Source organism: Schistocerca nitens, chromosome 7, assembly GCF_023898315.1.
Source record: "Schistocerca nitens isolate TAMUIC-IGC-003100 chromosome 7, iqSchNite1.1, whole genome shotgun sequence".
Taxonomy (NCBI): domain Eukaryota; kingdom Metazoa; phylum Arthropoda; class Insecta; order Orthoptera; family Acrididae; genus Schistocerca; species Schistocerca nitens.
Window position 1 is genome coordinate 176,326,908 of NC_064620.1, and position 144,179 is coordinate 176,471,086.

Below are 144,179 nucleotides of genomic sequence, written 5' to 3' on the forward strand. Positions count from 1 at the left end.
TATGCGACTTAACTTCTGAGGTCATCAGTCTACTAGAACTTAGAACTAATTAAACCTAACTAACCTAAGGACATCACACACATCCATGCCCGAGGCAGGATTCGAACCTGAGACCGTAGCGGTCGCTCGGTTCCAGACGGTAGCGCCCAGAACCGCACAACCACTCTGGCCAGCCTACAAATATGCATCTATCCTTGAGAACAATATCCATCCTTACATGCAGTTTGTTTTTTCTCAGTAAAAGTGAATGTGTGTGGTTAGAACAGAACCACGCAGAGTTTATCTTATTCCTCTGGCAACCAAACTCCTCGGATTTAAACCCAATTGAGAATCTGTGCAACCATCTCATTCAGGCTGTTCGCACCATGGATCCTCAACTGAGAAACCTAGCACAGCTGGCCATGAATTGGCTCCACATCCCTGTCAGTATCTTCCGGAACCTCACTGACTCTCTACCTACACATCTCACAGTGGTCTGGCTATTGGCAGTTGGTCACATTAAAGTGACTCCTCAGTGTAATTTGTCTCTTGTGGCGGAAGAGTGGTAAACTTTAGTGTGATATGATACTGTGGTGGAGGGGCTGGGGATCTGCCTGTGTCGTGACTGGTAGTCATCAGTGAAGAGGGAGTGGATTCTCGTTTTCCTCATGCGGGACGTAGGCCGCACGGCGCCAGTTACTCATTGGTAAAGCTCACGTATCGCGTCGTTATGTGCAGTCTGTTGGGCTCTGATGGTTGGTAGCTAGGATGGAGCAACCCAAGTCCATCCTCTGTACTTATGTTGTTGGGGTGTTTTAATATTTCGATGGCCTCTCCAATACTGCATTTCACCATCCCTAGCTGCGTGGCAAGTGCACAGGTCTGCTTAAAGTTTATTTCCTTGACGCACTCTTTCTGGTGTTCGACCACTGCAGAATTGTTGTGCTGCCCAAGTCGACTTTAGCACTCGTGCTCCCGTATGCGCGTTACTACAGGCCTGTTAGAGTCGCCAATTTAGACTTCTCCACACTCGCAAACTCCCTTGTACATGCCTACAGTGTGTAGAGCATCTGCCTTGTCTTTGGGGGGAGCCTGGTACATCGTGAATCAGTGGCTGCTGTAGAAGATGAGCTAGACACCATCCCAGCGAAGGTATTTACCAACCTGGTCAGTGACATTCTTCACATAACGTAAGTGCACTGCTGGCTGCAGCTGATTTCCTACCTATTTTGCTTTGTTTTATACGTTGCTATGGCTGTGGGGATCGATTTAGCGTTGTAACCATTGGCCAAGAACGTTGTTTGCAGACTTTTGAGCTCAGATATTTTTATGAACATTACTTAGGCACTGTGCACGAGCACTCAGAGAACGAATCACAGTTCTTCTGTACTGGGTAGTGGTTGCATTGGGTGTGTAAATACCTGTCCACATGTGAAGGCTTCCGATATAGTCTGCGCCCTAGTGTGCCACCCATTGTCCTACATTCATTGCTACTCTTCTCAATTTCGAGCATGAACTGGATCTTCTTGTGCATTCATGAATCCCGTGCTGCTGCATCTCACTGTGGAGTTATACAGTGTAAGTGTTGACCATGTTTCTGAACCACCAAAGTGGGCGTAAAGGAGCAGAATTACGCGGTCATTGCTTCTAAGACCTCCATGAATATTTCCGTTGCTGACAGGGAAAGGGGAGAACCCATTGCTATGCCGTCTGCCTCCTCGTGGTATTTTCCTTGCCATTTGAAGTATGTTTATGAAAAACATAAATCAAAAAGGTCGCGTATGTCTGGTGGGACATAGACTTGTAGGCAGGCGAACAGTTTCGTCTCCTGGCACAGTGACTTTATGTCGAAGCTGACCATGAAGTTCGTCGGTAAAATTGTTTCTCTGTTTATGTGTTCTATAAAGGGCATCGTGTTCTTGACATAAGTATTCGTTTTGCCAACTAGAGATCCTAATTTGCGGGCTAGATACTATGCCAAACTGTACATATATGCGTTATCCCATTTACAATCAGGCTTAAAGAATGACCTTCTTTGAGTACTTTTGGCACTCTATAAATTCTAGATGGAACTGGATTCTGGGAATGAGTCCCTCGAGTGTGTCAGTGTCAGTTATTGAACCCTTGATTAAGGTCTGCGTCTTTCGAACTATCTTGGCTGTAGGCTCCAACCTTAGTTCATTATAGATGGGGTCGTATAATAAATCTTTCCCTTTGTCTACATGCCACATGGTGTCAAGATGACAGTAGCGTTGCTTGTAATATCACAATTTCGTTGTTCTCATTCAGCGCTGTAATAGCTGTCCTTTTCTCATGGCAAAGGTTGTGTCTTGATGGTATGGCACTTACTAAAATTCGGATGGCTTCCTGCATAATTTCGTTGACTTCTATGTAGATTTGTAGCAGACATCTGTTTCCAAGGAATTGATGATTTCCTCTGTAGGGATCCGTTCATGTGTGACATCATAGTTTAGTCCCTTAGCCAGTGCTTCTGTGGCCACAGTGCTGATAGAATTGGAGGTAACTGTTTTGCTACCAGCTACGGCATCATTGATCGACCAGAATAAGCTGCTCAGAATTGCTCACCTGCAAGTGTGTACAACCACTAAAACAACAGCCAGTTGGCAGAGGAAGAAATTTCAACAGCTAGCATAGAAGACATGGAACACTAAGACTCGATTAGATGCAACTCACACAGTGATAAACCTCTTCTCATTTCATCAGCAACAGGGCCACAGAAGCTCTGGCTACGGGACTGAATGTTGCTGCCACACCTGAGCGGATTCCTACAGAAGAAATCATCGAGTCCGTGAAAGCAGCACTTTGGCACACTTCTGCGACAGAAGAGGAGAAAATTATGTAGGAAACCGTTCGAATTGCACTGCATGCTAAACCACCTAGGCACAATGTTAGCCTTGAGGAAATTGTAGCCACCAAAGAGCTGAAGAAGAACAATGAAGCTGTGATATTACAAGCAGATACAGATAATGCTAGTGTCATCTTGGATACCACGCACCGAGCGAGGTGGCGCAGTGGTTAGCACGCATTCGGGAGGACGACGGTTCAATCCTGTGTCCAGCCATCCTGATTTAGGTTTTCCGAGATTTTCCCTAAGTCGGTTCAGGCAGATGCCAGGATGGTTCCTTTGAAAGGGCACATCCAACTTCCTTCCCCATCCTACCCTAAGCCGATGAGACCGACGACCTCGCTGTTTGGTCTCCTCCACCCAATCAACACCCCCCCCCCCCCTTGTGTGAAAACAACTATCATAACCAGTATGAAGACAAGATAAAAAGTTATTACATGATACCATCTACAATGAACTAAGGGCAGAACCTACAGTCAGAATCGTTTGAAAGAACAGACCTTAATCATGAACTTAAGAATTGACATTGATATAGCCAAGGGACACATTCTCAAAATCCCACTTTCACTTAGAATTTATGGAGTACCAAAAGTACACAAGGAAGACCATCCTTTAATGCCCACTTATGGAAATAACTCAATACACTTTATATAATGCATAAATAGAGAAACAATTTACCCATGGACATTATCGTCAGCTTCGACATAAAGTCACTATTTGTAAATGTGCCAGTAGATGAAATTGTTTGCAGTCTATATGACCATGTCCTGCTAGACAAATGCAACATGATAGGTTTATGTTTGTCATCAACATACTTCCAATTACGAGCAGACAGACTACACAGCAACAGGTTCACCTCTATCCCCATTACAACCAACATGTTCATGGAGCTCTTTGAGGCAATGGCACTTTGTTCCACTTCTTTACACCTGCACTGCTAATTCAGATACGTGGACGACACATACACTATATGGCTCGTGCTGAGAAAGAGCAACACAAGGTTAACGAATCCTTCAACAAAATGCACGAGAAGTTCGAGTTCATGATCGAAGTTCAGAAGAACAGCGTATTTCCAATCCTAGACGTGGAAAAATTTAGGACAATGGACGCCACACCAAGCACACAGTGTATCACAAGCCTACACACACAGACGAGTATTTAGAAGCTCAATCCAACCACCAGCCAGCGCAGTAGAAATCAGCCAGTCAGTCTCCTGTTATTCGCGTGCAGCGCCTAAGTGGTGCTCACAGTATAACGCCTGATCTCAAAAAGTTGTGAACAACATTTTGGACAATGGCTGCAGGCCTACATCGATCTGCACATCCAAGGCAACGAATGAAAATAAGCTATGTGGGCAGGAAATCGATAAACTGCAGCAGCAGCAGGGCACGTATCTTTTGTCGAGAATGTCACTGAAATGGTTGGTAATTGCCTCTACAGGATTTGTGTGCAGCCCATTTTCTTCAGCAGTGCAGGGAGCAGGATGTGTTAGGCTCCATCATGGAAAAGGTAGATGCTCTGTGCTGAAGACTATCAATTATAGCACACGCTATAAGAAGCAATAGACAACAGCAGATCCCCACTCCCTCCACCACAGTAACCTACAACAACAAAATTCTCCACTCCTTCCGCCCTAAGGAACCAATTATATAAACGTCTTTTAAAATTATGACATAATATCATGTTCAGTAGAACAGTCATGACAAGATATGAGTGACTTCTGACAACAAATATACACCAGTGTATGTAAAGAAGAGCACTGTAACTGTGGTCGTAACGTTTATTCATAAGTAATAGTCTCTTATAAAATGACACGGTACTGTAGCTAGAAAACTTAACGCCATGGAAGCCTACACATTTATACTATATTTTTTTGGAAAATCGCAATGCAGCAGTCAAGGAAATCAATATAAAACACTACTGCAGCGAATTCCGGAGTATAGCTCCAGCGTTTGGAGTCTCGATCGTGCAGATGTGATGGGAGGCATGGAACGAATTCAGAGGCGTGCTGCTAGGTTCATAACAGTTAGATATATCCCACAACTAAAATTACAATTTATTCAAATCGAGCAGTTCACACATGGATTCGTAAGCAGCAACAAATATACATGAGTCCACAGAACACCACACAACGAAACCAGCTTCTGTTTCTTATGGAACATAAATATGGAATTATTTACCTCGCCCAGTATTACAGATGCGAGCAAGAATCAGGCAGAATACGAACAACTCATCCACAACGCAATTCTGAGAGTGCATTACTCACAAGAAGTCGTAATTAGGAGCACAATGTGATGAGACCAGCATCTGTTTATTTACTATCAAACGAAAACAAATATGGAAGACGTTAAATCACTCAGTAAAGAATAGTTAACACGACGACACTAGGTTGCAGGCAACTGCGCTACTGGCCACTGCGCATGTGTGCTACGCGTTTGCGCAACTCGTTGGTGAAACTAAACACTTTTGGCGTGTTCCAACTTTGGCGACACTAGTTGCATGAGTTTTGAGGTTATGTGTGTTTGTAGAGTGCAGGTAAACTGAAATATATAGTGGGGAACGAAGAATAACCCTCGCTTTTTGGTACCTATGCTTTGCATAGGTGTTTGTGGGATTTCAATGATGCTGATTACAAAAATAAGCTACTTATTGCTGCTGCTGAGACCGTCACGTGCGATCATAACATAGATGGTTTGACAGTATCTGAGCTGCAGGACAAAATTTATTGAGTTAGGAGCACAAATTACAACTGAATTAAGAAAAATACAAACAAGCGTATTTCTAGCTGTGGCAATGCTCTCGTCTACAAGACTAAAATCCCATCGTTCGAGTTGGACAACTCTTTGTTAAGGAATATTGTTGACAGGAGGGAAGGCTATACAAATTCAAGAAGCTGCAATCTTTATTCAATATCCATCCATTTAAAACGTCGCTGCAGTGCTCCCCATTCACATTTTAGAATTTTGAAGTATTGTCACTGTACAGATCTATCTTAAAGAGAGCAATTTGTAAACCATTCTCTTCTTAATGCAGCCTGTTTCTAATAATTATTGTTGCTAATGTTAATAGTTATTACTGTTAATGTTAATAATTATTGGCGTTAATGAAAAAGCGTCACCAACCAAAACCATATCTTATAGTATGCCGAGTGTTCTCGATTGTAATGCATGCAATATGATGTGTAATTTCAGTTCTGGCGGTAGTGCTTTATGCATTACAGTACCTCTATTCCTTATTGCATAACTAACTATTTAGAAGAACGTGAACAGTTCTGGTGACATTCTAAGGTAATTAAAAGAACTTCTTGGTTCTTCCTTTGTAAATTATGAAATAATTATTTCAGCAAGGATGTTGAGCAACCGAGTTGACGTCTTTTCTTCATCCAGTCACGAATCGAAACACGTTTTTTTTTTTTTTTTCTTATGCAGCGATTCCACACGACAAGCTTTAACTCCATCACAACTCGTGCGACGTGCAACTGCCAGAAGTTTCATTTCAGACACGACTCAGGAAACCAAAAAACGACGAAACTGAAGTGTATACTGGTGTCGCCGTGTCTAGTCATATATGAAACCACTTGTGCACAATTCATTCCACGCAACGAGTGGCGCAACCCAATGTCGTGTGTAAACTAGGCTTAAGAAAACGATAATAGAAAAGACTGAAACTTGCAGTGGCCTAGCAGCGAACCAAGGTCATGTTGTCGGAGTTTCACCCCCAAGGTGTAAATACGAGGGCTGCTCAGTAAAGAGTGATAATAATTTTTTTGACAACATACGTGTACTCATCGTAATTTTGATGGTCCTCAACATAGACTTCTCCGGATGTGAAACATATGTCCTATCATTTCTGCGTCTAAAAAGAAACATGCTGGAAACCATGTTTTTGAAAGCTCCTTCAGAATCGTCCCCAAAGCTTTCTCTAACGTTTCTGATGATGGAGAATACCTCCCACCAAGGAATTGCTTCAGGTTAGGGAATAACAAAAAGTCATACAGGACTAAATCCGGACTATAGGGAGGGTGAGGGATTCAGTGCACATCGACTTTTGCAAGATATTCAGTAATATTTGCAATATGTGACAGTGCATTTTTGTGGTGCAGCATCCAGTTGTTTTGCGGACCTGTGGTCTTTTGCGTCCGCCTGATACGAACTTAAAAAACTTCAAGTACATCCCTGTCGAATTGTCCAGTTATTGGGGTGGGTACAGGTAGAACTGATAAACCATTCCGTAAATACAAAAAAGAGACCATATCTTTCCCAGCGGAAGTAACTACCGTACTTTTGCTTTTCTGGAGTTGGCGATGAAGGACATTTACACAGAATTTTGCTTGCTGTTTGCTCTCAGGATCAGGATGATGTAGCCAAGCTTCGTCAGCAGTGATAACCTTTGAAAGAAACTCCGGATCTTGGTCTGACATCAACTTCGAGGTGACCTGGACGTGAAATGATTGAAATTTTCGAAAACATTTTTTGTCACCATCTGAAAGATAATTTTATCCCGTTTCAAAAAATGCACTTTTTATATACTTTTCAGTTGTTGATTTGGTCATAAACGCTCTTTGAGCAAATGTCTGCAAACCAGCCACGCTCATGGGGTCAACAGAAAGGTCCGATCTTACTCGTCGGCTTTGACCCGTGACGTAAGCGTGTTGTGGTGTGTGACGTCATTACGGCGCGGAGTTTTAGCAGGTACGGAAAAAATTTTTCATTTTTTTTTTTAAATTTGATCGATTACAGTCAAATTTGATACGCTGATTACGAATACGATATTTATTTTCGCCCCAGTCAATTATTTACAGCAAAAAATTGTTTTAAATTTGTTTTAAATTTACGGAAAAATTGTTTAACATTTGTGAAATATCGAAATTTCGAAAACCTAATACATGGTTTGATGTACTCTTGTTTAAAGAACATGTATACGTAATATGAAGCAATTTGATGAACATATTGATCTGTAGCGTAGCCCACTTGAGGTTAGGTTGGGAGTTTTTTTTTTGGAATGCGGCCGCGGCAGCGGCCGCCTATGATTCGAAAATATTGATTTGACACTAATGAAGGAAACTTGTGTATTTCAGTGTTTACAATACGTATTCGATGTTTTTATATCCGCCATATTGGAATTGTTGTTTATGGTCGTTTCCGCGGTATTTGTGACGTCATGGGTCAAAGCCGACGGGTAAGATCGGACGCTTCTGTATTTCCATCCAGGGACCTTGCAGATACAAAATTACTTTGCAAATGTCTACATGGCCGTACACAAAACCCTAATGAGAGTTTCAACAGCTGTGTGTGGCAACGGGTACCAAAAACAGTGTTTATTTTTGTTAGATGGGCAGTACTCAAAATAGGTGTGATGGATGCTGTCATCTGTTTCAGTGATGGTGTAATCAGCAGGACAAAAGTAATGGACAAATTAGGCATCCAGCCAGGAAATAATATGATAGCTGCTCTGACTACCATAGATCGTCAGCGAATAGTTGAAGCTGAAAGGGTTGTGAAAGCGACCGCTAAAGAGTCCAGAGTAAGGAAAAAGCTCTTGAAGAAGTCTACAGAGGATAAAGAAGCAGCTGGCCAGCAAGGTTATGCTGCTGGAATGTTCTGAAAGAGGCATACGGTGAGTCAAAAACACTGTGAACATTCTTTTCTCATTTTCTCGAAACTACATTTTCAGAACATTATGTACATATAACTTTACAACAGTTTTATCCATGTTCACCAAATTTCTCTCAAGTGAAGAATGGGATAGTATCTTTGTATTATGCCTAATACATCGCAGATAGAAGCCTCGGGGAAGATCAGTTTGGATTCCGTAGAAATGTTGGAACACGTGAGGCAGTACTGACCCTACGACTTATCTTAGAAGAAAGATTAAGGAAAGGCAAACCTACGTTTCTAGCATTTGTAGATTTAGAGAAAGCTTTTGACAATGTTGATTGGAATACTCTCTTTCAAATTCTGAAGGTGTCAGGGGTAAAATACAGGGAGCGAAAGGCTATTTACAATTTGTTCAGAAACCAGATGGAAGTTATAAGAGTCGAGGGGTATGAAAGGGAAGCTGTGGTTGGGAAGGGAGTGAGACAGGGTTGTAGCCTATCCCTGATGTTATTCAATCTGTATATTGAGCAAGCAATAAAGGAAACAAAAGAAAAGTTCGGAGTAGGTATTAAAATCCATGGAGAAGAAATAAAAACTTTGAGGTTCGCCGATGACATTGTAATGCTGAGGGAATTAGATTAGGAAATGAGACACTTAAAGTAGTGAAGGAGTTTTGCTATTTGCGGAGCAAAATAACTGATGATGGTCGAAGTAGAGAGGATACAAAATGTAGACTGGCAATGGCAAGGAAAGCGTTTCTGAAGAAGAAAAAGTTGTTAACATCGAGTATAGATTTAAATGTCAGAAAGTCGTTTCTGAAAGTATTTGTATGGAGTGTAGCCATGTATGGAAGTGAAACGTGGATGATAAACAGTTTAGAGAAGAAGAGTATAGAAGCTTTCGAAATGTGATGCTACAGAAGAATGCTGAAGATTAGATAGGTAGATCACATAACTAATGAGGAGGTATTGAATAGAATTGGGGAGAAGAGGAACTTGTGGCACAACTTGACTAAAAGAAGGGATCGGTTGGTAGGACATGTTCTGAGACATCGAGGGATCACCAATTTAGTATTGGAGGGCAGCGTGGAGGGTAAAAATCGTAGAGGGAGACCAAGAGATGAATACACTAAGCAGATTCAGAAGGATGTAGGCTGCAGTAGGCACTGGGAGATGAAAAAGCTTGCACAGGATAGAGTAGCATGGAGAGCTGCATCAAACCAGTCTCAGGACTGAAGACCACAACAACAACAACAACAACAACATCGCAGAAGTGATCTATGTTTGTCACTCTGCATATAATTTTAGTGGTATTTGTTAGACAAAATAGTAATGTGGTATAATAAGTGTTTTTCTGTTTCCTCAGATATACTCCGAACTACAAAATGAGAGGCATATGTGTTCCTATGAATGTTGATAGCAGCCTACCACAGTTCGAATACTATTAGACTGATGATGGACCAGAAAATGGTACCAGAATGGGAACGTTTATTTTAAAAATATCTATTAGGCAAAATATTGTAATTCTTAAACTATAACAGATATAAATTTTCTTTTGCAGCTTGAATTAATGTCATTCATTGTTGGTAAAAAACCACAACTTCCTCCGAATTGTAGATCAAGAGTAATGTGCACTGAGAGCGAGGTATGAAAATGCAGCCCGTTCACGTCCAGGTCCCCTTCAATGCATGTAGACCCCCATTATAATGTCTTTTTGTTTGGGGATTAGCAGTCTTGGAACCCACCGCACACAAACGTGTCTCATGTGTAAATTTTCTATCACTATCTTGTGGGTGGCACTCAGTGAAATTTTCATTACTTCAGAAAGTGTTCTTTAAGGTTATTCTTCGATCTTCCCTCACAATGACAGCATAACCGTTCTTTTCTTCCATAAGGACAGTAATTGGAGCGCCAGATCCACCTACCTTTGAAACTAACAGTCTCCCCTCTTTAAACAGTATAAATCGTCTTCAGGCCGTGCTGTATGAAGGAACAGACTCTCCGCAGGCATTCTTTAACATTGCACAGGCCTCAGCTGAAAATTTGTTGAAACCAAAGCATAGTTTCAAAGCGGCATATTGTTCATCACATGTCACCTCCACTGCTGTGGTAGGCGATACTGAGATGTCTCAGCTTGTCTGCATGTCACAGGCGGGAATCGGGAGTGCCAAGAACAAAAACTTGTACAGCGTGTTTGTTGCACAATAAGTTAACAGAACCACTACTATACACTTAAATTCTGTAAAAAAATTAGAGTCATTCTTTACTGAACAGCCCTCCTACTAGATATCTGCTCCAACGTGGTTATAGAAGTTACTTGAATGAAAGGCGCTGCACTAGAACAGAACTGAGTTTCTCCTAGAAAGTTTTACTAAAATAAGTTTTGTGAAATAAGTTTAAGATCGCATTATACACTCTACGAAAAAAATGATGCACCACAAAGGAATTATCCGAAAGGGACGGAAATCGGTAGATATGACGTACATTTACAGACAAACAGTTCCCAAACTGAGCAAGTCAATAACGTGCTGGTCCACCTGTGGTCCTTAAGCAAGCAGTTATTCCGCTTGTCATTGATTGGTAGAGTTGTTACATGTCCTGAGGGACAACGCGCCAAACTCTGTCCAATTGGTACATTAGATCCCCAAAATCCTGAGCTGGCAGGAAGGCCCTTCCCATAAAGCTCCAAACGTTCTCAGTTGGGGAGAGATCCGGCGACCCTGCCGGCTAAGGTAGGATTTGCAAGCATGAAAGGCAAGCGTGAAGCAACTCTGATGGCATGCAGATGGGCATTATCTTGCTGATTTGTAAGCCCAGGATGTCTTGCTATGAAGGGCATAGAATATTGTCTACATATACCTGTTCTGTAAGGATTCCACAGATGACAAACAAAGGGGTCCCTGTGAAAAGAAATGGTAACTCAGGCCATCATTCCTGGTTGTCGGACTGTATGGCAGGCGACTGTCACGATGGTATCCCCCGCTGCCCAGGGCATCTCCAGACACATTTTCGCTGATCAGTGGGGTCTGAAATCTCATTTAGTGGAGTAGACTCCCTGGACAGCGGTGGGATACCAACCTGTCACTGTATGGCATGACAACCAGGAATGGTGGTCTGGGGTTAATTTCATTTCATAGCAAGACCCCTTTGTTTATCATCTGCGACACCCTTATAGTACAGCAGTACATCAACGATATTCTATGTCTCGTTTTGTTGCTGTTCATGACAAGCCATCCTGGGCTTACATTTCAGCAGGATTAATGCCCTTCTGCACTCGATGAGAGCTTCTACTGCTTGCTTGTCTTTGTGCTTGCCAAAACCTACCTTAACCAGCAAATTCGTCTGAGCTCTTCACAGTTGAGACCGTTTGGAGCATTACGGGCAAGTGGCAAGTGGCAAATGGGCAAGTATATATAATAGGATCCTGGTGACGTTGGAAAATATAAATCAGATCAGGTCGAAAAAAAACCTACACAATGTAAAGAGACAATCGTAGGGTGCAATGCCAAGAGTAATGAAATCCAAGGCCACATATTTTGTCTTTTGCTAATATACTGAGAGCATGAATGAACTATTACTCTATCAAGTACAGTAGAGCAGTAAGTATGAACTAAGAAAATGATGAAAAACAAAACATAAATTACACTTAAACATACTTTTTTCAGAAATCACAACTTTCACAGCAATATCCCTACAAAGTTGATATCGTCAAGATATGATTATTGGACAGAACTGTTCTGCTGGACACATTCAAACACACCCTCTTGGCATACACATTTCCATTCACTTGTTCCTGTTTGGCTGTCTTTTTATGGCCATATCTCCATTGTGCTGCATTTTCAAGCTATAGTTAGCATATTTGGAAAATTTTGCTCGAATCAATATCTCATATCTTACTGCACCTTAATTATCGGATTGTTGTTCTACATTGCTGTTTTACTACACTGTGTTCTAAAGATGATTGCGTTGAGACTGTACTGTATACTGTAATCTAGTTCTTAAATTTATGTTTTACAGTACCCACTTTAGTGTCGTAGTTTAAATTGAAATATTTTTTAAAATTTTGTTATAGTAATAAACTTGGCGCAGTCCATCCATCCATGACTGATGGGTGACATCAAACTGGTAGTAAAGGTAATAAAGGTAACCCTGTATACACACATGATTTGAAAAAAGTGCCTGCTATTCCTCTTACAATATTCAGCTGCGATTTTTATCTATTACTTCAAGTCACGTATGCAAAAACTTTACACAAAATCATGGGCATAAGCAGAAATTTATTGACAGTGAGTAAGACTGTAAAAATTGCACCTTTTTAAATATAAGTGAGTCGCAGAGTTTAGATTTGTGTCTTGGCACACAAAGCTTATTATTACCCAGAGAATTCCCTGACACCCTACCTGCTCCAAGCTATCCAGACATTGTGTAACAGATTTTTTAAAAATGTGAATGTAAGAGAAACGATTTTACTTAATAGAAGTTTCAATTTATGACTTGAGGGATACCATTTCTCTGTTCAAGAGTGGCAAAGAGTAAAACAATGCACTCAATTTTGGAGTGTGGGGTTCAGTCCTTTGTGTTTGTGAGTAATTCTCCCTTTCATCTTTATACTAGCTGCCGTACTGCACAACAGAGGAAGCCTGGAATAAAGTCGCTGATTGTGAGTCATTCTCGTTTTCATACTTTTAAACTCACTGCGTGTTCCACACAACAAAGGAAGCTTGGAATAAATTCACTGATTGTGAGTCATTTTCCCTTGCCTATTTTTAAAGATACTGCTGTACCGCACAACAAAGGAAGCCTGGAATAAAGTCACTGATTGTGAGTCATTCTCCCATCCACATTTATAAACACACTGCTGTACTGCACAACAGACAAAGCTTGGAATAAAGTCACTGATTGTGAGTCATTCTCCCTTCCATATTTTGAAACTCACTGCTGTACCACACAACAAAGGAAGCCTCGAATAAAGTCAATGATTGTGAGTGACTCTCCCTTCCATATTTTTGAACTCACTGCTGTACTGTACAACAAAGGAAGCCTGAAATAGAGTTGTTCTTTCATGACAGCCAACTTTCATTACTGACTCCTCCAACATACTGTTGTGAGGTTCACTACAGCGTGTTGCACGACTTAAGGGGTAATCAAATGCCCTGTACTGTACATCGCGAAATTATGCACTGGTTTGCAGTACTTACGGATGAATGTAACTTCCGCATTGCATGTTACTACCAAGTAACGTCGCTCTATAAAACTGATATACATGTAAAGAACTGCTATAGCATAGCACATAACTGAAAGAAATACGCAATGAGACAAATAGAAATAACACTTTTATTCAAAGACAATAATTACACTCAAGTCACTACAATTTATGATGGTCTCCTGGACATTACAAAAGGAAGACCATGGCTCTCAATAGGGTGTGTTATCACCACAAAAGAAATGCACACTCTACAACGTGTTCCCATGCTGGCCACAAGGTCGGTAACAAGTGATTGTGGCAGGGCATTCTATTCCCCCACAAAAGCAGTTGACAATTGCTGGATGGTTGTTTGTGCATGTGGATGTGCCGCAGTATGTTTCCCCACCGCATCCCACATGTGCTCAATGTGATTTAAGTCGAGGGAATGGGTAGGCCAGTACATCCACCACATTTACTCTCGTTCCGAGAGCTTCTCCACCTGGACTATTCGATGTGGTCATTGTCTAAGGCTGTATGCACCCCTGAAATCAACGATTTGGAGGTCAGAACGCCCGTGCAACACCTAACTTGCTAAAACGATTATGTTCAACAATGTCTGTGTGAGCATTACGTACGGTCACCTCTCCGTGTGAGGGTATGCCCAGAATCACTACTCACAATCAGACAGGATCTGCTCTCACACGAAAAGAGCACGCAACACTAATCCTCGTCGATCCATTTCTGCGCTCTCGGCACCATTGCAAATGGTACCGCCAATGTGTGGGTGTCAGCAAAATACAACACACTGGTCGTTGGAGAAAGAGACCACCCCCTGTGCAGTAACTGTGCCACTATTGAGGGTGAGACTGCGTGCCTTGCAGTCCTCTTAAAGGCAGTTGCAACTACACCTAGTGTTGAAGATCACCACCGTGGTGCACCATAACTGCCGGCTGATTGACACATTGTCTTTTCCCCTTCCTTCATTCCCTTGTGTTGCACAGCCATCCCCATTTGACTCTATAGTCATGTTGATCTCACATCATGAGACATCCATCTTTTGTACACGATTAGGAGATCTCTGGCAACAAGCTCCCATCCTTTCATTAATTTCCACCATGTATTAATATGTTATGTTGCTTTATGCATCTCATCTTTAAGTTTTGTAAAGCAGTGTGCTATGGAATATAGTGCCTACATCCTACATGATTTTTGAAAGTGTGAGTGTCTGAGCACTTACTATATATGCACTACAAGAACACTCTCAGCGAGGTGGCTATCAGTAGAAACCAAATGACGTAGACCGATATTCATTGACCTCTGATCGCAACTAATATGGACTAGGAGGCAACACCACTGAGTCTGCCTACATTACGAGAGGAGAAGTGACACACTGAATTAATGATCACTGAAATGTTGTGAATTGGAAATAATCATATTTAATTAGACATACTGCTGTCTAAAATTGGTAGGTGGTTGTAAAGGAGTAAATACCTATTGCCAGCATTCCGTTTCAATTGAACCACCTATTCCCATCAGTCACCTCGCTGTTTGTCTTCTTAGAGAGTGCTCATTTACTACAGTTATATTAACTTGACATACTGTCTAATAAAACAGCTTCTTTCTTCGATTTTTATTATGTCAAGTCACTTACAGGCTTCAAAAAAGATTTAACAGGGATATCGAGTACCGGTACTTAATTTCAGCCAATTCTGACCTACCCTACAAGCTGACTCTGATTTGTCTGCCTAAATGGCTACATAATGCTTAAAAAGCAATTGAGTCTGTTCTTGGGAGAAAACAGTGAAAATCCTGATAATTTACAATGAGTTTGTGGGAAAACAGAAAAATATAGGCTTTCGTACGAAATCGACAATTTTGCGCTTACTATGGACTACAAGCAAGATAAAAATGTACATATTAATTTTACAGAAAACATGCCTTACCTTTTAGATGACTGACAATTTTCCAGAAAGGCCTCGCTGCGACAAACACGCACACACACTCCATAACACGACTGCGTTCCACAGGAGCCAGTCCAACAATCAGCTGTGAAAACTGAACACTGTCCACACCCAATATAAGTGAATGTGGGAAATAAAAAGAAAAATTAGGAACTAACTTTCATCATTGTTGTCCGAGGTTCGCAACTGCCTTGGATTAGTTTAGGTCAGAGCAGAAACGCAGCTCCTCCGAAGGAAACGGCGTAATTTCCCATTAGCAGAGTGACAATCAAACATACAGGAAGTGGTGTGAGTGTGGGTCTTTGTATTTCTCATTGTGGCCATTCTATTTACACTTAAATTGCCTAAATCAGCTGTTTAACGGAATCACAGATAATAATTTCTACAAGTTCATAAGAAGTCTGTGATGAGTAAAAAGTCTGTTCCTGAGTTCCCAGGGAGGAGGTGTAGGGCACAACTGGCAAGCGCTCCTTCTCCCCTCCCCACACACACACACCTGCCAAGTATTCTGATAAATTTTATAGCAGGAGAGGCCAACAAGTTGAAATACTTTAGTTTTAAATATTTGAATTTTCAACAATATCGCACTTGATGTGGGCAGATGTGGGCAGACTATAAAATTCCCTTATGAACCCAAGGAAAAGATACAATCTTACATAAATTATTTTTATCTCATTTTGTTGTTGCGAATTTCACAGCTCATCCTGAATTCACTCCTATTCTAGGCCCATTTGACAGTGATGTGTACTGGTCAATAGTAATAAAAACAAATTGCAGTGTGCACTGCTGTATGGAACTTGGCTCACCTCTTCTACAACAGACTTTCAAAAATTTGGAAAAAAAAAAAGAAAAGAAAAGAAAAAAGAAACCTGGCCTAAACGTGATGTGATGCATAACTCCGACACTTCCTCAGTCTTCTGGTGAGAAACTTGAGACGTACCGTACACAGTGGAGCAGAAATTTTTGAGCCATTTTGTATACGCACGACAAGATGCGAATGTATGGTTTACAATTTGGATTAATCTGGATGAATTTTCGTGATGGTTCAAATGGCTCTGAGCACTATGGGACTCAACTGCTGAGGTCATTAGTCTGAATTTTCGTGATGAATGGTATGTAATATGTTTGTGGACACCTTTGTTACTCTTTCATGAATAATTGTGGAGGTAATTGCCTGAAGTTCCCATTTACGTGCGTATTAGAAATGAAAACAAAATTATCATGAAAACCCTAAATCAGGCAATACCGTGTTGCGATTTTTGGTGACATGCATTAACACCAGTCATATTTGTATCAGTGGCTTTGCAAAGAAAATTGCTGTCTGTGAGAACCATGTAAACAAATTTTCACGTCAGAATTGCGCAAGAATATGTCGACGTTTAATAATTCTGACACTTTGTGGAGATAATTGTAAGTCTCTTCTCTGTTTTGTATAATTAAATCTCCTAAATTGTATTTTTCATCAACAAAGTAATATTAGAATTTGAACCTTTTTTTGAAGGGAGGCAGTAGTCTACTGACTGAATATAAGAGATTTTAGAAAGGGGGGAAGAGAGGCATGAGCAGTGTAATACAGCATGTGTCAGAATAATAAAGCTGCCCTCAACCCAAAGGTTGATTTGAGCACCACAGTGCTTTGGATGTGAAGTTAGAAATGCTATTAATAAATTAAAAAATAAAATGTCTTGTGGTATTGACGGAATTCCAGACAAGGTAATCAAACATAATTTTACCAGTACAGGAGGAGGAGGAGATTAGTGTCTAACGTCCCGTCGACAACGAGGTCATTAGAGACGGAGCGCAAGCTCGGGTGAGGGAAGGATGGGGAAGGAAATCGGCCGTGCCCTTTCAAAGGAACCATCCCGGCATTTGCCTGAAGCAATTTAGGGAAATCACGGAAAACCTAAATCAGGATGGCCGGAGACGGGATTGAACCGTCGTCCTCCCGAATGCGAGTCCAGTGTGCTAACCACTGCGCCACCTCTCTCGTTTACCAGTACAGATACCTACCTAACTGACTTTATTAATAATTCTTTCAAGACAGGTGTGTTCCCATCAAAATTAAAACTCTCCATAATAAAGTCACTTAACAAAATAATTATAGGGCAGTGTCATTATTGTCATGTTTTTCTAAGGTAATTGGAAGAGTATCGTATGAAAGGCTAGCTGATTTCCTGAGTAAAAGTAAAATACTCACTAATGCTCAAAATGGGTTTAGAAAGAACAGATCCACAGAAACAGCATGGTCCTAAATGTCTTGGACAAGAATGAATTAAGCTGGGGAATATTCTTAGATTTAAAGAATTTGATCTAATCAGCCATGACTTATTGCTTATGAAACTAGAATTTTATGGGGTCCAGGGACTTGCCTTCAAATGGTTCAAGTCTTATCTCTCTGATAGACAACAGAAAGTACAAATCTGTTATGAAGACAAAGAATATCTTTAAGAATTAAAAAAAAAAGAAAGAAAAAAAAAACCTAGCTATGGAGTGCCCAAGGTTCCGTGTTAGGCCCTCTGTTGTCCTTGGTGTATATACATGATTTGCCAAACCATCTGACAGTTGCAGAAACGGTGATGTTTGCTGATGACACTAGCATTTTCATAAAAGGATACACTGAGGATAATCTACAGCAGAGCATCTCTAGGACAATAAATGAGACAGGAAAATGGTTTACCAATAATGATTTGATCATAAATAAAGATAAAAAGGTATTGATGAATTTCAGTAATATTAAAAGTAAAGCTCGAAGAAGAGTAAAAGCTGAGTTAGGGAACTACATCATTGCACAAAATTCCTATGTAAATGGGTGGATGAGCATTTGAGATGGGAAACACATCTAGAAGTTTTCAGTAAAAAACTTATTAAATGCAGCTATGTGCCAAGAATTCTTTGGGACTGTTGCAACACTGAATCATTGCTGTGTGTCTATTATGCTTATATGAATAGCTGGTTTAGATGTGGTGTGATCTTCTGGGGAAATACAGGTATGGCAAAACAAGCTTTCAAACTTCAAAAAAGGGCTATTACAGTAATGAAAGGGGTTCCCTGTAGAGTGTCATGCAGGGAAATATTTAAAGAATTTAAAATAATGACTGTTCCTAGCTCATACATCTACGAATGTATCTGCTTCCTGGAAACTCACCAGGAATTTACTACATTAAATAATCAGGTTCATAACCATGAAACAATGAACAGAGATGATTTTCAGAGAGACACCCACAAAGGAGCACTCTACCAAAAAAGTGTAAACTACCAGCCCAAAATACTTTTTAGTGCATTGCCTGCTACAAGAAAGGAAATTAAATAATTTCATAAATTCAGGGTAGATCTTAAGAAAGGTTTTACTAACACATAATTTTCATAACATTGAAAAATATCTGAATATGGAAAAGTAATATTATTTATATATACTGATATTAAATATTTGTATTTATTATCCAAGTTTTTGAAACAAATTAAATATAAGAAATTATGTTATAATTGACTACATCTATACAATGTGTATTGTTAATGGATGAGTAAAGAGACTGATTGATTGATTGATGGATTGCCTTCTTCTAACTTTACAGTTGACTTAAACCCAGGCACCTATAGGGGAACTACAATTTACCACAGACTCCAAACCATTATGCAACTCTGCATTCTTGACAGAGAGAGAGATTTGCTTAAGACAGTTGTGTAAGTGTTTAGCACATTGCCTTTTACATGTGCCATATTTTCACCGAGAAAACGTACGTTAATTGTAAAACTAACTTATACCACATTATGCTGAGAGATCACAATTATAATCAATGGAATATGCTCTTAACTCTACTAAACTAAACTGTAAAGTCATCTGAATACGTGAGTGAAGTCATATGTGACAGAAAAAAAATCCTAGTACTGGCTGAGGAGGGAACCTTGTACTGTCACACTTGACACTTAGCTGCCCAGCCTCACAGGTATGAGACTATAACCAAAATATTTACCACAACTTGTGGTATGTTGATTGCTCGTGTACCCTATCATGTGTTATTGAATGCGTCTGAGAGCACCGATTGGAGGAGAAGTGGTAGTAAGTAGCCTAATGAAACTATAGACACGGGTAAGTGAAATTGTACATTGGTAAAAAAAAAAAAAAGAAGCTCTTTGTGACCACAAAACTGTTTCCCAGGCAAAAAAACTGTCAACTGTCCAGATAAAAATCCATTTGGGCTGAGCTGCAGCTGTATGGGGGCTGTGGCAAAATTGTCCATCCCAGTTAATATCCGATCTTCTGCCATGTTATGCCAGCAGCAAATGGCTTTTGTTTTTGTGATCATGGCTGCCCACAGAAATTTATCCAACAGGGGAGAAACTTGTACAATTACTATTTTTGATACAACTGTTTCAGTGAGCCTGAGAATCTTTCGTGCCCAAGAACTAAATTTGACAGGAATTGCACAAAACTTATGGTATTTCAGTTGTTTGATTAGCTATCCAGTTATTTTTTTGGAAGGTAAATTACTTTCATTCCTAAAGGTAAGAATGTTCCAGTAGTACATTTAAAGCATCACACATATTTATGTTATGTATATGAATATGGATGCCCAACATTAAGATTTAACAAATGTGAAATTACATCGTCTTAGTCAACCATATCTAATGAGTTATGAAAAAAGCCAGAAAATATTCACAAAAGATATTTTTGTTCATATACCAGTAATCTCAGGGTAACACTGGAGATTAAGAGACTGAAATAAAAAAAAGTCAGATTGTTGAGAAAATCCTGTTGGATATCAACAAAAAATAACCAGCAAAGAATGGTACTTACCTAATCATCTCAGAGTGGAGAAACAGGAAATATACCTTAAAAATGCTTATTTTACTTTTTGATTAAATATATTGTATTAACGGATTTTCATGACTTCTGGTTTTCAGTGTTGATTGATGCAATAAAAGCATGATGAAGCACACATTAAAAGTTGAGCAAAATTAATTCTGAAAGCCACATTTTGGGATGTTTGGGTAAAGTGTAACTCATGGGCACAAATGAAGAGGTACATAAGAAGTGAACCAAAGTGTCTGTAAGTCCATCTTTATACAAGATGGTTGCAGGATTTTGGCTGCTCAATATAAAATGTCATATCAAAACACCTTCAGCCACTTAATTTTCCAGTTTTATCTGTGTTATCAGATGTAGCATTACATTATGTCATCTTCAGGCCGCCTGACCAACATGTAGGAATAAATCACCCTCTTGTACAATCAAAATAGTGCCCAGCATACAGTCACTGGTATCCACAGACATATTCATAACACAGCGATCCCTTCAATCATCACTTTGTATTTTGAACCAAAGTAGTCCTAATCTCCCATCCATTTCACATGTTATTCTGCAACCATTGCAATATGTTACACCTCATAGTTTGATTGGCTACCAACTATTGGGGTGCGCATCTTCTTGATTATGGATTTTTACAATGTTTCTGTTATTTGCTAGTGCAGAAAATGATATATACTCTTTTTGACTGATGTTTCTCAGTGGATGATAAGTGATTTAGACAAGAAGAGAATAAAAGCTTTTAAAATGTGGTGTTATGGAATTCCGAAGATTAGATGGGTAAATCAAATAACAAATGAGGAGGTTCTAAGCTCAAATTCAGTAATCAGATTCAAATGTATGTAGCTCTGCAGAGATGAAGAGGCTTGCACAGAATAGGCTAGTGTGGAGAGCTGCATCAAACCACTCTCCAGATTGAAGTTCACAAAACAACAGTCACGTGCATAGATGTGGTATAGAGGAATATGCCTACAGTATAGAATGATCGTGCACTTCAGACTCTACAACAATTGTTCTGTCACATAAAAGTGATCATAGTGTCAGCAAGCTGTGACAGATCTTCTTTGGCCACAAGTAAGTGGTAACTTACAGTTGTGCAGAATGGAAAGAGGCTATCCTTGTGAGAATGGGAAACAGATAGTATCTGCAGCCATGTTTACATAGTGCTGGATGTTTACACTGTTCCTTTCTGAAGCTTGATAAAGGCTGCCTGAGGGAGCAATAGGTGAAAGATTGTAGACTCTATTTCAGCTAGATCGGTGACTTTCTCCAAGAGAAATGTTCTCAAAAATTACTTTCTATTTCAGCAGTGTTGTGTAAAGATTCACATTTGTCATTATTTCAAAACAACGTCAAGGTGGTTGCCGTGCCAAAGAAACTCTGTAATTTATTGTGAAAAACCTGACAAACAAAAACAAGTTATTTATTGCTTGCCAGAGCCACAGGGTTTCCCATTACACTCAGCAGTGTTGAGCCTGTAGTTTAGCAGAATCATAAACAGTGATTGCTAAAAATATGTGAGAATTCTGTAATGAAAAAGAAATCTATTTTTCAGTTCCAGGAAGGGGCAATGCCCACTCTTAACTCCCCCCCCCCCCCCCTGCCCCTCCATACCTCCCACTATTCACCATTTCATGTATTCCATTCCTTTCTTTATAAGCACTGCAATTCCTTGAGAACTTACTCTGTCCTTTGTTACTTGCTGTTCAGCAAGCAGATACCCCATGATGACCTTAAAAGAACATTGTCTCCTATTTTTTGTGTGATGTAGTAATTAGTGACACCATTCAACAAGGAGATCCTGCACATGTTTATGCTATCGACTGATTTGTTTTTAGGATTGAAATGGAGCAGCCATGTTATATCACACATAATGACTTCATAAATGCATTATAGACCATTTTCACACAGAAAAATCATACGTGATAATTACGTATGCTTTTTGATCTTCATCATTCCCATTGATGAGAGCTGTGAAATATAGCAAAGATAAATTTTTCTGTGTCCTGGCTGTATGGGTAGTGTTATAATGATTCAGTTTAGTTATTAGGTTCAGTGTGGGCACCAATTTTTAAAGTCCCGTATTGGAAGGTTAATTACTTTTGAGGTAATAGCATTTGAATGCAATGATTACAGTTTATAATAAGTAAAGGGATTAGGTATGCCACCTACAAGAATGTAAATAAAGTACGTTACAATTGTTTTATTTGCATAAAATGCTGTGCTTTGCACTACGGGTAGTGACGTTGAGTTACCCTTCATCTAAAACAATCACAATATGTTTCCATCACTGTGATTAAAATGAGAACACAATAATATGTTCATCATATTCTGAAAAATCTCAGACTTTTCGTTTTGGTCTGAGACAAATGGGACTCAGCCACGTGGACTATGATACTAGTAAGGGAGTTCTTATGTGCACACCGTTACCAAACAATGATTGATATGTTAATCTATTAGAGGGAGAATAGCAATGCAATGAGGTGTGATTTGGAATTTGTATCAGTGAAGGAGACATCCTAGGATAGGCCATGCAGTGGAGGTATCTGTAGTGCCAGTGTGGCGTAATGGATAGTGCATTTACCTAGTTAGCAGGAGACTGGGGATTAAATCCCGGTGCTGGTACAAATTTAAATTCATTGCTTTGGCATCCATTTTTATTATAGATGGTTGATATGTTGGCAGTGGGGAAATCATGAAAGCTCTGTGCTGTACTCTGAAGAAGAGCAACTTCTATAAGTGGTGTCAGCCAAGGCTTGCAGTGGTGTACGGGTTGGACAGGGACAGGTGGCTACCGACTAAAATTCTTACAGGTGGCTGTAGCTTCCACACATCAGCAAGGTCTTGCTTGACCTTCCAGCAACTGCTGAAGTGCCAATATTATGAAAAGGATAGATGCCTACTTACCATGTTGCAGAGAAGCTGAGTTGCAGTTAGGCACAACAAAAAGGCTGCCAAACAAATAAGCTTTCAGCCAAAAAGACCTTCATTGGATTTAGGCAACAAACACATACACTCATGTAAATGCATCTCACACCCACATAACCACAGCTCTGGCTACCAAGGCCAGACTCCAGGCCAAATTCCTGACGAGCTTGGCCTCAGCAGCCAGAGCTGTGGTCATGAGTGTGTGAGTTGTGTGTGAGTGTGAGAGTGAGTGTGTGTGTGTGTGTGTGTGTGTGTGTGTGTGTGTGTGTGTGTGTGTGTGTGTGTGTCTGTTGTCTAATTCCGCAGAAGGACTTTTTGGCTAAAAGTTTACTTATCTGACAGACTTTTTGATGTGCTTATCTGTGACTCAGCATTTCCTTTATATGGTGAGTAGCAATCTACCCTTTTCATAATACTGTCATCATCCCTTTCTGGATTTTCCAAATGCTAAAGTGTCTTACATCTGGTTTCACAGTGAAGAGTCTCCCATGAAGTTTTGTGTTGAAGTGACCCATACACTATGAGAATCTCTCCCCGAGTTTCCTGCAGTGTTTCCCATGGGCCTGTTCCTACATCTGATTGGCCAGCTCCAAGTTTTTCTTATTGCCAGTCAAACACCTGTGTTATTCCAAACACTCTCTCTTCCTTATCTTAAAAGTCATATGAACTTCTGAATAAAGTTCCTCCTTGAAAACATTCCTGCTTATTTTTAGTTATCTTTTAGCTTTTCTGATATCTGCAAGCCCTATATTCTGCTGTCATGTCCAATTTGTTAGCTCTGTTTGAGTGGTTTTTATTGTGCAAAGGTCTACATCCCTGTAGCTTTTGTCATGAACACCTGCATTTTGCACTAAGCAAAAATGCCCTTCGTTGGCACATTTCTTCATATTCTTCAGTTTATGGAATTCATTTATCTGTGACTTTCACACAGCAAAACATACAACATTCTTCCCATCATGTTACAAGTTACTATAAACTAGAATGCTGTTTCAATGTTACATTAGATTGATCTTCATTCGTAATGTGTGTCATTTTATTTCACTCACATTTGGTGTTGCCATTTCTCTCTTACTTTCTACTAAATTATAAAATTTTCCCACAATAAAATTTCTGCCAACACATGACCCAGTATGCAAAATTTGGAACTTTTTGATTCTTTCCTTACAGTGTTATTTTTGAGATTTATTTTTAAATGAACATTTCTCACTCTGAACACTCTGTGCTACTTATGTTTCAGTAATATGCTGTGTGGATTGTCACAAATTTCATAATAGTTGTCCATTGTTGGATTTCCCATTGTTTGATAAATCTATTAGTTTATGCTTCAGACATTCATGCTGCCATCTTCATATCAACCCTACTCCCTTCCTTGCCCCCCCCCCCCCTACTCCCAGCATTATTTCTTAGAAGCATTTATATTTTTAGATATATTAATTTTCGTAGTTTTGACATAACATTTGGAGGATGCAGTAACATGAAAACTTGGAGTCTTGAAAATGGCAAAAATTCTGTAAAATTAAGCGTTTTTTTTAAAGAAAAAAGGGCTACCCTACATAGACAGGCTGCAGAAAGCGTCCCAACCAGGGAAAGATACCCATTCACAATGTGATTATACCTTCTGCCAACATCAAGTCTGACTCAGTTCATGAGTCCACAAGAAGACAAGTAGTTTTGGCAAACCACAGGAAGCTGACTAAGGCTAGATAGAAAGAGAAAGATGCTCCACTAAGGGAGAGGGGAAAAAGCCCAGAAAGACTGGCTTTACCAAATGTATATAAAAATGATCTGCATTCACTATGTAGAATACTAGCACTATGGTGCTGTGTAGAATACTGTTAATAATGATTGTGAGCTTTGATTTTAATATTATAAATTGTGTGTGACACAAATATTTAGCATACCTCATCAAGTACTTGTCAATCCATGGAATGTATGCTATAGTGACATCACTGGTGTGAACAGATTATTATAATTATATTAAAACATTTTATCTGTTTTATTGTTGTTGAAATCTTTGACACCCATGACTTGTTGAAAGTGAAGGCGACAGCTTGCTAGATTAATGGGGAGAGAGGGATCAGGGGGACAGCAGTAAACTGTGACCCCCCCCCCCCCTCTCCAGAACTGAACCCCGGATCTTTGCCAGCTCCATATCTTTTATGAGAGTAAGAGGTTTCGTTACTGAGCAGACATCCTTTCTCTCCACAACTAGAACTCATTTCTGGGCATAACTTCCCAGGATAAAGATTTCATGAAATAAGTTTAGAGTGATTAATTGCCTTATGGATCCATATTAGGGGGCTCATGGTTGTGCAACATAAAAACGAAATTAGTACCTGTAATAAATGTAAGTGTGGTTTGTCTGTGTGTTCTGCCGTAACTCCACAGCCGACTCCCACAGCCACATAAGGGTTATATGGTATGGTAGCCCTCCATCCCTCAATCCAAGAAGAAGGTTTTGGTGTGGAACTGCAGAGGTTGGGTTCGAAGATGTCAAAAGAGAGAATCACACCAAGAATGTTCTAGAATGTTATAGAATCTTGCAGAAGGTTCGATAAGGTGAAGTTCTAGGACATTCAAGTATGTTCTCAACTATTCCATTAACCTGTTGTGATGGTGATACATTCCAGATCAGAAGGGTGATGGCAAGATGCTTGTGGCAGCAAACTTTTACAGATCAATTAGACTGAATCAAGGAACAGTGAAAGCGATAGAAACTGAAATAAAAGTAACTGAAAGTGAGTTACTTGTGGTCGTGAACAGTGCATTAAATGGAATTTTAGTGTCTTAAGTAATGTTACCATTTAATACCATGCCAAAATGCAAAAGAGGAAGAGCTATTGTCAGTTGTGAATACAGATTTAGAGAGAGAAGCATTTTTATCCTCATAATGGAAGAGAATAAATAGACTGATAGAAAACTCAACAGATGAACAATGAGATGAAATTAGAGAAGAGATATGAGTGAGATGCTCAGCAATCAGGCATTAGAGGAACAGCTGAAGAAACAAGAACATGAAACGAATTATTTGGAGTTACAATGAGTGAAGTTGGTGAAACACAACAACTACCGGTGCAAGAATAAAACATTGGTGTACAAGAAGTGCAGAGTGGAAGAAGCAGAGATTACAGTTTGTCAGGTGAAGCTCTCTGGTATGACACCAATAAAGATTATAACAAACGAAAACACATTGTCATTGGCTAAATAGATCAAATGAGTCACTTCTGTGGTGCTAAGAAATTCCTTAGAGAAACCTCAGGAAATGTTGTATGAGTGGAAAAAATTTGATTAGCACCATTGGAATTGCCTCCACCAGAATTATTTTGTTATGTGACTGGAGAAACTCTGGAATCAAACTATTGAATCAGCACTTGAATTGAATTGCACTTCTTGTACACCAGTGTTTTATTCTTGCACCTGTAGTTGTTGTCTTTCACCAACTTCACTCATTGTAACTCCAAATAATTCATTTCATATTCTTCTTTCTTCAGCTTTGAATCAGAATATATAAAAAAAGTTCAATGCTTGTTTTCGACTAACGTCATTTGATGCTACTTCCCTGAACAGTGACAAACATCGATTCAGTCCTGTGTTTTCTATTAAAGGATAAGTCTATCACAGAGTGGAATGATTGCTAACCATTGCCAAATTAATCTTATAATCTTTGCAAGTGTATTTTATTGGCAATGAAGAAATGGAAGTCAATCAGTTTTTTACAAATTTAAGTTGATTGAGATGGAAAACATAGAGGAACAGTAGAGGATTTTACATAAGTACAGTCAAGCAGTTCACATATTCAAGACAGCACTGGATCAAATGATATCCACATAAGAGCATAAAGTTATGATTTGAGCTGATGGAAGACCAGTTGGAGAATATTGGAATGAAGCTGATTCTGATGCCACTTATGAAGCTCGGATGAAACCATCCCAGTGTTTTCTTTTTTGTAGTCTTTTTGACAGCAAACCTCTACATTGTTTTATTGCTTTTCCTTTTTTATAACATATGTGGCCTATGGCTGTCTGAGTGTTTAGAAGGATATCACATAAAATGTGAAGTTAATCAATCAAGAACTTTTCAAGATTTTTTAAAATAACTTTTCCCCTTTATGTATTAGTATAGGTGTACAGGCATCCAAATATACTTATATAAAACCGAATTTCATTTCATTTTAGTATGACTAAGATAATGTACAAGCACTTTTTACATCTAGTATAGGCTCAGGAATGTGATTTCAAATGATATAAATTAATTTCATGTTACTACATGCTGATAAGACAGTTAATTATCCAAACGTGACTTATCAGTTGAACAAAGCACATTAAAACTCTCAAAGATAAGCAATATGTACTTAAGGCAGGAAGAGCAGATGAAATGCCAAGCAGTCATCATGTGTCACAAGCTGCTGTTGCTGTTTCTGTTAATAGGTCTTACCTGTGGTGAGTAAATTTAATGTCAAAATATCAGTTTCTGTGTGTCATCAACAACAGGCATATGACAGTGTGATCGTTTAAGGGTTCATTGTTATAAGAATGGACAATTAGAGTTTTGAAAGGAGTGTGTGTGTGTGTGTGTGTGTGTGTGTGTGTGTGTGTGTGTGTGTGTGTCAAAGAGAGAGAAGAGACATCAAAGCAAGAACGATTAGTACAGTGCAGGTTTAACTCTGGCAGAAGGTGGGAATGTGAGATTTTTACAACTACAAAAGATTTATATTGTAAGACTGAGTCATTGTTGACCTGATGATGAAAGCAACAGATGAAGTCCAAAGTACCACGACTCATATTCACTGATGAGGCTGTCCAGCAAGTAGTCTGTTGGTTATTTCCACAGCTTTGCATGTCTTCTGAGAAACTTGAAACCTTGCTGCAACACACTATTAAGACAAGATCGGTAAAGACAATACTCTATTATGTGTGGAACACTTCTCTGAGGTTGTTAGGCATTGATACATGGAATAAAGTGACATTGAAATTGAACGTAGACCAATGTCAAAATATTAAAGGGACCATCTTGAACTGATTGACCACAAGTGAAATGCTAACATTTTAGGTTTTGCTTTAAGGTATCAGATCTGTCATAATCACTAAATAAGAGATCGGGACTGTGAGGATGATGATCCAACATCTCCCATTGCAATGCATGCAGAATGTCTAGTGTTGCATTGGCACTGTGCGTTCTTGAAACAAACCGACACCTTGTGACAATTTGCCTGATCCCTACCTTTTATAATGCATTGAAGGCTCTGTAAAGTGTCACATTAGTGTATTATCTCTGATTATCAGTAACTCCAGGATACTGTAGGACAGGCTGAACATGACCTTCTAGCCCCAGCAGATGACAGGGCCGTTTTTGGTATGGGTGATATTGGATAGCTCCAATCCTGATCCATCCTTTTTGCTACTGGTTGGAAATGGGGGCACCCTGTTCCATCCATAGGTATTTTCCTGTGTGCAAATCTTTCTGCTCTTTGCCAGACTCAATGTACCTACAAAACACAAATTTCTAATACCCTAGTCCCTTATGCAACATCATGTGAATGAACCTCACACTAAATTTAAAAGAAAGAGGAGATCACCACATACAACTCAGTTGTACAGGGACCCAGCCTTACTGCCACATCCATGTACTATACTCAGAGGAAGGCTATGGTGATGGGATCTGAGAATGAGTATGGTTGTAAAATATACAATTATTTCTCACAAATTATTACACAGCCAACTGACAACTGATTTACATTTGTAAATGGCAATGCACTGGTGATTGCGTGGCCACAGTATATGCTGCTAGCACTAATATTTCACACTTGTCACACGTCACAGGGACCGAATACTGGTCCTAGAGGATGTACATTCCCCAGTGTTATGAGTGTACTGTCCTCATTGCAGGCCTGTAGGAAAACTGCTGACTTGTAAGAGAATGACTTTCTGCTTGACCCACAGGGTGCCATGTCTTTCATGAACACGAGAAAAGACACGAATGGCACCAAATTACCATCCTGTGCACCTTGGTGGGGAGCTCACACTAAGCTTGATTTACATGCTTTATGGCTTATGGAATCAAACTAAGGAATCCATTCCAATTGACCCACATGCTGCCACGTCTTTTGTAAACATGAGAAAACAACGCAAATGATGCTAAATTAATGTCCTGTGCACACTGGTGGGGAGCTCATGGTAAGGTGTGCAGTTATGCATAAGTTTAATGAACCCAACAGAGACCCACAATAGAAACTTTAGTCATCAATAGTATATCATCTGCAGCTTGCAGAATCAGACCAAGAAATTCACTGTCTTGATATGGTGGCTTAGTTCTCACTGTTTTATCTTTTCTGTGCCCATGTGCACTACACCACTGCCAAGATTTTGCATAACGATAAACGTGCACACTGCTGGATGCCGATCACGGCTTGCTTTAAGCTGGCTGTGAACTGCCATTCTGTCATTCGTATATTTTATTTATGCATAAGTTTAATGAACCCAACAGAGACGCACAATACAGGCTTTAGTTATCAATAATATATTCCCCTTCACTATTTAAAACAGTCTGCCAATGCTGGGGTAATTCTTTGATGCCACAACTGTAGAAATCACTCAGTTTTGCGATGAAGAACTTGTCGAGCCCTGTTGAGAGGGCATTTTCATCCAGAAAGGTAGTTCCTTGAACCTTGTTTGATAAAGACCCAAAAAGGTGAAAATCTGAGGGTGCGACTTAAGGTGAATGAGGTGGCTCTGGAATGACTTCCCAGTCCAATTCTTGTATATCATTTTTGTCAGTATATCAGAATGCAAGTGGGTGTTCTGTGGAGTAGCATCATTTCAGACAGTCTTCCTGCTCATTGTTCTAGGATTGCATCTGCAAGATTTCTCAGTTGTTGACAATTAATGTCAGCAGTTATGGTTACACCTCAGGGAAGCAATTCATAGTACACCACACAGTCACTGTTCCACCAGATGCACAACATTATCTTCCGTGGATGTGCACAGGTCTTTGTGCACAGAGCTGTTTCTTTGTTTGGGCTCAGCCAGTCCTTTCTTTTCCTTATATTAGCATAAATACATAATTTCTCATCACCAGTGAAGGTGGAGTTAGGAACTGTTAATGTTGTTCACAAGGCAATTAATGAGGAGCAAGCAGAGAAGCAAATGTGGCCATCCACTGATTCTTGTGATTTTGGCTTAGTGCACGCAGTACCTGTACACCTGAATTTAGAACCTTCTCCATTGCAAGCAGATGTTGAATGATGGTGGAATGATCACAATTCATCACATCTGCTAGTTTTTGAGTACATTGATGTGGATTGTTGTGGATTAATGCATTTAAAAGATCTTCATCAATCCATGAAGGGCTTCCTAAATGTGGAAAATCACTTGTCAAAACAATTTTCCTTAAAATCAGAAAATCATTTTCTTTCCATGCTCTGTCCAATGCCCATTATCCCCAGAGAAAATGCAAATGCTTCTAGCGTCCTCCCCTCTACTGAGCTCAAACAGAAGAATATTTCAGAAATGTTACGATTTCTCCACTTAACATACAATTTATAGCATCTACAGCTCCACTCACTGTCTCCAATGACAATACATAAACTCAAGTAGCATCAATGAACTACGAGTATGAAATGATAACCGATAAATAAACCCATAGCAAACAAAAACGCTACGAACTTATGCGTGAACTTAATATTTTTGCATTGCAGCTGCCATGAGTCACATCGATTGACAGTGCACATATAGTTCTTTTCTTTCATGTACTTGTCCACATCAGAATTTCTTGTCTCTTCATTCTGCCCTACTCTATTTGAGCTTTATGTGGAAACATTAAGGGCAGTCAGTGATGACTAATTGCAGTCACTAAAAGCTTCAGTAAGAACTTCTCTAAACTGACACAGAGGTAGGAAACACTGTATATGCAAGATAGCAACTCTATGGAGAACAACCCGAAAAAAGAAACCACAACCGAGGGACCAGGATTTTTGGTGGAATCAGCAGTGGTTTCACAGACGAAAGTAGTTACAAAGTGAGTCATCAAGTGGATGAACAGGTATGTGACTATCATAACACATATGATCACAGTGCATCAAGATTAAAGACATTAACGGAACCTACAACTTCAAATATAAAGGCAAATTGCTCTCAGAGGAATACAGACAGAGACAAACTACTTACTTTTCTACAAGTTAACATACTTTGTATTAGAAATAAAATTTTAGAATTAGAACATTTATGTAACACTGAGAATGTAGATGTTATATGTGTATCTGAGCACTGGTTAACTCAAGAACAAGTAAATATGTTCATTCCCCAATGGTATGTTGTGGGAGACATGATATGTAGAAAACAGAGAAAGAATGGTGGGGCGAGAATTTTTGTCGAAGAAGGAATAATGTTTTCCAGAATTGATGTATCTACATACTCCTCAGAGCTAGATGGGGAGTTTAGTTGTGTAAAACTAATGAATGAAAATATAGTGGTAATTAGTCTATATAGGTCGCCAGATGGTGATGTAAATTTGTTTATTGAAAAATGTGAATTAATAATTAAAAAAATATTGAAGAATAAAACGAGAATTGCTATATGTGGTGATTTCAACATAGAAATGGTAAACACACAGAGACCAGTTGCTAGGACATTTTTGAATATGCTAAGATCATTAGACCTCTATTGTACAAATAACTGTGCCACATGTAAGAATGCCTGTATAGACAATATTATTGTGAATTTCCATATGGAGGATTTTACAGTTAGACTTGCAGGAAGTGGACTTGCAGATCATGAGCCACTACTCCTTACACTCTGTAAGAGGCAGCCAGTTAAATCTGAAGAATCTAAAGTAGTAGTGGTACGAAGACAGAAGGAAGAGTACATAAATATGTTTGTTATATCTAAAAACAAAGATGATGTGACTTACCAAACGAAAGCGCTGGCAAGTCGATAGACACACAAACAAACACAAACATACACACAAAATTCAAGCTTTCACAACAAACTGTTGCCTCATCAGGAAAGAGGGAAGGAGAAGGAAGGACGAAAGGATGTGGGTTTTAAGGGAGAGGGTAAGGAGTCATTCCAATCCCGGGAGCGGAAAGACTTACCTTAGGGGGAAAAAAGGACGGGTATACACTCGCACACACACACACACATACACACACACACATATCCATCCAAATATGTCTGCTTGTGTCTGTATATGTGTGGATGGATATGTGTGTGTGTGTGCGAGTGTATACCCATCCTTTTTTCCCCCTAAGGTAAGTCTTTCCGCTCCCGGGATTGGAATGACTCCTTACCCTCTCCCTTAAAACCCACATCCTTTCGTCCTTCCTTCTCCTTCCCTCTTTCCTGATGAGGCAACAGTTTGTTGCGAAAGCTTGAATTTTGTGTGTATGTTTGTGTTTGTTTGTGTGTCTATCGACATGCCAGCGCTTTCGTTTGGTAAGTCACATCCTCTTTGTTTTTAGATATATTTTTCCCATGTGGAATGTTTCCCTCTATTAATAAATATGTTTGTTGATAGATTAGGAAGTGCAGATTGGGACTTTATATATAATTGTCAATCTGGAAAAAGGGAAGCTGAAATTAGCTTTGGTAACTTCTTTAAAAAGTACACAGATTTATGGTGTTCTTCCTCACCAGTAAAAAAAAATTAGATATCCAAATGAAATGAAAAAGAAAAGTCTGAACTGGTTCACACAAGAGCTAGTAGAGATTAGAGGAAACTTGCATATGCTGTACCAGATGCATAAACAAGCCTCTGACCAAGGGGCAGAACAGAGTGTGAACATTCATAGGTCATATATGAAATACAAAAAATACTATAAAAGCTAAACTTCTTCTGGCAAAAAAGCAAGCAGTGGAGAACTATATAGAAAGAGCTCCCAATAAATGCAAGGCAGCCTGGCAAATAATAAAACAAGAGAATACACCGAAACACACAGAAACAGCTCTGCTTGATCCTGAAGAATTAAATGAGTACTTTTTAAACTCAGTTAAAGAAATAAGTAACAGTATCAAAGCAACAAATTCATCTGCAATGAACCTTGTTGGAACACCACTGCCTGTTAACCTGGCATTTCAATGGTGGCCTGTCACACCTGCTGATGTTATAAAAGCTGTATCCAAATTTTCAGGTTCTAAAAGTATGGACTGTTATTGGTTATCAAATAACACAATTAAAAAGACAATACACTCAATCGCCAAACCATTAGCTCATATTTTTAATAAATGTGTAGAATTTGGAGTTTTTCCGGATGCACTCAAGGTATCAAAAGTTGTCCCAGTTTTTAAAAAAGGAGACAAACATCTCCCCCAAAGCTACAGACCAGTATCCATTGTTCCAATATTCTCAAAGGTATTTGGGGCACTGATACACACACAAATAAGCAACTTCTTTGAAAAACACAATATCCTATGTAACAATCAGTTTGGCTTTCGAAAGGGGAAGAACAAAACATGGGCCATCTTGGAAATCATTGACCAAACCTTAACAGCTTTTGAAAATAATAACATGGTATCACTTGTTGTATTATGAGACCTAAGCAAAGCTTTCGATTGCATTTCTGTTGACATACTACTGGGGAAACTAGAGTTTTATGGGGTGAGAGGGAGCACTTTATCTGTGATAAATTCTTATTTAAGTAACCGAAAACAATTCGTTTCAGTCAGAAATTTAAATTCTTCCATCATGGAAATCAGCACAGGTGTACACCAAGGGTCTGTCCTTGGACCCTTCTTCTTCATTGTCGCTATTAATGATTTACCTAAAAATATAGCTCCCCCTGTTGTGTGTTATGCTGACGATACAACACTACTTACCACACATCAGAACATTTCAGATCTGAATAACCTAACAAAAGAAACACTAGATAAGGCCCTGGACTGGTTTGCAGCCAATAAGCTCCTATGCAACCCTGACAAAACACAACAACTTTTAATGGGAACATCAAATGAAGTAGGCAATAAGTCGGTAAAACTCTTAGGTATTCACATTGACTCAAAACTATATTGGGAGGAACATGTCAATCATTTATGTGAAAAAATATCTCGGGTGGCATACCTTCTCTTGAAACTAAGGGAGGTAGTGAGCTTGGAGTACCTCAGAGTGACATACTTTGGGTTATTCCAGTCACATATTTCATATGGTCTGATTATATGGGGGCACTCCCCTCACATCAAAAACGTATTGAAATTACAAAAAAAAGTCATATGTATAATATGTAAAAGAGGTTATAGGGAGCACTGTCGTCCTCTTTTTTCCAGACTCAGAATACTTACAATTATAAATCTATACATCTATGTGTCTGTACTCTATATTAAAAATAATATTTCAGAATTTATTGCCAGAAGGGAAATACACGAACACAACACCAGGGCTAACGGTAATTTAGACATACCGCGCCACAGATTAGCGAGAACAGGAAATTCCCACAAAGTTAACCCACTCAAAATGTTCAATAAACTGCCAGTTCATGTTCAGTCTATGGATACAAATTCTTTTAAAATTAAGTGGTACAGCTGGCTGTCAGATCATCCATTCTATGACTTTAAAGAATTCTTTGAGATGCCTGAGGAGAATATAAGCATTTAAAAGTTGTCTGTAGTTAAACATATTATTTTTTACTGTGGTTAATCGTGTGTAATTGCAAAGTTTATACTATAAACAATAAAATACCAAATTATATTAGATTATAAGATAGCTTGTTGCGTTAACTTTTAAAAGCCATCCTTTGTAATTTGGTACACTGCCATGCTTCAAATGTATTCTATAATGTATTGACTGAAGTTTATTTTATTATTCTGTATGTACTAGTACATCTTGTATGACGAAGCCAATATCGTTGTAAAATGATCTACGGTGAATAAAATTCTTGATTCTTGAACAGACTGCCTCTGTATATATTTATTCCTTGTGGAGTTACTGTCAAGTGAAAATGCTAGTAATATAAGGCACCAGATTAGAAACAATGGCTCCAAAACCTCTCTTTAAGATTCTTTTTACTTGCATGCAGTGATGCTATAATTCATTAGTAGAAGCAAATTTCCCTTTCTGTTGTTTATGTAATAAAACTGAAACATCATGCTTGACTATAAACTTGCAACTTCCATAAGCAACAATTTTTACATGGATATCAAATGTGGCTAAGCTTAATAGAGTAGGTAGTGGGAGGCATGGCTTGCATTGTGACCATCATAAGTCTAACAAAACTTCAGATGTGGAGAACTATGGATCATAATTATCCATATGCTTAAAAAACAAGGAAGTAGTATAGTCTAAATAGTTTATATTTAGTGGCCGTGTTTCTTTATTATAGTGGTAGCAGACTCCAACTCATACTCAGAAATGGCAATTATTTGGTACTCATCCCTGGACTATAAAATTATTCTGTGCTTTATTTTTTGTTACCTGCACTGACTGCAAGTAAAATAAAATATTATCCTGAAACAAACAACATTGTGAAATCGATAGATTTTTACTCATCAAATAGAGGCAGCACTGAGCAGCAGATAGACACAATGAAAGTAGACTACTGATATAATTAAGCTATCAGTCAAAGTCCTTCAGATATAAATCCAATAACATGCAGGTATTCAGCTTGGTAAGAAGGTCAAGGGTCCATTCATTCTGGAAAGCTGACAAAGTTAGATAAGGGGGAATATTCTGAAAAAAAAAGAGCTGTAAATTCTTCCATCCCAGTGTGCTTCAGTTGCATGATCATCTAGATCCATACTCTGCAAACCACTGCGAAGCACATGCAGAGTGTACTTCCCACTTATTAGCTTTCCTTCCTGAGGTATTTGCATTCAGAGTGTAGGAAGAATGACTGTTTAAATGTGTCTGTGCCCACTGTCATTAGTCTAATCTTGTGTTCATGAGGCCTACAAGAGTGATCTGTGTGGGCTGCAGTATGTTCTTGAAACTTTGTAAGAAGTATTCATTAGATGGCTGATGTCTATCTCCAGTATCTGTAAATTCAGGTTTTCCTATATTTCTGTGACAATTTCTCATGAGTGAAACAAATGTGTGACCATTAGTGCTGCCATTCTGTGCATAAATTCAATTTTCCATGATAGTCCTATTTGGTATGGGTCCCACAAACTTGAGCAATATTCTGAGATGGAATGCATGAGTGCTTTGAAGTAATATTCTGTGTTGACTCACTGTATCATCACATTATTCCACCAATAAAAAAAGTCTGCCACTTGCTTTACTTTGGATTGAACCACTATGATAATTCCATTTCATGTCCCCACAAATTGATAATCCAGGTGTTTGTGTGAGTTATCTGATTAAAATTGTGATTAATTGATATTGTAGCCGAAAGATACAATGTGTTTGAATTTTGTGAAGTGCACATTTCACATTTCTGGGTATTTAAAGTAAATTTTTATACTACTTTGAAAACTTATCATGTTCTGACTTCATAAATTTTCAAATGTGATAAAGAATTAACATCCTTGCCAATTGATACCCAAAAACAGACAGGAAACAAATTTTTGACCACACTGCAGCAAGCTCAGTTTCTTTAAGAGTTTTACTTTAATGTATTAATTATGATTTATGATAGTGATTGAAGCAGAAGAAATTAATTTTAAAAAAAGTTAATTCATTTCTTCTGCTTCGATCATTATTGTAGATAAAGAAGAAAAATTTTAATTCATTTCTTCTGCTTTAAACATTATTGTAGATAAAGAAGAAACTTGAATGTCTCAGGGAAAAATGTAATTATAAGATCTATAATTATGATTTGTTTCAGCACGCGAAGAGAGATGGGAATTAATTCCTGGAGGTGATGGAAAATTGCATTTGGTTGACCTGAATCGTGACACTGAACTTCTTGCTGTAAGTGACAGTGATGTGTCTTTCCGCCTTTACACACAGTAAGTAGGCATACATCTACAAACAAATGACTGTAAATATTGCACTTGGTGCCATTACTTATAGGAATAGTTACATGTTTTTGTTTCATCACAGGAAATTGTAGAATGGTCATTTTGATATCCTGAAAAGCTATATTCATTATATAAATAAAAGTGAAGATAGATGACCATTCATCTGTTACTGGCTGTAGCATGAAAAAAACATAACTGGAGAATTTTATTAGATTTTAAGGTGCTACATTTTTTTCTGTTTTAAGTATTCACACTCAAACACATGTCCACATACATCCAAATACCATGGTCATAAGTGTGTGCTTGTCATCATTTTTATTTGTAGTTTTCATATAATAAAAATGAATTTACATTATCTTAATACATTTCCAGAAAAAAATTTAGTACACCCCGTTAGAGGTTTCCAATTCATTCAAGATTTATTGTTGCAACAGTGCATATGGAATATGTGAAATGATTACTTTTATAGATCAGTAGTACAAATGGTTCTGAGTGTGTGGTGTAGCCTCTACAGGCAGCAATGCAGGAACTGACACTGGCATCCAGTCTATCAGACAGATGATGAATACTGTCCTGGGACACATTATGCCATGCCTGCTCAACCTGTTCACATAGTTCTGTTAGAGTTGTTGGTTGACAAGTCACATGAGTCACTTCTCATCCCATCATATCCCACACATGCTCGACTGGAGAAGTTCAGAGATCGTGCTGGTCAGGGCAGTTGCTGCACATTTTGGAGAGCATGTGGAGTTTCCCCAGTGGTGTGTGGGTAAACATTATTCTATTGGAACAAGAACGGCAAAATAATGAGTTATAACAACATTCTGCATTTACGGGAGTACTGCTAGACACACCTTCAGAAACATCAAACGTGACCAAGAGTTATTGCTTATCTCACCTCAGACCATAAAGTCTGGGGTGGAGGCAGTGTGTTTTGGGTGAATGCACTCCATGACACATCCTTCACCAGATCTACATTGTACAAGGAAATGACCATAACTTGCATGCAGGCAGAATCTGTTTCCATCACTGAAGACCCTGGCATGCCATTCCATCTTCCAAGTGATCCTCTGATGGTATCGCCCAAGCCGTTCATTTTGATGCTGTGGCGAGAGTATAATACGGGCTAGAGGTGTGCATGTCCGTAATCCCACTGCTAATATCCAGTTTGTGACAATTGTGCTATGGTGTTACTATCTGCCAATGCTGCCCTTGCAATATGACAATCCTGGCAGGCATCTGTGCTGTGTGGATTTCCAAAACCTCACCTACGGTGTGTAAATGTTCACATAACCACTTATACCAGGATCGTTACACAACTGATGCAGTACATTTAAGTTGTGTGGCAATTCTCCAAAACAACCATCCTGTCACTTGCAAGGCCACAATTTGACTTCCTTCAAACTCTCTCAGTTGTCTGTAAGAAGCACGATTGCATCTCCTTGGTATGATTCATGCTTGCTTCACATGTTTGCCCCACACTGAGCCTTCTGCCTGTGAGCATTCCCTATTAAAGTGTAGACACAGATGGAGATCTGATAACTATGACACTGCATAGCAGCCTGGATAGGCTGCATCCACTTCACATGACCAAACCACTTTAATCTCAATGCAGTAAGCCTTTCCTCCATGTCATTTCAATGTGCAGGTCTTCTTATGTGGTCCCTTCTGGTATTATCTCTCCTTGTCTTTTGTCAAGCAGATCTAAGGAATAATGTTTCACAAGCTATCAGTTGATTTATGTGTCTTTTGGTTATGATAGAACTCTCCAAACTATAGGACTTGATGAGTGTTCTCCTTGTTGAAGTTGCATGTGATGTTGTTGTATTCTTCGGTCTGAAGAATGGTTTGACACAGTTCTTCACTGTAGTCTGTCTTTTGTAAACTTCTTCATCTCTGCATAAATACTGTAACTTATGGTCATTTGAATATGTTTACTACAACACCACATTCTAAGGCTTCTATTCTCTTCATGGTATTTCACAATATAATTTAGATCTGACACTACAAACCAGTGGTCACTGTCCAGACATTCATGTGGGGTGACTTTTGTGTCTCTTACTTCTTCTCCCAAAAGTTTATCCATTAATATATAGTCAATAGTTGTACTATTTGATACTAAATATATCTGTTGATCTCTGACCTGCTTTAAGAGTGCATATTTCTTACTGAAATGTTATTGTTCTTGCAAAAATGTAGGACATGTTCTCCATTTATATTCCTTGTTCCATAGCCAAGTCCATCACCTCCTCATAACCAGATCTGCTGTTCCAACTTACACATTCATATCTGTATTAACATAGTGTTTTCTTGTTGTACCTGCTGTTTTAGTTCTTTTTAAATAAAATTCTAGTTTCTGTTCGACTAACTGCACTTTCTTTGAGGAGGATACACTTGAAATATTGTGAAACTAGTGTTCACCATGCTTGTTCTCATTTTGATTATTCTACCAGTAATAAAAGTATCTTTAGAGACAAAAGACTTATTCCTGAGAAATACCAACCCACTCCATTTTGTGCCTCCTTTAGTGGGCCATACCAGTAAAGACTGTAATCACCTCTCAACGATTTTGAACTAGTGCCTTTTCATTTTGTTTCACTGAGCCCAAATATATTCTTCTTCCTTTTCTTCATTTTATTCAATATTTCCTCTGTCTTTCCTCTCATGCTTATCACATTAAGAGATTCCATTCTCCATTTGTAACTGTTTTTACATCCAGACTGAGTGTTGTGTCTTCTATTAATATTTCTTATTACACTCCTTGAATTTGCATTACCTTCCACACGGTGACAACTCATTCCCAGCCCACAAGAAGTTGAGTTCTTTTCTCATTTACATTTCCGTGGATGGTTAAAAGTGATAGAAATAGCCACTCCTCAGATGGTTTGCTAAGCCTAAGAAATCTGAGGATTTTCTGTTAGCATTAACTACTTTAGTATTTGAAGATCCCTCTTTGCCATGAAACTGTAGTTCCTTCCTGCATTAACTCCCAAAATCAACTCTAGCGAATTGTAGGGTACCACACCAACAGTTTTTTTGCAACTTGAGGTCATAAATTTGATCAACATTATTTTGTTTGTATGCTTGGCTCTGCTCTGTTATTTATTTCTACATAAAAAGTAGCTGGAATATCTTAACTGTTCAGATAAGTCTCTTGTTTTCTATCTGTGACAGTAAACTCAAATTTAACTGGTAGTATCATTCACTCAAAAATTTAAAACTTTATTATATAAATATGAGAAAATTAAGGATCACATAGTTTGTCCGAAGAGGTGCTATGTATGTCAGTAGACCAACATAATTTGGCACTCATAGATTTCCAAAAATGCTCATTGAGGGGTATAGGGTTAGTTCAGGCTCCTGTAAGAGTTCGAAAGAGAAAGAGGAAGGTACTGTTTACACAGAAGCGGATTCAAGTCTCTCTATGAATCTTGACATACCCTATATCTTGCAGTTTTATAAATTCAATTTTATCATCACAGTAAACATGCCAGTAAGAAGACATTGTTGTTGTTGTTGTTTTTGTTGTTGTTGTGGTCTTCAGACCTGAGACTGGTTTGATGCAGCTCTCCATGTTACTCTATCCTGTGCAAGCTTCTTCATCTCCCAGTACCTACTGCAACCTACATTCTTCTGAATCTGCTTAGTATATTCATCTCTTGGTCTCCCTCTGCGATTTTCACCCTCCACACTGCCCTCCAATACTAAATTGGTGATCCCATGATGCCTCAGACATGTCCTACCAACCAAACCCTTCTTCTACTCAAGTTGTGCCACAAACTCCTCTTCTCCCCAATTTTATTCAATAGCTCCTCATTAGTTATGTGATCTACCCATCTAATCTTCAGCATTCTTCTGCAGCACCACATTTTGAAAGGTTCTATTCTCTTCTTGTGCAAACTATTTATTGTCCATGTTTCACTTCTATACATGGATACTCTCCATACAAATACTTTCAGAAATGACTTCCTGACACTTAAATCTATACTCGATGTTAGCAAATGTCTCTTCTTCAGAAACGCATTCCTTGCCATTGCCAGTCTACATTTTATATCCTCTCTACTTTGACCACCATCAGTTATTTTACTCCCCAAATAGCAAAACTCCTTTACTACTTTAAGAGCCTCATTTCCTAATCTAATTCCCTCAGCATCACTTGATTTAATTTGGCTACATTCCATTATCCTCGTTTTGCTTTTGTTAATGTTCATCTTATATCCTCCTTTCAAGACACTGTCCATTACATTAACTGCTCTTTCAAGTCCTTTGCTGTCTCTGACAGAATTCCAATGTAATCGGCAAACCTCAAAGTTTTTATTTCTTCTCCATGGATTTTAATATCTACTCTGAATTTTTCTTTTGTTTCCTTTACTGTTTGCTCAATATGCAGATTGAATAACATCAGGGACCGGCTACAAACATATGTCACTCCCTTCCCAACCACCCCTTCCCTTTCATGCCCCTCGACTCTTATAACTGCCATCTGGTTTCTGTACAAATTGTAAATAGCCTTTCGCTCCATGTATTTTACCCCTGCCACCTTCAGAATTTGAAAAAGAGTATTCCAGTCAACATTGTCAAAAGCTTTCTCTAAGTCTACAAATGCTTGCCTTTCCTTAATCTATTTTCTAAGATAAGTCATAGGGTCAATATTGCCTCACGTGTTCCAATATTTCTACGGAATCCAAACTGATCTTCCCTGAGGTTGGCTTCTACCAGTTTTTCCATTCATCTGTAAAGAATTCCCATTGGTATTTTGCAGCTGTGACTTATTAAACCGATAGTTCTGTAATTTTCACATCTGTCAACACCTGCTTTCTTTGGGATTGGTATTATTATATTCTTCTTGAAGTCTTAGGGTATTTCGCCTGTCTCATACAACTTGCTCACCAGATGGTAGAGTTTTGTCAGGATTGGCTCTCCCAAGGCTGTCAGTAATTCAAATGGAATATTGTCTACTCCCTGGGCCTTCTTTCGACTTAGGTCTTTCAGTTCTCTGTCAAACTCTTCACGCAGTATCATATCTCCCATTTCATCTTCATCTACATCCTCTTCCATTTCCATAATATTGTCCTCAAGCACATCACGCTTGTATAGACCCTCTGTATACTCCTTCCACCTTTCTGCTTTTCCTTCTTTGTTTAGAACTGAGTTTCCATTTGAGCTCTTGATATTCATACAAGTGGTTCTCTTTTCTCCAATGGTCTCTTTAATTTTCCTGTAGACAGTATCAATCTTACCCCTAGCGAGATAAACCTCTACATCCTTACATTTGTCCTCTAGCCATCCCTGCTTAGCCATTTTGCACCTCCTGTTGGTATCATTTTTGAGACGTTTGTATTCCTTTTTGCCTGCTTCATTTACTGCATTTTTGTATTTTCTCCTTTCATCAATTAAATTCAGTATCTCTTCTGTTACCCATGGATTTCTACTAACCCTTGTCTTTTTACCTACTTAATCCTCTGCTGCCTTCGCTATTTCATCCATCAAAGCTACCCATTCTTCTTCTGCTGTATTTCTTTCCCCAATTCCTGTCAATTGTTCCCTCATACTCTTCCTGAAACTCTGTACAACCTCTTGTTTAGTCAGTTTATACAGGTCCCATCTCCTTAAATTCCCACCTTTTTGCAGCTTCTTCAGTTTTAATCTACAGTTCATAACCAATAGATTGTGGTCAGAGTCCACATCTGCCCCTGGAAATGTCTTACAATTTAAAACCTGGTTCCTAAATCTCTGTCTTACCATTATATAATCTATCTGATACCTTCTAGTATCTCCAGGCTTCTTCCATGAATACAACCTTCTTTCATGATTCTTGAACCAAGTGTTAGCTATGATTAAGTTATGCTCTGTGCAAAATTCTATCAGGCGACTTCCTCTTTCATTTCTTACTCCCAATCCATATTCACCTACTACGTTTCCTTCTCTCCCTTTCTTTACTATCGAATTCCAGTCACCCACGACTATTAAATTTTTATCTCCCTTCACTATCTGAATAATTTCTTTTATCTCATCATACATTCCATCAATTTCATTGTCATCTGCAGAACTTGTTGGCATATAAACTTGTACTATTGTAGTAGGCGTGGGCTTGGTGTCTATCTTGGCCACAATAATGCATTCACTTTACTGTTTGTAGTAGCTTACCTGTACTCCTATTTTTTTATTCATTATTAAACCCACTCCTGCATTACCCCTATTTGATTTTGTATTTATAACCCTGTATTCACCTGACCAAAAGTCTTGTTCCTCCTGCGACTAAATTTCACTAATTCTAACTACATCTAACTTTAACTTATCCATTTCCCTTTTTAAAATTTCTATCCTACCTGCCCGATTAAGAGCTCTGACATTCCATGCTCTGATCCGTAGAATGCCAGTTTTCTTTCTCCTGATAACGACATCCTCCTGAGTAGTCCCTGGCTGGAGATCCAAGTGGGGGACTATTTTACCTCTGGAATATTTTACCCAAGAAGACACCATCATCATTTAACCATACAGTAAAGCTGCGTGCCCTCAGGAAAAATTATGGCTGTAGCTTCCCCTTGCTTTCAGCCGTTCGCAGTACCAGCACAGCAAGGCTGTTTTGGTTAGTGTTACAAGTCCAGATCTGTCAATCATCCAGACTGTTGCTCCTGCAACTACTGAAAAGGCTGCTGCCCCTCTTCATGGACCACACGTTTGTCTGGCCTCCCAACAGATACCCCTCCGTTGTGGTTGCACCTATGGTACAGCTATCTGTATCGCTGAGGCAAGCAAGCCTCCCCACCAATGGCAAGGTCCATTGTTCATGGTGAGGAGGAAGACATAGCCCAAAAATTATAAAGTAATTAAAAGCTTGATTAATAAGAGATGCTGGAGACTCAGAGTATTAGGGAATTTTAGCACAATTTATTACAATATATTATTGATGAAGATAATATGGAATCATTTATTGCCCAAATTTGGACTGTTCAGATTTATCAACTTCTGATCAATGATGGAGGCTCTAGCCATACAACCATTAACAGTCTACTTAACAGCTTACAGAATGTTGTTAGTTCCTGGCCAGATAGGTAATGGTATAAAAATACATCCACATAAATTAGTTTCAAGTAATGGAATTAAACTGTTTATAAAATTCATGTAAATTATGAAATAGTCTGTCAGTAGAAACAAAAACAACTAATATCTATGGAAAAAGACAAATTATCTAGTCCGCCTTTGTCACCTAAAATACTGCATGCTGTTTCAAAAGGTAGCATTCATTTACATTGTCATTACCAGCTGTGCTGAGTTCTGCCTCCTGGGGGTGGGTACTGCCTAGCCATCTGCCTCTTTGTAAAATTTTCACAGAATACTCTTGCAAATTCTATGCTATTATAATGCAGGTAAAATACTTATGTGGTTGACAGTCAGAAGCAGAGTAAGTGACACTACTGTGAGCAACAGCACTCTGTTCTCAAGATTTCAGGCATTTGTACTGAATGGACAACACAATGAGCAGATGGAATTCAGTTATGATTGTATGAATATTTCTCATGATTGATCAGGGTGCTCAAGTGCCATTTATAAAGTTATTGTGCTATTGCCTGTCTTTTCTATAAGCAACAGAGGGTCCCTTTAAAAACCCTGGACACAGGAATAAACCTGTTCACCAAATGAGGAGATATTAAGTAATATATGCCTCATACTTGGTTCCATACTCTTTGTAGATTACTAGCTGAGAAAATCTATCTTGTCTGCGTATTTATTTATTCCAATCTTCTATTAGTATTTCCAACTCCATCCTCTCTCCTCCTTCCTCCTCTCTCTGTCATCTCCTCCTCCTTCCTCTCATCTGCAGCTCATGGTCTAGTGGCTAGCATTGCTGCCTCTGGATCATGGTGTCCCAGATTCAATTCCCAGCTGTGTTGGGGATTTTCTCTGCCCAGGGACTGGAGGTTTGTGTTGTCCTCATCATTTCATCATCATCATTATCATTTGTGCCATTGGCAAGATTGGACTGTGTAAAATCTGGACTGTGTAAAAACTGGGACTTTGTACGGGCACTGATGACCGCTCAGTTGAGTGCCCCACAAACCAAACGTCATCATCATCATCATCATCATCATCATCATCATCCTTCCTCTCTTTATCCACCTTCTCCCCCCTCTCTCACTCTCTCTCTCCATGTCCCCTGTCTCTGCCCATCTCTTCCTCCCACTCTCTCTGCCCTTAGCCTCCTCCCCTCTATCTGTACTCCTCCTCCTAACCTCATTCTGTCCATCTTCTGCCTCCCCTCTCAAGTAAGTAAAATGTGTACCAAGTTTTGCTGAAATTGACCCAGAAGATTGAGAGGAATTGTTGAACATATGTGTTCGTGACATTTGGGGGAAGTCAAATGAAAACTGAACACTGACCAAAACGGAACTATGGAACAATTCCATTCAAAAGTAATCACCACATGCTTTAAGTCATTTATCCCACTGGGAGATGAGATGATCAATCTGTTGATGGTGGATCCACAACTGCACCCTCTCTTGCACTTTCTCATCTGACTGAAACAAACGTCCATGCATGTCTTTCTTTCTTGAGCTCGCCACAGATGTGAAGATCCAGGGCATGTTGAGGTGTTTCCCAACCAAATTGCCTTGGTCTGATTTGCAGTGTGTAAGCAGGGGTTATCATGCTACAAGATGATTTCATCTGACAGCATTCGGACAGCCCAAGGGCAAATGACAAAGCTAACAGTGGAAACATCCCACATCTTCCACACAAAAGAAATCCAAAGCTATTCACAAAAGTTCCAGAATGATCATGATGACCTTCTTCAACTCCAACAGCCCTGTGCTCATCAAGTTCCTTGAATATGGACCACAATTAATGCGAAGCACTATGGGGACACTCTACAGAAACTGTGATGTGTCATAAAGTCGAAACGCCCAGGAATCTTGCCAGATGAAATCATCCTGTTGCGTGATAACACTTGCCCCCAGACCACTAATCAGACAAAGACTACGCTTCAGCAGTTTGGTTGGGAAACACTGCAACATTCTCTGTACAGCCCGAATCTTTCACCATGTGGTTTTCACATCTTTGGTGGATGTCAGTTTCAGTCAGATGAAGAAGTACAAGAATGGGTACTGCTGTGGATCCACCAGTGGCGGAATTGATCATCTCATCTCCCATTTGCATAATTTTTTTGATGCATGTGGTGATTACTTTTGAATAGAACTGTCCTATGTTTCTGTTGTGGCAGGTTTTCAATTTACATTTGACTACCCCTTATATATTACACACTGATATGTCTGATTCTCTGCAGAAGCACTCAAAGTCAACTGAATACAGGAAATAAACACCAGAAAGTCAGTTTCAAAAATTTTTTCTCTGCCACTCCCCATCGACAGTCCCGCTTCTTGTGGTAGAGGGGAATCTTACTCTCACAGTATTTTTATACAAGTAACAATTCATTTACCCAATGGCAGTATTTAGGGTGTGTGATACCCATGTGCAGTAATTTATTTTACAACCCCCTTCCTAAAGTTCAGCACTGCTATTCATTTACGAACTACCTTACAGTAACACTCTGCAATCATTAACATGAATTTTAAATTTAATAAAGTATTTAAATAACATATCATACAAAGCACATGTGCAAGTTCAGTACTCAAATACAATAAAATAAATACTGTAGTTCAATAGCCCCTTTTACTGAAAAATTGCCACAGAAACATAAAATTTGTACACAATATATGGTAAAAAACAAAGAAAATCACTACCTATTACGACAATTAGCTCACTTAAATGTGAAATTTAATCAGTCCAACATAATTGTTACAATCCTATTCAACTGACCTGTTCCAAAATACAGTGAACTTAAATAAATGAATTACATGCTTTAATTTTAAGCTGAGAACCATGTGGAATGATGTTGTGTTGTGCATGACACCATCATAACCACAAATGGATGAAGAATTCTTGAGGGTATTTTTGTTCTGTTGTTGAAACTACAAAAATGTGAAATTTTTTCACCAGGCACATTTTGCTTTATTGAGGTAAAGCATCATCAGTGGTCTGTAATTAAGTTAATTACATTTTGATTTGCTTTTAGATCAAATGAAGAATTGTACAGTGTGCTACATGCGAGATCTTGTAGGATACACAGGTATGTGGGGAGCTATGTCTTACTGTAGCCTACAAGATTAATGCGCTTGTACATGAAAGGTGTTATACAGGTGGACTCATAGTAAAACACGAGTTTAATGACAGGTAGAAATGTTTGTGAACATTTTGCCAGTAAATTACTGAATGCTAATGCAATGCACATTGAACCTACACTTAAAAAAAATAATTTTTTGATGACAACTTTCTGCCACCCTGTGTAGTTGCACATGTTTGCACATGCCTAAATATGGCCCTGAATGTACCTAACAGCTTTGGCTGAAATTGCTCCAGGTGTTCCTAAGCTATTCATGAATGTCACACCTTTCCATTTTTATCCCTGTGTTATGTAGGTAGGTCTTAACCCAACAGTGCTGCTTTCCAGATAGTAAGTACTGGTAAATGCTTGATTCTTTAAATAATCAAATCCCCTTGTATAAAACAGCCTCAGACTACTGATTACATTGAAAATGAGTTACCTTTTTAAATATATGATGTTAAGTGAGAAAAAGTTTAGGAAATGTTTGAAATTATGTTTAAAGTGTGTTGGGAGTCCCTAAGTGCTCTTTTATCAAGCATTGGATTTGCATTCTGTTTTAAGAAAACCTAGTTTTTCATGCATCTTACTGTTTATGATGTTATATCTCCTCAACTATGTGGTGTACAATGATTCAGTCATATATGTGGACATTGTCTGTAAAATGTGTATTGAATGGAATTATAAGTTAAGAAGTAATACTTTAATACATCAACCCTGATGTAGTATTTTCTTCTGAGATACTGGATGAATATGTGCTGGATATTTGCACACAGTGTGTTTTACTTATTTCCCAGCCCCATTCCCACCTATTTGAGAGGCAGGTCAATCTTACCCCCAGAGTGATGCTTTTTAGATGGCAAGTAATAAGTGTACCAAGTTTGGTTGAAATGAATCCAGTTGTTGAGAAGAAGATATGGAACACAGATTTTTATAATATATGAGACCTAAATATTAAGCTAGTATGTAAACAGCTTGTCAGAAGTCTAATTATTGGTGACAGATTATTATTATTAGTGGCTGGAACTAAAAAATTCCAGACACATCAACCCTGACGTAGTATTTTCTTTTTTACACATCTTAACGTTTATGACCTCAAATCTCCTGAACTATGTGTTGTACAATGACATAATTTTGCAGGTAAATTCAGTGGTACATCTGGATACTGCCTGCAAAATGTGCTGTGAATGGGGTTAGTAGTAAAGAAGTAATAAATTAAAACAATGTGCCTGATGCTGCAATATTACTGCAAGAAGTAAAGAAGTAATAAATTGAAACATTGTGCATGATGCAGCAGTATTACTGCAAGAACAGCAAAAATATATTAAGTGATTAACTTTCTTCTTTCACTCATTTTGTGGGGGTGTCAGCGAGAAACAGTTTTGTGAAAGGTTGAAATTATGTGTGAAGTTGCTAAGTGCTCTCATTCTCAGATACTGGATGAATATGTGCTGGATATTTGCACACAGTGTGTTTTACTTATTTCCCAGCCCTATTCCCACCTATTTGAGAGGCAGGTCAATCTTACCCCCAGAGTGCTGCTTTTTAGATGGCAAGTAATAGGTGTACCAAGTTTGGTTGAAATGAACCCAGTTGTTGAGAGGGAGATATGGAACATATTTTTTTTATAATATATGAGACCTAAATATTTAGCTAGTATGTAAACAGCTTGTCAGAAGTCTAATTATTGGTGACAATTAGGGTATTATTATTAGTGGCTAGAACTAAAAAATTCTAGACACTACTGTATTTGTAGCTAAACAGGAATACTATGGACAGCTTAACCAGTTAACATTAGAAGAGCAGTATTTTATTTGAAGTTGGTAACTCTTCCATCTCTAGAATAAGTAACTCATGTAATGCCATTTTTGATAAGTGATAGCAAATCCAGGAACATATGATTTTAGTGGCGTAAACAATACTAATGTTGAAACTTCTTGGCAGATTAAAACTGGGTGCTGGACTGAGACTCCATCTCAGGACCTTTGCCATATGCGGGCAAGTGCTCTACCGTATGAGCTACCCAAGCACGACTCACGCCCTGTTGTCACAGCTTTACTTCCACCAGTACCTCGTCTCCTACCTTCCAAACTTCACAGAAGCTCTCCTCCGAAACTTTCACAACTAGCACTCCTGGAAGAAAGGATATTGCAAAGACATGGCTTTGACATAGCCTAGGAGATGTTTCCAGAATGAGCACTTGCCTGCAAAAGGCAAAGGCCCTGTTTTTGAGTCTCCATCTGGCACACCGTTTTAATCTGCCAGGAAGTTTCATAACAGCACACACTCCACTACAGAGTGAAAATTTCATTCTGGAATACTAATTTAATGTAGTAAAAAGCATTGATGGGTGATTTGGTTAAAGTAAGTCAGTTACAAATGTTTTCTTACTGTATTAATAACTCCTCCCATATAGATGGTGAGTGTCGTTCATGATGAACTTTATGGAATTCTCAGTTTACTATGCTATATTTGTTTTGAGATTAGTCTCCTTAATTTAGTCTTTCCTGTTTTCATGGGTTATTTGAAGTATAAGTTTATGCAATTCTACAATTGACAAATTAATAGATAAATAAATTTTACTTTCTTCATTTATGCATCTGAACAACACTTAGAGGTTTCTTCAGTAACATATAAGATAATGCATTACTGATATTCATTTCATGAAGGTCAAACCCAACAAGTCCCCAGTATGTGACGATTGGAGATGCCTCTTCTCTTGGTTCCTTCAGTGCTTCACGTCCCACAAGATTTGCAATTCATGGGTGGCTAGCTAGTGAGGACAACTTGGTGGCAATACGTAATGGTAAGTAGTACTTTTAAGCAGAATCAGATAAACATAGAAAAGTGCTTCTTGTTATCAGTTGGCACAAGATGTACACAAAAACAAAAGCTGGCCATAATGCTAGTGTAAATGTCCAACAGGTATATGGATATACATTGTATCAGTTAAAACATTTCTATTTTTTTCATCTGATAGCCTTATGACAATTTCAAAGTAGAGTCCATTTAAAAGGTAGGAAAATATATTTATTTAAATGCCAGAAATGATTATGTAAAATGAGCCCATTAAATTTTAAGTAACCAAATTTTTATTTAACGTAATTTAATATTCTTAATTTGTGTATGATTAAGAGACATGATACAATAATTCTATCTCCCTACTGCCAAAAGTCCTATTAGTGTTGGAAATGCAATCAATATGAATCTAAGAGATGACTGCACTTCACGATGTGTGAGCAATGTACTGATATTGTTGGCCTGATAAGATCAGGATGTTTCGAGCAATTACATGAGTACAGATATATTTTGAAGTGAACAAACTGTAGAAAATCCTACATTTTTTGTAGATAGCTTCAACAAATAGTTGGCCGGGGCTTACTTGTCACTGTGCTACTCAATCTGCCATCCTGAATTATAACAGGGATGCACAAAAATGTTTAATATAGCTCAAGCATCCTTTTCTACTATGTAAAATAATCTGGCAATGGTTTGTGTGTGTGACAAAGATGTAGTTGTACCATGATACAGAGTCCATACTAAGTTCCATAACTGGCTGGCTAAATCAGCTTAAAAATCAGAGGAGGACAAGGGCATACCACCTCCAGTAGGACCATACCTAATATAACACTGTTGGTCTTATACAGGTTGTTGGCAACTTCCCATTTTATTATGTCTTATTCGTTAATTAACAAATACAATCACTCTAGGCTCTGTGAAATGTGCATGGCAGGACAAAAGTAAAATCAACAGTGAAATATCTCCGATCTTATACATGACAGCAGATTACAGAAAAATGGGCATTCCGCTTCTATTTCAGACAAATATTACAGCAGCTTTTGGTGGTTCCATCATCCTGTTTTTCAAATTTCTGACATTCTTCAGTCAATAATCCCACATTTATGCCATGAATGCTACACTGGAGATATTACCTTCCAGCAGAAGCAGAATAGTGGTCAGCCAAGGTCTTATACATGACAGCAGATTACAGAAAAATGGGCATTCCACTTCTATTTCAGACAAATATTACAGCAGCTTTTGGTGGTTCCATCATGCTGTTTTTCAAATTTCTGAAATTTTTCAGTCAATGATCCCACATTTATGCCATGAATACTACACTGGAGATATTACCTTCCAGCAGAAGCAGAATAGTGGTCAACCAAGGTTATTTCATGACTGTGAACAGTAATTTCTAGAAAAGATTATTATTATCAACAGACAATAAACATCTGGCAATATAAGTAAAAAATTAATGCAGGAGCTACCAGATATGTAAAAAAACAATGGCTGACAGCTATGAAAGATAACAAAACATTCATGTCAAAGTTGGTTGGGAGATACTTTCATGTAAATGTTCTACTCATTTTCTTAACTTGTTATCCTTACCCTCTAAGCCATTTGATACCATGGAATGAGCTTTTTCTATACCTTCTAAATAAAATTATGCTGCCTAGAATTTCAGTTGGATGAGAACTGAATTTTTTAACATTTCAGTCTTTTCAGAAACATGAGAAATAAACTGCTACTTTGTACCATCCATGCTAAATGGCCTAACTTAGTTTTGAAAACATTTGACAGTATATTGAGGTGAAAAGTTATGGGATACCTCCTTATATCACGTCGAATCTCCTTTTGCCTCATAGTGCACCAACTTGAAATGGCAAGGATTCAACAAGTTGCTGGAAGTTCCCTGCAGAAATATTGAGCCAAGCTGTCTCTATAGCCATCCGTAATTGTGTAAGTGTTGCTGGTGCAGGAAGTTGTGCATGAACTGACCTCTCAATTATGCCCCATAAATGTTTGAAGGGATTCGTGCTGGGTGGCCAAATCATTCACTCAAATTGTCCAGATTGTTCTTCCAACCAGTGGCAAACAATTGTGACCCAGTGACATGACATTGTTGTTTGGGAACATGAAGTCCATGGATGGCTGCAAATAGTATTCAAGTAGCTGAGCATAATCATTTCTAGTCAATTATTGTTCAGCTGGACCAGAGGTCTCAGAGCATTCCATGTAAACACATCCCACACCATTAAGGAGCAACTGCCAGCTTGCACAGTGCCTCATTGACAACTCGGGCCCTTGGCTTCATGGGGTCTGCACCACATTCAAACCCTGCCATCAGCTCTTACCAACTGAAATTGGGACTCAACTGACCAGGTCACAGTTTACCAGTTGTCTTGGGTCCAGTTGATATTGCCACAATCCAAAGAGAGGTGCTGCAGGTGATATTGTGTCTGCTGTCTGCTACCATAGCCCATTAATGCGAATTTTGCCACATTGTCCTAACAGATACAGTTGTTGTTTGTCCCACATTGATTTCTGCAGATATTTCACTCAGTGTTGCATGTCTGTTAGCACTGACAACTTTATGCAAAACCACTATTCTCGGTCATTAAGTGAAGGCTTTTGGCCACTGAGTTGTCCGTGGTGAGAGGTAATGCCTGAAATTTGGTATTCTCACCAAATTTTTGACACTGGATCTCGAAATATTGAATTCCCTAATGATTTCCAAAATGCTCTGTCCCTTGCTTCTAGCTCCAATTCCATTCCATGTTCAAAGTCTGTTAACTCCTATTGTGCAGCCATAATCACATCAGAAACTTTTTAATGACTCACCCGGATACAAATGACATCCTGGCTAATGCACTGACCTTTTATACCTTGTATATGTGATGCTACTGCCTTCTGTATATATTGCTATCCATGCCTTTTGTCACTTCATTGTATACTCTTAGGTGATCTGTTGGACATACTATAAGATAATGTGCACCTTACTCTTTGCTCCAATACAAGGCACATTTGAAAAGTAGAAGTCAATAACCAAGTAACAAGACAGTCTGTGATGACAGTTGTACAACACAGTTACTACAGTTTTCCATGGAAATTGTGTAAATTTTTTGACAATAATAAATTGAATGGGTTGCTATTTACACTCCACAAATAGCCCTACAAATGATACATTATGTATTACGTCATTTGCATTGAGAAACTGCATAATTGTCCAAAAATCATAAGCAATAGGACTATACACAACAATTTCAACTTGCTTTCACATAATGTGAATAAGTGGAACATTGGCTACAGATGTGAAGAGGAACTGTGTATGCTAGTACAAGAATGATCTAGTCATTGTAGATTGTCATATTACCCAGATGATTGGCCTATATATTTTAGATGATGTAATATAAGATGCTCATTACTTACCAGTAGGTAAAACAGATTGAATCTGTTAAGGCACAGTGGAGGAAGCCACTCTACGTTTGGATTCATGAAATTGAAGCACAGTAGAGCTTTAAATTGTGTATGACTTGTCCAAATAAGGTCTGACTCACAGTCAGATACAAATTATGACCTATCACATAAGAACACAGTTCATGATGACAGGAGTGCACTAAACTTGTAACTTATCTGCGTCTTTGTGTTTGTAGTGTGTTCTCTTGTAACAGAAAATAGTGTCATGATCTTTCTACATCAGTGGTTCCCAACCTAGGTGTAATTATCCCCTGAGGGGTAAATTTAAGTTTTCTGAGAGGTAAAAACAAAAATGTTCATTTGCGTTTTGGTCATGAAAATAAAATATTTTTAAAAGATCACTAATGATATCACTATTTCTTAAGACTGTTTTACTTATCATATAAGTTGCCAGTACTTATTTTTTCAAGTATGAGTATTAACATATGAAACTTTGCCATGGAAGTTACAGTTTGTGAATGCGATAATTAGCTCTCTCTCTCTCTCTCTCTCTCTTTTTTTTTTTTTTTTTTTTTTTTTTTTTTTTTTTTTTTTTTTTTTTTTTTTTTTTTTGAGAAGGTGTTGCGGGTAGCACTTGCAATGCATTCAGAACTGCTTCATCACTCTATAAAAAAATGATTGTTAGAAATAAGCAGTACATCTACATCTATGTCAGTACTCCGCAATCGACCATACAGTGTGTAGTGGAGGGTACTTATTGTACCACTAACTGATCCTCCTTTCCCTGTTCCACTGGCAAATAGTGCATGGGGAGAAAGGTGGTTGGTAAGCCTCCGTATTAGCTCTAATTTCTCAAATTTTCACATTGCAGTCATTTCACAAGCTATATTTGGGGGGAAGTAATTTGTTGTCCAACTTTTGTCAAAAAGTACTCTCTTGAATTTTCAGTAGGAAACCTCCTATGCAACGTGCAACACTTACGCGCCGACCAAATTAATAATTCTGACATGAAATGATCACTCTTTGTTGAATCTTCTCTCTCTCTCTCTCTCTCTCTCTCTCCCTTTTATCAGTCTTACCTGGTAAGGGTCCCAGATTTATGAACAATATCCAACAATCTGTCACACAAGTGCCTTGTAAGCCACTTCTTTCATGAATGAGCTACATTTCCTTAAGATTCTTCCTATAAATCTCAGTGCTGTGTCTGCTTTTCCTACTATTTGTTTTATGTTTTCTTTTCCTATGTATTTGCAGTATGTTACATTTGTTTACACTCATTGTTAACTGCCAGAGCCTGCACCATTCATCAATGCTGTGTAGAACATTCTGCAAATCGATACTGTCTTTTGACAGTGCTACTTTCTTGTAGACAATTGCATAATATGCAAACAGTGTTAAAAAGCTTCTGATGGTTTCTAATAGAAAATTTATATACACTGTAAATAGTAACAATCCCATCTCACTTCCTTGGGATATTCCAGAAGTTATCTTTAGATGTGTCAACTTTGTTCCGTTAACAATGGCATTTTGAGTTCAATCTGCAGGGAAGTATTGAATCCAGTTGCAAATCTGGTCTGATATTCAGTAAGCTTGTAGTTTTTTTTCACAAAATAGCAGTGCAGAACTGTGTCAAATGTCTTTCTGAAGTGAAGGAACATGGTGCTATTGTCTATGGTGATGTGAGGCTCATAGAGGAACATAACATGCTGAGTCTCACAAGATCTCTGTTTATGGAATTGATGTTGATTTTTATACAGGAAATTTTCATTTTCCAAAACTGTCATAATTCTTGAGTGTAAAACACGTTCCATAATTCTATAACAGATTGATGTCAACAATACAGGAATATAGTTATGTGCATCTGTCCTATGATCATTCTTGAAAATGGAAGCAACCTGTACTTTTTCCAGTGAGTAGGTACTCTTTGTTGTTCCAGTGAACTACGATAAACTGCTGCTGGAAGTGGAGCAAGTTCACATAATATTTGTAGGATCTTAATGTTGATAATGGTGGGGTGAAGGAGGGATGCATGGAAGAGGGCATGGGGTTCTGGCTAATAGCTGATTGTGTTAATGGGTTATAGTCACATAAACAATGGGAATCGCTGTTCTGCATACATCAGTTGATAGAAAGTGTTTGCTAATGCTGCACAGACACAATTTGCAACCTCTGTTTACTGATTACATACTCTTGAAATGAGACGTTGTTTGAGAAGAAAATCCATCTACTTTTTTATTAAGAACACCCAAATTTTATTAGGTGAATACCATATTATTTACAAACTGTCAGATTTTAGTTACACAATAAATCACACAAATTTAAAGGTTGTCAATTCAATTAAATACCTAGGTACTACAGTTATGAACAATTTAAATTGGAATCGTTGCATAGAAAATGTTGTGGAGAGGATATTATTGGTATAACTCTTAGAAAATGCAACAAATCTATCAAAAAGACTGCTACACTATACTTATCTGTCCTCTTCTGGGGTATTGCTGTGTAGAATGGGATCCTTACCAGATAGGAGTGATGGAGGACATCTAGGAAGTTCAAACAAGAGCAGCACATTTTTTACTATTGTGAAATAGTGGAGAGAGTGTCATGAATATGGTACAAGAGTTGGGGTGGCAGTCACTGGGGAAGCCGTTTTTCATTGCTGTGAGATATTTTCATGAAATTTCAAACACTAGTTTTTTCCTCTGAATGTAAAAATATTTTATTGGCTTCTAGCCATGTTCGGAGATAAGACCATTGTAATAAAATAAATCAGATATCGCACAAAAACATTTAAATGTTTATTTTCCCCACATGCTATTTGAGAGTCAAATGCCTAAAAAATAGTTTGAAAGTAGTCTATGAAACCTCTGCCAAGCGCTAAAATAAGTGAGAACTGCAGAGTAGTCATGTAGATAGTAGATGTAGAAACAATGATCCAACCATTATAAGCAACCATTATGACTCTATATGGTCCTTGGTAGAAATAGTTGCTCACAATGATCCTCTTCATGCAAATACCAGAGGGCCTGGGTGAGATATCAAAACTTTATTCCCAAATATTTATTTAGTTGTATACAGACCAGCAATGGCACTATAGTTACATTTTAAGAATCTGCAGTTTCTCATTACAGAAAGGTAATATATGACATTAGGCCACTATCCAGTTATATTGGTCATCTCTCAACGTACACTGCTTATTAAAATGTTGTATGTGATAGAACTATGTTGCATTGAAAGACAGCCTTGGGAATGGAGGTAGATGGCACTATACTCCAAAGAAATTGAAGAGTGCGGATAATAGAAATCTGACTATTAAATGTGTTACAGTCGCTCATAAGCATTTTCTTTTAACTTGCAAAAAATTGTTGGAAGTCAAACAAAACCTGTAATTCTACACTGTATTTGCAAATGAATCTGTACAAATAAAAAATAGTTTCATACTAAAATAATTGTATCAAAATAACTAGTTTTTGGTGCACAGTAGAATTTGCTTAAAATGCATATTTGGAACTGAAGGGCTTGCAGTACTAACATGTACTGAATAATTTTTAATTATTTACCTTTTCAAAATAACAATGTGTATCATGTCATATATACTGTACCAACCTGACTTGTCGTGCAAAATAAGTACCTAAACATGATTTGCAGGACCAATAAAGAAATACAAATACAAATACTAAACGTAATATAATTTGTTGCACTTTTTTAAAGCAAAGAGCTATATATGAAACATGGAGGAAAATACAAATTATACCTCTTTCAGATAGGAAAGAACTGCTCAAGATGGCAGTGTCAAATCTTTTTTTTATTCAGAAGATCAAATAAAAAAATGACAGATATATGTAATGTGATGGGGGAAGTCCACTCATTTTATGCTAGACATGCACTGGTATCTTGACATCAATATGCATGGTAATGTGAGATATACCTACATGCATGTAAAGTGGACTTGCTCACTTTATCTTCTATATGTATGCTATTTGATTGACTGGACAGTGACATAGATCTCTCAAAGTCTCATCACAGAACTCTGAAATAAATAACATATTGTGCATATGAACAGGAAAAATAAAGATAGCTAACTGAAACATGTCAAACATATGCTACTAATTAATATTAACTCTCTAAAAGGTAACTTCGTTCCACATTCTAGGTATCCCTCTTGGCAGGATCCTTAGAGTGCTATTCATGTAATGTAATATAATGTACAAGAATGAGAGTTAAAACTGTTCTACAAACTTTATTTCATGGATTCTGAAATGTGGTATTTTATGGATTAGTAATGCAGCTATTTTCAATATTGTTCCTTGAAAATTATGAAGAACATGGAATTTACAACTTCTTAGTTGTAAAATAGTTTCTCTACTGTTTTGATTTAGAATTTGTGCCTTACAGGTTGGATACAGGCTGGGGATTACAATGTAATAATGGTGGACTGGAGAGGACCAGCAAGCAATATTTTGTATGCGCCGGCTCGTAATGCAGTGCCAGAGGTTGGTCAGATAGTTGCACGTTTCATTGACTTTCTGGTGCAGCAGGGTGCTAATGCTGGTAATATGGAAGTTGCTGGTCACAGTCTGGGAGCACATGTTGCAGGAATAGCTGGAAACAGAGCTGCTGCAACAATTGGAAGAATAATTGGTAAATATTCTAGTGTCCAAAGAGTGTTATGTCAAAGTTTTCACTACTATACCAGAATAAATGGAGACATATGTTTACTTATACTTCAAGTCCGTTATACCTACTGATACTCATGGGACACACTTGTGAATCTCATGTTTCTACATTTTTTTAAGTGTCCAGCTGCAGTTGAAAATTTTAAAAGGATTTGATGGAGCCTGAAAAATCTGTTTATCACTCCTCATACATAAATATCGTACCAGCTTCAAACAATGGAAAATCCAGGGTGGATTATAACAATATTATGAGAAGGAAAGTTGCTACTCACCATATAGTGAAGATGCTGAGCCGCAGACAGGCACAACAAAAAGACTCTCACAGTTAAAGCTTTCGGCCATAAAGCCTTCAACAACAATGGACACACATATGCGCGCGCACATGACTGCAATCTGCACCAGGGGTTTCAGTTGCATGAGACTGCAGTCATGTCTGTGACTTGGATTGTGTGTGTGTGTGTGTGTGTGTGTGTGTGTGTGTGTGTGTGTATTGTTGATGAAGGCCTTATGGCCAAAAGCTTTGAGAGTCCTTTTGTTGCGCATACCTGCGACTCGGGCCTCCCCTATATGGTGAGTAGCAGCTTTCCTTCTCATAATATTATTTCATACCAGCTTCATGTATTTTCATAGCTCAACAGGTTTTAATGTACTGTAAACAATTATTAGTCAACATCCTAATTATCAAAATATTTCCACCTTAAGTTTGACAGTATCGGTACCTTAAAAAAATTCTGTATTTTGTGTTTGAGAAATGTCTTTTGGAAACTGAAGTGTTATCTGTCTGTATTTATTACCTTCTTACAATTACTGATGGTGAAGTTTGGGTTTCTTGTGTTGCTCTAATGACTGATTATGATGTGCCAGAACTGTGATGGATGATTACTCTGAGGTGACAAAAGTTATGTGATGTCTCCTAATATTGTGTCAGACCTGCAGGGCAGCAACTCAACATGGTATGGACTCAACATGTCATTGGAGGCCCCCTGCAGAAATATTGAGCCTTGCTGCCTCTATAGCCCTCCAAAATTGTGAAACTGTTCTGGTGCAAGATTTTGTGCACAAACCGACCTCTCAGTTATGTCCCATATATGTTTGATGGGATTCATGTCAAGTGATATGGGTGTCAAATCATTTGCCTGAATTATCCAGAATATTCTTCAAACCAATCAAGAATGACTGTCTCCCTGTGACATGGTGCATTGCCATCTGTAAAAATTACATTGTTGTTTGGGAAAATGAGGTCACACATAACTATTTCCAGTCAGTGATCAGTTCAGTTGGACCAGAGGACACAGTCCATTCCATGTAAATGCAGCCCACACTATTATGGAGCCACCAACACCTTTCACACTGCCTTGTTGACAACATGGGTCCACAGCTTCATGGGGTCTGCTTCACACTCAAACTCTACTGTCAGCTCTTAACAACCAAAATTGCGACTCATCCGACCAGGCCATGGTTTTCCAGTCATCTAGGGTCCATCTGATATGGACACAAGCCCAGGAGAAAGGCAGCAGGTGATGTCATGCTGTTAGTAAAGGCACTCACATCGGTCATCTGCTGCCGTAGACCAAAAATGCCAAATTTTGCCACACTGTCCTAAGGGATATGTTCATTTTACATCCCACATTGATTCCTGTATTTATATCAGGCAGTGTTGCTTGCCTGTTAGCACAAACTTCTCTTCACAAACAGTACTGCTCTTGGTCATTAAGTGAAAGCTGTGGGCAACTGTGTTGCTCCTGGTGAGAGATAATGCCAGAAGTTAAGTATTTTTGGCAGACCCTTGGCATTGTGAATCTTAGAATACTGAATTCCCTAATGACTTCCAGAATCAAATGTCCCATGTGTCTAGTTCCAGTTTCTGGGCCAAGTGTTGTTAGATCAATGTAAGTTGTGACTTCATAGAAATCTACCATGCACAAACACCAATAGTTCAAGTTCAGTTCTGATAGTAACAGAGTACCACATGAAACATGACAATAAAGGCCCTTACACAGTTCCTAGTAGTGTTTTGTTGATACACTGCTGGCCATTAAAATTATAGCACTGTGAAGACAGCATGCAACAAACATAAAACTGAACAATGGAAAATCCAGGATGGAATAATGACAACATTATGTAAAGGATAGGCAGCTACTCACCATATAGCGGAGATGCTTAGTCACAGATAGGCACAACAAAAAGACTGTCTAATTCTGATGAAGGCCCTTTTTGGCTAAAAGTTTATCCATTTGACAGTCTTTTTGTTGTGTCTATGGCTAGAGGACAAATGTAAGGATGTAGAGGCTTAGATAGATACTGCCTACAGGAAAATTAAAGAGACCTTTAGAGAAAAGAGAGCCACTTGTATGAATATCAAGAGCTCAGATGGAAACCCAGTTCTAAGCAAAGAAGGGAAAGCAGAAAGGTGCAAGGAGTATATAGAGGATCTATACAAGGGCGATGTACTTGAGGACAATTTTATGGAAATGGAAGAGGATGTACATGAAGATGAAAGGGGAGATACGATACTGCGTGAAGAGTTTGACAGAGCACTGAAAGACCTGAGTCGAAACAAGGCCCCAGGAGTAGACAATATTCCATTACAACTACCGACGACCTTGGGAGAGCCAGTCCTGACAAAACTCTACCATCTGGTAAGCAAGATGTATGAGACAGGCGAAATAAAAACTTTGAGGTTCGCCGATGACATTGTAATTCTGTCAGAGACAGCAAAGGACTTGGAAGAGCAGTTTCACGTAATGGTCAGTTTCTTGAAAGGAGGATATAAGATGAACATCAACAAAAGCAAAATGAGGATAATAGAATGTAGTCAAATTAAATCGGGTGATGCTGAGGGAATTAGATTAGGAAATGAGACACTTAAAGTAGTAAAGGAGTTTTGCTATTTGGGGAGCAAAATAACTGATGATGGTCAAAGTAGAGAGAATATAAAATGTTGACTGGCAATGCCAAGGAAAGCATTTCTGAAGAAGAGAAATTTGCTAACATAGAGGATAGATTTGAGTGTCAGGAAGTCGTTTCTGAAAGTATTTGTATGGAGTGTAGCCATGTATGGAAGTGAAACATGGACGATAAACAGTTTGGACAATTAGAGGATAGAAGCTTTTGAAATGTGGTGCTACAGAAGAATGCTGAAGATTAGATGGGTAGATCACATAACTAATGAGGAGGTATTGAATAGAATTGGGGAGAAGAGAAGTTTGTGGCACAACTTGACATGAAGAAGGGACATGTTCTGAGGCATCAAGGGATCACAAATTTAGCATTGGAGGGCAGCGTGGAGGGTAAAATTCATAGAGGGCGACCAAGAGATGAATACACTAAGCATATTCAGAAGATGTAGGTTGCAGTAGGTACTGGTAGATGAAGAAGCTTGCACAGGATAGAGTAGCATGGAGAGCTGCATCAAACCAGTCTCAGGACTGAAGACCACAACAACAACACCAATCTGTGACTCAGCATCTTGGCTATATGGTGAGTAGATATAAAATTGGCGTGCTTGGATATGCAAATTAAAGCATTCGCACAACGTAGGTAGGAATAAAGCCGTCTGCATGCTGCATATAAGGAAAGATTTTGTGGGAGATGTCTTACTCAAAAATTACATTTGAAATGTCTTTAAAAAAATAGAAAATTGTGTTATGCTCCATGTAAGAATGAGAAACATCTACTAGCATGTGCTGGAATTTGAAGATTCCAAACTATCATTCTGCAGTATTGCTGCTCATGATGATTGTGATACCACAACCTTCATGGGAATGTGGAATCACTGGATTCAGGAAAGCCATAGTCAGCAAGACAAGTATTCATAGGGACAATGCGGTGACATCTGCAGCACTACTGAGTGTCAGCATGGCAACTATTGTTGCAGCTTTCATTGCTGTGGCAGCAGAGAGAGGCACACTGACTGGTGCACCGAGTGACAACACTGGACACGAGAGCAGCATCACATCAGCTTTTCAAACATGTTCCAGTTCTGCATACAGCATCACAATGGACATATCCATGTGTGGAGGATACAAGGAGAATGGACATTGTCATATTGCATTTGTGATAATCATAAGGCCCCAGTACCTGCCATGGTGGTATGGGGAGCTATGGGCACACTACATGGCCATCTCTGGTTCTCATAGCCAGTAATTTGGACAGCAGACATTACACTTCTGATATGTTAGGACTGGTGGCTGTGTCCTATATTCCACATCTCTGTGAAATTATCTTGCAATACCATGTGTTTACCATGATATCCTGACCTACTGCAATATGGTGGATATTCCACTGTTGCCATGGCCCCCACAGTATCTAGATCTCCCTCCCACAGAAAACATTTGATCAATGGTTGCCAAGAGACTGGCAAGCCATCTCTAAGACTGATAAACTCTGGCATGGGCATGAGATCACATACAAGTTGTGATCAAAAAGTAATGGGAATTTTTTAATTTCGTGGGCTTTATACTTCTGATTTTCAAAATTTTTATCTTTATGGCACACACTCTCCCGATGTATGTTTGCATTTTCAGCTATTTTGAATATTTACTTCATTGTTGACAGTTGGAAAGTTTATACATGTTTTTGGGTCCTCAGTGAATTTTTACTTTTGAAAAAGATAGAGCAAAGAATCTGCATTAAATTTGTTTGAAAAATGGAGAAAAGTACAGTACTGAACTCAAAATGTTGACTGTGGCTTTTGGCAAATCTCCTATGAGTAAAACAAGAGTTTAAGAGTGATAAAATTTCCAAGAGGGTTGACAGTATATTGAAGATGATGACTGCACTAGATGCCCTAGTGCATCAATTACTGATGACAATTTGAAAGAAATAAAGAAAATGATTCTGGAAAATCATTGAATCGCCATCAGTGAGGTAACTGATGATGTTGGCATATCCTTTGGCTCATGCCAATCAATTTTTTGGGATGTTTGGGCATGAAACATGTAGCAGCAAAGTTTGTTCCAAAATTGTTGGATTTTGGCCAAAAACAATCTCACACATATGTGTCAAGAATGATCCAGAACTTCTAAAGAGGGTTATAACAAGTAATGAAACATGGGTATATGGGTATGAAATTGAAGTCAGGGCCCAATTTTCCTAGCGGAAGCTGCCTGAAGAGCCAAAACCAAATAAAATTCGACAAGAATGAGATTTTCACTCTGCAGCGGAGTGTGCGCCGCAGCGGAGCTTCTGTAAAGTTTGGAAGGTAGGAAACGAGATACTGGCAGAAGTAAAGCTGTGAGTACCGGGCGTGAGTCGTGCTTCGGTAGCTCAGATGGTAGAGCACTTGCCCGCGAAAGGCAAAGGTCCCGAGTTCGAGTCTCGGTCGGGCACACAGTTTTAAAATTCGGCAAGTTTGATCACATGTGAAGGAACTTCTCACTGTGTAATGGGATAGCGCATCATGAGTTCGCACCTTGTGGTCATATTGTCAATAAGTTATTGACCAATTGCTTGAAGCAGACAATGACCAAAATTGTGACAAAACCACTCGTGGAAATTGCATCATGATAATGCTTCCGCTCACACCTCAAAGCTTGTTCATAATATTTTGGCAAGAAACAAAATCATTATGTTGACTTAGCCACTGTATTTGCCAGACATTGCCTCCTCTGACATCTTTCTATCCAAAAGATGAAGAGATCCCTGAAAGGATGTCATTTTGCCAGTATTGATGAAATAAAAACAGAACTACTGAAGGAACTGATCACCATAAATCCATAATGGTTAGTGCTTTCCAGAAGGGCTTCCACGGTTGGAAAAAGTAGTGGGACAAGTGCATTATATCTGAGGGGGATTATGTGGAAAGGGACAAAGTTGATGTTGATGAGTAAATAAAGATTCTTTCAGAAAAACAAACTTTTTGACCATGCCTTGTACCAATATCTTTCACCCAGATTCAACTTGATGCAAGGCCTAGTCAGATTTGAGCCATTGTTGGTGACAGAGTTGGTAGCTTTTTGTATTAAATTCCTCATCTTGTATACTTCCAACAAATTCGTCAAACTGCACTGTAGGTGCACGCTAAGTAACATTTTGCTATTTGCTTTCCTTCCTGGTGCTGAAATTTTGATGACCAGCTATACACTTACAATAATAAATTAAGGGGCTGCTGCTCATTTGTGATTAATTTAATAACAATAGCAAATGCTAACCAAGTGGAACAAAATGTGGACCAATGCAGAAAGAGGAGGTGCAGACTGCACAATATGACATGAATATTCCATGAATTTTGTCCCTCGTAAGTGGGCTTTATAACCACATCGAGTTGGTCACATATGTAAAAATTCCCTGGATCGCATTGAATAACTATAGCTGTTGAGCCTAACAGATGCAGAAGAACAAAATATTTCTTGTTATATCTTTCTGCAGCGTGGAACTTATACAGCTGTTGGTAAGAGTTATCGTTAAAACAGCATGTGTGTGCCACCCACGAAAGCCCTGGAACTGTATAATGTGAATTTAGAAATGACAATAAATACAGAATAAATAATTCAATATTGTAGTGGTTTGTGGAAAGTACAATGTGCATTCTTCATTGGTATAAAAATATGTGCATTTCTTTGTGTGTTATCATATTACATAGGCTATGTAATTAACAAAAGAAAATACTCATTCCACTTTTGTCATTTGTCTTTCATCAGCTATGGATCCTGCAGCACCACTGTTTGGAGGCACAGCAGCAGCAGACCGTGTTGATTCATCAGATGCAGCATTTGTTGAGGTCATCCACACCTCAACCCTGGGGTGGGCTGATCCACTTGGCCATGCAGACTTTTTTCCGAATGGTGGTACATTTCAGGAAGGCTGTTCTACTGTTAATTTGGGTGAGGCACTTTCAGTATTTCCCCAAATGTTTTATTAAATTGTGAATACGTTTTCTCTAGCTAATATGAGGGTCTCCTGAAAAATAATACCTCCAAGTTTTTTATGTCAAGACTCTTAAAGCTTTTTCAATAAAACATTCTACATTTATATTCTTCATGTCTGTATATTTATTTCTCAACATAGTCATTCTGACAATGAACACATTTCTCCCAACAATAGAAGGAGAGGGTGCCACATTTGTGGATGAACTCCTCTGCAGTTAGAAACTCAATTACGGCATGCTGTTTCTCATGCACCGACAAAGTTACTTTACACACTGCCATGTTACAAGTTACAATTCAGAGTCCTCTAGTGGTAGAGTGCTATAAATATGTGGAGGTGAAGAATAAAGATGGAGAATGTTAATAATTTATGTTTTATTTTAAAAGTTTTGAAGAGTTTTGGAGGCATTACTTTTCATCGCACCCTTGTAGAATTTAAAAAACAATTTGCATGTTACTATTTTGAAACCAGTGGTGCCTGCAAGTAGGGTACCAGATGCATGCTGTCAGTAACATCAGCATGCACTAACATGTACTAGGACTGCAACAGTAAGGAGGATATAGATCTGGAATGAACTTTGTGCAAATAGATCAGGCATGTTATAGCAAATAAATAGTTCTGATTTCAGAATTGTGTGCGATCTCTGGCAATTCAGTATGGTATGAAGCCAGCATATTCTGAAACCAGAGGATCTAAGTAAGGAAATAATATATCAAAAATCTTCTCAGAGGCTTAAGTTCAGCATAGTAGCATTCATAAACAAAACAAGTTATGATCCATGAAACACGCATGTAACTAAACTAAATGTCACTAGGTGAAGACAAATAATTGAATATATTCATAGTCGGTATGGAGTATTGGGTTATTTTTTTAAAGGCTGACAGTTAAAAGTTTGTTGTAATGAGGTTCGTGGAGTCTCTGTGAAAAATATGTTTATGTCAAAACAGACTTTCTGTTACTTGCAGCCAATATTGCCATTGAATATATATACTGACATATAGTAATAGTAGTTATATCATTGTTTGGGTGTTTTCTTTGAGATGGCACAATGATTAAGATACTGGATGGGAAGAGCAGAATTCTAGTGGTGGGAACAAATGAATCAAAACAGTTGATTCAATCAGTCATTGGGAAATAATCAACTCATTTGGATGTAGTTTTTTTGTATCAGTTTAATTATTGTAGTAGTACATGTCATTTAATATAGCAACACATCAAAAACTTTTCTACTCTATCAATGAAAGATATTTGTGGAGAAACATGATTTTAATTAGTAGAATAAAAAGAACTGCCCACTGTGTGGACATTTTTTTGGATTTATGTGCAGACATGAAGGGAGAAATGTGAGCACAGTGCATCAACAAGATGCAATGATAAGTGAGTGTCTTTACTTGCAATGGAGAAGTCATTTACACTTCCCAATCATGCTTAGGGGATGCTGTGGACTCCGGAGAAGAAGTTGTCTGATGACAATGTGCTAGCCTCACAACAAAAGAATCTGTATTATGCAATCTCTTACTTACTATCTGTCATTCATTGAGTTATCATGTCCAGACTGGCTAGGAGCATGTTGTGAATGAGCTATCTATTCACTTAAGTTGTAATAGTTTATGAAAATCTTAAATACAGAAGAGTTCTTTAAAGAGTGGTTACATATTTTCATAGCTGGTTGCTAGTAAATGCAGGCTCCCTTACACCCCTCAACACTCTGCAGATCTGCAGATAGTGGCAGAGCTCCATGGTACAGTTACTGGCACTGCATAGCAGGACCATTGCTTCATGAATCAACGAAAAGGCAACCATAATAAGATATTCAATGTAACCAGTATTATGAACAACATGAATGAAATATCACTTCACAAAGTAGCTACAGACTGTAATGCAGATACAGACATGAGCCACCATACCATTTCATTGATCATTCCTCCTCTTGAGTGAAACCAGTCTATGGGAGCAACAGAGTAAAAACAGTCAGTTCAGTTGATTATAGTTTTACATACCAGCTGGACTATTCATTCATTCTTTTGAGTGAAACCAGTGTCTGGAAGCAACCAAATGAAAACTACCAATAAAGTCTGTTGCAATTTTGCATACTGACTGAATTTTTCATTCTTTCTTATTCAAGTGAAGCCAATATGCAGTTTTTCTCAGTTGAACCATGTATTTGTTCTTTCAACTGAAACCACTCTTGATTGTTTTAGTTGACTCAGCTATAAATTCATTCTTCTGAATGAAACCAGTCTCTAGAACTCTCAGTAATTGAACTAAAGTAGTGGTATATGACCACATACACATACCCCAGAGGGTAACCCTATCCATGGGGGAATGTGAAGATATTTCAGAGGGTATACCAAGTTAAAATAAGCGTTATCCGTATTCACTTAACTATATACTGAGTGTACTTCTTTTCATCATTTAAAACTGATCAACATATTGCTGTGGTTTAAGTTGTTCCAGATGCAATGAACATGTTAATTAATTATTTCTCATTGAGTGTATGAAGTCAGGTGTAAAAACTCCCTTTAACAGAATGTGAAAAAGAAAGGAACACTGCCAAGTGATAATTTGCATTTCATTTTATTGAAAAGCTGTGATGATGTCCATTAATTAAAAATCGTTTGGATATAGCCCATTTATTTGCCTAGTAGGTAAATATATTGTGCAGAAAATTACATCACTTCTTATGTGGGTAAGCACACAAATTAGTGCTTCATGGACTGATACTTCAGTTTTACAGTTATGTCTACTTCTAGCCATCACTGTAAACAGTCTGGAATAACATTTGCACCCCTCTGTACTGCTGGAAGTGACCACTGAAGTTGCCCAATCCCCAGCGCATCCAGTTCTGAGTGGCAACGTTAGATCATTTGGCAATGTTAACTACTCTATGTAACCACCTGTCATCACTGTTAATTGTTGTTTCAATATTTGCTTTTTATTTAGTGCCAATAAGAAGTGTTTACTTCAATTTTTCGTCCATGTTTATCAATGTAGGTAATAGTGAACTTTGTCTCAAGATAAAAAAATGATCAGTAATATGGGACTGCAACAAAACATATGACTGGAGAAAAAAGAAACCTCAAGATAAATTCAGTGCAGTATACGGTATCTGCAAGGATGAGTAATATTTTAATACTATGTAAATCAAAGCAAATTGATGATTGATGGCAAACATTTCTTGTGAAAAAATTCTTCTGAAAACGGACAGTAAATGCTTAAAAAGCAAGTGATTAATTCATCAAATAATTTAAAACATTGTATGGTATATGCTTTTTGTTCTTGTCATCTCATAATTTACCAAATGAGAATTAGGTAATGGTGCAAACTACTGGGAAAGAGGAGCATCAGTAAATTTAAATAAAAAATTAATTGTTCATTTATTTAAAATCAATTTTAGAATGTAGCAAATGTTATTAACCTTTTCAAACCAATCAAAAATCCACATTTAGTGCCAGAAGTATAAAACATTTCTGTTTAAGCAAATAAATACATAAATTTGGAAAACACTTCATTTTTAGAAATAGCTTTTATTCACCTCTCCTTGAAATAAGATACATTATTATTATCTAAAAAGGTAGACAACCCAAGTCATGCTTTATAACCCAAAAGGCTGGAAAAGTATGTAAGGGGAAATTCTGGAGATGCCATGAAAACATTCAAAATTAAAAAAAATAAAAAAAATAAAAAATAAGAATAATGGAAGGGGTAGATAATATACTTGAAAATATAATGTATTTAAAGCAAAACTTACATACAAAAAGACCATTCATCACTCAAAATCACACAATACACAGCTATGATACAAGACAAAAATTGGATGTACATGTTCAAAGTGCCAACACAAAGTTATTTCAAAACAGCTTTATCCATCCTAGTATCAAACTATACAATGCCTTACCAGATACCATTAAACACATACAAAACATTGGTCACTTCAAATCTAAACTGAAGTCATACTTGGTTGATCACTGCTTTTACACAGTAAATGAATACCTACTAAACTAAATTTTTGTGTGTTTACCCAATGTAATATCATTCAGAAGAACATTTGTATTTTATCTCTCTGTATATAGCATAACAACATTTATTTAAGTATTCATCATTAATTGATATATTAAAGTGTGTTATTATGTAGAAAGGCATATTATATGTAAAACTGTTAATATTAACAAAAAAATCCAAATATCTCTTGCACATTGTGCAGCTGTGGATGAAAATGGATCAATAAATCAATCAATCATAAGTGAAATTACCCAAATTCATAGAGTGAATGGAAACACTGACGTAACTGAAGTAATCAACAGAGAGTTGTGTCAGCCTCTTTTCTCACATTGAGTGAAACCTTCCAAACCCAGAGAGTGGTTGAGAAACATTCATATAGCTCATGTGGTTGGAGACACTAGTTTCATTTGGTTGTTTCATGAGACCAGAAACACTGACTCTAAAAAAAAAAAAAAAATAAATAAATAAAATAAAATAAAATAAAAAAAAACTGTGTACTGATTAGTCAAGCATTAATGTCAGTTATATTTCCAGTTACTACAGAATTCAAAGAAGTTAGGTCATTAGAGGTAGACAGCACATATCCCATCCATTCATCTTAATTTAGGTTCTTTGCCAAACAGACTTTTCAGGCAATCATTAACAGCACTGGCATACCTGGAAATATACATGATTACACAGTGCTGTCTTATAAACTTATTTATTTACAACCAGTTTTGATCATAGACCATCTTCACAGTGGAACAGTTATCACTATCAACATGATACGACATAAAAGTTTTCAAGTGTGCAGGATAACATGAACAAGTCAAAATGTGAGATACATTTAACAAAGGTATTCAGTATCCGAGAAATTGCTCTATCAACAGCCAGTATTTCACTTGCTATTGATCAAGCCATAGTTTTGGTACTGAATAACTAATTTACATGTTTCTTGTGTATTGACTTGACCATGTTATCCGATATATGACCGAAGCAAGTTGTAAATAAATAATTTTATTAGACAGTGCTGTGTCATTGTGCATTTTTATAGGTTTTTTGTATCTTCCAAAATTGTTTCACTGATATATCAGGAAGGTCGTCAATATCCCACACTCTTGGTGGCCAATCTGAGCTTATGATTTCTCTTATTTGACCTTTTTATCAAAATACATTTTTTTTCTGAAGCATCTGTCTGTTTATAATTTTCTGAAATCTTGTCACTACTCTTTCTCTACATAAGTCATGTCAGTAGGGTCAAATTTTTCTGAAAGTATGTGGGTTCATATATTCCAAATATGTGGAACACATGGCAAGGGCAATTTGTTCGTTAGTAATCAGATGTTCACTGTTTGTAGTTGGTCTGCTGTTGCCTAGGTTTACCTTTTAAAACTTTTCCCTTTTTTGAACTGCCACATTCTAAACCTCGAGAGTCAGTATTATGTCCATGCTTGGCATAGTCTTGCCACAATCATGGCTTAAATAAGTGCACTTCATCTGTATCATATTTTAAAAATATTGTGAAGTTAACAAAATGACACAAGAACATTACACACAGTCCCAAATGAAAAAGCAGTTATAATTTCCTGACAACACTTCAGAGCTTAATATGTTTTGATACATGATAATATAACATCTTGTTTTAAGTAAATTACTTCTTGGAATCTGATGCATCTTTCATTATTTCCCAAACAGAGTGCAGTCATAATCGATCCTATGAGTTGTATGCTGAGTCAATCACATCTTCTGCTTTTGTCAGCTATCAGTGTGATAGTTGGAATAATTTTCAAAATGGAAACTGCAATGGAAATGCTCAAGTGGCAATGGGTGCTCCAACTCCATCTGGGTTAGTATTACTGTGATTAGTTAAAATAGTTGTACAAAACTTTCTAAGTATGTTATAAAAATTTACAAAAATTAAATCTTCAGTCAAGATGGATTTTTTCATGTTTTAATGCATGATTTAGTGAGACAGTAGTATTAATAATGTACTTTTTACCTTACTCATTGCTTGTTGGTTTCTTTTATAATGATTGGTCAACCACTTCTATTTTTGTCAGTTTTCAAATAATGTCTGAATATATCAAGAGAAACAGAGGTATAATAAGTCATAAAATTTGTTGATTTGTAATATGTGGCATTTTTAATACCCCACTTAGAAAAAAAAGGTTCTGTTACCATTTGATTTCCTATAAGCTCTTGAGTTTGACAGTTGTCAGAATAGAGTGAATTGATATTTAATCCAATGACAGTAAACCAAATAAACCAAAATAAATATTGAAATGATGGATTTCACATAGCTGAAGGGCAACGTACAATAAATACATTAAATGCCTCTATTGAGATTAATTTTGTAGTAAACTTTTTCAGTATTTCTCAGTAGACTTTATGCAGTGGAATCAGATCTCCTGCTTATGAGAGGAAATAAACCCATTGACAGATAGAAGAAAAATAACATGAGAGAACTCATTTTATTAATTATGCTTAAGAAGACATATAGTTTGTCTCCACACATCCATTTTGTGCTATATAATATTAGATACAAAGTTGTTATAATAATGAAATTCTGCTGGTGGTTTGTTGTAGGACAACTGGAACATTCTACCTAAGAACTAATGGCTCACCTCCGTATGCCCAAGGATAAGGCACTCCACTGTGATGGTCTACGAAACCAGGATTCTGGCTATTTTTACAGCTGATTCTATTCTCATTTCTACTCTCATCTGAATCATCATGTGAACTAAAAGAGTTGAAGGTGACTTCTAAATAAAGAAAGAAGTTATTTCTCTTACCACAATGTAAAACATTAAATAATATTTTCATTAAAAAAATGTGACACAATTTGTTGTGTTTATTTATTTCCAGCCTACTCTATGCAGACCAAGATTGCACAAGCCAAAGGAGTGTACTAGATGCAAAATATGAAAGCTATATGGCAACTACAAATTAAGAAACATTATACCGATAATAAAGTTATAACAAAGTCGTAGTTATCATTGCTCTTATACATAGACTAAGAGCTAAACAGATGGAAAGATGCCAATTATCCCCTGAAATCCTACCTATAAAGTTTTAAGAACCAGTTTTAAGTGGGGAATCTAGAAATTCAATACAGCATCAGACTGTGGAAACAAGGTTAGATTAATTACAGTCGGCGCAGATGCATTTAAGCATTCTTCCCCTGCTCCAAACGTGACTGGAATGAGAAAAGGCCATAAGGCCATAACATATGGTACTGTGCTAAGTACTCTCTTCAGTGCACTTTACAATGGTTTGCAGTGCTTGTATGTAGATGTAAGATAGAAGTCGATGTGCTACCATGAATTAGCATGCAATAATATTCATGGTAGCACATCGACTTCTATCCTACATCTACATACAATCACTGCAAACCATTGTAAAGTGCATTGAAGACAGTACTTAGCACAGTACCATATGTTATGGCCTTTTCTCATTCCAGTCATGTTTGGAGCAGGGGGAGAATGCTTAAATGAATCTGTGCCAACTGTAATTAATCTAACCTTGTTTTCACAGTCTGATGCTGTATTGGATTTCTAGATTCCTCATTTAAAACTGGTTCTTAAAACTTTATAGGTAGGATTTCGGAGGATAATTGGCAGCTTTCCATATGCATCTGCCAGTTCAGGTTTTTTAAAGCTTTTGTAACCCCCTACCATGAGTCAAAAAACAGTGACCATTCATGCTGCCCTTCCTTGAATATGTTCAATATTGTGTATTAGTTCTATTTCATATGGACCCAAATACCTGAACAGTATTCAAAGGTAGTGGTACATAAAAACTATGTAAGCAGACTCCTTTGATACTGACTGGATTTTCCCAGTATCCTGCCAGTGAATCAAAGTCCATCACCTGCTTTACCTGCTGTTGAGCCTACATGCTCATTTTTTTTTTTTTTTTTTTTTTTTTTTTCTTCATACGAAGTATTACACCTGTGAGTTTGTGTGATAATATGATATTTTGTGAAGTGTACAGTTTCATAACTGTGTACATTTAAATCAAGACTTTTGCACCACACAGTAACATCATCAAAAACTGAGTGGATATATTTATAGCTATCTTCATTATAGATAACTCCATCATCAGAATAAATCAGAAGTTTCTGTAAATATTGTCTGCCATTTCATTACTCCAAAGGTCACACACTGGGGCACACCCGATGTCATTTTACCATCTGTCAATGACTCTCCATCCAAGATAACATGCTGTATCCTTGCTACCAAAACATCATCAACCCAGTCACAAATTTTCTTTAGTAACCCATCTGATAATAGTTTTGCTACTGAACATTGAAGTGATACTGAGTTAAATGCATTTTGAAGTCAAGAAATACTGCATCCACCTGACTGCCTTGATCCACTTGATTGCCTTGTCCACCTGACCACCTCGACTCATGGCATTCATGACATCAAGTGAGAAAAGTGTAAGTTGGGTTTCACATGTTTCTGAAATCCAGGGATTTTGGCATGGAGGTCATTCTCTCTGCGATACCCCATTATGTTTGAGCACTAAATACGTTTCAGTATTCTATATCAGATAGATATCAGTGAGACTCAACGGTAGTTTTATGGATCACTTCTGCTTCCCTTCTTCTAGAGGGATGTGACCTGCGCTTTCTTCCAAGCATTGGGCTTTTTTTCTTTTGTTCAGTGGATCTATGGTGTACCACGCTTAAAATGGGAGCTAACTTCATTGCAAATTCTGTATGGAATCTGATACAGATTCCACTGAGCCCTGGAGCCTAGTTTAACTACAGTAATTTCAGTTGTTTGCAAACACGCTTGAGCCCTGTGATCTGCCACAATTGTCATGTGTAGATAAAGAAGTATAATTCTACAATTCTGAGCTGAAAAACATGAGTTAAGTTTAACTATTTGTATTTTTACTGTACCTAAGTAACATGAACTGTGAAGAACACACAAGCTATGAACTACTCGTTAATAACTGGGAAAGGTGAAGTAATTTACCTGATAATTGAAATGTGTGGCAAAGCTTGTAAGGAGGAGGATACATTTGCCCTAGACTACAACCACAGGTCTTCTTTTAAGATAAAGGGCCATTATACTGGTGTTTATGGATGTAGCTCATTATTCTTTTGATTCATACATGCCACATACAGACTTAAATTCATTTTGAAGTAGTCTGTCATTTTTGTGTTACAATGTACAAGGTTAAGGAAACAAAATGGTGCTTTTGAATCATTTATCACAGGATTGGCTCCACATGCATTAGTTATCACCAAATTTTACCTATCATTTGAGACAGTGCTCACAAATTAGTGCCGAGCAATACTTGTTTGATTGATATGTATTAATAGGAACATTAAAACAGGAAGGATGAACAGTACTCCAATGGTGGCTGAGTACCACTGCAGTGTGGCAATAGCTATTTAAGAGGTAATGAATTCAAAACTAAGTAAGTCTGAGTTTGTAAGGAAAGAAATGTCATTTTTGGTGATACAATTTATGAAAGAGGTATAAAACCTGACCAAAGGAAAGTGAAAGCAGTACCAGATTCCCTAGCAACTAAAAACAGCAATTAATTGAAAACAATGTTTGGTTTATTTAGATACTACAGAAAATTTGTGACTGAGCAATAATTTAATCATCCTCGTTCAGGTACTTCAGTAAAGAAAAATGCTGTGTGGGATTGGACATGAGTGTGAAGAGACTTTTCAAAAAAAGAGAGAATTAGTTAGCAGTAAGTTGTTGTACCATACAGAATTTTCTTTGCAGTTTGTATGAGCACTAACTCAAGTTGGGGTTTGAAGTCATGTAGATAATGAAAGATGAGGGTATGGGACACTGAACAGTTGCTTTTGCTAGCAGGTTCTTACAGGCTCTAGTGAAAAATTATTATACATCCAAATTGGAGGCACTTGCCATTGTATTCAGTTTCCAAAAATTTGGAGGATATTTGTTGGGGCACAAAACACAAAGTCAAGTTTTCTACAGTGGTGCAGGCTATACATCCTAGATTAGTCAGATGGGTCTTGTATTTGGAGCAGTTTGATATGGAAATTAGATACATAAAGTGAAGGACAATATAATTGTGACTGCTCTTAATAGAATGACAGTAGGCAAAATGAAATTATGATGGTCATTACGTAAATGAGGTGAAATAAGATTATTTAATTTACAGGGTTTAAAAGCTGAAGGATTGATTAGATATATTTGTAAGCGCATGAAAAGAGAACAAAATGAAGATTGAAATTTGAAATTAGTTAAACAGTATTAAAATATTCAGATGGGAACCCAATAGAAAGACAATATTGCGCTATACACAAGAAGCTATTATTCAGGAGGAAATATTAGGATAAACAAGTGTGGAAGATGTGTTTCCCTAAGCAATAGTTGATAAGTTCATTGATTATCTACACGAGAGTTGTAGTCATAATGGGATCAGGAAAAGTGTGGCTAAAATTTGTGAAATAATAATATTAACCAGCCCCTGGAAAGGATAAATAAAACTTTAGGTGTGGATGCAAAAGGTACCAAAGAGTAAAGTTCACAGTACTACCCTCAAAAGGATTAATGCAATCAGTACTCCCTAATGCCACAAATGAATTTTTATTTATTTCATATTCCATTAATCCATACTGTGATAAATCACATGAATGTGGAACGAGTCACAATTGCATAAGACAGATATAATACAAGTATATAAAATGGCAAAAATGCACAATAAAATGATGAGAAAGCTTGATGGTTAAAATCAAATCAAAGTGTAGCTCAAGTAACATAAAAAAACTACTTAACAAGAAAATAAAGTACATTGACCAACTTAAACAGTTAACGATGTTTTATAGTAAAACACATTAAAACAAAGTTTTAAGATTGTAAATACCAATGGCAATACAATTAAAAAAACACCAATTGTTGCTTTATCTGCAGGTACTCATCAAAAGAGTAGAAGGAATTTCCCATAAGGAATTCTCTTAATTTACATTTAAAACTATGTAAGATATTAATGTGAACTTTAATATCTGAGGGAAGAAAGTGGAAAATTTTTGTGACAGAATAATGAACACCCCTTTGCACAAGACTTAAATGTTTCAGATTCCGATGTAAATCATTTTTCGGCCTATTATCATGATCATGACATAAGAGACTGGTTATTAGAAACAAAAGTCATCAATGAAAATATGTATTGAGAGGTGACTGTTAATACTTGTAACTCATGGAGCAGATTTCTGTAAGAATATCTTGGATTCATGATTCTCACAGCTCTCTTCTGGGCAGTAAATATTTTTTTGACTAAAGGCTGGTTTGTTATAACTTCAAGTTGAACAAATATATTTCAAAGAAGACGCAATACATGAAAGTCACAGATCAAGCAAACAGAGTAAGATGTGTGTACACTTTAACCGTCAAATCATAACTGAGTCTAAGTCTAGTGGCCACTGGCTGGCTGGCTACTTAGGTGGCACTGCTGCTGCATGGCTGGCAGACAGCGCCGCATGTAGAGGACGCGCGTAACTGCGCGGCGACACTTTGAAAGATCGGCAAGTCACAACACTTTTCCCCCCTTTGAATATTTTGCACAGGTCTTGATGGAGGTGGCCTGTAGATTGCTAACATCCATAGGTGTTGTTTGACTGGCTGTAAAGTCTCGAGGAGGAGGCTTCCCATACGGATGGAAGTGTCCCCGATGATAACGGGTCGAGATGACAGGAGACGTGGGGGTCGAATGTACTGGGGCCCCATGCACCTATCTGCCTGTTGCAGCAAGTCCGGTTGTTATTACAAGAGACATGGGTGATGTGTCCGCGTCCTTAGGAGAAGGAGGTGAGTAGAGTTGCTCCAACAGATGATTGTCATCTGGTTCCTGCATGGGCACATCTCCTGGTGGCGTCAGTTCTTGTGCTGGCACCAATATGATGGTGAGAGGGCTGTGTTGTGAGTAATGAGAGATTCCAGTATCCCGAGCATCAAGTAGAACCGAAGGCAGTGTAGCGGCATCCGGAACAGGCGTTGCAGGCATACGAGGCCGAAGATGGTGCGAATGACGCACTGCAACACTTGTGTCCATCTGGATTTTATACAGGTGTCGGCCACGGTGTCGTAAGATGCAGCCAGGACTCCATTTTGGCCGCCTGCCATATCCTCGTACCCATACAAGGTCATCGCTGGTGAACCGGCCAAGCGAAGGCACCCGTGGCCGTGAGGTGGAAGGCCGCAAAAGATGAAGTAACATGCGGGGCTGTCGGCCATGTAAGAGCTCAGCCGGGCTGTTGTCGCCCATGTGGGTGAAATGGTAAGAAGCCAGACATTGGAGAAGCACATCATCAGCAGAAGAAGAAGTCAGGAGTTCCCTCATCTGAGCCTTAAACGTGTGGACCAGTCGTTCAGCCTCACCATTTGACTGTGGATGGAATGGAGGGGCTGTGAAATGCATGATGCCGTGACGGGCACAAAATCCGCAAAATTGGAAGAGGCAAATTGCGGACCATTATCAGTAACAAGAGTAGAGGGAAGGCCTTCCAAAGAGAAAATGCAAGCTAGAGCATTGGTGGTTGCCGTGGTGACGTGCAACGGATAATGAAAGGAAAGTTAGAGTAGGCTTCAATAACGAGAAGCCTATAAGTACCTAAAAAAAGTCCCATGAAGTCAGCATGAATACGTTCTCAGGGCTTCTCAGGTGAAGGCCACGGTGACAAAGATGACTTCGGGGCGGTGGCCTGTGACGCAGAAGGGCCGCGGGCAGTGACCATGTGTGCGATTTCAGAGTCGATGCCAGGCCAGTACACATGACAGCGTGCCAGAGATTTTGTGTGAGAGACACCCCAGTGCCCTTGATGAAGGAGGCGCAAGACCGTAGCACGCAAAGACGCGGGTACTACAACACGCGGTGAAGCATTTTTGGTAGAAAGAGGTTAACACAATCCCTAGCTGTGAGTCAGTAACGCCAAGCGTAGTAGTTCCACAATGGATCAGAAGTCTTAGTGGACGGACGAACTGGCCAACCCTTCTGAGTACAGTGTAAAACCCGGGAGAGGGTAGGGTCAGAACCTGTAGCAGCTGCCAGCCAGTCCCCGGTGATGGGGATCCTGTCCACAACCTGCTGCTCGACAACATCCAGGTGGAAACACAAAAGTTTTTCCCTATCGAATGCCAGATCAGGACCCATGGGAAGGCGAGACAGTGCATCAGCATTCGCATGTTGAGCCGTCGGCCGGAAATCAATCTCATAATTGAAACAAGACGTCATAAGCGCGTGACTGCGTGTTAGATCGCTCTCTAAGTTTTCAGCTATTTTTAGGTTTCAGATATATATTTTAACTGTTTTTGTGATAATATTTACTATATAAGTGACTTATTAGTTGTTTCTTCATTCACCTCTGCATTTCTTGTGTTGTGGCCTGATATTTGTGAGTGTTTCGTATCGAGCAACTTAACCTCTTGCCCGTGTTTACATTCCGCGCTGACTAGTTGCAGCTGTAGCGGCACATCGAAAGCTAAGTACTAATTAATTGTTTGTGTATAGTAGTTTATTTAGGAACTTTAGTAGTCTTCAACCAGTGCTCTTGGTGTTTTCCGGTGAAATAACTTCAGAAGAAATTTTTGCGAACTACTTTCAGTTTCGTTACTGTCATTAGACGTTTGATTTTCTTTCTGTGTTAGTATTTTGTTATATTCTCATTTGTTGTTGATTAATACTGTCAATAATAGTAGTTACTTCCCTTGTAGAGCAAGTTTGTGATTATTGTAGTCAGTTTTTAACATCTTCTTATTGTAGTAGCGGAACTTAGATAAAGTTGTTTTCTTGTTTCAATAATTGTAAAATTTTACCATGAGTGAGAAGTGTGGGCTTTGCCGTAGGTTCATGAGCAGTGGATTGCGGTGTGAGACTTGTTCGAAGTATTTTCACTGGGGGGAATGCAGTGGGGAAGCCAGTGGGCATTCTGGTGAGATCCTCTCCTGGAACTGCAGGTTATGTAGCAAGAGTAATTTGATAGAGGAGCAGGAGCGTAAGATCTGTGCCCTTCAGGTGCAGTTGAAAAACGCACAGGAGGAGCTAGATAGGATGAGGAGGGAGAAGGGGGTTGGGGAATGGGAGCTGGCTGTTGGCAAGAGATCTGCTAGGAGAAGGAGATTTTCAGATAGTTTTACTATTGGTGTTTGTAATAGATATGACCAACTGTCAGAGTCTAGTGGAGAGGAATCTCTAGTAGCTGTAGATGTAGGAAGTATGCAGCAGACCTCAGCAGTTACGGTGGCTAGCACAGTTGCAAAGTCTAAGAGAAAGAAGAAGGTTCTGCTGTTAGGTAGTTCTCATGGTAGAGGTGTAGGCCAGCAGTTGCAGGAAGTTTTGGGGAGTGAGTACCAGGTCACCATCATTGTGAAGCCTAATGCAGGATTGGCTCAGGTGACTTTTAACATAGGGGGGTTATGTAGGGATTTTACTAAAGAGGATCAGGTAGTGATTGTGGGTGGGGCTGGTAATAGTATTGATAGGGATGGGGAGTATGACATAGATGGTGACCTGGAAAAGATAGCCACTCAGACTGGCAACACGAATGTGCATTTCGTGGAACTGTTTCAGCGTCACGATTGGCCTCATCTTAATACAGCCGTCAGGCGTAATAACATGAGACTTGGGGGTGCGCTGATGACAGAAAGCATGAGTCACATTTCAGTGGTGTCGGTGGAGTCTATCGGCAGGACGGGTTTCACTAGACATGGCCTACACCTCAACAGGTATGGGAAGGGGAGGTTGGCAAAACTTATAGGTGACAGCATAGGTGGGGGTGGTGGGATCACTCATGGGAAAATTCCGGTATTTGTGGGTGTTAGAGCTGTACCTTTTTTAGATTGAAGTCAGCTGATACGTATTCCTGCTTAAGGGAAGTCTCTCTAACAAAGAAACCACTTTCTACAAAGCTTGGGTATCCGATTAATGAGGGAATTAGTATATTTCATCAAAATATACAAGGTATTAGAGATAAAGTTAGTGAACTGCTTATAGATGTTGACTCTGAAATTATTGGTATATCTGAACACTTCTTAAATAAGGAGATAATTCAGAGGCTTCCTTTACCAGGATACAGCTTGGCTGGCAGCTTTTCTAGGAGCTCTTTGCAGTGTGGGGGAGTAGCCATGTATGTGAAAAACGGTATCCCATTTGAGTCAATTGATGTTTCAAAGTACTGCACTGAAAAGGTGTTTGAATGTTGTGTAGGTGTGGTTAAATTTAGTGGAGCTAAACTTCTTACTGTTGTTATTTATAGATCCCCAGACTCCGATTTCACAACATTTTTGCTAAAGCTAGAGGAGGTTCTTGGTTCACTTTATAGGAAATACAAAAAGTTAGTTATATGTGGTGACTTCAATATTAATTGTATAAGTGATTGTGCAAGGAAAAGGATGCTGGTAGACCTCCTTAATTCATATAATCTTATGCAAACCGTATTCTTTCCAACGAGAGTGCAAGGGAACAGTAGAACAACCATAGACAATATTTTTGTTCATTCGTCATTATTAGAAGGGCATTCTGTTAGCAAAAAGGTGAATGGCCTTTCAGATCATGATGCACAAATTTTAAGTCTAAAAGATTTTTGTGCTGCAACACATATTAAATATAGTTACCAACTTTATACGAAAGCTGATCCAGTTGCTGTACAGACTTTTGTAAACCTTATCAAGGAACAAGAGTGGCAAGATGTTTATAGTGCTGATACAGTAGACGATAAATATAATGCTTTCCTCAAGACTTTTCTCGTGCTCTTTGAAAGTTGCTTTCCGTTAGAACGTTCAAAACAGGGTACTAGCACAAACAGGCAGCCTGGGTGGTTGACTAAAGGGATAAGAATATCTTGTAGAACAAAGTGGCAATTATATCAAAACGTTATAAACAGGCACAATCTAAATGCAGCAGCCCATTACAAACAGTATTGTAAGGTGCTTAAAAAAGTTATTAGGAAGGCAAAAAGTATGTGGTATGCAGATAGAATAGCTAAGTCTCAGGATAAAATTAAAACCATATGGTCAGTCGTAAAGGAAGTGGCTGGTCTGCAGAGACAGGTCGAGAATATAGAATCAGTGCGTAGTGGGGATGTCCGTGTTACTGATAAGTCGCATATATGTACAGTACTTAATAATCACTTTCTGAATATAGCAGGTGAACTAAATAGAAACCTAGTCCCAACAGGGAATCATATAGCGCTCGTAGAAAAAAGTGTTCCGAGGCTGTTACCTGAAATGCTCCTCCATGATACTGACAAGAAGGAGATTGAGTTAATAATTAAATCACTAAAGACCAAGAACTCTCATGGATATGACGGGGTATCTAGCAGAATACTGAAGTATTGTTCCACGTATGTTAGCTCAGTACTTAGCCATATCTGTAACTTTTCCTTTAGGAGTGGTCGGTTTCCTGACCGATTAAAGTACTCGGTAGTGAAGCCACTTTATAAAAAGGGAGACAGGGATAATGTTGACAATTATAGTCCTATTTCTATGCCATCGGTGTTTGCTAAAGTTATCGAGAAGGTTGTATATACAAGGTTACTGCAGCATTTAAATTCACATAATTTGCTGTCAAATGTACAGTTTGGTTTTAGAAATGGCTTAACAACTGAAAATGCTATAGTCTCTTTTCTCTGTGAGGTTTTGGACGGATTAAATAAAAGGTTGCGAACGTTAGGTGTTTTCTTTGATTTAACGAAGGCTTTTGACTGTGTTGACCACAAAATATTACTGCAGAAGTTGGAACATTATGGAGTAAGGGGAGTAGCTTACAATTGGTTCGCCTCCTACTTTAAGAACAGAAAGCAGAAGGTAATCCTCCGCAATATTGAGAGTGGTAATGATGTTCAGTCCCAGTGGGGCACTGTTAAATGGGGCGTTCCCCAAGGGTCGGTGCTGGGGCCACTGCTGTTTCTTATTTATATAAATGATATGCCTTCTAGTATTACAGGTGATTCAAAAATATTTCTGTTTGCTGATGACACCACCTTGGTAGTGAAGGATCTTGTGTGTAATATTGAAACATTATCAAATAATGTAGTTCATGATATAAGTTCGTGGCTTGTGGAAAATAATTTGATGCTAAATCACAGTAAGACTCAGTTTTTACAGTTTCTAACTCACAATTCAACAAGAACTGACATTTTAATCAGACAGAATGGGCATGTTATAAGCGAGACGGAACAGTTCAAGTTCCTAGGCGTATGGATAGATAGTAAGTTGTTGTGGAAAGCCCATGTTCAGGATCTTGTTCAGAAACTAAATGCCGCTTTATTTACCATTAGAACAGTATCTGAAATAAGTGACATTTCAACACGAAAAGTAGTATACTTCGCATATTTTCATACGCTTATGTCATATGGTATTATTTTTTGGGGTAATTCTTCTGATTCAAAAAGGGTATTTTTGGCTCAAAAACGGGCTGTTCGAGCTATGTATGGTGTAAGTTCGAAAACCTCTTGTCGACCCCTATTCAATAGTCTGGGAATTTTGACATTGCCCTCACAGTATGTATTTTCTTTAATGTCGTTTGTTGTTAGCAATATTAGCTTATTCCCAAGAGTTAGCAGCTTTCACTCAGTTAATACTAGGCAGAAATCAAATCTGCATGTGGAATGCACTTCCTTGACTCTTGTGCAGAAAGGAGTGCAGTATTCTGCTGCATCCATTTTCAATAAGCTACCACAAGAACTCAAAAACCTTAGCAGTAGCCCAAACACTTTTAAGTCTAAACTGAAGAGTTTCCTCATGGCTCACTCCTTCTATTCTGTCGAGGAGCTCCTGGAAGAGCTAAAAAATTAAGCAAATTCCAGTGTTACATTCTTGATTTTCTTTATTTAAACTAACGACTTGTCGCCTGAATATGTTTCTTATATTTCATTTCATTCTGTTTCTACAATCGTGTTATAATTTCATGTATTGACTCGTTCCATGACCATGGAGACTTCTCCTAAATGTGGTCCCACGGAACAATAAATAAATAAATAAATAAATAAAGAGCCCAACGCTGGAGGTGGTGTGCAGCCTTGTCGGGAAGTGACGTTGATGGATGAAACAAGGAAAAAAGTGGTTTGTGATCCATAACAGGATGAAATTTGGATCCATAGAGAAAAACACCAAACTTATGAGGAGCATAAATAATGGCCAAAAACGTCTTTTTCAATTTTGATTTCTGAAGATTAAACTTAAGACCAGCAGTCTGTAAGACATGAAAAATTGTGCGAAGATTTTGAAGATGTTTGTCAGTGGTGGAGCCAGTGACAACAATGTCGTCCTGGTAATTTATACACCCAGGGACACAGCAATAATTGTTCCAAGAATCACTGAAAGAGAGCAGGGGTGCTGGTAACCCCAAATGACAATCGTTGGTATTGATAGAGACCGAAAGGTGTGTTAAGGACCAGAAACTGCCGGGAAGCAGCGTCGAGAGGAAGTTGATGATAAGCTTCTGACAGGTCAAGTTTGGAAAAATACTGGCCTCCAGCAAGTTTAGTGAACAATTCTTCAGGTCGAGGCATAGGGAAAGTGTTGATAAGGCATTGAGCATTTACAGTGGCTTTGAAATCGCCGCAGAGATGAAAATCACCGTTTGGCTTATCAACGACAATGAAATGAGAGGACCACTCACTGGAAGTGACAGGAAGCAAGACCCCTGAAGCAGTGAGACGATCCAGCTCCCGTTTGACCTGATCACGAAGGGCCACAGGAATGGACTGAGCCCGAAAAAACTTACCGTATTTACTCGAATCTAAGCCGCACTTTTTTTCCGGGTTTTGTAATCCAAAAAACCACCTGCGGCTTAGAATCGAGTGCAAAGTAAGCGGAAGTTCTGAAAAATGTTGGTAGGTGCCGCCACAACTAACTTCTGCCGTCGAATATATGTAGCGCTACACAGGCATGCTTTGTAGGCACAAAGATAAATACTGGCGCCAAAACCTCTGCATAAGGAAATAAATTAAAAAAATAAAGATGGAAGATGAGCTTTTTTTCCTCCGCCCCGAGTTTCGACCACTGCATTTTCATACATTATCCATCGAAATAAATACAAATTCCGTATTGTTCATCTTCGAATGTTGCAGCGTTTCAATGTACTACAAAAATATGACTGGCAAGACTGTTAGGGATGTTTGTCAATATGGCCAACTCTACGTTCTGAATTTTTTCCTACCTGTGAGAAGAGATGGTTGCTAATAGGAAGTTTTATGAATTGTGAATCACATGCAGTATTCTCTTCACCATAAGAATAACACGAATATAAACATTTTTCCACGTATTCTTTTGTGTTTGCTGCTATCTCATTTAAATTCTGTCTGCTTAATAAACTACGAAACTAGAGTGAGACATCAGCAAACGTGGAAGAATACACATCATCTCATGTTTATATTCGTATTATTCTTATGCGTAATAGTGATACAGTCAGAAATGAAGCACGGCAATTGACTAGATTTTTAAATGTAAGATGACTCTAATTTCTGTGCAGAATGTAATGTACTAAAGAGGCGTCTGCAAAGATTTTCAAATGGAGAAAACGTTTCGCTAAACTCTCGTTCAGAACATCTTCTATCATACGCAGTGTATTATTTGGTTCTTGTTGATCATTATCAAAGAAAACAGCAGTGTAAGTAACAACAAATAGCAGTCTCTTGCCATTGCTTCGCTATTTATTTATTTATTTATTTTTTTAATTGTAAGCAGCGGTTGTTGTTGTTGTGGTCTTCAGTCCTGAGAATGGTTTGATGCAGCTCTCCATGCTACTCTATCATGTGCAAGCTTCTTCATCTCCCAGTACTTACTGCAACCTACATCCTTCTGAATCTGCTTAGTGTATTCATCTCTTGGTCTCCCTCTACGATTTTTACCCTCCATACTGCCCTCCAGTGCTAAATTTGTGATCCCTTGATGCCTCAAAACATGTCCTACCAACCGGTCCCTTCTTTTTGTCAAGTTGTGCCACAAACTACTCTTCTCCCCACTTCTATTCAATACCTCCTCATTAGTTATGTGATCTACCCATCTAATCTTCAGCATTCTTCTGTAGCACCACATTTCAGAGCTTCTATTCTCTTCTTGTCCAAACTATTTATCGTCCATGTTTCACTTCCATACATGGCTACACTCCATACAAATACTTTCAGAAACGACTTCCTGACACTTAAATCTATACTCAATGTTAACAAATTTCTCTTCTTCAGAAACGCTTTCCTTGCCATTTCCAGTCTACATTTTATATCCTCTCTACTTCGACCATCATCAGTTATTTTACCCTAAATATCAAAACTCCTTTACTACTTTAAGTGTCTCATTTCCTAATCTAATTCCCTCAGCATCACCCGCTTTAATTTGACTACATTCCATTATCCTTGTTTTGCTTTTGTTGATGTTCATCTTATATCCTCCTTTCAACACACCGTCCATCCCGTTCAACTGCTCTTCCAAGTCCTTTGCTGTCTCTGACAGAATTACAATGTAATCGGCGAACCTCAAAGTTTTTATTTCTTCTCTATGAATTTTAATACCTACTCCAAATTTTTCTTTTGTTTCCTTTACTGCTTGCTCAATATACAGATTGAATAACTTCGGGGAGAGGCTACAACCCTGTCTCACTCCCTTCCCAACCACTGCTTCCCTTTCATGCCCCTCGACTCTTATAACTGCCATCTGGTTTCTGTACAAATTGCAAATAGCCTTTCGCTCCATGTATTTTACCCCTGCCACCTTTAGAATTTGAAAGAGAGTATTCCAGTTAACATTGTCAAAAGCTTTCTCTAAGTCTACAAATGCTAGAAACGTAAATTTTGCCTTTTCTTAATCTTTCTTCTAAGATAAGTCGTAAGGTTAGTATTGCCTCACGTGTTCCAACATTTCTACAGAATCCAAACTGATCTTCCCCGAGGTCCACTTTCACCAGTTTTTCCATTCGTCTGTAAAGAGTTCGTGTTAGTATTTTGCACCTATGACTTATTAAACTGATAGGTCTGTAATTTTCACATCTGTCAGCACCTGCTTTCTTTGGGATTGGAATTATTATATTATTTTTGAAGTCTGAGGGTATTTCGCCTGTATCATCTGCTCACCAGATGGTAGAGTTTTGTCATGACTGACTCTCCCAAGGCCGTCAGTCGTTCTAATGGAATGTTGTCTACTCCCAGGGCCTTGTTCCGACTGAGGTCTTTCAGTGGTCTGTCAAACTCTTCACGCAGTATCTTATCTCCCATTTCGTCTTCATCTACATCCTCTTCCACTTCCATAATATTGTCCTCAGGTACATCACCCTTGTATAAACCCTCTATATATTCCTTCCAACTTTCTGCCTTCCCTTCTTTGCTTAGAACTGGGTTTCCACCTGAGCTCTTGATATTCATACAAGTGGTTCTCTTCTCTCCAAAGGTCACTTTAATTTTCCTGTAGGCAGTATCTATCTAAGCTTCTACATCCTTACATTTGTCCTCTAGCCATCCCTGCTTAGCCATTTTGCACTTCCTGACGATCTCATTTTTGAGACGTTTGTATTCCTTTTTGCCTGCTTCATTTACTGCATTTTTATATTTTCTCCTTTCATCAACTAAATTCAATATTTCTTCTGTTACCAAAGGATTTCTATTAGCCCTCGTCTTTTTACCTACTTGATCGTCTGCTGCCATCACTACATCATCCCTCAGAGCTACCCATTCTTCTTCTACTGTATTTCTTTCCCCCATTCCTGTCAATTGTTCCTTTACACTCTCCCTGAAACTCTGTACAACCTCTGGTTTAGTCAGTTTATCCAGGTCCCATCTCCTTAAATTAGCACCTTTTTGTAGTTTCTTCAGTTCTAATCTACAGTTCATAACCAATAGATTTGGTCAGGGTCCACATCTGCCCCTGGAAATGTCTTACAATTTAAAACCTGGTTCCTAAATCTGTCTTACCATTATATAATCTATCTGATACCTTTTAGTATCTCCAGGATTCTTCCATGTATACAACCTTCTTTTATGATTCTTGAACCAAGTGTTAGCTATGATTAAGTTATGCTCTGTGCAAAATTCTACCAGACGGCTTCCACTTTCATTTATTCCCCCTAATCCATATTCACGTACTATGTTTCCTTCTCTCCCTTTTCCTACTGACGAATCCCAGTCACCCATGACTATTAAATTTTCGTCTCCCTTCACTATCTGAATAATTTCTTTTATCTCATCATACATTTCATCAATTGAAGCGTGCGCACGAATAACGCTGTATGCTACATTTTGACATTTCGTAGAATCGCGTGGAATAATGCTGTATACGGCAGTCTGCATCGCCTGCTGTTATAATTGACATGTTCACCATCCGAGGGCAGCACTAAACAGCGACGAGACGTGCACAGTTTCGCACCTCTGCGCGAACAATGCTGTATGTTACAAGAATGGCGGAGTGCAGCAAGGTGACGCTTACCACAAGTGGTTTGAAACGTGCGAATAATGCATGGAATAGGAAAATTAACATTGGTAGTTGGCAGGATATTAAAAGAAAAAGACTTCATGATGCTGGACTGGAACATAAATCACGAAAAGGAAAGGTAGTTCTTGCGAAACAGCCTCCAACACAGGTGAGTGGCATAATGCTGTATGGATTTTGTAAAAAGGTGTATGCCTTTAGAGAAGCATATGTGTCCTGTAAAGCGGCGACGTGCCCTGTAGAGTACATGGCTCTAATGACATGTTATGTGTATCTTCTGAAAATATTACAGTAAAAGTATGTAACGTGAATGAAATTAACTACAGTTCTGTAGTTATCATTGGCGAAAAAATAGAATACTCAGTCTGAGTAATGCTATATTATTAGACGAGAATGTGAAATTTGATAATCTAGTTGATTATTAGATAGTAATAGTGATTGTTTTCGTGATTCAGGATCCTGTATGCAATGCAGAAGTGTGCTCAAAAGAAGGATGCAAGAACATAAACCTGGAAATGAAGTTAAAACTGTACGAAGAATATCATGCCTTAACATACGGTGAGCAGTGCATGTACTTAACAAAATCCATGGAAATAGGCGTGCCAGCCAGGCGCAAGAGAGGTAAGACAGACTATACTTCACGGAAACAAGCTACTTTAAAATACAAAGTTTACTCAAAAGAAATGTGTCAAAAAACATTGCTTGACATATTCTCCATCACCCAGCAACGGATGCAGACTCTGCAACATAAAGTATAAGGTGGAATAACCACTCCTAAAGACGGTAGAGGAAAACATTGCAATAGGCCACATACCATATCAAATGGTGACAGGGCTCTTATTCGGCAACACATATCGAGTTTCCCAAAGCAGATGAACCATTACAGCAGGAATAAGTCCTCAAAAGAATGTCTGCACCCCGATCTCAACCTCTGTAGAATGTATCGGTTGTTTACCGAAAAGTAACCTGATAAGTCAATAAGCAAGTCATACTGTCAAAGTGTGTTTCAAACAGATTTTAATCTGTGTTTCGGAACACCTATACCAGATACTTTCAGACTGTGCGATTTGTTGTTTAACAAAACGACTGCAACTTCAGATGAAATAGAACTGCAAAAGATCGAAATTGAGAGTCAGTTGCATCATTCAAGGGCAGACCAAGCATACAAAGCCCTAAAAAACGTTACGGAAATGGCTAAGAGGAATAACAATATACATGTTATATGTGTTGACCTACAACAGGATTTACTTTGCCCTACATTGACTCATTCCACGGTTTTCTACCAGAGACAGCTGTCGTTTAATTTCACGATTCATGACGTTGGTACTGGAAACATCACCGTAAATTTGTGGGATGGATCCACCGTAAGGAGAGGTTCATTCAAAATAGTTTCCTGTCTGCTTAAATTTGTGACGCACAATTATGATAAGTTTGAGGAAGGTGTGGAACGAAAACTGATTGTTTGGACTGACCACTGTGTCGGGCAGAACAGCAACTGGAGAGTTTTAGCACTTTATTTCTATCTGATCAGCTGCAAGTACTTTACAGAAATACATCAGAAGTTTTTTATGTTTGGGTCACAGTTTCCTACCTTGTGACAGGGATTTTGCAGTCGTCGAGAAAAGAAAGAAAGTGTCAAAAGTCATGGTTCCTTCAGAATGGAAGCACGTCATTGCTGAGGCCTTTGTCGATCCTTCAAAACTGACCATTCACGAGATGATTATGGAAGACTTCAAGGACATAGGATCCATTGAGTTGCTTTTGAAGAAGCCGCCTGCTTTGAAAATTACCGATGTACTTTGGTTGAAGCTGTGTAGTGACGATCCTCGAGGTTTGAGCGTGCGCCGTACGCACAATGTGCTTCGCCCATGGGAAAGACACTGTATTGTAAAGCATGGTTTTGAACATCAAGTAAAAAATTGTCCATTGCCTTCTGAATTCCGGTTGCTCTATAATGGGACACTGAACGTTCATAAGGAGAAGAAAAGGGATCTATTGGACATGACGAAATATGTGGAACCAAAATACAGGAAGTTTTATGAAAACCTGCAGTGTGAGAACTGACTATAATGTAGTAGATTTGACCCTAAACTTGATAAACTAATGTTGTATTCTTTTTAAGATCAACCAGTTCAATTTACAATAAATATTATTTAGTATCTTGTTTTAAATATCTTACTTACTATTTTTGGATTCTAGACACCTTGTAATTACAGCAGAGCACTGGCTGATCTGGAATAACGCTGTATATCAATTTCCATACAGCGTTATTCCATTTTAAAACTTACTTATTTTCGAAAAGTCTGTGCTTAGCACAATTTTAAAAACCAGAAATTAGTATTTTCCACAGTCTGTATGCACAAACAATAAATATTTGCTATTACATTATTATACCGTATTAATTCTCTGGAACTAACAGTTTTGGTCAATTTCCCAACAAGTGCAAAATGTGCCATACAGCATTATTCGTGCGCATGCTTCAATTTCTTCATCATCTGCAGAGCTAGTTGGCATATAAACTTGTACTACTGTAGTAGGCATGCACTTTGTGTCTATCTTGGACACAATAATGCGTTCACTATGCTGTTTGTAGTAGTTCACCCGCACTCCTATTTTTTTATTCATTATTAAACCTACTCCTGCATTACCCCTATTTGATTTTGTATTTATAACCCTGTATTCACCTGACCAAAAGTCTTGTTCCTCCTGCCACCGAACTTCACTAATTCCCACTATATCTAACTTTAACCTATCCATTTCCCTTTTTAAATTTTCTAACCTACCTGCCAGATTAAGCAGCGGTATCACGCACAAAAGCAAGGCATGCAGCGTACGGCGACAGGCCGTAAACGCTCATTATGAGAATGCGACAAAGAATGCATGACACAGTACAGTAATGCATCTTCAGCTTAGAGTGACGTAAACACCTATAACAAAGAGAACGGCACTTATCAGATCAAAGAAAAATAAGCAATCAATTCAAACCAGACGAAGCACTTGAAAAAGGAAGGGTACCCATATACATACGGACAGAGTGCCTGACACATAGAAATGGCTACCTGGTAAAGCTTAACTGCTAAGCTTACGTCTTGAACCAAACTACTGTAGCTGTATTGTCATTCATTCGACCTAAATTGTGTCTCATGTTACAATGGACCAACTTTGTTTCGATTTGGAGGTGCGGCCTAAAACTTTTCTCTCCCCTTGAATTTCGAGTCTCAAATTTCAGGTGAGGCTTAGATTCGAGTAAATACAGTAGGCAGAGCAGTGGGTTTGTGCATGATATGAGGTTCAAAGTCGTTTGTACGGCCAAACCCAGGAGAAAAAAGGGACGAAAATGTCATCGACAAGGAATCCAATTGAGCATAAGGAATAGCATCAGAGATGATATTGACAGAGTCATCTATGGAGAACCCAAAAACACTAAAGGCATCGAAACCAAAAAGATTCTCCGCGTTACTATGGTCGACCACAAATCGAATGTCAGATTTGTAAGATAACTGAGCATCAAATTGTCCCAAGAGAGAAATATTCTGTTTATTGTAAGTCCATAATTGCCTAGTGACAGGTGACAGGATTGGAGAACCCAACTGAAGATACGTCTGAGAATTGATGATAGTGGCAGCAGAACCAGTATCCACCTAGATGCGAACATCTTGACCAAGTATTTGGACAGTGAGGAATAACTTCCCTGAAAGGGAAGAAGTACAATTGACAGACAACACAGAATCAGCATCATGTTCATGAACATCATGTATGCGGTTGGATTTGCAAACGGATGACACATGACCCTTTTTTTTTGCATTTGTGACACACGGCCCAATGTTGTGGACAATCTTCTCGTGAATGTTTCGTAAAACACCGCAGACATGAAGGAAGTTGCCGTGGATTTTGCTGCAGTTTCTTAGAGGTTTGTTTTACAGTTAGGCCAAGCCTGCACTTAGGAGCATACTGCGGGCACGTCGGCCGGCGGGGACACACCACACACTTCGTCAACATCGCACAGAGGTTGTATTTCCCCGACGTCACCCCATGCCTCTATTTGCGCTCCAGCGGCGCGAGAAATTTCAAAAGACTGAGCAATGGATAGGACTTCATCTAGAGTCGGATTTGCCAACTGAAGGGCACGTTGCCTAACTTCTTTGTCGGGCGCCGATCGGATAATAGCATCCCATACCATGGAATCGGCGTAGGATTCTTTGTGAACTTCAGTAACAAATTGACACTTTCTACTGAGGCCGTGAAGTTCACCAGCCCAAGCGCGATAGGATTGATTCGGTTGTTTTGACAACAATAAGAGGCAACACGAGAGGCTACCACATGCATTTGCTTTTGAAAATAGACGAACAGAAGGGAGCACATTTCAGCAAAGGACAAAGACGCAGGATCTTTCAGAGGAGTCAATTGCGACAACAACTGATACATTTGAGGTGAAATTCATGAAAGGAACAGAGACTTACATGTCTGTTCGTCCGCGACATGAAATGCCAAGAAGTGCTGACGAAGATGTTTTTTGTAATCGTAAGGAGGAAAAGTAGGTAGAGACAACAACGAGAGACGCCCCGCATTTGATGCCGTGACAAAATCACGAATCGCATTTGTGAGAAGCGTTTGCTGTTCTATAAGACCTTGCAATAGTTGCTCTAAATTAGCCATGGAAACATGTGGGTCAACGATAGAAAAGAAAAATCCCATCCTTGTCGCCAATTGTTATAACTTCAAGTTGAACAAATATATTTCAAGGAAGATGCAATACATGAAAATCACAGATCAAGTAAACAGAGTAAGACGTGTGTACACTTTAACAGTCAAATCTTAACTGAGTCCAAGTCTAGCGGCCGCTGGCTTGCTGGCTGCTTAGGTAGCGCTGGTGCTGCATGGCTGGCAGACAGCGCTGCATGTAGAGGACGCGCGTAGCTTTGAAAGATTGGCGAGTCACAACATGGTTACCCCAAAATATTATGCCATATGATATGATAGAACGGCAATAACCAAAGTAGGCAGCTTTGATAGCGTCCAAGTCACCAATGGGGGTGATTACATGCAGAGCATAAGTTGCCACACTGACCCTTCTATGTAGGTCTAGGATATACACCAGCCAGTTCAACTTGCCATCAATTAGAATGCCCAAGAACTTGGGTGATTCATAATGTAGTATATTTAGTTTACCACAGTTTAAGTGGCATACTTCATCTTCTTGCTGAGATGTATGAAATTGCATAAACTGATTTTTTTTCCCATATTTAGAGTTGGTCCATTGCATTTAAACCAGTGTAGGATGTCAACAAGTACAGCATTATATTTATTTTATAGGTCATTGTTAGTTCAACTTTCAAGCAGAATAGTGGTATCATCAGCAAAATGAGTAAATTTACACTTGGTGTCTGTACAAAGTGGGAGATCATTGATGAAGATAAGAAAAAGCAAAGATAGCAAAATGGACCCTTGAGGCATCCACACTTTAATGTGCCCAAATCAGATGAGGTGGGACTATCATCAGCACCATTAATAATTACCTTCTGTTTTCTGTTTTGTAGATATGATTCATCCACCTACCAATGCTACCTCTCAAGCCATAAGGCTTAGCCTTCTGTAAGAGAATGTTGTGGTCTACACAGTCAAAGGCCTTTGACAAGTCACAGAAGATTCCAATAGGTGACATTTTATTATTTATTGACTCTAAAATTTCATTTGTGAGAAAAAAAATAGCCTGCTCAGTTGATCTACATTTTTGGAAACCAAACTAGTTTCTGTTGAGTATGTTGTGGCTGTTAAGATGTTCTACAATTCTTTTATACGTTAGTTTCTCCAATACTTTTGAGAAACTACTTAGTAGTGATATTGGACGGTAGTTAGATAATTTGGTTTTGTTACCCTTCTTGAAAAGTGGTTTCACAACGGCAAGCTTTAATCTCTCTGGTACAACACCTGGCTGCATAGACGCATTAAAAATGTGACATAGAAATTGACGTATGTGGTCACTACAATGCTTTAGAATTTTAAGTGAAATGTTGTCAAAACCTGTCGAAATTTTATTTTTTAAGGTCTTGATGGTATTTTTAACTTCAGTAATAGTGACAGGGGCAAGACAAATTGTGTCATATATGTTGGGATTAGCTCTTTGTAATAAACACATAGCACCATTTAAGGAACCCCTACAACCTACATGTTCTGCTGCAGTTAAGAAGTGATTGTTGAATATGTTGGATACTGTTACAGGATTATTAATAACCTCATCATTACAGCTTATCTCTATGGTATTCACATTCTTGTTACTCTTGCCACACTCTCTCTTTATAACATTCCAAACTGTTTTTATTTTGTTCTTGGATTTATCAATTTCAGACTTAATATACTAGCTACCAGATTTGTTTATCACCCTCTTTAAAATATTACAATATAGTTTATAATGATACCTTTCAATAGGATCATTTAACACTCTTAGTGAGGCATGTAGCTCCCTCTTAGTCCTACAAGAAATTTTAATACCTTCAGTAATCCAGGGTTTGCTGGAAGAAACCTCATTGTTCTTTCTGATAGGTTTTTTTTTTTTTTTTTTTTTGGGAAAGTCCATTTCAAATATAAAGCTATACAAAATGATCATATTATCAATACATTTGTATTCAGTTTAGTGAAAGAAAACTCTGATTTACTTTCACAAAATTTAGTGAACTTATTCTATCACAATATTTACTTGTGAACTAAACTTTTCATCTTGTTATTTGGTGAGTAGATCCATATATTCTTTGGGTTTCGCATTCACAGAGCAAGCTACATACTACTGACCATGAGGAAAGCATGATCCTTTCAGATTAATAACACAACATCTTAACGTTTGTCTTGTGCGTTATTAATAGTGATACCAAATGCTGATCTCACTGGAAATTGCAGTCTTTCAAACTGAAATGGCAGTTTGGTAGATATGAGCTGAGACTATGGAGTAAGTGTTGTTTCTCCTGGACCTTTTTCTCGTACTATTTTTGCTTCCATTACATCGTTTGATAATTGTTCATGACCATTTCTCTTTTTGAATTCTTAAATTAATACTATCTTCATTACTCAATGCTAAAATGGCTTTTTCAATTAACCAACTTGCGTAATTTTGAACAAAATTTGGAAAAACTTTATATATTAATTCATTTGGGATGCTAACAATGTCACATAAATTATTTGTATGTTCAGCTTGGTGAGTTACACAATCAACTGGGTAAATGTCTTCATTAATTTTTCGACAAAAACTTTCGCTATTTCGTCATTGTGAGAGAGGACAAGTTACTCTCTCACCCACTTTTCGCTAACGGAAAATTATTAACGATTTCATTACAACCTGTCGCGCCTTGAGCGAGACTCTAGAAAGTTAACGGCCTGAGCAGATATTGATGTTGCGTGGTAGGGCGCTAAAGGCATGAGGTATTTCTATGATTCGTAGCTCATAGAAATGGCATGTTAGCAGTTGAAAGCAATTGGCAGCGAGCCCATCCCATCTTGCTGGACAGGGCCGTCAGCAGTCAGACGGAGCAGCCCCTCGTCGAGACAGGACTCCAGCAGAACAAGATAGATGAATTCAAGAAAGAGATCGCAGGAATCTAAGAAGAGCTAGAGAATGTCAAGAAAACGACAGCAGGAACACGTGAGGTTGCGGACCAGACGAAAAGCATGAAAGGACGCATCAGTGGCCAAAGAACAAGTTAAACTGGCAAGAACTGCTGTGTGTAAGACAAAAAAGGCACTTGCAACTCTCCAAAAGCAAGGCAAAAAAATAGTTCAAGAAACACAGGAAAAAATGAGTGAGGCTGCGAAGCGAAGCGAACAGATAGAAATCAAACAGGTCGAAATCTCTCAAGTTAAAGATCAGTAGACCCGAATCGCCGCGCAACAAAACGAGTTGGCTAAGGACGTTGGGCAGACACATGAAAGGGGCCCCCCAATTGCAAACATAATCTTGTCCGGTAGAGCGCCATCGAGAGCATCACAGAAATGAAGAGAATGTTTTGCGACTCTCCGAACCACTATATGAGGACACAACCCCTACACATGGGTGAATGCAGCAGGAATATGCTCCTGCCGCGGCGAAACGCGTAATAGAACACGCAGCATGTCAGAGACCGAGCCGGAAAACAATTGTACACCTCTACGGAGGTCAGAAACGTTATTGCGTGAATCTGACAGCACGAGGTGATACTATAACAGTGCACGAGGATCGTTGGGGCACGCATACATGATATCACACGCTGCAGACGAGAGGGAAAATTCGTACGGTGGATACGTCGAACCTTTCGACCACAAACTTTTCTTGACCATCCAGAATTTTCAAGTCTACAAGGAGACAAATAATGCATTACATCCAAAGACCTGGATGGCACAGTACGATCACGTGCTACAAGAATCATGGCCACTGAAGTACAAGCTCCAGTTTATCTGTGGTTTCTTAGAAGGGTCAACTGCAGAACATATGCGCGGAGTTGCGGAGAGTTGTCGCACCCACCAAGAATTTAAGGATGCATCCCTTAGCACATACTGGTCGCAAGACACACAGGGAAGGATAAAAAAGAAGATCATGTTAGGAAAGGACTTAGAAGCGTCGGGATTCCGCAGTCCTGTCAAAGTCTTCTAATCCCTGGTCAAGAAGAACCGATTCTTGGATCTACCGTACAGTCCCAAGTAAATTATAAGGCACTGCTACATTAAATTACCTTTACGTTACCAGCAACTGCTCATCGGTAGGTGCAGCGATGCAATCGAAGCTTTCAACAGTGCTCGCGGAAAAGAAGTAGAAATAAAGATAGTAACTGGCCGGAATCGCCAGAGAGGAATGACTGTGGACGAAATGGGGGAAAATATCGGTCGAATCGAAACCAAACTTCAAACTTCAATGGGAATAAACAGCGATCATGGGAAAACAGAAGAAGACGAGAAAATTGTAATCATAATAACAACAGCTACCAACGAAACGGAAACTGAAGAGAACAACAGAACTCGAACCAGGCCCAACAGGATTCTAGGGACCAACAGCAAAGCAATAGCAGGACGTACAACGGTCAAGGTCAATGGAATGATCAACGTAGCGAATATGTGGAACTGAGGCCACCTAACCCATCGCAGGGGTCACGCAGAGAAAATTCAAGCAGGAAATGACACACAGCCGCTGTGGATTCAGCTCAAAACAATGCCACAGAAACTATCGGAACGAACGATATTAACCTGTTAGAGTACTAAGACACAAGAGAACTGCAACAGGAAGAGAAGGTGCGTTAAGTAAATAGTCTCCATGGATGAACTGTTTAACGTAATTTAATGTTGATATTGTGTTGCTTAGCGTAATTTGCCATTTGTTCTATTTCGGTGTTATTTTGTTCGTTTGTAATTTCCATTAGTTTTCAGCATGAGTCCTTGTTGAACGTGGTAAGATGAGTTGCGTATTTGTGACATCTTCAAGCCAACATTCACTGGCAGGTGGCAGATTGAATAAAAATTCCGTTGCAAGTTATATGTCATCAACAACTGGCTCTTTTTGCGGCATACCAAACAAATACTGAGTACTCCAAACAACGGAGTACTGCTATTATTTCTTTGGACCTCACAGTTGTCCGATTTCCGCTCCCACGAGAGCAACGAGATCTGTCGTAATTTGACCGCAATCGAGCATCGTACTCTGTAGTAGCATTCTTGTAGAAAAGCCTCCACAAGTATCACCATGGCCACTGAAATTGTTTCTGTTTCCTTTCCGTGGTTTCTTGTACACTGCCCAAGGGACAGATGCGCGTCACCTTATGTTTTCCGTAGTGCCAAGGAGGTAAATCGTGCCATAGAGCATGTGCGTCTCGATTTTGGGGTGTGTTTCATACGGTGTTAGCGGTCCACGCTGTAGGCACGTGTTGACGCTAAGACTGGTTGTATTATGAACCATCGCCTATCGTGTGGTGTAGCCTGCCTCATGGTGGAATTTTGCCAGCGCCATGTAATCGCCGTCGGCGAAATACTGTGTACGGGGAATTAGCACAGACAAGTGCAAGTCACGGTAGAGTGGTGGACCCCAGACCCGGAAACAGGAAGCACAAACGAAATGATGGACCGTGGATGAGGCATATCAGAAATACACTCCTGGAAATTGAAATAAGAACACCGTGAATTCATTGTCCCAGGAAGGGGAAACTTTATTGACACATTCCTGGGGTCAGATACATCACATGATCACACTGACAGAACCACAGGCACATAGACACAGGCAACAGAGCATGCACAATGTCGGCACTAGTACAGTGTATATCCACCTTTCGCAGCAATGCAGGCTGCTATTCTCCCATGGAGACGATCGTAGAGATGCTGGATGTAGTCCTGTGGAACGGCTTGCCATGCCATTTCCACCTGGCGCCTCAGTTGGACCAGCGTTCGTGCTGGACGTGCAGACCGCGTGAGACGACGCTTCATCCAGTCCCAAACATGCTCAATGGGGGACAGATCCGGAGATCTTGCTGGCCAGGGTAGTTGACTTACACCTTCTAGAGCACGTTGGGTGGCACGGGATACATGCGGACGTGCATTGTCCTGTTGGAACAGCAAGTTCCCTTGCCGGTCTAGGAATGGTAGAACGATGGGTTCGATGACGGTTTGGATGTACCGTGCACTATTCAGTATCCCCTCGACGATCACCAGTGGTGTACGGCCAGTGTAGGAGATCGCTCCCCACACCATGATGCCGGGTGTTGGCCCTGTGTGCCTCGGTCGTATGCAGTCCTGATTGTGGCGCTCACCTGCACGGCGCCAAACACGCATACGACCATCATTGGCACCAAGGCAGAAGCGACTCTCATCGCTGAAGACGACACGTCTCCATTCGTCCCTCCATTCACGCCTGTCGCGACACCACTGGAGGCGGGCTGCACGATGTTGGGGCGTGAGCGAAAGACGGCCTAACGGTGTGCGGGACCATAGCCCAGCTTCATGGAGACGGTTGCGAATTGTCCTCGCGGATACCCCAGGAGCAACAGTGTCCCTAATTTGCTGGGAAGTGGCGGTGCGGTCCCCTACGGCACTGCGTAGGATCCTACGGTCTTGGCGTGCATCCGTGCGTCGCTGCGGTCCGGTCCCAGGTCGACGGGCACGTGCACCTTCCGCCGACCACTGGCGACAACATCGATGTACTGTGGAGACCTCACGCCCCACGTGTTGAGCAATTCGGCGGTACGTCCACCCGGCCTCGCGCATGCCCACTATACGCCCTCGCTCAAAGTCCGTCAACTGCACATACGGTTCACGTCCACGCTGTCGCGGCATGCTACCAGTGTTAAAGACTGCGATGGAGCTCCGTATGCCACGGCAAACTGGCTGACACTGACGGCGGCGGTGCACAAATGCTGCGCAGCTAGCGCCATTCGACGGCCAACACCGCGGTTCCTGGTGTGTCCGCTGTGCTGTGCGTGTGATCATTGCTTGTACAGCCCTCTCGCAGTGTCCGGAGCAAGTATGGTGGGTCTGACACACCGGTGTCAATGTGTTCTTTTTTCCATTTCCAGGAGTGTATATATATACAGGGCGTTACAAAATGTACGGCCAAACTTTCAGAAAACATTCCTCACACACAAAGAAAGAAAATATGTTATGTGGACATGTGTCCGGAAACGCTTACTTTCCATGTTAGAGCTCATGTTATTACTTCTCTTCAAATCACATTAATCATGGAATGGAAACACACAGCAACAGAACGTACCAGCGTGACTTCAAACACTTTGTTACAGGAAACGTTCAAAATGTCCTCCGTAAGCGAGGATACATGCGTCCACCATCCGTCGCATGGAATCCCTGATGCGCTGATGCAGCCCTGGAGAATGGCGTATTGTATCACAGCCGTCCGCAATACGAGCACGAAGAGTCTCTACACTTGATACCGGGGTTGCGTAGACAAGAGCTTTCAAATGCCCCCATAAATAAAGTCAAGAGGGTTGAGGTCAGGAGAGCGTGGAGGCCATGGAATTGGTCCTCCTCCACCAATCCATCGGTCACCGAATCTGTTGTTGGGAAGCGTACGAACACTTCGATTGAAATGTGCAGGAGCTCCATCGTGCATGAACCACATGTTGTGTCGTACTTGTAAAGGCACATGTTCTAGCAGCACAGGTAGAGTATCCCGTATGAAATCATGATAACGTGCTCCATTGAGCGTAGGTGGAAGAACATGGGGCCCAATCAAGACATCACCAACAATGTCTGCCCAAACGTTCACAGAAAATCTGTGTTGATGACGCGATTCTCGTCAGCCCACACATGTTGATTGCGAAAATTTATAATTTGATCACGTTGGAGTACATACTGACGATACTAAAATGAGCTCCAACATGGAAATTAAGCGTTTCCGGACACATGTCCACATAACATCTCTTCTTTATTTGTGTGTGAGGAATGTTCCCTGAAAGTTTGGCCGTATCTTTTTGTAACACCCTATATATATATATATATATATATATATATATATATATATGTGTGTGTGTGTGTGTGTGTGTGTGTGTGTGTAGCGATCCTGACAGAGGAGACAGGATCCATCCTCGTACTATGTAAAATTACGTGTACACAACCATAAAATGCCACTACAAAGATTTCAGGCAAATCAACAGCACCCGAGTGAGTAGACGCACTTCCTGACCACTTCAGCATATCAGCAGACAACACCGACGGACATTGAAAAGTAAAAGAGGAGTATACAAGGAATAAAATGCATGAAATTTGGCTTTGGTAGTATTAGCAAAGGCACAGGGTAGTACAGTAAGTTAGTATTATTATTGGGAGAAGTCTGCACGTTTGGTGGAGGTAAAGAGGTAGCGCCAGCGTAAAATGAGGGTGCATGACAGGAGTAGAACTAACCAAAAACTAACAAAAACACATGCACACACAAACAAAGACACCTCACACCATATGATGTACGTTTATACAACGTTAACAGGGCCCATCTGTCATTAAATTTATTTTTGGATTTGCGTCCTTAGTAATTAAATTAATATATTAAGTAAAAAAATTTTTTTACTCATCCTTATTTTCTTTCCTGTAAACTGATGATATCGATGTAATAACATTTGTGAGAAAATATGGCACGTGACCACACTTGAGGATTGTGCAGACTCTGGAACCAACATGACAGACTGGATGTCACAGCCCACGCCAGCCAGCGAAATTAAGTGAAGCGGGCTGCCGTAATGAGTCAGCTGTAGCAGCCCAGATGTGGGGGACCACCTGCTGCTACAGAACCGGCCGCTGCCAGCTGACAAACCCACATCACGCAGCCTCAGTGGAGGTGGCACGTCTGAAGCCAGCACAGACAGAGGGATGCCACCTCCCACCGGTAACAACCCCGTGGTGGCCAGTGACCTGCCAGGCTTCTAATCGAGGGACAAGCGAGTTGCGTGGCACCACAGTCGATGCGCGCGCTGAGCCTAACTGACTCACAAGGGGAGGCCACGGTGTTTGGAATGCGGAATTACAGCAAACTTCGTACACTCACAGTACTCCATGAGGACAACAAAATGTGTAAGCAGTAGCGCGTACTTCGCAAGCGTTATTGAGAAAATCGCAAGATAATTTCAGTCATCAAATATGTATCTGTGCGTGGCCGCTACAATCACGAAGTGGCGGCAGCCGAGTGGCAGTCTGCCGCCGGCAGTGTTGCGAGGCGGTCACGCACCAGAGTGCTGCGGGCGAGGCACGCACCGTGTGTTTGTGTTTACTTCGGCCGCTGTAAGTGCCGTTTTACTTCTAGACCACCATGGCACACAACTATCTGAAGAAGACATTACGTTTCAACTTTTGTTCTGGCTTCGCCCGACCCAAGGCCCTGGAGGTAGAACGATTTATCTGCGATGAAGTTAAAATACCACCAACGGATCTAACTGGTATCCCCTTGTCCATAGTTAGCAGTACCGTCTACGTCAAAATGATCAACGATGCGGCATGTGACAAGGTGCTTCAAGAGGCAAAACGTGGACTGCGCTTCTGTCATTTCGACGGCAACGTCGGACGCGTTACCATCGATCACGCAGGTCTTGGCACACGAACGAAAAGGATCTTCGAACTGCCGTGTGAACTACCTGCGGACGTCGTCATCAAGGCGCTCCATCCCTATGGCAACGTCCTGGAACATGTTGCTGAACGATGGGTACAATCTGAAACCTATCCCATTTTAAACGGTTAGACAGGTCCGTATCGAGTTGCAGAAACACGTGCCTTCCTATCTACGTATCGGAGACTGCCGTGCCATCATAATGTACAACAGACAACCTCGGACCTGTTTCGGTTGCGGGAAAGGTCATCTACGGTCTGAATGCATTCAGTGACGTGTCGCACAGCTCCCGTTGTCGGAAGCGTCCGTCACACCCACGATGACCGCCCTACCGGTCACTTACGCAGCGGCTCTTGCCACGTCTACAGTTTCGTCCAGTCCTCGCCCGGTCCTTCCGATTGGCACATCCCACCGTCCCAGTCACCTACGGACAGTGCAGACGTCCCACCTGACAACCTTGCCACCGAACAGGCTCCCGCACCAGACGCTGAGGAGACCAGTACTTCTTCACAACACCTGTTTGACAGTTTCATTGTACCCACCGACGCCTTTGAACCAGGTCGACGCTCCTCCTTGTCGTCGTCCGACACTGAGGAACACGTGCACAAACAACGCTCGCCACGTAGGCGCAAACGCCGCCGCCGTTCACCCACGGGCTCTCAAAGCGTCGTCACCCGCGACGACGAAGACGACACCCAACCAACCGACATTTCCAGGCAGCGGTCGGTGGACAGCTTTCACGATGAACAAGACGTTTTGCAGGACGGGACCACCATGGAGGTCGCCAAGCACAATGTAACGATCGGTGCGCAGGCTGGGACGCCTGTCTCCCCGCCGACAGCTCCATATCTCTCTCACCACAACGCAATTCCCATGGACATTTGACAGACACACGGCACAGGAGCATGGGCCGACAAAGTTGAGGAAGGTACGCCCCCTCCTCCGGATGGGTTGCCTCCGCCAGACGAGGCTGCCTGTTAACATCAAAAGCTAGACGCTGCAGCAGATGGGACAGGACTTCCTGTTGGTGCCCTCCTCATACTTCCCTTGGTGATGGTAGATGCACGTCCACCAACATTGAAACAAACGTACCGGTTCACCACATTGAACATCAACATGATCGGCACTGCACCCAAGCTGCAGCTCCTATGTGAAATGCTTCGGGCCTCTGACATCGACGTCGCCCTTTTTCAGGAAGCACGCACTGCCACACTACCACCGGTCTACAGGTAGGACTCATACACGTTCACATGTGATCAATCAGGGCGTGGAGTGGCTTTCTACACATGCGAAGGAATCCAACTCAAGGAAACAACAATCCTTCCCTGTGGAAGGGGCATGGCTGTTATTATCTTCGACATGCGCGTTATCAATATCTATGATCCATCTGGCTCCACGAACCGTCGGCAGCAGTCCACTTGTTTTGGACATGACGTGGCGCCCCTGTTTTCTGGGCGCTATGATCGCCTTATCATAGGAGGCGATTTCAACTGCGTCCTCCAACCAAATGCCTGGTTATTCGCCATGCCCGGCACTGCTCACCTTAATTGAAGATTTTCATGTAGTGGACATTTGGGAGAAAATTCATGCCAATAACCCTGGTTTTACCCATTATACAGCACATTCTGCGAGCAGACTGGACCGGTTTTATGTCTCTGCCCACCTTGGCAACGAAGTTGCCCAAGCTGAACGATGGCCCTTTGCATTTTCGGACCATTGAGCCGTCATTTGCTCCCTGGCTTTGCCACCTCAGTCAATATGGCGCAGCAGAGGTTACTGGAAGCTTAATACCTCCCTCCTTAACGATCCACACTGGCGACAATGTATTGCCACTACATGGGCGTCTTGCGAAAGACGCCTCCCGCAGTACATATATAGGTTCCATTGGTGGCTCAAATGTGCCAAACCTGCGATCAGAAAGGTCCTCATGCAATGTGGCAAGGAAGCAGCAGCATGGCATCGAGAGAACACAAATATTCACTATGCCATCCTCCGTGAGCTCGACACGCTCCCTCCATCACCTGAATCCCATAAGGAACAACAGTGTACTAAAGCTTGTCTCCTCTCTCTCCAACGTGCACGACTGCATGGTGTTGTGGTGCGTTCCCGGCGACAGGACAGCCTCCATGACGAAACACCATCCACAATCCATGCCGCATCTGACGATCATCGTCGACATCAACTTTTCGTCCCCAACATGACGACCTCTGACGGGGTTCAACACACAACACAGGCGGCAGTGGTGTCTGCCTTTGCTGAAAATTATCGCCAATTTTAAGACGATGAACTGATGGCAATGCCAATTCCTGATGATCTCTGTCCTTCTCCTGATCGGACCCTCACTGTAGTGGAGTCAACGTCCATGATGTCTGCAATCACTGCAGAAGAGGTGGTAGATGCGATGAACAAGGGGGCCAAGAACAAATCACCAGGACCAGATGGTCTCCCCGTGGAGTTTTACTTGGTGTTCACCACGTTAATGCTTCCTCGCTGGACGGAAATGATTCAGGAACTCTTTACTCCTGAATTAGTCACTGGCATCCTTCTACCTGTGCCTAAGCCGAAGGGAGGGTCTCATGTCTCTGCATATTGCCCCCTTACATTGATGAATGCAGACTATAAAATCTATGCACCCCTCTTATCAGTGCGCATACGCACCGTCTTACCTACGGTCCTTTCACCGGAGCAGACTGCACATGGTTGGGGCCACCTTTACAAAAAGCCCTAGGAGAATGCCATGACCTCATCGTGCTGACGGCAGTTTGTCGCCTTTGCGCAGCACTGGTATCCATAAGTAGTGGGGCAACCTGTGTATGGGGACGCTCTGCATTGTTGCCAAATTTGTTCATGATGGCGGCGATTACGTCACCCAATATGGCGGCATGTAGACTTGACAACTGTGCATGACGTCATCCAAGATGGTGGATTTTGGCGGGAAAATAGGGCAATTGTGCTATGTCCACTAACTTAAGCCTACAGAAAAATGGCAGGAAATTTGAATTTTGGCAGAAGAAATTCACGCGAAATTCAAATTCCAACAGGTTAATGCCTGCAAAACCGTATTTGTCTTTATTATTATTCATTATCATTCATCATTTATTATTATTTATTATTATTATTGGTCTATCTCCATTAGAAAATTGCGCCAAGTTCAAATTCCAACAGGATAATGTCTCGTAAACTGTACTTCTATTATTTATTATTTATTATAATTTGTTATTATTTATACAAGATGTCCGATTTTCGCGGCGAGAAAGCCATTTGCGTTACATCCATAACAAAAATCTATCACAAGTTCCAATCCCAACACTATAATCCATCACACATACGAAATAGTCCACACCCTACGAACTTTCGCGGTCACTTATCTTTTTTTACTGCCAACCTATCAATACCGCGTCAAATAATAAAATGCACTTACAGTAACCTAGTCACATCCTTTGATTTTGCAGGGGGAAAGGAACCGAAGTCTTTATTTCAAGCAGTTCGGTCATCACTTGTTCTCCAACACAATCACTACACATCTTAAGAATGCAGCAACACCCAGTGCAGTCGCCACAACGTCCGCGCTCCAACTGAATTATTTCAAATTATCGCCACCCCCTGGCCCCGCTGGCCAGCGCGCAGACCGCTGCCGACGCCTGTAATGTGAGGCGGCTGCTCGCGCGCTGGACTGGCGGCGCACGCTCCAGCTCCCCGGCCTGCGCTAGCCGCTGGACTCTGTAAACATGTTTTCCCTGGACACGCTGTAACCTGCCGATGCAGATGTCACACAATTGTCCGTTGTCCGTTCACCACGAGTTCGACATAGAACGTACAGCCACACTTTTGGCGCCAAATTTGTTTTCCTGGACAGGTTCGAATATGTCGATGCTGACATCACACAATGGTCGTTCAGTTGCCGATCCAGCACGTGGTCAACACAGAACGCACTACCACACATTCTTCGTAAACATGGTTTGCTGCCCAAGTTGGAACCAACCCATGCCTATGTCACAACAGGTGGTCCAGCATGTGTGTTCGCCACGAAGTCCGTCTCTAAGTTAACAGATCACGCGAGCCTCATTATTCAATCGACATAGTGCTGTTACCTAATCCAAATTCGTCCCCAAAACACACACGCGTGTGTGTGTGAACTATCGCTCGCCCCAACCTACATACCTCCGCAATTTAACCTCACACAAAGTTCACATCACTACGTAATTAAATTGACCAATTAATTAACCTCGCTGCTGCAGAAAGCGCCACGTCCACCTGGACTTCGAATCAAATAGTTAGTCTACCACGATCCTCAACCGACCGCCACATCACCTTACCAACCCATGTTCATACACTGAGCTGTATTAACGTTTACTAACGTACATTAACTTATATGACATTTTCTCTATAGAAATAAGTGAACTTTGAATTTTGGCGGTCACTTTGTGTTTCCCTACCAAAATAAGAAAATTGTGGCAAACAAAGCTCACCTCCACTAACCTGTCACCCGACCGCCACCTCCTCCTAGGGACTGGTGGTACAAGGTCTCAGCCTGCACTAGACTGATCGAGAGAAGAAGGACTTTATTTTATTTGCCAGCACTTTATTTACCGATTAATTATATTTATCACAGAATACACGCTCTGAAATGTCCCACAGCATACAGACCTGCAAACTACTGCTACATAACTCATGAATAAGGCTCTACAAACACGCTTGCTAATTGTAAACCGTCATAAAAGTCACTGCACAGCCTACAAACATCTGAAGCACACCTAAATAATTCAAAACATTTATGCCCACTCTTAATTTGTCTAAATAATAATCCATCTAAAATACCCTGCTCGCTAATCGTCAACTTTTCAAAATCATACATCAGTCTTTATTTAAACAATTAGAGAGAGACAGCACTACTACCCTCTGTATTCGCCACTCAGTCCACGGTCCAACTGACTTAGTACACAGAACCATCGACACAGGACACCCGCCTGACATCAGATCATTATCCAAGTACAGTTATCCACGATGTCGGCAAACAACGTGTTCTCCATTAGGCCTAGCACTCAGTCTCACCAACAGACTACTCTTACATCCTTTTCTTGACGTAAACCAAGATCCTCTGCTTTAAAATTGCGCAAAAACCACTCAGACTGCGCTGTGCTACTCGGGGAAGTAAGGAAGGACTGCACTATTTATTTTGAGCCCTTTTACTTAGGCATGGAGTATATTTGTCACACAGTCACAAAACACCCACACTGATCTGCCTGTGGTCATGTGACACAGCCCACAAACACGTAAACAACTCATAATTTCACCACACAATAGCAAACTGCTCTTAAATAATGCAGTGCACAATATCCGCATGCAAACTCTGTACTCTTAAACTCTGCAAATAACGCACAGCACAGTCCACAGACCTGCTCGCAAAATAGTGCAACAGACTTGCCCAAACATCCTCACCAAATACCCTGCCCCCCGCTGCCAAACCGACCAAAAGTCTCTGCTCGGCCTCCCCCAAACATGACCTCCTCACAGTCGCATTCGCACCTAACACCGGAGAAGTCCACATCACCTATGCGCCGAAGATTACGCTCCAAGGCAGGCCGCACGCACATGCGATCGGCGGGAGAGGGGTCCAGAGCCCCCAGCGAAGTTCAGCTTCCGCGCACTCGTGACAGCCGACCAGAAAGGGCACTCTCCTCTGACACATGTGAAAGCTGCATTACCCTTCTCATGTATACCGCCGGCGTCTCAGGTCTGGACCTGCCTTCACGTCTATTGTCAGAATAGCCCATAGCTCATTGACACACACGATTAACGCAGCCTCGAAAACAGTTACTACTCGCCTACTAAAAAAAACAGCCCAGTCAACCTCTTGGAAATTGTGTAGTCTACCACAAATAGGTAACGCTCCCTTTCTACATGTCTCATCTTCTGCGTGCATGGAAATTCACCCCATAACATAACCTCTTTACAAACATAATGCCTCATCCCAACACGCCCCTCCCCCCCCCCCCCTAACGTTTCAGCCTTCATGCTCTCAACATATGCAGATGACCCATCCTATATCCTACCACAAAGTCAATCAAGAATTCTTATTTTCTCTTATCTAATCTAACCGCTGAATTAGTGATCACTCCCATTTCGAAGTCCTATCCAGCTTTTTCTTCTATTTCTGACGCTTTCTGTTGTTATTTTACAGAGATCGCTAAATTGCACCCACAGTCCCCTCAATCTATTCCTCCCTCATGATACGACACACACAGTCATCATCTCTACTCATCCCATAACATAAGCAATATTAACTTTACAATGCAATATATACAAAGGCAACACATTGTAGCCCACATTAACTTTACAATACAATGTATACACACTTGACAGAAAAAATTGCACTTATCGTGTATATCTCTATAGCACCCGAAAAAAATTACCCTATTCCTACACCGTTTATATGCCCCAATGCTCTCCATTCCTAGGGAAGCACCGTCAACCTGCTCTTTCTTTCTACACACTCAACACTCAGCGCTAGTATCCCCTTTTACATCAACAGACTGAACACACTCTCAGTACTGTTCCACAAAATTGGGGATCGCTCCCCCATCATCACAAACGCATTACTGTCTCTCCTTCCTTGTGTGTTCGCTTTTCTACAATCATCCCCAACTCATAGACTACAAGAACAAACAAACTTTCTCCATAATATTACACCATTTTAGCTGTACTCAATATCAGCCACGAGGCTACACCCTACCGATCGCCGGTTCATCAAAATTCCCAAGATATATACCTCAAATTAATTCTCTACAAACCCCGAACTTTATCGATGTGCAGCATGCTGTAAACCACTCACTAACTATAAACAAACATACGAAAAAATGATATTTCCACTCTCGAATACTGTTGTCAGTCATGTGACGTATTCGAAATCTTCTCTATAATTTACAGGTCAACTAAGGTCCTTCCCAGGTCTAGAGAACAGACAAGCTTGTATCTAAAGCACCACAATAAATCTTCACTCAACTAAATAAAGGCAGAAAATTCGCAGAAGGAGTCAACTGAGGCTTGCATATACACAGATATACAGAAAGCAGAGCAAATGCTCTCCGAATGTGGAGGTGACCGGGTACAGCTGGGGAGCTGGAGCACGCGCCGCCAGTCCAGCACGCGAGCAGCCGCGTCACGTGACAGGCGTCAGCAGCGGTCCTCGCGCTGACCGGCAGGGCCAGGGGGTAGCGACGATTTGAACTAATTCAGTTGGAGTGCGGACGTCGTGGCGACTTGACTGGGTGTTGCTACGATCTTGAAGATGTGTACTGATTGTGTTGGAGAACAAGTGATGACCGTACTGCTTGAAATAAAGACTTAGGTCCCCTTCGCCCTACAAAATCGAAGGATGTGACTTAGGTTACTATAAGTAAGCTGGGAAAGTCCCTGACCTTCAAGCACTAATAGAAAGCACAGAATCTGAAATCATTATAGGTACAGAAAGCTGGCTAAAGCCTGAAATAAGTTCTGCAGAAATTTTTACGAAGTCTCAGACGGTGTTCAGGAAAGATAGATTAGGCAGAATCGGTGGTGGAGTGTTTGTGTCTGTAAGTAGTGGTTTATCTTGTAGTGAAGTCGAAGTAGATACTCCGTGCGAATTGGTACGGGTGGAGGTTATACTTAACAGCCGAACTAAGTTAATAATTGGCTCCTTCTACCGACCCCAGACTCCGATGATATAGTTGCTGAACAGTTCAGAGAAAATATGAGTCTCGTAACAAATAAATACCCCACTCATACGGTTATAGTTGGTGGGGACTTCAACCTTCCCTCGATATGTTGGCAAAATTACTTGTTCAAAACCGGTGGTAGGCAGAAAACATCTTCCGAGATTGTCCTAAATGCTTTCTCCGAAAATTATTTCGAGCAGTTAGTCCACGAACATACGCGATTTGTAAATGGTTGCGAAAACACACTTGACCTCTCAGCCACAAACAATCCAGAGCTAATAGAGAGCATCATGACTGATACAGGGATCAGTGATCACAAGGTCGTTGTAGCTATGCTCAATACCGTTTCTTCCAAATCCACCAGAAACAAATACAAAATAATTTTATTTAAAAAAGCGGAAAAAGTGTCACTAGAAGCCTTCCTAAGAGACAATCTCCATTCCTTCCGAATTGACTATGCAAATGTAGACGAGATGTGGCTCAAATTCAAAGATATAGTAGCAACAGCAATTGAGAGATTCATACCTCATTTATTGGTAAGAGATGGAACTGATCCCCCATGGTACACAAAAACGGTCCGAACGCTGTTGCAGAGGCAACGGAAAAAGCATGCGAAGTTCAGAAGAACGCGAAATCCCGAAGATTGGTTAAAATTTACAGACGCGCGAAATTTGGCACGGACTTCAATGCAAGATGCCGTTAATAGGTTACACAACGAAACATTGTCTCAAAATTTGGTAGAAAATCCGAAGAAATTCTGGTCGTATGTAAAGTACACAAGCGGCAAGACGCAGTCAATACCTTCGCTGCGCAGTGCTGATGGTTCTGTTACCGACGACTGTGCCGCTAAAGCGGAGTTATTGAACGCAGTTTTCCGAAATTCCTTCACCAGGGAAGACGAATGGAATATTCCAGAATTTGAAACACGAACAGCTGCTAGCATGAGTTTCTTAGAAGTAGATACCTTAGGGGTTGCGAAGCAACTAAAATCGCTTGATACGGGCAAGTCTTCAGGTTCAAATTGTATACCGATTAGGTTCCTTTCAGATTACGCTGATACAATAGCTCCCTACTTAGCAATCATAAACAACCGCTCTCTCACCGATAGATCTGTACCTACAGATTGGAAAATTGCGCAGGTCGCACCAGTGTTTAAGAAGGGTAGTAGGAGTAATCCATCGAACTACAGACCTATATCACTGACGTCGGTTTTGCAGTAGGGTTTTGGAGCATATACTGTTTTCAAACATTATGAATCACCTCGAATGGAACGATCTATTGATACGTAATCAACATGGTTTCAGAAAACATCGTTCTTGTGCAACGCAGCTAGCTCTTTATTCGCACGAAGTAATGGCCGCTATCGACAGAGGATCTCAAGTTGATTCCGTATTTCTAGATTTCCGGAAAGTTTTTGACATCGTTCCTCACAAGCGACTTCTAATCAAGCTGCGGGTCTATGGGGTATCGTCTCAGTTGTGCGACTGGATTCGTGATTTCCTGTGAGGAAGGTCGCAGTTCGTAGTAATAGACGGCAGGTCATCGAGTAAAACTGAAGTGATATCGGGTATTCCCCAGGGAAGCGTCCTGGGACCTCTGCTGTTTCTGATCTATATAAATGACCTGGGTGAAGGTCTGAGCAGTTCTCTTGGGTTGTTCGCAGATGATGCTGTAATTTACCGCCTAGTAAGGTCATCCGAAGACCAGTATCAGTTGCAAAGCGATTTAGAAAAGATTGCTGTATGGTGTGGCAGGTGGCAGTTGACGCTAAATAACGAAAAGTGTGAGGTGATCCACATGAGTTCCAAAAGAAATCCATTGGAATTCGATTACTCGATAAATGGTACAATACTCAAGGCTGTCAATTCAACTAACTACCTGGGTGTTAAAATTACGAACAACTTCAGTTGGAAAGACCACATAGATAATATTGTGGGGAAGGCGAGCCAAAGGTTGCGTTTCATTGGCAGGACGCTTAGAAGATGCAAGTCCACTAAAGAGACAGCTTACACTACACTCGTTCGTCCTCTGTTAGAATATTGCTGCGCGGTGTGGGATCCTTACCAGGTGCGATTGACGGAGGACATCGAAAGAGTGCAAAAAAAAAAAGGGCAGCTCGTTTTGTATTATCACGTAATAGGGGAGTTGCGTGTGGTAGATATGATACGCGAGTTGGGATGGAAGTCATTAAAGCAAAGACGTTTATCGTCGCGGCGAGATCTATTTACGAAATTTCAGTCACCAACTTTCTCTTCCGAACGCGAAAATATTTTGTTGAGCCCAACCTACATAGGTAGGAATGATCATCAAAATAAAATAAGAAAAATCAGAGCTCGAACAGGAAGTTTTAAGTGTTGGTTTTTCCCGCGCGCTGTTCGGGAGTGGAATGGTAGAGAGATAGTATGATTGCGGTTCGATGAACCCTCTGCCAAGCACTTAAATGTGAATTGCAGAGTAATCATGTAGATGTATATGTAGATGAAGTGCACTTTATTATTTGACGCAATTTTGATAGGTTAGCAGTGAAAAAACAGGAGTGACCGCGAAAGGCCGTGGGATCGGGACTATTTCGTATGTGTGATGGCTTATGGTGTTGGGATTGAACTTGTGATAGATTTTTGTAATGGATGTAACACAAATGGCTTTCTCGCCACGAAAGTCGTACATCTTGAATAAATAATATTAAATGATAATAAGCAATAGCCGGCCGAAGTGGCCGTGCGGTTAAAGGCGCTGCAGTCTGGAGCCGCAAGACCGCTACGGTCGCAGGTTCGAATCCTGCCTCGGGCATGGATGTTTGTGATGTCCTTAGGTTAGTTAGGTTTAACTAGTTCTAAGTTCTAGGGGACTAATGACCTCCGCAGTTGAGTCCCATAGTGCTCAGAGCCATTTGAACCATTTTTTGATAATAAGCAATAAAAAATAGAAGTACAGTTTTCGAGACATTATCGTGTTGGAATTTGAACTTGGCGCAATTTTCTAGTGGAGGTAGATCAATAATAATGAACTGAACTGAACTCCGTCCGAACAGGCCATGAAGGCCCAACGGTACCGACCGGCCACCGTGTCATCCTCAGCCCACAGGCATCTCTGGATGCTGATATGGAGGGGCATGTGGTCAGCACACTGCTCTCCCAGCCGTTGTCAGTCTTCGTGACCAGAGCTGCTACTTCTCAATCAAGTAGCTCCTAAGTTTGCCTCACAAGGGCTGAGTGCACCCCGCTTGCCAACAACTCTGGTCAGACCGGATGGTCACCCATCCAAGTGCTAGTTCAGCCCGACAGCGCTTAACTTCGATGATCTGACAGGAACCAGCGTTACCACTGCGGCAAGGCCGTTGTCAGACCAATAATAATAATAAACAATAAATAATAATAAATGATGAATGATAATGAATAATAATAAAGACAAGTACGGTTTTGCAGCCATTATCGTGTTGGAAATTAAATTTGGGGTGAATTTTCTAGTGGAGGTAGGCCAACAATAATAATTAATAATAATAATAAATAATAATACATGATAATAAATGATAATGAATGATAATGAATGTTGTTGTTGTTGTTGTTGTTGTTGTTGTGGTCTTCAGACCTGAGACTGGTATGATGCAGCTCTCCATGCTACTCTATCTTGTGCAAGCTTCTTCATCTCCCAGTACTTACTGCAACCTACATCCTTCTGAATTTGCTTAGTGTATTCATTTCTTGGTCTCCCTCTACGATTTTTATCCTCCACGCTGCCCTCCAATACTAAATTGGTGATCCCTTGATGCCTCAGAATATGCCCTATCAATTGATCTCTTCTTCCAGTCAAGTTGTGCCACAAACCCCTCTTCTCCCCAATTATATTCAATACCTCCTTATTAGTTATATGATTTACCCATCTAATCTTCAGCATTTTTCTGTAGCACCACATTTCGAAAGCTTCTATTCTCTTCTTGACCAAACTATTTATCGTCCATGTTTCACTTCCATACATAGCTATACTCCACACAAATACTTTCAGAAACAACTTCCTGACACTCAATACTCGATGTTAACAAATTTCTCTTCTTCAGAAGCGATTTCCTTGCCATTGCCAGTCTACATTTTGTATCCTCTCTACTTCGACCAACATCAGTTATTTTGCTCCCCAAATAGCAAAACTCCTTTACTACTTTAAGTGTCTCATTTCCTAATCTAATCCCCTCAGCATCACCCGACTTAATTTGACAACATTCCATTATCCTCGTTTTGCTTTTCTTGATGTTCATCTTATATCCTCCTTTCAAGACACTGTCCATTCCGTTCAACTGCTCATCCAAGTCCTTTGCTGTCTCTGACAGAATTACAATGTCATCGGCGAACCTCCAAGTTTTTATTTCTTCTCCATGGATTTTAATACCTACTCCAAATTTTTCTTTTGTTTCCTTTACTGCTTGCTCAATATACGGATTGAATAACATCGGGGAGAGGCTACAACCCTGTCTCACTCCCTTCCCAACCGCTGCTTCCCTTTCATGCCCCTCGACTCTTATAACTGCCATCTGGTTTCTGTACAAATTGTAAATAGCCTTTCACTCCCTGTATTTTACCCATGCCACCCTCAGAATTTGAAAGAGACTGTTCCAGTCAACATTGTCAAAAGCTTTCTCTACGTCTACAAATGCTAGAAATGTAAGTTTGCCTTTCCTTAATCTATTTTCTAAGATAAGTCATAGGGTCAGTATTGCCTCACGTGTTCCAGCATTTTTACGGAATCCAAACTAATTTTCCCCGAGATCGGATTCTTTCAGTTTTTCCATTCGTCTGTAAAGAATTCGTGTTAGTATTTTGCAGCTGTGACTTATTAAACTGATAGTTCTGTAATTTTCACATCTGTCAGCACCTGCTTTCTTTGGGATTGGAATTATTATATTCTTCTTGAAGTCTGAGGGTATTTCGCCTGTATCATCTGCTCACCAGATGGTAGAGTTTTGTCATGACTGGCTCTCCCAAGGCCGTCAGTCGTTCTAATGGAATGTTGTCTACACCCAGGGCCTTGTTCCGACTGAGGTCTTTCAGTGCTCTGTCAAACTCTTCACGCGGTATCTTATCTCCCATTTCATCTTCATCTACATCCTCTTCCATTTCCATAATATTGTCCTCGAGTACATCGCCCTTGTATAGACACTCTATATACTCCTTCCACCTTTATGCTTTGCCTTCTTTGCTTAGAACTGGGTTTCCATCAGAGCTCTTGATATTCATACATGTGGTTCTCCTTTCTCCAAAGGTCTCTTTAATTTTCCTGTAGGCAGTGTCTATCTTACCCCTAGTGAGATATGCCTCTACATCCTTACATTTGTCCTCTAGCCATCCCTGCTTAAACATTTTGCACATCCTGTCGATCTCATTTTTGAGACGTTTGTATTCCTTTTCACCTGCTTCATTTACTGCGTTTTTATGTTTTGTCCTTTCATCACTTAAATTCAATATTTCTTCTGTTACCCAAGGATTTCTACTAGCCGTTGTCTTTTTACCTACTTGATCCTCTGCTGCGTTCACTACCTCATCCCTCAGAGCTACCCATTCTTCTTCTACTGTACTTCTTTCCCCTAGTTCTGTCAACTGTTCCCTTATGCTCTCCTTGAAACTCTGTACAACCTCTGGTTTAGTCAGTTTATCCAGGTCCCATCTCCTTAATTTCCCACCTTTTTGCAGTTTCTTCAGTTTTAATCTACAGTTCATGACCAATAGCTTGTGGTCTCATCTGCCCCTGGAAATGTTTTACAATTTAAAACCTGGTTCCTAAATCTCTATCTTACCATTATATAGTCTATCTGATACCTTTTAGTATCTCCAGGATTCTTCCATGTATACAACCTTCTTTTATGATTCTTGAACCAAGTGTTAGCTATGATTAAGTTATGCTCTGTGCAAAATTCTACAAGGCGGCTTCCTCTTTCATTTCTTACCCCCAATCCATATTCACCTACTATGTTTCTTTCTCTCCATTTTCCTACTCTCGAATACCTGTCACACATGACTATTAAATTTTCATCTCCCTTCACTATCTGAATAATTTCTTTTATCTCATCATACATTTCATTAATTTCTTCATCATCTGCAGAGCTAGTTGGCATATCAACTTGTACTACTGTAGTAGGCATGGGCTTCGTGTCTATCTTAGCCACAATAATGCGTTCACTATGCTGTTTGTAGTAGCTTACCCGCACTCCTATTTTTTTATTCATTATTAAACCTACTCCTGCATTACCCCTATTTGATTTTGTATTTATAACCCTGTATTCACCTGACCCAAAGTCTTATCCCTCCTGCCACCGAACTTCACCAATTCCCACTATATCTAACTTGAATCTATCCATTTCCCTTTTTAAATTTTCTAACCTACCTGCCCGATTAAGTGATCTGACATTCCTCGCTCCTGATAACGACGTCCTCTTGAGTAATCCCTGCCTGGAGATCCGAATGGGGGACTATTTCACCTCCAGAATATTTTACCCCTAGAGGACGCCATCATCATTTAACCATACAGTAAAGCTGCATGCCCTCGGGAAAAGTTACGGCTGTAGTTTCCCCTTGCTTTCAGCTGTTTGCAGTACTAGCACAGCAAGGCTGTTTTGGTTAGTGTTACAAGGCCAGATCAGTCAATCATCCAGACTGTTGCCCCTGCTACTACTGAAAAGGCTGCAGCCCCTCTTCAGGAACCACACGTTTGTCTGGCCTCTCAACAGTCACCCGTCCGTTGTGGTTGCACCTACAGTACGGCCATCTGTATCACTGAGGCACGCAAGCCTCCCCACCAACGGCAAAGTCCATGGTTCATGGGGGGAGGGGGGTAACGAATGATATGAATAATAATAAAGACAAGTACGCAAGTACGGTTTTGCAGGCATTATCCTGTTGGAATTTGAATTTCGCGCCAATTTCTTCTGGAGGTTTAGGATAGTGGACGTAGCCCAGTTGACCTATTTTCCTGCAAAAATTAAAATTTACCGCCATTTTTCTGGAGGGTTAGGTTAGTGGACATAACACAATTGCCCTATTTTCCCGCCAATGTCCGCCATCTTGGATGACGTCATGTGATGTTGCCAAGTCTACATTTTGCAATCTTGGGTGACGTAATCGGCGCCATCTTGAATAAATTTGGCAACAATGCAGAGTGTCCTCGTACACAGGTTGCCGCACTACTTCCATCGATTTCACGAGTGCCTTTGATCGTGTTCGACACCCTTTCCTCCTCATGGTGGCAACATGCATGGGGTTTCCATTACTTTTTGTCAATGCCATTGGCCGGTTACTACTTCCCGCGGTCTCTATGATACAAGTCAATGAGAGGCTTGTAGGACCGATTCCTATATGCCACTCTGTGCATCAAGCATGCCCTATGTCTACTTTACTATATGCCATTGCACTTGAGCCCCTCATCACTGGTCTTACCTCTAGACTGCAGTGTCTCACTTTATGTGACTGCATCTTTCACTGCAGGGCTTATGCGGACGACCTCCTCTTTCTCACCTGCTCCTCCACAGAACTCAATGACGCCATCCAATGGATCCACCAGTATGGACGTCTTTCTGGTAGCATTCTTAATGTCCGTAAATCGACTATGATGCACATTGGGCGCAGCCTCCCAGCTATGGTGACGACCCCACTCCCAGTCAGTACGACCCTTCGTTACTTGGGTATCGAATTTACAAGCTCCACACACCGCACAGTGGCCCTCGCTTACCGGCGGCTTTAGCAGTCGATTCGGCACCATGTCCGTGATCAAGTGCACCGTAACTTAAACCAACTCCAACGTGTGTCCTATGTCAACATGTATGTCTCACCTAAACTGGTACACGTCGCCCAGATCCTCCCAATGCCGTTACTCCTTGGCCGTCGCATCCAATCAGCCTTTGGATATTTCGTGTCAGCAGGTGCACTTTTCAAAGTCCGCTACAACAGTCTAATACTGCCTCCTGCAAAAGCTGGCCTCGGACTCGTCAACGTGCGGGCACGATCTTCTGCACTCTTTGTCCATACCATGTTGTGGCACTGGCGGGGGCCGGTCCCGACCTTAGCACGCAGTCTCCTAGATATCCTCCGACCAGCTTCTTTCGATCCACCGCTCAATGTGGCACCTATTTCTCCACTATTGTACCGCGTCGCCAATTGTTTCACTGAACTCAGCTACGTTCAGGTCGAACTTCCAGTCACCCATCCTCCCCGTACAAAAGATTATTATCGTTTGTTTATGCTGTCCAACCCTTGCGACCCCATGGTGCTACAGCACCCTGACACTAACTGGCAAATGGTTTGGGGGTGTGTGCATGCACCCTTTTTACCGTCGTCTGTGTCTGCACTCTGGTATGTTTTAGTCTATGGCAAATTCCCGATTAATAGTCAACTTTATCGCATAGGACTGGCCACCTCCCCACTCTGCCCTGACTGTCAGCTCGGAGACACCGACGAGCACCGTCTTATGTGCCCCTCAAACGAAATTTATGGCTCCTTATCCAACGAATCGTGGGCTTTTACCTCCGTGATCCGCCAACGAGGGTAATCCCGGATTTCTTGTTGTTGCCCCAGACATTTCACTACCCTCTTGCCAAGCACCATACCCTAATCTGGTTTCGAGGACAGGCTTTAGAATACCTCTTTCAGAGTGGTCTGCATAGAGTCCTTGACTTCCGGTACAAAGTTGTGATCGCGCATAGCACCCTCACCCGAAAACCATCTTACCGACAAACTTTTGCCGGTTATCTCCGCAGCATCTTCCTTGGCCCCCCTGAAAGTTGGGGTGTGCCATGCCTACCTGTCACATGATGCAACACCCTTATCCACGTTCTCATGCATAGACCAAAAAAAAAAAGAATACGTTATATTTTCTTGTATTTAACGTTCTTCTAATATTTATTGTTTAACTAACAAGAAGAATGGGTAGCTCTGAGGGATGAAGTAGTGAAGGCAGCAGAGGATCAAGTAGGTAAAAAGACAACGGCTAGTAGAAATCCTTGGGTAACAGAAGAAATATTGAATTTAATTGATGAAAGGAGAAAATATAAAAATGCAGTAAATGAAGCAGGCAAAAGGGAATACAAACGTCTCAAAAATGAGATCGACAGAAAGTGCAAAATGGCTAAGCAGGGATGGCTAGAGGACAAATGTAAGGATGTAGAGGCTTGTCTCACTAGGGGTAAGATAGATACTGCCTACAGGAAAATTAAAGAGACCTTTGGAGAGAAGAGAACCACTTGTATGAATATCAAGAGCTCTGATGGAAACCCAGTTCTAAGCAAAGAAGGGAAGGCAGAAAGTTGGAAGGAGTATATAGAGGGTTTATACAAGGGTGATGTACCTGAGGACAATATTATGGAAGTGGAAGAGGATGTAGATGAAGACGAAATGGGAGATAAGATACTGCGTGAAGAGTTTGACAGAGCACTGAAAGACCTGAGTCGAAACAAGGCCCTGGGAGTAGACAACGTTCCATTAGAACGACTGACGGCCTTGGGAGAGCCAGTCCTGACAAAACTCTACCATCTGGTGAGCAAGATGTATGAGACAGGTGAAATACCCTCAGACTTCAAGAAGAATATAATAATTCCAATCCCAAAGAAAGCAGGTGCTGACAGATGTGAAAATTACTGAACTATCAGTTTAATAAGTCACAGCTGCAAAATACTAACAAGAATTCTTTACAGACGAATGGAAAAACTGGTGGAAGTGGACCTCGAGGAAGATCAGTTTGGATTCCGTAGAAATGTTGGAACACGTGAGGCAATACTAACCTTACGACTTATCTTAGAAGAAAGATTAAGAAAAGGCAAACCTACGTTTCTAGCATTTGTAGACTTAGAGAAAGCTTTTGACAATGTTAACTGGAATACTCTCTTTCAAATTCTGAAGGTGGCAGGGGTAAAATACAGGGAGCGAAAGGCTATTTACAATTTGTACAGAAACCAGATGGCAGTTATAAGAGTCGAGGGGCATGAAAGGGAAGCAGTGGTTGGGAAAGGAGTGAGACAGGGTTGTAGCCTCTCCCCGATGTTATTCAATCTGTATATTGAGCAAGCAGTAAAGGAAACAAAAGAAAAATTCGGAGTAGGTATTAAAATTCGTGGAGAAGAAGTAAAAACTTTGAGGTTCGCCGATGACATTGTAATTCTGTCAGAGACAGCAAAGGACTTGGAAGAGCAGTTGAACGGAATGGACAGTGTCTTGAAAGGAGGGTATAAGATGAACATCAACAAAAGCAAAAGAGGATAATGGAATGTAGTCAAATTAAATCGGGTGATGCTGAGGGGATTACATTAGGAAATGAGACACTTAAAGTAGTAAAGGAGTTTTGCTATTTAGGGAGTAAAATAACTGATGATGGTCGAAGTAGAGAGGATATAAAATGTAGACTGGCAATGGCAAGGAAATCGTTTCTGAAGAAGAGAAATTTGTTAACATCGAGTATAGATTTAAGTGTCAGGAAGTCGTTTCTGAAAGTATTTGTATGGAGTGTAGCCATGTATGGCAGTGAAACATGGACGATAACCAGTTTGGACAAGAAGAGAATAGAAGCTTTCGAAATATGGTGCTACAGAAGAATGCTGAAGATAAGGTGGGTAGATGACGTAACTAATGAGGAGGTATTGAATAGGATTGGGGAGTAGAGAAGTTTGTGGCACAACTTGACTAGAAGAAGGGATCGGTTGGTAGGACATGTTTTGAGGCATCAAAGGATCACAAATTTAGCATTGGAGGGCAGTGTGGAGGGTAAAAATCGTAGAGGGAGACCAAGAGATGAATACACTAAGCAGATTCAGAAGGCTGTAGGTTGCAGTAGGTACTGGGAGATGAAGAAGCTTGCACAGGATAGAGTAGCATGGAGAGCTGCATCAAACCAGTCTCAGGACTGAAGACCACAACAACAACAACTAACAATCATTTGTATATGTTTAAATGGTACCTTGAGGAACTGCTGCATTGAGGAAAAAAAGTCACATACAAAAAAAGTGATCAGCCTTCCAGGAAAAAAGAAGTGGTTAGTGTCCACGCCTCATAATCGTAGGTCGTTGGTCGCTGGATCGAATCCCGTTCGTCGCTTTTTTTTCCAACACCGTCATATTCTTTACTATTTATATTACAATTGATATAACGGGAAAAAGTACGTGTAATCAGATGAACTTTTATTAAATTTACAATGTTATTTTGCAGTGTGCAAAGTTTCATTATCACAAATAATATAATATTCATAACTACCGACTAGTAATCGACCAAACGCGTAAGTAGTAGTACTATGGTATTCTGCCTTACGGTAGGTCTTGTCATGGCTTATGCCTCTTCCACATTTGTCTGTCCATAGCCAGTCTTTTCATTTCTGAATATTTGTCTCCTTTTTTCATATTGTCCAGCATTTGGTATCTTCTTCTTCCTCTTCCCCCTTTTCCCTCCACCATTTCTTCTATTCCTTCCTTCAATAAACAGTCCCTCCTCAAACAATGTCCAATCCAGTTCTGTTTTCTCTTTCTGATGACATTCAGTATGTTTCTTTTTTCTCCAACCTTTCTTAATACTTCTTCATTCCTTACTCGGTCTTCCCATTTCTCTTTTTGCAGTCTTCTCCATAACCACATCTCTAGTGCCTCCAATCTTCTTTCATCTTCCCTCCTCAATGTCCAACCTCTGCACCATATAAATCATATAAACGCATAAAGTGATACTGAAAATGTTTGCTTGTCCGTGATTTGAGAAATCCCTTATACATGGAAGGAGCCCGAAACTACTTGTTACCTGCAAGTTTTGACTGCCACAGACAACTCTAGAAAGATGTGCAACTAATCATCGCTTTCAACATTACGAGTACAAGTTGTAGGATGGTATTTTTCGTAAAAACTTGGAAAACATTAAGTTAAACGGCACCAGCTGCATTGAATAAATGCTGTGTTTCCACATACGCAAGAGAAAGAAGAGAAATTTGTTAACATCGAGTATAGATTTAAGTGTCAGGAAGTCGTTTCTGAAAGTATTTGTATGGAGTGTAGCCATGTATGGCAGTGAAACATGGACGATAACCAGTTTGGACAAGAAGAGAATAGAAGCTTTCGAAATATGGTGCTACAGAAGAATGCTGAAGATAAGGTGGGTAGATGACGTAACTAATGAGGAGGTATTGAATAGGATTGGGGAGTAGAGAAGTTTGTGGCACAACTTGACTAGAAGAAGGGATCGGTTGGTAGGACATGTTTTGAGGCATCAAAGGATCACAAATTTAGCATTGGAGGGCAGTGTGGAGGGTAAAAATCGTAGAGGGAGACCAAGAGATGAATACACTAAGCAGATTCAGAAGGCTGTAGGTTGCAGTAGGTACTGGGAGATGAAGAAGCTTGCACAGGATAGAGTAGCATGGAGAGCTGCATCAAACCAGTCTCAGGACTGAAGACCACAACAACAACAACTAACAATCATTTGTATATGTTTAAATGGTACCTTGAGGAACTGCTGCATTGAGGAAAAAAAGTCACATACAAAAAAAGTGATCAGCCTTCCAGGAAAAAAGAAGTGGTTAGTGTCCACGCCTCATAATCGTAGGTCGTTGGTCGCTGGATCGAATCCCGTTCGTCGCTTTTTTTTCCAACACCGTCATATTCTTTACTATTTATATTACAATTGATATAACGGGAAAAAGTACGTGTAATCAGATGAACTTTTATTAAATTTACAATGTTATTTTGCAGTGTGCAAAGTTTCATTATCACAAATAATATAATATTCATAACTACCGACTAGTAATCGACCAAACGCGTAAGTAGTAGTACTATGGTATTCTGCCTTACGGTAGGTCTTGTCATGGCTTATGCCTCTTCCACATTTGTCTGTCCATAGCCAGTCTTTTCATTTCTGAATATTTGTCTCCTTTTTTCATATTGTCCAGCATTTGGTATCTTCTTCTTCCTCTTCCCCCTTTTCCCTCCACCATTCCTTCTATTCCTTCCTTCAATAAACAGTCCCTCCTCAAACAATGTCCAATCCAGTTCTGTTTTCTCTTTCTGATGACATTCAGTATGTTTCTTTTTTCTCCAACCATTCTTAATACTTCTTCATTCCTTACTCGGTCTTCCCATTTCTCTTTTTGCAGTCTTCTCCATAACCACATCTCTAGTGCCTCCAATCTTCTTTCATCTTCCCTCCTCAATGTCCAACCTCTGCACCATATAAATCATATAAACGCATAAAGTGATACTGAAAATGTTTGCTTGTCCGTGATTTGAGAAATCCCTTATACATGGAAGGAGCCCGAAACTACTTGTTACCTGCAAGTTTTGACTGCCACAGACAGCTCTAGAAAGATGTGCAACTAATCATCGCTTTCAACATTACGAGTACAAGTTGTAGGATGGTATTTTTCGTAAAAACTTGGAAAACATTAAGTTAAACGGCACCAGCTGCATTGAATAAATGCTGTGTTTCCACATACGCAAGGTCTTTTGAGGTTTACCATAGAGAAACAAACCTCGCTAACATTTTTAAAAACCTCTCTTTCATCCGATAATTTGGAAGCAAACCACGCATATCACGGCATTTCCTTAAATATCGGCGCTGATAATTGGTCGGCCGGCCGGAATGGCCGTGCGGTTCTAAGGCGCTACAGTCTGGAACCGAGCGACTGCTACGGTCGCAAGTTCGAATCCTGCCGCGGGCATGGATGTGTGCGATGTCCTTAGGTTGGTTAGGTTTAATTAGTTCTAAGTTCTAGGGGACTGATGACCTCAGAAGTTAAGTGGCATAGTGCTCAGAGCCATTTGATAATTGGTCATGCAGTGTCGAGTGTATTTTAATAGCGTCTTCACGAGAAGCAATTTCTCGTTCTCTTTCGATTAAATAAGAACAATTTTGAAGACGCTTAATGAAACGTTCAACTTGCCTGTAGAAATAAACACCGCACGGTTGGCAAATTGTCGTGCATTTCGGGGGTACGTCTTTAACTGTACACGTTCCAAGTCCTTCGTCATCAGTGAAAAATGTCCGCCCCGGTAGCTGAGTGGTCAGCGTGACAGACTGTCAGTCCTAAGGGCCCGGGTTCGATTCCCGGCTGGGTCGGAGATTTTCTCCGCTCAGGGACTGGGTGTTGTGTTGTCCTAATCATCATTTCATCCCCATCGACGCACAGGTCGCCGAAGTGGCGTCAAATCGAAAGACCTGCACCAGGCGAACGGTCTACCCGACGGGAGGCTCTAGCCACACGACATTTCCATTTCCATCAGTGAAAATTTCGTCGTACAAACCAGGATTCGTCTGACGCCCCCGCCCCCCCCCCCCCCCCGCCTCCCCACGCAAAAAATCTATTATTAATAAGAATTTTACTTTCTTCACTTAGGGAAGGATGACGCTAGATAGGAATGAACAGTATAATTGCGTGGTAAGTTTCCCGGATTTCGAACGCGTTACGACGGCATTCGAAAGATCTTTCATTAATTTGTGAACGGTGTTCTGAACGTTTAGTCCAAAGTTCCCCGTGGCTTCTCGCAAACAAAAAAACACGTGTGGCAATAATTCGCCACACAATGTTATCGCATATTGTGCAATGTAGAGTGCGTGATCTTATTCATATCGCACCTTCTGACAAACACGGTCTTCGAATTTCTTTCGGCGAGACTTCTGTTGTATGTGTACTGGTACCAGCAACCTGTCTGTTCTGTATTGATAGCAATTTTTTTTTTTTTTCGGAAATCCAGATGACTGCCCTCGTCTGCAATTGAAACTCTCGCAGCTTCCAGCGTTTCTTCCGCAGACACACATTCCCTCAAACTCACATACTGCGTGATCTTCCTCTGCCGAATTCTGTGCCGTAGTTTGAATTTTTTTATCCATGAAAGCGATTCTTTGAAGATGAAGTCCTCCGATTAGAATTGGCCTGCAGCAACCAAAGCTCACTGCTGTAGGTTTCTGGTTGTTACCTGAAAAGTAAAATCAGTTTCATTTTATTAATATAATTATTTCTTCGAATGAGGTTGTTGAAGATGTAGAAAATTAGATGTAGAGTGATAAAAATGAAGACGTACTTGCTGATAATTTTGGCGAGATTTTATGTTTTCTTCCCATCTCTTCAGTTCGTCTTTTCTTGTCAAACTTCTAAACCCTTTTATCTGGAGAGTTCGAAGACTCCATTTGGGGTGTTCTTTCTCCAGTTTAACAACTTTTGTTTTGGTCTCCAACGGAATAGTTATGTTTCAGCCGCGCTAGCGAGTGGCCGCTTTTAACTGTTGCGCTGCACTTCCGTGTTTACATCGCTGTACTTGGGCTTCGCCGAGTGCTGCCCGTCCGTTAAGCTCCGTGTTCGTTTCTATTCCTTGTGATCTGATCGCTGTGTCTGGTCTTGTTGCTGCTAATTGGAATTTCGGTTGTTTAACCGAAATTGCGTCGCTGGATTAACCATGGCTACAAACTTCAGGAAGAATACTCTGGTATTTGCTTTTGACAAGGAATCTCGTCCTGTTCAGCCGACATCCCTGGAAATAGATGACTGGGTTACACAGGTAATTGGTCTCAACTCTGAAACCGTCCATACCTGGCAACTGGATCAGGAAAAATACTGTGTTTTTGTCACGTTAATCAGTGCTGCGACTGTTGTTAAAGTGTTACGAAAGTGGGGCTATGGAGTAGATTTTGTGCATAGGAATGGGTATAAAATTAAGGTTCCCATCTATAGAGCGGACATTTATTACAAAACCGTTTGTGTCTTGAATCTTCCCATTGAAACTGAAAATGATAAAATGAAGGAAGCTCTTTCAAACTACGGGAACGCTAAATCAATTGCAAATGAAAGATAGTCGCCTCGCTTTAAACTGCAGTGTTTCTGCGGGGTAGGCTGTATAGAGATGGACGTTAAAATGAATATTCCGCCTCACATAACTGTTTGTGGGTATAGGGCACAAATTGTTTATACAGGTCAGGAAGCTACATATCATATATGTAACGAAACCGGCCACTTCAGACAGGAATGTCTGCGGCGAACTGTTGTTCTTAAAAGTAATTTGATACAGCGTCAGAAGCTTACCTTAAATGATTTGTTACCAAAGAATAGCCCGCAGCGGGCCTAGCTGTTGTCTCCCTTCACGATAACAGCCAATTTCCCCCGTTAACAACAAAGGGAAACCCTGTTACCACTACTCGTGAAACTGAAATGCAGTCGAAAAAGCGACCTCTGGAAGCAACTGATAGTTATTCGGAGGACGAGCTGTCTTGTCCCACTCCCTCACTTCGCAAGCAAAAACAGTGCGATGAGGAGGCAGAGGAACCGGAAGGCAAAATGTGAATGGAAACTGATAAACAGAATGATAATACACATATGGTACCAGAAAATGAAGGGGGTGTAATCAGCATTAGTTTGCAAGAAACGACAGGTGCAGTAGCCGATTCAAAGATCAGCAGCTATCTGTTAATAAACAAATTCGGGGAGAGGTTGCAAAACTGCAGGCTCCATTTGTTTCCCTCGATCAGGAAGTGAGTGAAATTAATAAAGAACGAGGAAGTGGTGGCCAAACTGAAATCACTGTCAACACCTCAGGGCAGGCGCCGGCAACCGAAATTGCGAAAGCGTCTGCTGCTGCTACAGATAAGCCGCGAAGTAAAATACTGACGCAACCAAATGAGAATGTAGCTCGAGAAAGTTCACCAGGAAATCAGTCTGCTTGCGGTACAACAGAAAACCTCAGAAGTAGAAAATAACGGGACAGTAACCAATAAACTGATTGAAGTGTTATTCCATGTTCAGCCTTCCGAGAAAACTGTTACAGCTTAACTGAACCCTGAAACACAGAAAACTAAATTAGTTCATCAAAACAACTACATATTGACAGCACAATGATGCGATCTTATTCTGTAACCACTATAAACATAAATAAAATTACGACCGGTTTGAAATTATCGGCCCTTAAGGAATTTTAGTACGAATCCGCGACTGATATTGCCCCGTTACAAGACGTTCTAATTTCGGATTTAGTAATTCCCGGTTTTGTCAGTTACATAAATGTATCTCCCGAAACAAGTGTTGGAACAGCTGTTTTGGTGAGGGAAGGAATTACAGTAAGCGAGGTGGAACGACTGGAAACCGGAAGGGGAATAGGACTAAAAATCTATGATGTGACTATCATCAACTTGTACGTCCCTTCAGGAAGTTCTCATCGAGCTGACAGGGCACGTTTCTTCAAAGATGACCTGATATACTTGTTAAGGAAAACTCCAAGACAGTTATTACTTGGAGGTGATTTTAACTGTGTTTTAAATCGAAAATATCAGCTACCTAATTTTAATTTCTCAAGTGAGCTAAAACAACTAGTTACTGGTTTAGAGCCGGCCGAAGTGGCCGCGCGGTTCTGGCGCTGCAGTCTGGAACCGCGAGACCGCTACGGTCGCAGGTTCGAATCCTGCCTCGGGCATGGATGTGTGTGATGTCCTTAGGTTAGTTAGGTTTAACTAGTTCTAAGTTCTAGGGGACTAATGACCTCAGCAGTTGAGTCCCATAGTGCTCAGAGCCATTTGAACCATTTTTTTTACTGGTTTAGAATTAAAGGATATATGGGAAATCAAATACCCCTCCATTGTTGAGTTCACTTATGTCACGGCAACATCACGTAGCAGGATTGATACTTCCGTGACAAAAGTAGAAACCATTCCTATGTACTTTTCAGACCATTCAAGTGTCTTAGCTTGCATAAACCTAACAAGACAGCCGGTTCGCCGATTCAAGAATCAGTGGAATTTGAACACTTCCTTGTTAGTAAATCATGATTTAGAAGACCTGATTAAAGAAACATGGGCAATATGCCTGCGTGCTCGTAGTAGATATGCCACTGCTATTGACTGGTGGGTAAAAATGGCAAAGCCAAAGTTGACGAAAGTTCTTATTCAATACAGTGCCCAGAGCGCAAGAGAAATGAAATGCGCTATAGAATATTACTATTCCGTTTTGAGAGATCTATATGATCAAGCCTCAGCAGTTTCCTCACTTCGGATAGCAGACATCAAAATAGTCAAAGCCAAGTTACTTAATATCAAGAGAAGTCAAATGGAAGGGTTGAAAATAAAATCGAAGGCAAATTCGGTTCAGAAGATGAAACTACTTCCCTATATCATTTAGTGAAGCATAAGGAAAACGGGAGAAGGACTTTTATTGATGAAATTCGAACAAAACACGGTACGATTCTCAGAACCCAGCAGGGTATCATGGACGAGATTTATCGCTATTATTGAGAGCTATACGCTGTACACCAAAGTAGTGATGCTTCCTTGGAAGAATTCCTTGACATCCTAGCCCTACAGCTGACAGAAGATAACAACGAAAAATTTCTCGAGGTTGTCAGTGAAGAAGACGTGTATGAGACTGTGCGCCTCACCACCAAAAAAATCCCCAAGACCGGATGGTCTGCCAGCGGAGTTTTTTTACATCTGTTACTGGCCAATAGTAGGTGCGAAAATCACGGACATTGTAAATGAGGTTATTCAGGGTAAAATGATTCCGGCTGAGTTTCAGGAGAGTAAAATTGTTCTGGTGCCAAAAAATAATTGAAACAAATATTTAAATAATTTTCGTCCAATTTCACTGCTAAATTCTGATTATAAATTAATAGCTAGAATAGCAAACAAGACAATTTCATGCCTTACAGATAAAATTATTAGTCAACATCAGAACTGCGCTCAGGGCAGAACCATTTTTCAAAATCTAGCAGAATTCAGGGATATCATTGCAATAACTTCTGTAACAGACATAAAGTGTGCTTTATTGTTTTTAGATATTTATAAAGCATTCGATGTAGTAAATCATGAAATCTTCTACGGACATTGAAAAAATAGGTTTAAAGATAGGATCATACAGTTGATTAAGAACATAGCAACTGGAATAAATCTAAAATAGCGGTGAATTGTCAACAATCCAGGCCAATGCAAATACAACGAGGTGTTCCTCAAGGAATTCCTCTGTCCATGTCGCTCTTCACCATTTCGCTGGAACCTTTTCTCCGACGTGTCCATGCTAGATAAAAGGCTTAGCATTATCAGGAAATAAAACAGTTATAAGAGCCTATGCTGACGATATAGGGGTCAAAATAAGGAATAAAGACGAGGTAACCACTCTAGCAACAATGATTGATTCGTACTGTAGAGCATCTGGAGCCAATGCAAACGAAAAAAAAGTAAGGTGTTAAATCTCAGAGGTTTTGATAATATCAACGTCGAGTGGGCAAAATTAGTCCGACAACATAACACACTTGGGATCACCCTGACAGCATGCCTTTGAAAATGACGGCTTTAAATTGGAAAGTTGCAACAGATAAAGTGCAAGGAGCCATTATAGAGAATTTAACCTGATATATGAACCAAGTTCAAAGAACACAGTATATCAAATCATTCATCCTTGCTAAAGCTTATTATACTGCCCAGGTGTTTCCAATACAAAGAATGATAGCGAGGAGAATAATGTCCAAAATCACCAACTTTTTGTGGAGAGGTGAAGTGTCAGAGTAGCCACTTTAGATCCTAAAAATGGTGGACTAGGATTAACTGATATAATAGATAAAGCCTCTGCACTTTTTATCAAAAGGCTAGTTAATTTAATAAGAGACTCTCGAGAAAGCATGACCAGACAACTTTTCGAGATCATTAAACCTCGAAGCCTGCTTGACGTGCAGAATATCAACAGTTGTTTACAGCATGTGAGGAATGTTGAGTTTAGTTATGTAAGTGTCAAACTCAGGCAGCCACGACTCTTAACATCAAGAGCCATAATGCGAGAACGAAAGAAGAGCGAAGGAAGGAACAAAATAGAACGACAGTTTCCAAACATTGAGTGGACTGAGATTTGGAAAACCATTAGTTCTAATGTGCTCACGTCTAATATAAAAACGTCTTGGTACAAGACAGTTAACAACATAGTTAGCAGCAATGAAAGACAGAACGCAATCGGACTCTGTGAAACAATGCCATCTAGTTGACTCAATAATTCATAGATACACTTGCTTGTAGTGGTCACGTGAATAGTTGGAAGTGGATCCGGGAGCAAGAACATCCCCTGAGTATATTACGCTGTCATTGATACACAGACCTAAAGCACGCTAGCCGGCCGCGGTGGTCTAGCGGTTCTAGCCGCTCAGTCAGGAACCGCGCGACTGCTACGGTCGCAGGTTCGAATCCTGCCTCGGGCATGGATGTGTGTGATGTCCTTAGGTTAGTTAGGTTTAAGTAGTTCTAAGTTCTAGGGGACTTATGACCACAGACGTTGAGTCCCATAGTGCTCATAGCCATTTGAACCACTTTGAAGCACGCTATTTCCCAGAAGCAAAAAATAACGTTGTGTACTGGTTGCTGGGAAATTTTGTTAATTACGTCCTTAACAAATAAGGATCCTCCGATAGCATCATAGTGTTCAAGGTACACATGCTGTGTGAATTCCACAAAATTAGAAGGTATTCGAATCACAAGAACAAGTTCGGTAATATGTTAAAAATTGTTTTTGAAAGAATGGGCATTGGTTAATATAAAAAAGAAGGCTGTGCTGACAGTGATGTATTGTAGTTACCTTAAGGATATTATTTAAAATTTTACAGTATATTTTTGGTGTGTGCTTTTTCTACTTCAGAGAGTAGTTTTTGAAATTTATAAGTTAATGTACAGAACTTATGTGACAGTGAGATTGTATGTCTAATAGTGTCAAAACACAATGCATTAAAGGTGCATTATTGGCTTATAATATAAGTCTGGAAATAGACAGTTTTTATGGAAATGTCCTTATCGATTGGTTAAAACCATAAGATTCTATCTGACATAATTTAATATTCAATGGCTGGCACATTGCCCTGTTCATGTTTGCAAGGTGATGTGTAGGTCAGTTTTGCAGTGAAAGACTTATTATATAGGGATGATCACTTCAGATACTTAACATTCAATTAATGCCCAGAAAGTGTAGTTGGAAGGCTAGTCAACTTTATTATACCTCCTTTCCGCCATTCTCAAGTATTTCAGAAATTGTCTAATATGATTATTAAATTGTTTTATATCCCACCAACTTGCTGATATCCATCATAAAGAGATATTTATTCTTCTGCAAAGACTGGAACACATGTAATTCAAAGTGCAGATTTTATTTCTTCTTGTTGAAGTACAAATGTCTTTTTTGTAAAAAAAAAATTCTTGATGTTTAACTTAATTCTTTCTGGTAATTTAATCAGTAACAAAATCTTCTGTTCTCTTTTTTTAACATCAGCATAATTGAAATGATCAATTTGTTTTTGTTTAAATCACTTCATGTATAACATGTGTACATAGTTAGTACATGAACTTAGTATGTATTTGGAATATGTAACATTGTTTTTTAATAAATGTTTTTATAAAAAAAGTGGTTAGTGTCCAAGCCCCGTAATCTTAGGTCGTTGGTCGCTGGATCGAATCCCGTTCATCACTTTTTTTTCCATCACTGTCATATTCTGTACTATTTATAAATACGTGTAGTCAGATGAACTTTTATTAAATTTACAATGTTATTTTGCAGTATGCAAAGTTTCATTATCACAAATAATATAATATTCGTAACTACCGACTAGTAATCGACCAAACGCGTAAGTAGTAGTAGTATGGTATTCTGCCTTACGGTAGGTCTTGTCATGGCTTATGCCTCTTCCACATTTGTCTGTCCATAGCCAGTCTTTTCATTTCTGAATATTTGTCTCCTTTTTTCATATTGTCCAGCATTTGGTATCTTCTTCTTCCTCTTCCCCCTTTTCCCTCCACCATTCCTTCTATTCCTTCCTTCAATAAACAGTCCCTCCTCAAACAATGTCCAATCCAGTTCTGTTTTCTCTTTCTGATGACATTCGCCATGTTTCTTTTTTCTCCAACCCTTCTTAATACTTATTTATTCCTTACTCGGTCTTCCCATTTCTCTTTTTGCAGTCTCCTCCATAACCACATTTCTAGTGCCTCCAATCTTCTTTCATCTTCCCTCCTCAATGTCCAACCTCTGCACCATATAAATCATATAAACGCATAAAGTGATACTGAAAATGTTTGCTTGTCCGTGATTTGAGAAATCCCTTATACCTGGAAGGAGCCCGAAACTACTTGTTACCTGCTAGTTTTGACTGCCACAGACAGCTCTCGAAAGATGTACAACTAATCATCGCTTTCAACATTACGAGTACAAGTTGTAGGATGGTATTTTTCGTAAAAACATGGAAAACAAAGTTAAACGACACCAGCTGCATTGAATAAATGCTATGTTTCCACATACGCAAGGTCTTTTGAGGTTTACCATGGAGAAACATTTTTAAAAACCTCTCTTTTATCCGATAATTTGGAAGCAAACCATGCATAACACAGCATTTCCTTCAATATGGGGGCTGATAATTGGTCATGGGCCGGCCGCGGTGGCCGAGCGGTTCTAGGCGCTTCAGTCCGGAACCGCGAGAGCGCTACGGTCGCAGGTTCTTCGAATCCTGTCTCGGGCATGGATGTGTGTGATGTCCTTAGGTTAGTTAGGTTTAAGTAGTTCTAAGTTCTAGGGGACTGATGACCTGAGATGTTAAGTCCCATAGTGCTCAGAGCCAATTGAACCAATTGGTCATGCAGTATCGAGTGCATTTTTAAAGCGTCTTCACGAGAAGCAATTTCTCGTTCTCTTTCGATTAAATAAGAACAATTTTGAAGACGCTTAACGAAACGTTTAACTTGCCTGTAGAAATAAACATTGCATGAATGGCAAATTGGCGTGCATTTCGGAGGTACGACTTTAACTGTACATGTTCCAAGTCCTTCGTCAGTGGTGAAAATTTCGCCATTCAAAGCAGGTCCAAAGTTCCCCATGGCTTCTCGCAAACAAAGAAACACGTGTGGCAATAATTCTCCACCCAATGTTATCGCATATTGTGCCATGTACGAGTGCGTCACGTTATTCATATCGCGCCTTCTGACAGACACGTCTTCGAATGTCTTTCGGCGTGACTTCTGTTGTATGTGGACTGGTACTGGCAACCTGTCTGGTCCGTATTGATAGCAATTTTTTTTCGAAATTCCGGATGACTGCCCTCGTCTGCAATTGAAACTCTCGCAGCTTCCAGCGTTTCTTCCGCAGACACACATTCCCTCAAGCTCACATACTGCGTGATCTTCCTCTACCGAATTCTGTGCCGTAGTTTGAATTTTTTTATCCATGAAAGCCGTGCTTTGAAGATGAAGTTCTTCGATTGGAATTGGCCTGCAGCAGCCAGAGCCCACTGCCGTAGGTTCGTGGTTGTTACCTGAAAAGTAAAATCAAAGTTTCATTTTGTTAATATTTTGTTAATTTCTTCGAATTAGGTTGTTGAAGATATAGAAAATTAGGTATAGAGTGATAAAAATGAACACTTACTTGCTGATAATTTTGGCGAGACCCCACGAAACGGTCATAGGTCCACGAATCAATTACTGAATATTTATCGATCGTTGATCCTCCAGATTTTATGTTTTCTTCCCATCTCTTCAGTTCGTCTTTTCTTGTCAAACTTCTAGACCCTTTTATCTGGAGAGTTCGAAGACCCTATTTGGGGTGTTCTTTCGCCAGTTTAACAACTTTTGTTTTGGTCTCCAACGGAACATAATCGCCTTTTGACGGCTTTTCTGCTGGCTTATAATCTTCATCGTCGGACGTATTTTCTTCGACTTCATGGAATTGACCTTCTTTGTCTACTTCATCAAAATGAATAAGGTCCTCGTCAATGATGAGCGTTTTTTCTCCTAACAATTCCATGGTAGCCCGATACAGTTCTTCTCCAATCACCATTGCATCGGCGGAAATCGTTGCTGATGCTTCTGTATCTATGACGTCCGCTTCTTGAAGAAGACTCTCACAATATACGAACGCATCTTTCAAACGACGTTTTGCAACTGCACTATGGATTGAATATTTATGACATTCCTCGTCCGCAGTTCTCGACGAACCGAGTGTCACTTCCATTTTTGTAGTCACGATGTAAGGTTTTATACTTCACGAACAATTCGCACACACGTTGTTCTTCCTGCTACATAAGCAACGTCTCACCGCTGTGCGAGTTAACCGTCGAATGATCCCCATTCTACCCCGGTTCGAACCTGGCCCTGCCCTCGTTGGTCGTTTACTAGTCGGTAGTTATGAATATTATATTATTTGTAATAATAAAACTTTGTAGACTGCTAAATAACATTTTAAATTTAATAGAAGTTCATCTAATTACACGTATTTTTCCCGTTATATCAATTGTAACATAAATAGTAAAGAATATGACTGTGATGGAAAAAAAAGTGACCAACAGATCTCGATCCAGTGACCAACGACCGACGGTTACGGGGCTTGCACACTAACCACTTTTTCTTTTTTTTAATCTCATCTTGTTCCTTGAATTTGTTCGTGGCGGACGTCCTATGGCATGCGTTCAGGTTATTCGTTGATCCGTTCACTCAGGTTTTTTTTATTACAGAGGGTAGCTAAACCATCTGACCGAACACGCTGAGCTACCGTGGCGGCAACCATTCGGCTGCCGCTGCTTCGTGATAATAACGGCCACGCACAGGTACATATTTGATGACTGAAATTATCTTGCGATTTTCTCAATAACGCTTGAGAAGTACGCGCTACTGCTTATACATTTTGTTGTCCTCATGGAGTACTACGAGTGTACGAAGTTTGCAGTAAATCCGCATTCCAAACGTCGTAGCCTCCCCTTGTCAGTGGGGTGCCAACAGTGACATGTCCTGTCGACAAAAGGCCAGCTAATCCAATGTCCCGCACCTACAGGCATGCGTTCCAATGCAGAGGTGAATGGGAAGAGTAGGGCCGTCCCATGTCCCCCTAACGCTGAATGGATTTCAATGGCAGGGGGCGGGTTGCACGTCAAATGCAACGCTGTCACGCAAGTCCCTGATGGCTGACTGCGGCCTGACCAGGTTGACGCCAAGGGTCCAGCTGCTGTCCAGAAGCTTCCGAAGATGCCGGGTGCCGCCCAGACACCAGATGCTGCCAGAGACGAGAGGGAACGCCAGAGACGTCTGCCGCCACTTCTGCCATGTCACGCACTGAGTGAGAGGCCATTCCACACTGACGCAAATTGCTGTTCTTCAGTCCTACCAATCACGGTTTGTGTGTGTACATAAGTGCCATGTTATCAATTCGTGTGACATTTTCAATTGTAAAATGTATCTCCCCAGGGAACCTTGTGGAGGGAGCGATAGGATACCTTTCTTTAATGTCATATGTAATACCTTTTTGTGTTTTTGTTTGTATCAATTGATTTGTTTTGATTGTGAGATCTTTGTTTCCTGCACATTTATTAATGATCTGATTATGTGCCTGTATTTGTTTTTAATGTCGTAGAAAATAATACACAAATTTACATAACTTAGGCAATAAGACAAACAGATTACACATTTGATTTCCTTGTTCATTGAGAATTTGAGAATGTATGTGTTTGATGATTGAGACCAAATGAGTGATAGAGCAGGGGTAAATCAATGAGCACTCCAGGACATTAGACATCTCTAACCTCAGGATATGGTGTGAATGGGTACATTTCTTTTCTGCAAGACCACATATCAAATCCGGAATGAGATTTTCACTCTGCAGCGGAGTGTGCGCTGATATGAAACTTCCTGGCAGATTAAAACTGTGTGCCCGACCGAGACTCGAACTCGGGACCTTTACCTTTCGCGGGAAAGTGCTCTACCATCTGAGCTACCGAGATGGTAGAGCACTTGCCCGCGAAAGGCAAAGGTCCCGAGTCTCGGTCGGGCACACAGTTTTAATCTGCCAGGAAGTTTCATATCAGCACACACTCAGCTGCAGAGTTAAAATCTCATTCTGGAAACATCCCCCAGGCTGTGGCTAAGCCATGTCTCCGCAGTATCCTCTCTTTCAGGAGTGCTAGTTCTGCAAGTTTCGCAGGAGAGCTTCTGTAAAGTTTGGAAGGTAGGAGACGAGATACTGGCAGAAGTAAAGCTGTGAGTACCGGGCGTGAGTCGTGCCTCGGTAGCTCAGATGCTAGAGCACTTGCCCGCGAAAGGCAAAGGTCCCGAGTTCGAGTCCCGGTCGGGCACACAGTTTTAACCTGCCACGAAGTTTCACATATCAAATGTTTATCGGAAGTCAGTTATGTAGCAATGGCCCCTGTGTCTAACGTAATTCATACTAGTCACAGCAAATGTTTGTATGTACTCTTGCTGGCTTGCAGCTTCATGTGAGTAAATGACCCCTAGAATGAATGAGGTCAAGCTAGGATGTGCTTTAGCCATGGCCAATCCTGATTGGCAAAGTTACGTTTTTCACATATATGTCGGTTAATAGGATGAGATTCTCCTACTATTTTCAATGATTTCCTCTGGTACATGCCACACTAAACAATATAGAAGTGAGACACTACCCATGCAAAAATCAATGGCAGGTAGAGGGCAGTGAAGGAAAACAAGTAACTCTCTCACCTATTTTTTTGCATACAGAAAATTATCAAAAATTTCATTACAACCTGACGCACCTTGAACGAGACTCTAGAAAGTTAACGGCCTGAGCAGACACTGATGTTGTGTGGTAGGGCGCTAAAGGCATGAGGTATTTCTATGATTCATAGCTCATAGAAATTGCATGTAGGCAGTTGAAAGCAATTGGCAGCAAGCCCATCCCCCAGTAAATCTTGCTGGACAGGCCCACAGCCATACAGGGCAGACAGGGCAGCCCTCGTTGAGACAAGACGCCAACAGAACAATGCCGCGCTACCTGCCTTTGCACCAGCAGATGCAGGGGCTGGGTGACGGTCTAAAGGAATGCATCTACACAGTGGAGTCATAAGCTGGGCACTGGGTGCAGAGCCACGCCTAATAAAAATTCACAACTTTTCGTGTTCACTGATAGTGGAAATAGGCCAGTGAACCATTTCCCCCGCCAGCCTCGCTTGTATAAGAAAAATCCGGCGTCTGTGAAACACTTGGAGATACAATCTTTATTACACCTCATAGCTAGCACTAACAAGTTCCAAGGCACAGTCGATTTAGATAAAGATCTTTGAGATTGTATCTGTTCACTTGTTGCCGTGGGAAGAGACATGACTTTAGGAAAAAATCATCCCTTCCTCCTGGTGAAAACTCAAAAAAAGCCAGTAATTGGCTTTTTTTTCAGAGACACAGGTTTCTTAACTCTTGCCATGGTTCAACATGAATTTGTGCTGTCGTGTGGGAGGAGAGATTTAGCGCCTCTATAGCTCTGTGATTGGCTCAAGATGGTGTGAAGGCAGTGTCGTTCATGAACTTTGCGGGAAAACTTTTTTTTTTTCCTGGAGAGCTGCAAAGCACTCGAGTGTGGGACTTTGGTCTGGTAAGCACTTCTGGTCGAAGTCCTGGCATGTATGGTTGGTACTTGGGACCTGTCTTGAAACTGACTTCACTTGGGAGTAGTTTAGACTGAAAGCCTGTGGTGAAGTTCTTATTGTACCGACAATGTGACTTCAAATGTCTCGGACTACCTATTTGCTGAGGGCACACTTCGTTTCTGGTTTACCAGTCTTGACGTTTGGTATCCTTGTGCACTCTGTCATGTAAGTGAGCCAAATTGGTCCCTGGTACGACCAGTGAACGGGTGTGTCACACACTGAAATTTACCGTGATTTCAGGGCTCTGGTAGAGAGTAAATTGCGATCTGTCTGCCTGATCGCTAGACCGTGAGATTTTTGCATTTCGTTCGTGGCTGCGATCGATTCATAGCTGCAGCCTGCACATCTCACCTTCGCCGCACACATCTCGCCAGCTACAAGTTACATCGCCGCACAAAGTAAACAGGGTAATGTACTGCTGCTCCAGCATTGTCAGGGTGTACAGATCTCAATCGCCACTTGCTCTCAGCTGCACCTTTGTAGAGAAACTTCAGTAGATTTGTTCAATCAAAGTCTGCTCAGCATCAGATCAATTCAGCTTGCGTTATCCACATTTTTAAGGCCAGAGTACTTGACTCACTGTTCACCTAGTTAAACTGTCTCTGCCACCCAGGATGCACTCAATGTAGTCTTAAATCACCTGTTAGTTGTTTAGGATATTCAATCAATGACTCGTTTAGCACAATTTATGTGTGTTTTGGGAAAATAAAAGTTGTTAGTACACTAAATTTTGCCTATATTCTCAATCATTAGATAATCCCACCAGAGTTGCCTTTCGATTGGAAATCTGAACTCTCGTGTTTGTTCTTAATTGTAGTTTCCTCACTTGAGATCAAAGAAATGATTTCTTCGAACACACACTTATTTCATCTGCTGAAGTTGATTTTGGAATAACTGGAAACGTTTCCCGAAAACGTCCAGAATGGTTAAGTAATGCATCTCCCAGTAATTCCGGATTACTTCGGATATTAGAACATCTTCGAATATTCTGGAAGGTTCCATAACATTTTGAAACGTTTTGCAACTTTCTTAGACATACTCTAATGTTGTAGTAGGAACATTGTGACCAGTCTCGTCCACTTCGCTATTTGATTATAAGCTGTTTTACCATCTTCCCATAAGAGGTCCATCAGTGCTACACCCTCTTTTGACACCCGTATTTTCGAACGTAACACGCGCAATTTCAAAACAAAAACTTATTCGTGGATGGAGGGAGGAGGTTTACCACACCATATTACCCAGACCCCTCTCCCACATGGGGCTGTGAAATTCACTTATGAAATTTTGTCGGCACTCAGAGAAACATCACAGTTCCTTTTATTGTATACAGGGTGTCCCATAAATGCTGCGATAAACTTCGAGAGGTTGTAGGGGGCGTCTTGAGGAACAATTCGAGAATAGGAACCCACATCTGGGAGTACGATGTAATGACACTAAAGAGTGTTGAAGTTATAGGCACCGGCGCTGCTCGGTATGCCACCCTTTCTGCACCAAACTTGACTCTCCGTTGACGGACTATGGGTGGAACGTCTCGCAGTGTTGTTTGTTATTCAATGATCGCCAGTGGAGAAGGTGGAGCTAGCTACTGCTACGTAGATGCGTAGAAAGGCCTTGTTTCCTACGAATGCGATGCTCAGTTGCATTTGTGGATGGCTATTTCAGGCATGGGTTGGTACATGCAATTTATTTTTCTCCTGGAATCCTCGAAAATCTCTAGTGGTTTTTGGTGTACAGGAGAAAAATAAACCATTTATGGAAACCCGTGTCCGAAACAGTCATCCATCAAGGCAACAGAGCTTCACATTCAAAAGGGACAAGGCTTGTCTATGCAGCAGCTAGCTCCATCTTCTCCACTGGCGATCATAGCAATCAGTCGCGATCACTGAATAACAAATAAAGTTGCGCGACGTTCCGCCTGCGTTCCGCCAGCGTACCAAGTTGCATTTGCTGCCGAGGCCGAGCACCAGGCACTGGCGACTATAACTTGGGCGCTCTGTAGCCTCGTTAGATGATGTTCCCAGACACGGGTTGCGGGTTATATCTTGATACAGAATATTAGAGTGACAGGCTGTACAAACATCACGAACATGAGCAAGAATTGCTGCTGGTTTGCTAACAATACACACCTGTATTCCTAGTTTGACTACAGCAAACGTGCTGTTGACTACACTGTGAGTGGAGGGTCGTTAATACCAACGTAGAATTTTCCTAACTCAAAATGACTATTGAGTACACATAGAAAAGACGCGGCTTTGCATGCGGACAGTGATGTACTGACTGTGGCTACTGATAGCAGTAAGGTTACAAGTGCTGGTAGTGTAGCTCGGAATTCACTATCTGTTGGTGCTGTGACATTTTACCAACACTACAGATGTATCACCTGAAGTTGACGGGTGTATGGTGATGATATCGAAGCTGCAAGAGTTGTCAGCTGCCCAGCGTCCCATTTGTTGTACTACAGAGACAGCACGGTTATATCACAGTCACGTGAAAAGTTAATTTTCCACTGGTGACCAGACGAGCTCAATCTGCGCGTATCTCTCCGTGGATGTGGAAGAGATAAAATGGCTTTACTTTTCTACCATCCAGAAGAAAATGTCCGATTTTCTAACTTTCGCACAACAACACAGACACACATGCCATTGTTCTAGAAAACTGCCAGTCATGACATAGCTATAAAACTGGCACCGGCCATGACCCTGAAAGAAATGCTCTCTGCTCCCACTATAAAAATGGAAAGACGTCCTGCGCCAATGGCAAGTCGTCCTGCCAAAACCAAACGGCTAATCTGAACGTGGGCTAACGTCACAGTCTGGCTACCAATTGCAGGCCCCGCCAAGTACCTGCGTGGGACTACTTAAGCACAGTGTGCAATGGCTGGACATGTATATTTACTGGTCTATGTGCGGTACCCCACCATGGGCGACCCTCAGAGCCAAAGTGCAATTTCTGCAAATTCTAACACACCAAGCAGTGTGAGCACAACAGCCCAGCACTCTGCCTCATGGCAACAAAATAAGGCTGCTAGCAACACTTACAGTGAGCTGTAAGGTTTGGCTGGAGACAAGCTGGGAAACTCGGCAGCAGCTTAAAAGATAGGCTGTGACTGGAGGCCCTTGCTGCTTTCACATATTGTCCTCGCTTTCGTCTGGGAAAGTCCCAGACTCGCCACAATCGCGTGACTCCTTACCACCCTGCCTTGACCGATTACAGCTGCAACTTACAGCTGGCAAAATGTAGTATTAAGAAAAAAAATCCATCCCCTCACCAAACGAAATTTCCCTGACATGTGGGCACTGTGAATTCAGTCATCGACCGTGCCTCATATTCCCTAACAGAAAAAGAATAAAATGACAACATGTAAATTATGATCTATTAGCATACTGAATCACTAAAAGAAAAAAATATATATAAAGAATGGGAAAGGACGTGGTGGGTGTTCCAGTGAGAGAGTAATGGAGAGGTGCAGGTGTGACGCAAAATTCATTGATTTAGGTGCAATATTCATTGACTTCAGTACAAAATTGAGCAAAAATTAAGTGATTTGTTGTACGTAAGCACTATATTGTGACTATCAACTACACTGCGAGCAAATAGAAGAACCACTCTATACCAGTTGATTACAAGCATGAAAAACTTCTCACAGAACAGCAGCATAGGACTCTTTTGGGATGTTACATGCCGCTGCTAGCCCTACACTCGTAAGTTGCATTCTAAGGCAGAGGGTACCACTGGTCATGAAGTCAGATGTCAGCCAGTGGAACGCAGCGTGCAGCAAGGTGGGGCAAGGGGCTCTCTCAGCATCAACGGCAGCGGCCGGTGGTGGCCGTCAGTCTCCCTGAAGCTGGTCCAGTGACAAGCTGAGGGATATGTCAACGTGCGGGTGCTATTGTGACTGCAGGTTGTATTCTGGACCACTTTGTTCAGCATCCAGTCGCTAGACAGCAGAGTTTTTTCAGCCAGAAATGACTCAAGCCATTAAGTTGTAATCTTGTCCTTTCAGACATCTGGGTATGTAGTATCTTGATGATGAAGTATCGACTTGTCACTTTGTATGCACGTGTTTCGCTCTCAGTGTGCATGATACGCCCGGCCAGGATGGCCGAGCGGTTCTAGGCGCTACAGTCTGGCACCGCGCGACCGCTACGGTCGCAGGTTCGAATCCTGCTTTGGGCATGGATATGTGTGATGTCCTTAGGTTAAAAAATGGTTCAAATTGCTCTGAGCACTATGGGACTTAACTGCTGAGGTCATCAGTCCCCTAGAACTTAGAACTACTTAAACCTAACTAACCTAAGGACATCACACACATCCATGCCCGAGGCAGGATTCGAACCTGCGACCATAGTGGTCGCGCGGTTCCAGACTGTAGCGCCTAGAACCGCTCGGCCACCCTGGCCGGCTTGTCCTTAGGTTAGTTAGGTTTAAGTAGTTATAAGTTCTTAGGGACTTATGACCTGAGCAGTTTAGTCCCATAGTGCTCAGAGCAATTTGAACCATTTTGCATGATACGTCTCTGGTGTATATAATCCTCATATGTTTGGATACATCAGTAGGACTCTTTCATGACAAGCTGCTGCCTAAACAATATATCAGTTTTTCGTGGTGAATTTTATAGACATAGATTATACTTGTTTTCAGATTCTGAATTACTGCACAAATCTTTCACCAGTAGGGCAAATGTGCATCTCCAGAGTTTTGAATTTCCCATTGTGGTCTATAGGTCATTTTGAACATACATAGTTGCCCTCATCGATTTAATTCATGTTGATGGGTGTGCAGAGCATCGCTAGGTCTTCAACTTACGTGAAGAGGGAAGCACAGCTCTCAACCGCTTTCGAGGAAGTCGAGCTTGAAAGTTTTAGGCATGCATACTAGTGGGGTAATGGGGCTCTAAGCCAACATTTGATATCAAATTCATATCACATTATTATGCAATTTATGTAATTGATCACGTAATTACCCCCAGCCCCCAACGACGTCAGGGGTTTCCCACAGCCAGTGCGGGGTCCCCACTGAGGCATTCCCAGCCCCCTCCCTTCCCCTGCTGTGATGTAACCCAAGATGACAATCAGGGCAAAAATGGCGGGAAATTCAAATTCATTGGCGGGCATCTCAAATTTTGTGTGTTCATCTTGAGGTTCAGAGATCAGCTGACGTAGATGGGTGCTTTTGGCCCTCCCCCGCTCCCCTCACTCATCTGAAAAAAAAAAAAGGCTCTGAGCACTATAAGACTTAACATCTGAGGTCATCAGTCCCCTAGAACTTAGAACTACTTGAACCTAACTAACCTAAGGACATCACACACATCCATACCGGAGGCAGGATTCGAACCTGCGACCGTAGCAGTCGCGCAGTTCCAGACTGAAGGACCTAGAACCGCTTGGCCACACCGGCCGGCACACTTATCTGAAAATTGGAGGGAAAAGGTCTCAGTACGTGCTTGGCTACCCAGCAGGACTGACGTAGGTATATATTATTTATTATGTGCCGAGGGATATAGTTTATTTAAACAATTTGAGTTGCCATTGGTCGAGCACTGGACACTAGCTCTCCGACCAGACCTGCCGCCAACCGCAATACAGTGTGGCCTGATTTGGCCTAACTGCAGCCCCAACCCTGACTAGACTCCTCAGTTTAAGAAATCCGAAATGGGGATGTTGTTTCGTCAGTACACGAAACGGGAGTGTTGTTTCATCAATACACATCGAATCTCTCATATGAAATGTAGATTCCTCCCGTATTATGAGTTATTTTTTTAAGATAGAAGAAATCGGACCATTCAAGCGTTTTCACATCACCGAAGTGTCGTTACTTGCTGTGAAAATCATGTAGAACACTATGGCATAGGCTATATTTCCTCTAAGTATTCTCTCATCAGATAGCAAAATATCTTTTCTTATCTGCCACGTCGTGAATAACAAGAGTAGAGTATGAAACTCTGTTTTTGCTCACGAAAAGTGCTAAGATCATGCTTTACCTCTGTCGCAGGATGCCTCCTCACTTTCGAACTCACGCTTAATGTAACCAAATGCTTCTCCACATACGAAGTCTCTTGAGATAACAGCACAGAAAAGTTAAAGATATCAGTTTATACTATGTATAAGTTTGTAAATTCGATAATACATCTGATTTTATTTCGATGATCGTCTCGCCCTGTGTAGGTTCCTTTAAAAGATTTCAACACATTGAATAAATACCTGATTAACACATCACTTTCGAATTAAAGAACACAAATGTCTCATCAATACGAAGTGTCTCAAGGTAACAGCACAGACAAGTTGTAAATATGAGGTCTATACTATGTGTCACTTAATAAATTCGATAATATAGCTTATTTTAATACTATGATTATCTCTCCCTGAGTACGTTCTGTTAAAAGATCTAACACAACAGAAAAAACCCTGAGTAACGCTCCAGCTATCGAATCGTACCAATGGTACTCTCACTCTCAGACTACTCATCCGGCGAAATGTCATTGATATCAAATTAATAGACTGATTTATTAATTTGATCGTGAGAACCCCCATGCATCGTGAGTAACTATTTTTCCTGCAGTCGTTTTGCACTGACCAAGTAAACGTTACAGACTCTTCCATGACGTCTCTGGAGGCTTCCCGCAAGCTAGGTAAGCACTTCCTCTGATATCAAAATGGGTGGTAACCGTCGTCAAATAGACATCCAACGCTATTTGCGTTCTGTCTCTCGGTTGACTTGTCATGCTGGTGGAAATAAGTCACTCAGAATTCTTGTACTCTGCTCCTGAACTAATCCTGCTGGGACCTGTCGGTCTATGAGGTCAGTAGGATGTTTCAGTCTCTTCTCCACCCCAGGATGGGATATGAACAGCTCCACTCGGGCGCGAACTGCCACCTGTGCACCAGGACTGTATTGCTCGCTGTACTGGATAGCTGTTAATGATTCCTGACCCCCAAAAGTTGTCCTATCGTTCCCACAGTGACTGGGAACTTAAGTATAGTTGGTGGTAAATTCCGGGATGTGGAACTTAAGTATAGTTGGTGGTAAATTCCGGGATGTGGAACAATATGCTTCCCCTCATCCGCCCTGCAGACCAAAACGTTCTGACGTGTGTTTTCGAAACATCACAGAAATGCTGACACAATGAGCAATAACAAAATACTGGTATACTGACCACGACATCCCAAACTTGTTTGAGTCTGCAGACCTAGGTTTCCCGCAGAATACAGCCCTGTAAAAGCTGTCCTACTGCCTCCCGCCAAAATAATGGACGGATGCTGCGAGAACTCGAATCTGAATCACATGAGGGAAGACGATGTTCTTTTCGAGGAACACTATTCAGAACTGACATTTGAAGCTAACTACCGTCAACATACATTTCGCATAAGGACCACGAAGGTAAGATATGAGAAATTAGCGATCACAGGGATACATGTAGGTGGCCTTTTCCTTTCGCTGTATTTGCGAATGGACTAGGAAAGGGAATGACTAGTATGCTACAGGATACAATCCGCATCACGCCGTACGATGAACTGCAAAGTAAATATATAGATGTAAATTAAGTCTAACTATTAAGCTGTCAGTCCATCCATTTATAGACATCCAATA

General features: G+C 40.3%; 1 protein-coding gene across 1 annotated transcript; it reads left to right on the plus strand.

Annotated features, from left to right (window-relative positions):
• The first annotated feature begins 27,647 nt into the window (after positions 1 to 27,647).
• On the plus strand, positions 27,648 to 71,918 carry LOC126195330 (lipase member H-like). The gene is made up of 7 exons (XM_049933900.1): positions 27,648 to 27,758; positions 37,067 to 37,190; positions 50,031 to 50,167; positions 57,949 to 58,194; positions 64,871 to 65,053; positions 70,773 to 70,923; positions 71,664 to 71,918. Exons 1-7 carry the CDS (start codon positions 27,665 to 27,667, stop codon positions 71,719 to 71,721), a joined length of 993 nt encoding a protein of 330 aa, XP_049789857.1. The 5' UTR covers positions 27,648 to 27,664; the 3' UTR covers positions 71,722 to 71,918.
• Positions 71,919 to 144,179: the final 72,261 nt, after the last annotated feature.

Bases quoted from the DNA above. Each gene is read 5' to 3' on its own strand.
- LOC126195330 (XM_049933900.1), top strand. From the start codon at position 27,665: ATGTACTTAAGGCAGGAAGAGCAGATGAAATGCCAAGCAGTCATCATG. The intron at 37,191-50,030 runs GTAAGTAGGCAT...CATTTCATGAAG, and splicing joins TCTTTCCGCCTTTACACACA to GTCAAACCCAACAAGTCCCC. The intron at 65,054-70,772 runs GTGAGGCACTTT...TTTCCCAAACAG, and splicing joins CTGTTCTACTGTTAATTTGG to AGTGCAGTCATAATCGATCC.